The following is a 115,200-nucleotide window of genomic DNA, read 5'->3' on the forward strand; positions in this document are numbered from 1 at the left end:
AGATCTCGAGGTTTGATTGTCAAGTTTTACTTTTTGTACGCTATCAGTTAAAAAAGATGAAATCCATTCAAGAAGATTAGAGTGAATCCGAAAGTTATGAAGCTTAGGAAGCAGTATGTCGTGGCATACAGAATCAAATGCCTTACTAAAATCCGTATAGATAGCGTCTACTTGATTTTGACCTTCTATACAATTAATAACGAAAGAGGAAAAACATGCTGCGCATCACTTATGTATATGTTCTTTTACGACAAAATCCAGTTTGGTCTTTACTAAACTTTCGAGCAATTTAGGAATTGTGGAACGCTTACAAATGCCTCTGTAATTTTCAACATTATTTTTCGATTAGACTTATAAATTGGGATCAGAAAAGAAGATTTCCATTCGTCCAAAAATATTCCTGACGATAGAGATAAGTAGAATATAATTTGCAATGAAAAGCATACAGAACTAGAGCATTTTTTTAAGACAAGAGCAGGAATTCCATCGGCACCAGGAATGTGATTGGGTTTAAGATTCTGAAGACCATTTAATAATTCAGATAATTCTAATTGTATTGAGCCAATATCTACTTTAGGGGTAGTATCTGAAAGAAAATCCAAGTTTCCTTGTGAAGTTAAATATCAAAAAAAAAAAAATTAGCAAAAAGATCAAGAGTTTTATTAATTCAGTCCCCACTAAAATTCATCGTAGTTGGAATGCCAATTGATTTCCTTTAACAAACTATACGGAACAGTATCTGTGATTGAAACTTTTAATTCATCTTGTGATGTAAAAACTAAGTGAAGAATTTTATCTAAATTATTAACAATACTATTAATTTGATTGAAGTTTAAAGCAAATAAATGACCAATAATACAAATTTTATGCAAATTATTGTTAACATTTTTAAATTGTGGTATTTATAAGTCTTTCCCCAACTTTCACCCAAAATACTGATTGTCCACAACTGTTACCTAATTCTGTTCCACACAATATAAGTTTGGTAGTTTTGTGAAGAAGAATGCGCTTACGAGATGGTTAAATCTAATTTCTCCTCCTGACAGTTCTTTGGGGGGAATTTTTTGGTTTGAAGAAAAATGCCAAAATAGTATGCAACAACAAATTTTGCCGAAAAATCTTTTGAGCAAACCTTTTATGCTTGGCCAGACATCAAAACAAGTTCATTCCCACGGCTTAAACTTGATACAATTTAAATTGTGATCAATACTGTTAATGACAAATAAATACACATAAAGCTTTTTGTGCATTGAACTTGCTCACTTAAGGTTAAAGAATTTGGTACTCAATGAGAGTACCGTTTAAATCAAGTTGTTGGGTGAATTAATAATTTTGCTATGTTATTCAAAACTAAATCTTTTAAAAAGTATTCGCATATAATGGCTTGCTGTTCGAACACTTTTTTACATTAAAAACATTTTGGAATGGGCGTAAAATTATATCTGTATTCATCCTTCTGTATCAAAACCTTCAATTCCAGTTCGATATTTTTGTGATCTATTTTGTTTTGACATTTTGATTCTCTCACAATTATATACTTTATTAATTCAAAGTTGAATTGATGCCATGCCACAAGTTGTAAATAGTTTTGTATATTCATTTAAGCACAAAGATAATATTAAAGAACTGTTTTATTTTTAATTAAAAGTATATTTTCAAGGTCTTATTCCCAAAAAATTATATTTAATGGATAACTTGCGCAAACGGTCGTCACACGTATGTACACTTTCTATAAACAGTGGATTAGAATCTAGAATCCTTGAAACGTGGCTGGCTTTTAACATTCCGGTAATAGTAATAAGCTAAATAGGTTATATTTTTGGTTGACATCTCTTTGGTCCATATATGTAGCTCCGAATAATCTTTGTTAATTAAAAATTTGATATTTAAAAAGTAACATTTTCAATTTGAAACTCAAGATCGCTAACAAGGTATTTTTTTTTTCTTTAAGAGAACTATCAATGATATTCGAAAATTTGAAACGCCAAAACTGTGGGAGGAAATTTTTCCATTCCGTTCTATTTTTAACCCATTAAAATTATCTTTTATCTGGAATGCAAAAAGCCCAAAGTATTTTTTTTTTTAACAAAATAAAATGATGCTGTGTTGAACATACCTTACCCTAGGGGCGATATTATTATTGTTTTAAGTTTTTTCTTAAACGTAAGATCAGTAAATAAAACCTTCGAAATAAGTACATTCAAAAGCTTATAGAGCGCATGGTAATCAATACTTCGTCCCGAAAAGTCTTCGAATTCACACCCACAGGACAGCGCAGTAGAGAAAGACCGCGGATCAGGTGGCGCGCACAAGTGGAAAGTGACCTCACCCAACTTGGAGCGCGAAACTGGAGACATCTAGCTAAGGACCGAGCTAGATGAGGAAGTTTGTTGGGTGAGGCCCTAGTTCACACAGGACTGTAGCTCCACCTTAAGTAAGTAAGTAAGTAGAAGCTAACAACTCTAAGTGCAATGTTTTTAACTTCCTTCAGGAAGATATTGAGACCGATTTTTCGAATTGGAAATGTTACAGTTTTTAAAATAGTACATTTTTACTTAAGAACGTTCGTACCTCCGGGATACAATTCTTTATTGTCGTCCACAGCTCAAGCACAAGTAGAGATGTCGACTTCAAATACATTGAAGGACTTTAAAAAAAATGAGTTTGTGTTTTTTTTTACTATAGTATTTTTTATTAAAAAGTGAACATTTTGGTTGTGGCAATATAATTCAATTAGCGGTTTTATAAATGAAAACAACTGAACAAAAATATTTCCTACCTCAAATATTTTACGAATAAGAACTGATATTACATTTAAAATAATTGTATGGGACTAAGTTTTTTCATCTGGTAAGATTGTGAGAAAAGTCAAAGTAACGGTTTTTATAAAAAAAATGAAAAACATTCATAAAAGCTGATAAAAATTGATTTTCGGCTGAAACATCTTGGCTTCAAAATACTTATGTCGTATAAAAAAGATTATTACCAATCAGTTTTTTTAATAAAAATTAAAATCTACAAAAAGTGGTAACAAGTGATGATTGATTCTCGATATCTCGTGAATAAATGGAGTTATTGACTTGAAAATGGTTTCATTCTAAATTTGTATTGTTAAGGTAAAATGATAGTCTCAAAAAAATAAAATCCGTTTCTTTTTTATGTAATGAAAAAAAACTTTCAAGGAATTGGTTTTCGACAAATTGACAACTTTTTTACAAAACACGGAAATCTACAAAAACGACAAGAAACTAATAAAAAATGGTTTTCGACTCAGGTATTATGGGAAAAAAGATAGATATTGTCTACAAATATTTGTATCTTACACGAAATACTGTTAGTAATTTTTTTTTAAATTTTGAAAATAGAAGCCTCGTTCTTTGTTTTATTTTTTCAAATTCATTTTCTTAATCCACCTATTTTTCTTAGCAACATATTACAACAAAGACGATTAAGAACAGTAGATTTGCATAAAAGAGTTAAATTTATATGTCAACTAAGTTGATGCACTGTACCCAGGCTTTAATGAACCGGAATACATGCCTTCAAATATACCTACTTGCTTTAATATTTTATTATTGAATTTTAATTTAAAATACAACAAATGAGTATGCATACATGCATTTGTATTTAAGCGTTTATTTTGCATTAAAAGGTATATTGAACATGAGGAAATTGCAAACAAAACAACAACAAACAATTGTCGAGTAAGTCATTATAATAAATGAATTTTATGTTTTATTCTGCAGGTCTAAGCCAACTGTTTCCTTGGTATACCTTTATTGTTTTTATATTTATTTGTTGTCCTGGGTATTTGTATGTTAGTGTGCCTATAGCTACTCCTGATTTTTTAAATTATGCGTATAGCATTGCGTACCTCCATACCTTCAATAAAAAGCAAATTGTAATGCATTTGAGGAACTCTTGTTTTTGTTCTTGTTTTCATTTTTTTTTTATTAATTTTCTTAAGGGAAGAACCCATATCCACCCCATACGTGTTTGAGGGGTTATGCTGTCCATTGTGCTAATTTCTCATGGACAATATATTATTTATTAGGTTTCTATGGCTTATATGTACGTAATTTGCAGAAACATAAGACAATTAAAATAATAAATGTCCATAACTGGGCGGTTGTATGTTTTTATTTATACAACATAACTTCAGAACTATATATGTATGTAAGCAAATGATGCAAGGTAACAATGTAAATTGTATGAATAATGCATTAAACTGAAGTACTCTACCATTACTGAGACCTAAAAACTGAGTTCTATACCTGCCCAACTTACAGCTTTCGTTTCAATGCGTATAAAATATCCAACAATAATGGTATACGTTCAAAATCAAATTTTTGAGAACACAAATGCACTTAAAAGTTATTTCATATTTTGTATGAGGTTAGTAAAGATATAACAAATGATAAGGATCATATAGTTGTGATTGTTTTTAAATAATAAATTATTCTTCAACTAATAATATAGGTAATACAAATTTGAAAAGTATAACTTTAAGCAGAAAACTGGACCAAGGAAATAATATGAATCAGAAATCTAGACCTATTCCCACTACGCAGCACAAATTCATCAACTTTTGACCAAGAGATCAAAAGTTCCAGGGATGCGGGTTTATATGGGAAATAAAGCTTATACCATTAACTCACATATGTAAAGATTTGTTAGCAATTTAACGATATTCATCAAAAAGTGGTTTTCTGTCAAAAACAAGTAAAATCTTTAGAATTTGGAAAAAATTAGTAATGCTTTAAATTATTTTCATAGGATCTTTTCTGAGAGAAAGAGCAAATATTCATTTTCTTAAAAAAAAAAACTTAAATAAGAGATCGCCAATTTGATATCGAGTTGCCTTATAATTCTTAAAACTTTTAATTCTTAAAAGTCGTTTTTAATTCCATCTTATTATTTTTTTTTAAAGATGTTCTCTAAAATACAAAAACTCTTAACATCTTAAAAAACGAAAGATGAGATCTACAACTCAAATATAAAAACACGAATTTCAAGAATATAAGGTTCAAAATCACCAAGGTGCAGAATTGGCTTTGCTAGCAATTTGATGGCTTAAATCTTGACTTAATTGAAAAAAAAATCAATGAAATACTAAAACTAACCTGTTTTGTGTCCATCAAACAACATAATTTATTAATAAGGTGAATTTTAAATCATTTCGGGAACACGTCCTTGTTTACAATCTTCGACAACAAGTCCAAAATATAATTTAAAAAATGTATGGTATTTAACCCCAGTCATTACTCAATACACCGTATTTTTTATACAAAATGTAGTTTTAGAGAGGATACTAAAAGATTATTTATTTTTAACTATAAAAATGCAAAATCAGAAGTTATCGTCAAAACAAAAAGTAACCATAATGGATTCAAGTAACTTAAGCAAATTTGACATTTGCTTAAGCTCGAGCCATTTAAATGGCTCTTGCGTAATTGCGCGAAAGTTAGAGAAGTTTAACGAAACATATAAGACTGCGTATTGGTTCGTTCCCTTAAGCTAACTTAAGCTCGGTTAGGTCTATTATATTTGAGCCTTAAATTTTAAGTACCTTTCTATTCATTATTCGTAGAGCGTACATAAATAGTCCGTCATTTCTCGAACGTATTTATTTCATTTAATTATTGATGAAATTCTTTTTTACGACTCAAAATAACAAAGAAACCTCAAATATGTTCCTATTGACAAAATCAGATTGCATTTAAGATGACTGCCATATAATCAAAGGGCGCTCTTATTTGAAATCGTCATTTCGTGAATGGTCAAAGTTTTGAGGTCCACACTAGTGTTTCTTCCAAACTATTTGTTGACCTTTATTTCTTTTTTTTTAATTTTTAGAGAAATAATATACTTTAATTCACCTTATTTCCTTAAATTCAAGAACGAAACACTTTACAATATTTAAGTTTTGTTAAGTCCTTTTAGGTTAAAATATTTTCGAAATGTTCACGTAAAAGAGTAAGTTGTTAAGAATTTGTCCTCTAGCATCAGACCTAATCTACAAGTGAGCAGACTGATAACGATAGTAATAATGATAATAATAATAGATTCCCAAAAATTGAGTCCGAAAATAAACGTCTAAATAAATACAGACAATTGTTTATATCAGATTCTGTTTTATTTTCTGAAAAAAAGATCACATTTTTCTGGCAAATTTTCTCATTTTCTGGGTTCTTGAATCTACGAGTATATTTTTGTAGCGATCTTCGCATTTATTATACTCGTATATATTATTTTTGTAAAAAAAGCAACGTCTCAACACAAATTCCATTGTTTATAGCGATCATTAAAAATGTCTGTCGTTGAAAAAAAAACCTGATTGAAAACCACTGACAAATGTTTACTGACAGAAATCTGTCATTTGAATTGTGTGAAATTGGGAAGGTTCAGACAACATAAGGGACTTCATTTGCAGTCAACTTCATTCTTTGAACGTACATTTTGACTAAGGGAACTAGTTAGTTTTTTAAGTTACAAGTCCATCACGATTTGCGTTTTGTATTGTAAAGAAATACTACTTATTTCTTTATCAAATTTACAAGGAAGCTTTTTACAGAAACATCAAATGACGTTGTGCAAAAAATAAATAAATCATAGAGTAATAAAGTTTAGCTTTCAATTAAATGAAAAAACATGATCAATTGTCATTGTGACATAAGTTGACTTGATTTGATAGTTAGGGAGATTTTTCTTGACTAACTTTCCAGTCAACTTTCCAATAAATTTGCCTTAATTGGAAAGGAAATTATTTGGCAGCTGGCAGATCAGAAACTTGCCTTACTTTCAAGTCCCTTATGTCGCCTGAACCTGCCCATTGTAACACAAATCAGTGGAACGATTCGTTTTGCTTACTAGTACTGGCGTACTAGAGAGTTCTTCTAAATCCCCGAAGAAATAGTTGCCAAGCAGTTTTCTCCTTTGATGGAAGAGTGCGGATTAATTGGAAAGGAAATTGTTTGGCAGCTGGCAGATCAGAAACTTGCTTTACTTTCAAGTCTCTTATGTCGCCTGAACCTGCCCATTGTAACACAAATCAGTGGAACGATTCGTTTTGCTTACTAGTACTGGCGTACTAGAGAGTTCTTCTAAATCCCCGAAGAAATAGTTGCCAAGCAGTTTTCTCCTTTGATGGAAGAGTGCGGGACAGTGACACAGTGTTTTCATGCACCTCCTCGTCACCGCATCCTCTGCAAAGATCATCTGAGCTGATTCTCATCTTTTTCATATGATGACCTAACAGTTTATGCCCGGTGATTATGCTCACAAGAGATCGAAGTGATCCTTGTGTAGCTGCATAATTCTTTCCGTTCTTTGTTTGTTAAAACAGGGCCAGATCTTTCTTGTAGTGCCGCAGGTGTCAAGAAGATCCCACCTTTCATCGGCCTTGATAGTTATTCTTTTTGAGATTTCCTGTTTTAAATAACAGGCAGGGGTGCTAACTAGCTGAGCTTGGCTTACGTCAAGCATTAACCCTAATCTTGATAATTCATCGGCTTTCTCGTTCCCTACTATATCGCTGTGGCCTGGGACCCAGCAGAGTCTAATGTTGTGCTGTGCGCCAAAAACCTTAAGCTCTTCACGGCAGCATGAAATAGGCTTTGTAATCAAAGGGAAACACATTCCAAAAAATGAAACGAATCGTTACACTGATTTGTGTTTTAATTTTATACAACTCCAAAAATTTGGATTTTAGTTCCTTACGATTTCTTTTTATGGGTATTAGAATATTTTTGAACAACCTAAAAAAAAACTTTTTTTTTGGCATTTGAATTTTTAAATTCCAAAATTGTTGCACAAGAAATCAAAGTTGGAGATGTGGTGAGATTGTGTATTTTAGCATAAAATGTATGTCTTCTTATTGTATTGGAATATTTTGGTATTTTCAAAAAAAAAGTAATGTTTATGAAAAGATATTCATTCGAATTCTGTCTCCAATATTTGGCCGACAGAGACCATCAACCCGTAAAATGATAGCCCAATACGCTATTGCTGCTGTGGAGTAGAGTAACGAAGATAATCCTACTTAGTCCATCCGCGATGGCGAACAACAAATATTGCAGTGCCTATACTTTGTGGAAGATTTTCCGGAAGGATCTTGGATTGAGGGCTCAAACAATACAGCTAATGCAAGAATTGAAACCGAACGATCATCAAACGCTCTCTAACCGATCCCGATTTTTTCCAGGAAAAGTTGTGCAGTGATGAAGTTCATTTTTGGTTAATTGGTTACCAAATTGCAAAATTCTTCGCCATTCTACGCGCCTCATGTTTCCATCCTCAAAAAGTCAGTGTTTGGTTTGCTTAATGGACAGAAGGTACATTAGTTCACATTTGTTTCAAAACGAAGCTGGCCATAATGTTAAATGTTAAAATCAAAGGGGAACGCTATGAAGCCATATTTAATGACTTTTTGGGCCTTAACTGGAGGTGGAGGATGTTGATGGGGTGGACTACCTTTGGTTTCAACAAGGCGGTGGAGCATCATGCCACAAAGCCACCAAAACCATCAATTATTGAAGTAAACTTTTGTTGGGCATTATCTCGCGTCGTCGTTGGCCTGTACTGTGGAGTGGGTTCCAAGAACGTGCAATTTAATACCGCTGGACAAATTTTTGTGAATATTCAGCACGTTATTTCCGACACATCTCTTCTAGAAACACCCGTTTTCTCTCAGTTTCATCGTAACAGTTATGTAAGATTATTGAAACTTACAATTTTATGAAAACCGATATAGTTGTTTTTAGATTATAGCGTTTACCTATAATTCTCTTCTTTATAGCAAAAAAATTATGTCACATCTGATTAAATTCTCGAGTTCCTTTTTTTCGACGAACGCAAAACTTGCCCTATTGTACCTACGACCATACCTACCTTCCTACCTACCTACACAAACCTCACCTCTATGACAAATAAAAAATGTTCAGTAATAGGTAACTCAAGTACGTATGCTAGCGTATTGTTCAAGTGCCCCTCTTGTCACCGATTCATGGAAACTTGTATACCTTTTATAAAAAAATGCATCGATAACCTTTGTGTTATTGTGCATCGTCGGTTGTCGTCAGTCGCGTCGCGTCGTTCGTCAACATGTGCTGTGCACCCGTGATTCTTACTGCAATGGAGGGCATGCTTTCTTGTCCTTATCGTATCAATTGTGTATGTTCACTTTTTTCAAAGATTTCTTTTGCAGCATTTTTGCGTTTCAAAAAAAAAGTGGGTACAACCAACCCATAGGAAGGATTTTTTCTTTGCTACATATCATACTCGGTTGCAATTAAACTTCCCTGCCTGCAACAGTACAACCCTTTTATTTTAAAAAGTGCGTAACGCATATTTTTTTTTTGTAATCGAATGCAATTCACACCTTAAATTGGCACACACACACTGCACATGCATGATGCACATACCACAATGCAGTTGAAGGAAGGAAGGTACAAGACCGGGGCATCTATATTGTGTAGCTTTAGCAGGCTATCAAGCTACCACACCGAAAGAACAAAAATGAAACCGAGAGGGAAGCATTAAAAGAATTAAGAATAAAGAACCCAGTTGTAGTTGCAAACCGAGTTGTGCATATACATTATGCAAAAAAACAAAAAACAAAAGAAAAGAAAACTCAGCATAAACTCAAAGGATAATGCTTACCAGAAACCAGAATTCTGGATCCGAGTCCACATATTTAGAAGGAAGCAGAAGAAAAAAGGAATCAAAGAATTAATACAGCATGGGTACGGCCAGGGCCATTGAATGCGTTCCATCCAACTGCTGCAACTCAGAACCTCTCCATCATGGTTACCACTTTGACAAAATGTCTATCGGAAATTTAAGAATTTAAAATTTCTTCAAATTTTGGTTTTTCAGTGGCCAGTGTCTCGAAAAATTGGAACAAAAGCTCACAAATAGTTGACAAGTCGAAAGATGGAACCCAATGCTGCACTGTTTTATTATTTCCTTGCCAAGTTTTTATTAGGAGCTAGTTATGGCTAGTAAAATAGTTGTTGTTAGTTGAATTATTCTTAAACATTTGAAATTAGCAACAATATTTTAATATAAAGAAATGGTTTAGTTTGAAAATCTAGTTTTGTTATGTAGATTTTTAGTCGAAAACAAATGTTTACCAATTTTCGTACTATTTCTTAAATTTTTACAAATTAGATGAATGAAGCAAACATCAATTTTTATCAAATTTGCGTCCTATTTTTTATAGATTTTATTTTTTTATGAAAAAAAACGGACTTTTGGACTTTTATAAAAAAAAAAACTACTAAATATCGTTTGAAGACAATATTTTTAATTTTTGAAAAGCTATTGGAGTCGAAAGTAAATTTTTACCAAGTTTTAGTATTCATTTTATGTTAGGTTTTTATTTTTTGTAAAAAAAGCTGTCAATTCGATTTTTATCGAAATTTTATTGAATGTTAACAACAATATTTTTTAAAAAATAAAAGTAGTTTAAAACGATTATCTCAAAGTTTTGAAAAGATATTTGAGTCGGAAATCAATTTTTACAAACTTTTATTAATTTGTTTGATTTGGTTTTTAATTTTTTGTAAAAAAAACTGTCAATTCCATTTTTCTCAAAAATTTTCCGAATATTGAAAACAATATTTCTTATAAGTTAAAATTAATTGAAAGCTATAACCTCAAATTTTTGAAAAGATATTGAGTAGAAATTCAATTCTTACCAGCTTTGAGTAATGTTTTTCGTATGCTTCGTAAAAATCTTACCAGATGTTAAAAACGATATTTTTCGTTGCACACAATTGTTTTGGAGAAAGAATCATTTTGTATTCTTAAAATTTTCGAGGTGACAACATTTTTTGCAGTTTTTTTGATTTATAAAAAAACGTTAATTGGATTTTTTTTTGGTATCACGTTACAATATATTATATAAAATTTAAGTCAAGCCTCTAGAGTTGTTGGTTCATGAGATATTTAGGGTAAACCAAAATGTTCACCTTTTTTTAAACTGCTATGGTAAAAAAAAACCACCCACTCAATTTTCTTGAGAGCCATTTCTGCATCTTTATGCCTTTTTATCTGTATAGCAAAATTTATTTGAATTCGATTTCTCTTCTGGTTCTTGAACTAGTCTAGGAGTCTAGGGAACTTAAAACATCGAGAAATATTACAATAACTTCCTATGGGAAGTTAAAAAGTTTAATTGCACAGTTATTTTCCGCTAAATGTGTTTTTCTGTTTTCGATAAGAAAATTCATTTCGTTCCACTGATTTGTGTTCCAGTTTCAAACAATTCAAATGACAGATTTCTGTCTGCAAAAATTTGTGGGTGGATTAGCACATTTCTTTCAATTACAGACATTTTTAATGATCGCTATAAACGACCTGTAAAAAAAATTCCAATGATTGGTTTCAATCATAAGTTTTTTTTTCACAGGTACTGCCTCTTGAGAGGCATTAATTCTTGTCATGAAATGTGCTTTTTCAAATTTTCCATTTGGGATCGGCTGAAAACTTTAGGGCCTAAATATCCCTGGTTTCAATGATAAAAACCAATGATTTGCCATATCTTACGAGCCCACAGTCATCAGTTTTTTTATAAATCAAAAAAAAGTGATTTTAGGTGGATTTTACTATCGCCATGAACCATATAGGTTTTACTGCGAGAGTTAAACGATGTATGTGAAAGACATTAAGGCTTCATACAGTGATCTCCTTTTTTTCTTATGATTGTTTACTTTTCAAACAATTTCTGTCTCTTTTCTTTTTACTGCAGTTCACACTGCCTTACTATTTGAAACACCAAATAGCCATCTACTTGTCATAATGAAGACTATTTTTTTAAGATTTGTTAAATTCATTCACTAACTAACAACAAAGTTATTGATTTCAAACTTACTTCACCAATTATATATAATACTGTTGTTAACATTTGATAACATTTACAAAAAATCGAATTGACATTTTTTTACACATAATAAAGTCCTATTAAAAATGCTACTAAATTGATTTAACGTGTCAAATATCGTGGCAGGAAAAATGTGTAATTTTTCTAAATTGTTTAAAAGATAATTCGGTTCACGAAAACAATTGTAAGTCTCTTATTATTTATAAACGTACACAAAATTAAGTTAAAACTTTTCTTCTTTCAAATTTGATCATTCCAAATGTTAAGGATTGAATCCTTGCCGCGAAATTATTGTACGCGAAAATGTTTGATTGATTCAAAAATTAATTCTCTAGCTATCTATCTTTTAAAATATGCACGTTCAAAATGCTAAAAACAATCAATCAATGTTTTAAGCAAAGCTTAAATTTAATACTTTCATAGTTGTGAAAATAAGGCATAGGAGTTAATTTTGAGTGCTTATTGCGGATCCAAACTTTAATTTCTGCTATTTTCTCAAGTTTTAAAAAGATTTATTTTCAACATTATTTATAAATTGTTTTATATATTTCAAAAACTTGATATAATAGAATTGTTTAAACAACATATTTGGTAAATGAGCAAAACTTACTTTCAAAACATTTTGCCTTTTTTGTTGAAAACCATTTAAGCAATACTGGCTTAGCGTTTCTTTCGGATTTTTGTAAGACAGGTAAAACCTAACAACTAATTAACATTTTTTGAATACTGTAAAATGAAAAAATGTAAATATTTTAACTGAATATTGAAGAAAGAGATTATAGGTTTTAAAATTCATTACTTATTGTATTGAAAAAAACTGCTTCGTAAATTTAGATAGCCTCAACAAGCCGTATTTTCGTGCTTTTTTCGAAATTCAAAAAGTAATATCTGAGAAACCTGATGTGATTAATTAATTCAAGTCAGATTTAAATTAAGGCCGTTAAAACCAATAGGATTTTATTTCCTGGCCTTGTCAACCAGTGAAATCGGCATTGGTAAAAATCTTATGGCTTATTTACCAATGAACTTCACGTTTAAAACTTTAACAAAATGTTAATAACAAAATTTTGTGCAATGTAAAGAATTTGAAGTAAACATCATTCTTTATTTTTCAAATTCTAAGTCGAAAACCATTTCTTATCATTTTTGTAGGTTTAAATATTTCACATATGACAACAAAGTTTGGGTTCGAAACCCAATTTTAGTAATTTCTATACAAATTATGTGTAGCATTTTTAGTAGATTTTAATTTTTATGAAAAGTTGACTGTTAAATTTTTGTTAAATGTTGAAGTGCTGAATGTTGAAAAAATATTTTTTTTTGTAAGATGAAGCCAATATCTTTTATATCAATTATCAATTTTTACTAACTTTTAATATTGTTTTTTTTTTAAGTTTTTATATTTTGCAAAAAAAAAATCGTTACTTCGGTTTTTCTCAAAATTTTACCAATCATCAAAAAACTTATTCTTCTTTGAATACAAAAAGGCAAGATGTGTTATTGGTTCGAAACATTTTCCCTTTTTTTTAAATTCCTTACCAAAAAACCACCAACCCAATTTTTTTAAAGTCTTTTCTGCATCTTTCTGTATCTAACCTGTATAACAAAATTCATTTGAAGACTGGTTCTGGAGATTTGAGCTTACGTTAACATGCACACTCAGACATCTCTCTAAAAATATTTCATTTAGATTCTAGGGACCTATAAACCTAGATACATTTTAAGATTATTCGATTCGACAAATCCCACAATAACTTCCCATCAGAAATTAAAAGCATGTTAACATGATTTTTTGTGTACAATTTAGTTTTTTAGAAGACATTCATTGAGTATGTCAAACGCTTTATAGGAAAATAGACACTTTAAGTACGTTACTTATATTCTCGGTATGAATAAACTATTTACGTATCCCATAAAGCAATTATAAAAGAAACAAAAACTTGTTTAATATAAATGGATTATATGCAAGTAGAACCAAAAATCTAAATCTGAACATCATATTTTTTAATAATCTTTAAATTACAGTAATTTAAGCAGAAATGGAATATTAGAGCAAGTACATGCAACTCAATGGTGTACTTTCGACTTTTGCCTTGTCTGAACATATTGATCGTTCCTACTTTTCCTACATAAGTGATGGTAGGTTATGGCGAAGTGTTAAGAACAAAAAATTAACCCACACTTCCACACAAGTTTTAAAGTTTACCCTCAAGTAGTTTTTTTTTGTGTTCAAAGCTAAGGGGTGCGTTGCAAAAATTGTGCATCTACGCACTTTTCATTTGTTGTTGTTATTATTTTTATTTTTATTATTAAAGCCCCAGATAGGTTCAGTGTTTGGTTATGCGTTTGCTTGATTTTTTTTCTTTTGTATTTATTCTCCCCCAAGCACTATTGCCCACCCCAGTAAAATACATATATTTTTTTTATAACTGTGCTCCATATAATGAAGGTATAGGCATAAGAATATGTATAATTTAAATTCATATATAAATTCTTAACGCTTTTTCACACGGGGTAGTCTTGTTCTTTGACAACCCAAAGAGCATAAATATCCTGTAGGATTGAGCTAGATGAATTCTCTAAGGGTAAAAAATGCGAAAAGCAGCAACAATGCACCGTTGAATAAGGAAGAAAATATGGAGGAAGAAACAAATATGAAAAAAGATAAAAAATAGGTGTATACGTTAAGAACGTAAAAATATACATTACATACGATATGCCACTCGTGCTGTAGGCAAATAGTCCAACCAATCGCTCAACCTGCTGAAGGTAGAGCCGTTTGTACGGTTGCCAATTGAAAAAAATCAAGACTTTTTTTTAACGTTGAGCTCTATCGGCAGATATGACTGAAAAGAATGAGTGAAGCGGGCCACAATACACGGCCCACTCTCCGAGGGGACCACTCGGTCCACCTTAAAGAGTATCTCTGCCTTGGAGAAATGATGTCAGCTTAAATATTGAAATCGATGGATTCTAAGATCAAATAGAATAGATGGGTATAATTATCAAATTTCGTCTTTTTAATTATTTCCCTATTAGGTTTTTTATATGACAAACATTGCAATAATAAAAGTTTTGAATTCGAGATTTGAATCAAACATGGCATTACGATGGTAAAGATGTCAAAAAAGCTATAATGAACCGATCTCAATATTTCCTTTTCTTCACTAGCACCTAATAAAATGTCTTAACCAAAATATTGGTGGGTAAAAATCTTACTATTACCGTTTTTTTTCGGGGGTTTGATATCTCGAAAATTTGTATGAAAATCAGATTTAGACTATAATTGAAAAATTTAATATGTATTTACAAAATAACTTTAAAACAAAAAGTTGCTCTAAGGGTTTTTGAAAAAAGAATTTAATAAATCAAGATTTTTATGAATGGTATTAAAAATTTTAAAGACAACGATGGCATGATTGTGTTACACAGTTTCACACTTTATTTTAAATAGATTTCGTGAATTTTTAATGTTTAGAATTAAGTTTAAATAAATAATTCAAATGATAAATATACTTTCAAGTAAATCCTCTTTACGAAGCTTTCTAAATAAAGTTTAAAAAAACGCTAGTAAAAACTTACATCTAATTATAATTTCCACCAACAAAGACGATAAGAACTTTACACAAAATGTTTTCTTATAAACTATGTTGTATGATTTGGATCAGCCTCAACAACAACGGCACCTATATTTAAAAAAAAAAGAAAAAGAAATGAAAAGTAAAGATTGGAATTCGAGCTGAATAAATCCTTTGGATAAGCACTGTTTGGTCTGTGTTACAATAAAAAAAAACATGATTTTGTTAACCAGTTTAGTAAATAAAAATAATCATTATCAAACATGTTTCCTAATAGAATTATTGCTATAGAACAGTCTAATTAATAATGATTAGATTTAGATTAGATCTTATTTTTGTTATTTCCTAACATATTTATAAATTTACACTGCTATCTGAGCGTAAAACTTGACGAGTTGTAGAAGCTGAGTAAGGTCAATGATTCTCGGGAATTATTTCTCCAGAAGAGTCCTAAAACCGAAGGTCGCTCGCCCCCAATTCTTGCCCCCTCCTACGTCGGCTTTGTGCTATTATGCTAGCTGATGGCACCTTATCCCCTGACTGTATAGTGTATCACTGTCTGTCAAGACCTAGTCTCCTTCCTGCAATATATAAGTATACATTTTTCCAAAATATATACTTCCCTTCAACTTGCCAATTGGGCTGGATCTAAGGTGTTATACGACCCGTGCCGATGATCAGCCAGGCTGAGGGCCCAATTCCTAAAAATAGCTCAGTCATTAACGGAGTATCCGGATAACAGGTGACCTCCGGATTAGCTAGCCTTATATGTGTAAGCAAATCTCTGCACAGACTGACACCCCCACCCCCTTCTTTACTTCGCATACTCGTGGGAACCAAATGGATATAAAACAAAAACAATTTTTTTAAATTTTGATGGTTCCTTAAAAAAACAAGAATTGTTAAACAAAAAAGCGATAAATTTAATGTAATATAAAGTTTTTGATGGTTCCTTAAAAAAACAAGAATTCTTAAACAAAAACAAAACAGCGAAAAAACATATCTGTATATATATGTATGTATAATTTAAAATCTATATAAATTTTAATTTTGATGTGTTCTCAGAAGCTTTCGCAGTACAGAAAGAGTTTTTCCACCGTCATCCCATTTAAGAGTTTATCATTTCCTCTTTCGTCAGGTAATTAGATCCAAGGAAGGATTTCCTTCTGTCTACTACCACAGGGCATTTTCCTAAGTGAAAAACATCTTCTCTTTCTCTTCGGTTACATAAACTGCACTGATCCTCCCTATGCGGTATATAGTTGAAATGCAGGAGCTCCCCTCGAATTCTCAACATTATAGAAATGACCTCCAAACTGTTCTGATCTCTAAAATAGTTATTTGGACCAAGGTTATGACAGAGATGTTTGTAAATTAATCTACGGAGTTTTTCATCAACCCTTGCAATTAATTAATACAGTTTAACCCTGTAAACATTACCGAAATCCAGGTCCAGTGACATTTCACACCACAAAGCCAGCTCATGCAATTATCTAATTGATAATGTCATTGGGAGCTGTGAAAAATGGAGCAGTGGAATAATAAGCTTTTGTTTACTATTACTGGCAGTGATAGAGAGAACCGAAAGCCAATCTCTAACCCAAAGGAGAAGAGGTTTATGGATACCAAGTACACTCATTTTCCTCAAAACTTTGTCAAAAGTCTTTAAAGTATCAAGTGCATCAAGTCCCTTAAACGACGTAATTTTTGTCTTTTACTGTTCTATTAGATAAAATATGAGATCATCAATGGGCATATTGCTACGAAATCAATACTGCCGGTCATCAAAAAGCTTTCGATTTTCAAAATGTTTTATAAGCTGAAAACTTATATGCTCGTATATACAGTTTAAGATAATTACTCGCAACAAAAACACCTGGCTATAAGCCCTTATTTGTTGGCAAGCTTTTAAACTTGCTGCGCATTGCATTGATTTGTCGCTTAGTTTTTGAAATTCGCTAAAAGTATTTCACAAGATTTACCCTCTCTTCTTTGGCGAAATGTTTCGAGTGAGTTCCTCTTTCTAAGCTACCAAGACTTAATAAACGCTGCCAGTTTGTTAACATTGGGTCTTAGTTTTGTCCATCTAACAATATATACAATTAGACGATACTTACAGAGGGATTCACGGACAAATTAACTTGTCAACAAATTGAATCAGGTAAACATAAAGTGCCGTGAAATAAAGCCAAGTTAAAAAAGGCCGACTTTAAAGAATGGGCAAAATAACGATCGCATTTATGCTAAACATTTTAAACTGTTACGGCAAACGTTTCAATAACTCATTGATGACAAAATTGATTTTGAAGGTTTGAATATTAAATTCTCTACTTTACAAACCCAATTCTGTAAAATGTCTTCTAGACGTACAGAGAATGATACATACTACTAACGCCTTTTTGGTAAATGCCGTAGATGATTATCAGGTAGGTAAAGCAATTTTCTCCATACAATCTAAATGCACTGGACTCCTCCTACCCATCCTACTTTCCTACATAACGCACATATTCAACACCATTATAATGACATCTACATATCCCATCCTATGGAAGATATCGAAAACTATCCCCATCCTAAAAGAAGAAGGAATATAGACCGATTACTATCCTATCTTTTCTATTTAAAGTTTTTGAAAGTCTGATATGTAACCAGATAAAATATTATATTAAATACAAGCAATTATTGAATCCTTTGCAATCTGGATTTCGGTCTGGACATAGTTGTGTTTCAGCTTTACTCAACGTATCTGATGACATAAGACATTCTTTAGACAATAAATTTACAACTGTGATAACCTTACTTGACTTTTCAAAGGCATTTGACTGTGTAAACCATAATCTTCCCTGTGATAAATTGACGACCCTATTTAGCTTCTCTGACACAACTAAAAAACTTATTTACTCATATTTGACCAATCGTATGCAAGCGTGTCTTGTAATGGTAGAATGTCCTCGTTTCTCCCTGTTAATAATGGTGTTCGTCAAGGATCAATCCTTGGACCCTTACTGTTTTCATTGTTCATTAATGATCTGCCCTCTGTTTTGTCTTACTCCCAGTTTCATATCTATGAAGATGATGTCCAATTATATATTAGTTCTCCTGAGATGATGTTTAAGGATGCCATATCTAAAATGAACATCGATTTACAGGCTATATATGATGGTCGACACGGAACGGACTTAAACTTAATCCTGAAAAAACGAAAGCTCTTCCAGTTTCAATAATTAAACCAAACCCAGATAATTTCCCTCCCGTTATGTTGAATAATTGTATTATGGAATATGTTGTCCAAGTTAGAAATTTAGGTTTGGTCTTTAACAACAGGTTAACTTGGAATAACCATGTCGATACAGTTGTGTCAAAGATTTATGCTTTACTTAGAGGACTTTCTGTTACTAAATCTGTACTACCTACCCATATTAAATTAAAGCTGGTAAAAGCACTTGTCCCACCTATAATAACATACGGGTGTGAGCTGTTTGCTAATCTTGATTCTCAATCAGCTCATCAGCTTTTCAATTGCGAGCTAGTAGCTTTCTTCAAATATCGTTGTTGTATTTTACTCTTCAAATTGATTGTTAAAAAGACTCTAAATTATCTTTGTAACAGACTTAATTTTTGTGTTTCTAGCCGTTCACCTTTCACCGTTCCACCTTTACGTGTTTGACATCGCGCAGGCAATTTTTCGTTCATGCTGTTAGACTGCGGAATAACCTTCCCGGTCTAGAATCGAAAACAGAAGGTTTTAAACAATTTGTTTTGAATATTTCTCAAACTTGAATTGAACAATAACATACTTTTAAATTAATAATTTTTAATTTTATTTTCCTTGCGCCTTGATTCAGATAACTTTTAATTAGCATGTCTTTTTTCCTAAAACGTTTAATATTTAATTTTAGTCCATTTTCAATATATAATTAATTTAAACTAATTTTGTTCTCACACGTCTGTCTTTAATTAATTGTATCTTAAATCAATGTTTTATATAATACAAATAAATAAATATCAAATGTAATTTAAACCATTCAAAGTTTAGCCATTTTTTAACTGTTGTAAAAAAATACAATCTTAACGCATCTATTCCAATCCCAAAAAGGTTTTTGCAGAGGGGAAAGCATACCCTCACACATGTTTCACTGCATCATTTACAGTTAGAACCAGCAATAAATGCCTGGCGTTTTTTCAACAACAAAAATTGTGGAATGTAAAAAGACTGTAAACAAATTTATTCGGAGGTTTGAATATTATAGACTTCATTTAAATTTTCTTTTATAACTTTCTAACTTGAGAGAGTTATGAATTAAAGATTAACATAAATATAATTAAAGAAATTACGGGACTTAAATAAATAAAGAATGCAGTTTTAAACAACTGTTTTCGACTTAGATATTTACACTGGTCGATAAAATATCGTTTTTTTCTTTTGCACAAACAAAGATTACTTTTTGAAAGAAATAAAATATCTATAATTTGAATCTTGCCTTTGATTTTTTCTTTTATGTCACGTTTTTTAAAAATTGTCTCTAAAATGCTAAAAACTACCAAAAACTGGGTTTTCAAGCCTGAGATAAAACTCAAAATATCTCTTGCTTATAAATTGTATGATTGTTTTAAAAAGTATAAATCTTTCTTTTTTATAAAAAAATTTAAAAACATTTTATTTATTTTACAAAAACTTGATATAATAGAAGCGTTTGGACAAAAGATTCGTTAAGTGTGTTACTTTTTAAACGAACAATTACAACTGTCAATCAGTTTCTTTCTCGCACAAAGGGAACATAAAAGCTCCAAATAATGAAGACCCAAGCCCTGTCAGTCATATTATTATGACTATTGTTCTTCATTTAATTAAAAATAATACAACCCCATACTTATTTCGCTTCGGCCTAAGTCTTTATATGTTGTGTGAGCTGTATAAGTAAAAAAAAGATTAGAATACATGCATACATACGTGTGATATTGATTCCAATAAGGTGTGAAAGAACTTCTTTTAGGGCAAAATCAGTAAAAACAAAAAAAAAATATATACCAACTTCAGAAGGAATACGTACCTATTTATTCAAAGAACACACAAAAACAGATTGCGTTACGCACTTCCCCCTCGACCAAAGTAAGGGTTTTTGTTGAGCTAGGGTTTAATGAACCATACTGACATCGAAGATAATGTTTATAAACTTTTTCACACATGCAATGAAGTTTTTGAATGCTCAAACCACTTCCTCTATTGAAAAAGTAGTATAAAAGAATAATTAGTCCTAACAGAAAATAGATTTAAATACAATTTTATTTCACTCATTGTACATTTAAATTTGTTTATTAAAATATTAAATTAAACTGTTCAATTTTTTTTTAATGTTATTTAATAAATACCAAAAGAATATCCTCATTAAAAGGACAACAAATAAAAAAGTTTATTTAAAGCTAAAAACTATAAATATTTAGAATTGAAATAAATTAATTTTATTTGTTTAATGGTAATTTTAATATTGGAGCGGTGTTTTTAAAATAATCTATATCTAATATATAAAATTCTCCTGTCACAGTGTTAGTTGACATACTCCTCCTAAACGGCTTAACCAATTTCAATGAAATTTTGCATATACATTCGGTAGGTTTGATAATAGGTTTTTATCTATTTTTTATATTCCTAAGTTGTATGGTTTATTTGCATCAACATCGTACATGGTGCAACGATCATACGATAGTATTCAGTGACGCTATGTAAAATGAAGCATTGATTGCTATTAAGGATCTTTGCTTTATTCATTGCAAACTTACCACTCAGTCATTTCGGTATGCATTCACCAAATCGAAAGGCATCTGATTTAATAGACACTGAATTGTATGGTGAACTAAAAAAAATATTGTACAAATGGCAGTGATTGTTGCTCGCAATGTCCCAAAAACCATATCATGCTTTCAGTTTCGGCAGGACAAGATGGATAATTTTATTTGTATGCAGCAGGTCGAACTCGCAAAACATTCGTTATTTCGCTAATTATTTCTAAAATACGATCAAATAATGGTATCGCATTGGCTGTTGCATCTTTTGGGACAGAACAGCTTATTCAGAATTTCAACTGCCACTAAATATTCAAAATAACCAAGACGCTGTATGTGTAGTTTTGAAAAAGTACAACCGAAAGTAAATATGTGTGTTTAAATGCTTCAAGATCCATCCGCTGGTATACCACCGCATTGCTTGAATCTGAAAATGTATTCTTTGATTTTATTATTGCGAAACATTAATCCACCAAAACTGTGTAATGGCACCAGATTGGCAGTGAAAAAGTTATTGCCAAATTTGATTGAAGCTACAATCTTAAGTGGTAAATCAAAAATAGAAGTGTGTTTGATACCGAGTATCCCTATGATTCCAACTGATACGCCATTTGAATTCAAAAGATAACAATATCCTGTGCGTTTATCATTTCCGATGTTCATAAATAAGGCCCAAGGGCAAACACTTCACGTTTGTGGTGTTCATTTATTTTTATGTTGCCTGTTCCAGAGTAAGTACACTCAACTGTTATTTATTCATGCTCAAAATGGAAAAACTAAAAATATTGTTTATGTAACTGTTTTAGACTAACCTATATAGACCCACCACAGTAAGAGTGCCTAATTCTTTTTATATTTCAGTTTTTACTCTTTGCTGATAAATACTCGTATAATATAAACAAAATATCATTTGGGTCATTTGGACTTTTAAATAGCTAGTAATTTAAAATATTTTTTGTTTGAATAAATTAACTTAATAATAATTTTGTTTTATTATTATGCCTTATACGTAGCCAAGCACGTACCGAGCCGCTAGTTTAGTAAATATATAAAATTCTCCTGTCACAGTGTTAGTTGCCATAATTCTCCGAAACGGATCAACCAATTTCAATGAAATTTTGCTTACACAATCGGTAGGTCTAAGAATAGGTTTTTATCAATCATCATCCATGGCCACAATGCTGAAACAGTGTAAAATTATTATCTATGATGAATGCACTATGGGTCACAAACAATCGATCGAGGCGTTGAACAGGACATTGAAAGGTATAAAAAAAAACAACGACAGACTATTTGGCGGCGCTCTCTTCAGGTGATTTCAGACAAACACTTCCCGTTATTCCGCGTTCAACGTACGCTGATGAGATCAACGTGTGCTTAAAATCATCGCCACTGTGGCGTAATGGTGAAAAAGTACAACTGAAAATAAAAATGCATCTTCAAATGTTTCAAGATCCATCCACTGAACATTCTCAAAACAACTGTTACGAGTAGTATAGGCGAGGGAAAAGACAGGCTACAGATGAAACTGGATGGATAAAATTACCGGTCGATTTCTGCACAATTATTGATTTACAAGATGCTCTCATTGACCAGATATTTCCAGATGAACACAACACAGACAATATACAAATCAGGAGTGGCTGGCAGAAAGAGCAATTTTAGCAGCAAAAAATGTAAATGTCAACGAATTAGATCTCAAGATACAATCTCATAATACAACTGAGTTCTTGAACTCATTAGATTAACCAGGCCCAACGCATAATTTACAACTGAAGGTTGGATTTCCAGTAATTTTTTTTCTTAATTTCTTAATTTGAAATTGTAGTACCCATGGCATGATGGTTAGTGCGTTGGACTGTCATGCAAGGGGTCTTGGGTTCAATCCCTGCCTGTGCCACCTTAATTTAAAAAAATTAATTTTCGCGGGTACTGCCTCTTGCGAGGAATTGACAAATCCTTCAAGAGTAATTCTTGTCATGAAAAAGTGTTTTCTCAAAACTAGCCGTTCTGATTCGGCCTAAAATTGTAGGTCCCTTCCATTCCTGACAACAGTACTCGCACACGGGAATGGTTGAGAGTTATAAGTCACTAGGCCCTGGTTCACAACGGACTGTTGCGCCACCCCATTTGATTTTTGATTTGAAACCACCATGATTGTGCAACGACAACGGATTGATATTGTTTTTTTTTTTGGAGTATTGTAATAATTAGGGATATGTATATAATTTTAAAGAATAATTTTAATAAACTAAAAAAATTGTGTGTTGATTTGTTATTTTAATATTTTGTCCCAATTATATACCACATTTTTATTTCTAGCTAAATATTCTCTAGAAATTATTTCTATGACAAAACAACGTTTGTCGGGTCAGCTAGTTTCTGTATATAAAATTTTCCAATTTTATCTTACTAATATTTTTGGTATGCAGTTATTTAGAGCATCCATTTTACATTTCGTAAAAAAATGATCTAATATCCAATTTCGAAAAAAACATTTTTAATATTTTTTTGTAATTAAAAAAAAAAACAATAACATTTTTGATCATCATATATTATGGAGACGGTATAAGAGCTTAAGCAGAAAAATTCGTGAGAAAACTTAAAAACGAAATAACGGTTCTATTGTGGGTACCCTTCTGGAGCAATATACACAAATGCTCCATTGGGCTAAGAAGGAAGCTTCAAGATTCATGTTGTTCAAAATGGGCCATTAAACTGGCCTAAGTGTGTCCGATTCCAACCTTACCTAAACCTAAGGTGGGATTAAAACATTTGTTTAGTACCAGTGCTCCACTATCGTAAACGTCTTTATTTTATTTTTTGTTGTGTAATAGTTCATGCTAAAAATGGTATGCTATGTATTATTTTCTTACTAACAACTACCTCAAGCACTTATGATGAGCCTCTGATCGTAGTTTGACGCTTGCTAACTACTTACTGAAAATTCTGAACTGTAAAAAAAGAAAAATCCCATCCGTATTTTTCTTTCCAAAATGCTTCCTAAAATAGTAAAAATCAGAAACAGTAACAGATTTTGAAAATGTATTTATTTTATCATGTGCAAAATGTTGTTTAGTTCATTTTAAAGAAAAATAAAATTGATACTCAAGTATTAAGAGAACAAAAAAAGATATTGACTTAAAATTTTGTATCTCACACAAAATATTGTTTATAATATTTTGTTCAAGTTTTACACAAATCGACAGACGGGAAGGAAGTTACAGATGTGGGTTGCGTCTAGGGCTTTTTTCTTTAATTAAATTTGATAGTAAAAATAAAATATTTATAACCTTTTTCTGATGAAATCTTTGATGTGTTTTAAATAATGTATTTCTTAAAAAGAATCTATTTCAAAAACAAAATAAGGATTAAATAGTTTTAAAGAACAAATTATAGAAGTAAAAAAGATAAGGTAAGAAATGTATGAAATGTATTAAAATATTTAGTAAACTTAAAAATCGATATAAGTTATTTAACTTTTTTTTTTAATATTTATTTTTTTATTCCCTTATTATTCCCTCACAAATTTTTATGGGATAGATATGACTTTAGAGGTACATTAACTCGTACTTTTTCGTATGAAATTTTTTTGAAAAATAATTTTTTCTTAGAACATTAACTTTTTCGGCGTGAACATGTCAAAAAAAATACTTAAGCAAATACCGGACATCCTAATAAAAAACAATAAATACTTTACTTAAGCAGGAATATTTTCTACTTTTAAGTTTACTCAAAATATAACCATCATACAAAATTACTGTTAGAAACAAAGCAAACTTTAATAGAGTAAAGCTAAAGCTAAAATCTGTTTGACATAAAATATTCTTGAGCGATATTTTGGTACTTACTTCTTATCTTGTAAAAGGCTCAACATAAGGTAAGCAGAACGAACTACAGCAAAGTTAACGAAGCTCAATAACCTGTATCCCGAATTTTGCTATTTACCTTGATAAACATTATTTATTATTGCAAATATAACTAATATTGTGTCAAAAAAATAATATTGCTGTTAAGCATTTGGGTGATTATTTAAAAGTTGGGTAACTTTTGAGGATATTTTGTTTGCGATAGTTATTGAAACAAACTTCTACAAATTCGGGCGTATATGATATTTATCTAATTAATATTTGTATGCATTGTTCCAAATCGGGCCAATCACTTTATTAAGTACATTGTGAGATATTTAAAAATTTCAGAATTTGACTGCCAGCGGACTGACGAGGTACGAGTAACATAGCACTGATACATGTTACACACAGTTTTGAAAGTATTATAATGAAATTTAATACAAATTAGTCAAAATCTTTTAGGATTTAATAATGATTACTTAAAATCACTTAGTAACAATTGAAAATAATTATTAATATGTAATACTGAGAGAGAATACTATATCAGTTTTCGAAACATAATTTTGACATTTAAAGTAACGTTATTCACTTATCTAAAAAGAATTGATATTTTTATTACAAAATGTATCGTTTTTAACTTTCCATAGGAAGTCATAGCAGTCAGTTCGATTTGTAAATTTCGAAACTTTGACATTTCTCAACGTTTCAAGGTCGCTAGAATCTAAATCAAAGATTTTTAGAAAGATGTCTCCGTGTGCGTGCATGTTAAAGTTCGTAGATAAATAATAATAATAAACGTTGTATTACAGATAATTACAATAAAAAAGGACATTCAAAAACAAAGAGTGGGTTGTTTTCTTTTTTTTTATCATAGGAATAAAATAAAAACATAAACATTTTGGTTCACCCAAACATCGCAAGAAGAAATAAAACTAGCAATTTCAATTAAATTGTAGTAATGTGACGTGATACAAATAAAAATATGATTTAAAAAAAAAATCAGTTAACTGTTTATTTTTATAAATTTAGAAAACTGAACAAAATAATTGTAGGCTCGAATAATTTACAAGCAAAGAATGATTTTATCTCAGAGACAATTTTACGCAAGGAGGAATATCGTTTTTGACAGCTGGTAAAATTTTGAGAAAAATCGAATTGATGAAAAATAAAACCTAAGAAAAAACTAAAAGTTGATACAAATTAATTTTCAACTTAAATATCTTTTTAAAATTTAAAGGTATTGGCTTCAAATTAATTTCACCTGAAAAAAATATAGGTTTCAAAATTTAGAAAAATTTTAGGGATGATCGAAAATTTGCAAAATAAAAACACGAAGGAAACATTATTAAAACTTGTATTTAAAATATCAGCAACAAAATTATACTATTATATGCAAAATATTGTTGGTCTCACAACTATTTTAACAAAACACGAAAACCATTGCGAGATGTATATGAATGTTTTGTTATAGTTTTAAGCAAGACAAATCGACAGACAAGATGGTAAGTTATAAGTGTGGGTCGCATCTCAGACTCTTTTTGAAATTTGAATCACTCCAAAATCTTGACAATCAATAAAAAGATCATTAATTAACATGTAATTAAATGTTGGAATTTTAGAATTTCCTATAATAATATAATAATAATATAGTGAAGGCAATATTTTAGATCATTAGTCATTTTTACCATTTTTTATCTTTATGTTAACAAAAGCAAATTAACCCAAATACTTTCGGTCGTTAATTATTTTATTCTCGAATCAATCCTATGATAATTCAAGAGGCTTTATAGTTTTTTAACCCTTCATCTGTAGACCGAATATTTTGTGACCATCCCTGTGCGGAAACATATTTCTAATTCGTTCACAGAACTTTAGATCGGAAAATGAAACAAAATTACAATTTCAATAAATCCTTAAAGATATTCAAAGCTATTAAAAGCTTCAAAACTAGTTTTCAATATTCCGACAACATTCAGTTGACACAACCATGGCAACTGTGTGTTTTTGTTTTTGGTGCTGACAAATGGCTACAAAGGAATAAGAAAACAAATTTTTTGACGGAATCAATCACACTCGTACATTAAACATTTCTTATAAAAACGTAAATTTTATTTACTGGACCAAACAAAATAAATTATGGATAGATTCCGATTAAGCATAAGTCTAAAAAATAATAATTAAAAATATAAATACAAACCAAAAATGATTAAAAAGCAAATAAGTCTACGGAAATGTTTTTGTTACTGTTGTGTTTGTTGGAAAAAACGATACAACTTTGATTCGGAAAGGTAAGATAGTAAAAATGTTTTATTGGTATTTTTTTTATTAATTCTTTTTTCCTATTTTGAAGCCGAGATTTAAAGATTCTTCTTCTGGGCTTGGAAAATGTTGGAAAAACCGAAATTGGCTACATACTTGCAGGAAAGAAGAGAACCCATTACCATACAACTAATGGTGTTCAATGCTTTAAGACCCAATTGGCTAAGTGCTCACTGTCCATAACAGAAGTTGGAGGCAATAGACAAAATCAAAAATTATGGCATAATTATTATTGTAGAGTAAGTTAAAAATACTGTAAAAAAGAAATCTGATATCTACCAATCTCTCATAAACTTATGTTCCTTCGGCAAAATGTTCTTGATAATAAAGGAATATAAATTTGATAACACCTTGAACGAAAACCTTTATATAAATAATGTTTGCGTTCGATTCCTGTCCGTTTATTTTTTGAATTGAAAAAATTCGACTTCACAAATTTTTTTAGAAGATAAAAATAAGTAGGTAAACTGAAGTACTCACATAATCTTGATTTTTAAAATATGTTTAAAATTCACCGCACTCTTAGATTTATTGGAACACTCATGGGACAAGTTTCACTACTCGAATGGCGCAATTCCAAACCGTTTTAATTACGTTTTGTACTTCTTAGTGCATTTTTAAAAGTAAATATATAATGAATAAAATATAGGTTTTTTTTTTTTAGTATAAAATCAGAACTATGAACTCATTTTTTGAATTTTTTAATTTTTTTTCTTGCGACTTATAGGAACTACATACATATGTACATATACGTATAAGTATACATACATAGTATAGTATATACATATAAGTTTTACATTTGTTTAAAAATTTCGCACTCAAAATCTTAATCAAACATATCATTGCGATGTTAGAGGAGTCGAAAAAAGTGTGTCCCCGATCCCTTCCGTCTGTCTGTCCGGGCCTCAGCAGCCCAAAGCATTGGGTCGATCGAAATTTTTATTCAAATATCGAAAATTCAAATTTTCTCAAAAACAAACCTATACATATTTTTTATTTGTTTCCAATAAATAAATTAAATTATATTATATATCATATATTATTTAGTAATATATAAAAAAAAATTTTGTATTATAAAATGAAAACGTAATGTTATAATTAACATTTTTTTTCTTCGTTTAATATAAAAAAATCGTTTTCATATTGCTCCAAAAGTGTACCCCCATAGTTTTTTTCAAGTACTAATCAACCAATTTCAATAATATTTTTGAACAACCTCTTATACTGTCTCAATAAAAGGTGATGATCAAAAATGTCATTGTTTTTATTTTGACTTTTTCCAAATTTGATATCTGGATGGAATTGTCACTAAATTGAAATGTAAAATGTAAACTTAAAAGTTCTAGATAACTACATACCAAAAATATTTTTTTAACTTAAATTGAAAAATTTTATATATAAAAGATTACATTTAAAAAAACCTCTCTATCGATTTTCAAATAATTTTTTTTTTTTTAAAATAACGTTAGACACATGGATACATCCTCCATATATAACAATTTATTTATAAAGAAAATCAACACAAATTTAAACAAATCCTTAAAATGTTATCTTAGAAACATGATACCAAACAAAATTTATAAATATTAAACCTTATAGAAATTCTAATTCAAGAGTAACTTTAACAAATGGATAACAAAAGATAATGTTTGTTTTTACAAATTTTGTGATTGTTTTTCTAAATAAAACCATCTTCATATATTGGCGTTATTTTAAAAGTTCTAGCTCATTTATCGGACCTCATGCCCTTTCAATACAACCGGAAGAGTTTATTTTTGTAAAGTTCTTATAACAAAAATTATGATTTTTTCACGAATTACTGTATAAACATAATGTCCTTAAAATGTAGTCCGAGGAGTTTCTGTTTCTAAATATTTTCTAACAAAAATTATTACCAGTGTTTTTTGGCATTCTATAAATAGTATTAGACAATTCCCAAGAAAACGGATCGGCGGTAGACCGATTTTTGTATTTAAAAATTGCTACAACTGAAAGAAAATCTGTCAGAATAATTATTAAAAAACACATAAATACAAGAAATTTTTGTGAAAATCAAAAGTTAAAACTAAATTACCAAAAAAACTAACTAAAACTATTAAAATGGACAATTTTCAAGAAGAAATGGTAAGAAAACATCTGGAAATAGAGATTCTATAAAAAAGTTAAGCTTGTTCGTAGACTACTACATTGACATGTGGTGTTGAAGCGAGTTTGTAGCTCGCATCAATTCATTATATACCTGAATCGAGTTGAAATGAGCTTGATTCTATGACTGGAATCGAGTCAAAATTTGTGAAGAAAAAACTAGGAGTTGGCTTTACAGATAATGCATTATAGCCTGTATATTTGCATCTTTGTGTACTAAAAATATAGTTTTATTTGAATCAAATTTAAAAAAAAAATAAATTGCGCATGGGGTTGGTAGCATATTCTTATATGGTGCTGAACTATTCAGTTCTTCATTGTTTAACACGAATCAAACTATCTCACTTGCACTTCATAAGAAACATTGAAACATAATTTGCATTTTAGAAAGTGCTGTCATACTTGTGTGGTGGAAACACCAAAAAGATCTATTTAATTTAAACTGAAATAAACCTTTACTGGAAACATAGTAAAACTTAATTATCTTTTCTATTGTTTCCGATTGCAAAATAAGCCCAGTTAGTCCATTTCATTAACAAAAATAAGTAATATCAACAGTAATAGATTGATATTTTCCCCAATGGAAAACACGTAATTCCAAATGCACAACTACTTAACGAACACAGCCATCGAGATGCAAATGCAATTTTAATCGTACCAACATTTGAGAACGAAATCACAAAAGATTCATTCAAAACTCGTATAAATGTCAAAAACCCATAAAATGTAAGATTCTACTCTAACTTTTATTGGTGTTATTCATACTATGGATATTGTTTTTGTTATTCGTGTAAAATATTACTATACTATGAATAGATTTTCCAACATAACACGAGTATTATTTTTTTAAATTAAAGCGATTTTTCCATGAGTTTCAGCTCATATATTGACCTGATCACAATATCCATATACATAATACAATCCGAGGAGTTTCCGTTTAAATATGCTGTGAGATCCCCGTTTTGTGTTAGTATTAACATTAGTCGACAAGGTTTTCTTACTGGCATTAAAATTTTTGCTGCCTTAATTCCGACTTCCGAATTAATGTATCACGTCATGTTTTTGAGATATCACTTTTTTAAATTCGAAAAAGCGCCTACACAAGGCTATCTAAATTTGTTTTATTTTTAAATAAAATCCGTGATGGTTTTCCAAATCTCTTATCCTTTTATTAAATATTTAGTTGAAATATTCCATATAGTATTTGAAAAAAACTTCAAACGTTGTTAGACTTCACCTATCTTACAGATAGCTAAACTATTTTGTCTAAAATGGTTCTTAACAGAAAAAGGAAAAACAGTTTAAAGTTAAGTTTGGTTTCTGTAACGAATCTGTTGTCTAAACAATTCTATTATAATAGAAAAAAATAGAGTTTGAATTCAAATCAACACTAAAAATTGAGTCCAAAACGTATTTGTCAAAACTATTAAAGTATAAAATTAAAGTTTTTCCCTGCACTTCATATAGATTCAAGTAAAGACTCATAACAAATGAGAATTTAAATTGTATCTAGAAGAGAATGATTTGTACTTTTCAAGATCGTAATACAATTTATTTTTCAGAGATATTGCTTATAACCCTATTTTTAGTAGTTTTTAGCATTTTTAAAGTGGCAGATTTTAAAAACTTGATGTGGAAAATTTTGAGGCGATATGAATTGAATAGTATTCTTTTGTTTGTGTAACAGAAAAAAAATAATTTGTTCAACCAGTGTTATTTATAACGGGTCTCAATACCCCGAAAAAGCTTAAAAGACCAAAAAAGGAATCAAAGAATCAAGAATGTGTTTTATTACAAAATGTAATAAGTTATACTAATCCACATCAACATATGTTTGAATTACTAGTTATTAATTTAAGTATATAACCAATTTTTAAATTTTCTTTGGGTCCACATAAAATGTTCTACCAATTCCTAATTCGGATTCGAATTTTTTGATTTCTACATACAAAAAAATTATTTAACACATGGCTTATCCAGTCTATTAATTTTAAACTCGTCAGCGAACTCGATCTTCGGCGCTTCATCAAACAGAGCTTAAATCCAAACTTTTTTGAATAGAGTAATTTCTTATAAAAATATATAAGGTTTCCAAAAAAGAAAAAAGGTTTCATTTTGACCCGCTATCTTGGCAGCTGTAACTTTTGAAGGTTTCATCTTTGGACTTTGCAAGTAAAAATTACGGTATTACTAAAAATACCATTTTAATATCGTATTTAAATTGTTAACATTTGGTACAATTGGAGAAAATTTGGCATTAACAGTTCGCTGTTTTGATAGCCATTTGGCTTATGTTGCTTTACATTATAAATTAATTAATTAATTGACTTCCCTTAAAATATACTAATTTTTTAATATCAAAATGAAACCTCTTTTTATTAAACCATATACGTACGTGCATATCTTTTTATATTATAATAGTAATTAACTAATTATAGTTTTCAGTACGAATTATATAATTTTGTAAGTTAACCTTATAGCAGGGAGTTGTAGCACCTTATGCTCGTAAGCATTATAATTTGTTGTTTTAGTATTCAAACCCTACAAATGTTTTTATAGATGTAAGCGATAATTTTATTTATGTACTAATGAAATATAAAAAATATTTTTTTCATTTCAGACAATGGGATTAATATTTTGCTACGATATGTCAATTGACATTCAAAAACTCCAAGCAACGTTTCAGATGTTTAATAAAATTGCTTCCCACCAATTTATGCGTGGAAAAGTCATTCTTTTGATTGGTACCAAATCAGATTTAGCAAATGACACAATTCAATTATATGATGTTGAAAATGCGTTTGCTCTCGAAAAACTAGCAAACCAATACTTAATCAATATAAAATCGATTCATTTCAATCCGCAAGAATTAGGAAATCTCTGGAATGGTATCGAATGGTTAGCCAACAATGTAATTATAAATTATAAAAATTTAAAATATCGAATAGAGAATGATAGTAAAATTGAGAAGATATTGAAAAAGCAACAATACGATCCAGTTAAGAGAGCATTCAGTGTAAGTAGAGAGTTTTTGCTTGTATTCTTTTTCTTTAATCTAACTTTATACTCATTGTTATTTGTTTGCTTTAAAGCTTGCACGTCGAAGACCAAAAACAGCGCCAGCTTTTAACAATACATCAGTCCACAAAAGTGTTCCTTTCATTTTGTCCAGCAACACATCCGAAATTGCAAATGTTTTTCGAGTAGCCGAACAAGTGCCATCTTTTTCCAATAATAATATCAGTTAAACATCTATTGTTTTTTTATTATTAAAAAACTTAATGTTTTTCTTTGAAATCTTAAAAATATAATTGTTTGACAGTTTTTATTTTTAATTACATTTGGCTATTAGCTATTATATTGCGATATATTTCGGCTTCAGCAATCATTTCATTGATATCACGATTCTCACTTTCAAATATTTTCTCAAGTTGTGTGTAAATTTGATCATTATGTCCAAAGTCTCCGGGACGACGAGGCATTACATGGAAGTGAACATGCTGGTAAAAATAATATTTAGTAAAAATAATCAATAGTTTTTTCTATTAATATATAAATTTAAGAACAAACTTATACAAAATAAATAAAGTAAAATATAACAAATGTGTGTTGCATTTGCAATTTATTTAAATAAAGAAGAATTAATTCTCCAATCACCAAAACACCTATCAATATAATTGATATTTTTTTGGAATTAGACCAGTGAGAAGAAAGTTAAACACAGAACACATTCTTGGATAAAATATTAATATTAAGTCAATCAAAATTATTGAACAAAGTGTTAAAGGTACGAAAAATTTCAGCTCAGAATAAACAAAGTATCAAAACCCAATTAAATATAGTTGGAGAAAATAATGTCTGTTTCAATCTGGCTAGAATGAAAATTTACAAAAAAGACATAATAGCCATGGAGTGTAATGACTAACTATAAGGTAATACAGGAAGCGTACCCAAATACTTGGGCAATCAACTTCGTCAGTGAATGCAAATAATTAGTAATTTTAATACTATTAATAAAAACGTGCCATTTTAATATACGTAAGGACTTCGATTCTTTTACTACGATTTGTCTCAATTCTCAAATAAAGAGAAGAAACTAGAATATTGGGTTTGTAGTTCGGTGAGTACTTGTTATCACTTACATTAATGGTTTGTCCAGCATCGGGTCCATCTTGTACTGTTACTGTTGCAGATGAAGTACAGTAATGCTCTTCTAGCATTTTTTGTATTTTACATACTGTAGTAAATAAATCACTTATTTCATCAGGATTGAGATCTTTTAATCGAGGAGCCTGACGCTTTGTTGATACTAAAACATCTAAAAACAAAATAAACAAAGAAATATAAATTTTTCCGTTTTAAACACAGAATATCAAATTAATTGTTCAATAATAGATTCTCTGCTAACTGTATTTTTTTTAAATTATGCGACGCCGAAACTTTAATAAAGCCATAATTATTCTTAATGTGTCGCTTGTTGCCACTTGCAGCAACATTTTCGACTGAGCATTAACGGAAATACATATGATGAACATGCATTACGACATCAGTCGTAAGAAATCTCTTAAGTTGGTCGATTATGAAAACCATAATCATCGCGCAATTGGTGGACTTTGAATCAACAGTTTTGTATCAAAAGTTTTTGAAAGCGTTTTTCTTTGTTAAGCAGTCCACTATTATAAATGGCAAACATTTAAATAACATTAAAACGCATCGAACGACAGTCATTACTTAATACTAATAAGGCAGATGCAGATGTCAAACGCAAGCGCCATTAACTTAAAACCACGAAATGTAGCAAAAAAAGAGAAATCACTATTTAGTACATTGAACGTGCTCACTTTAGAATAGATTTGGACAATCAATACTAGAGCCTAAGTTTTCAATGTGTTTATAAAATAGCTTCATCAATACCTTGATTACTTATGTATTTCAAATTAAACAAAAAAAAAAGACATTTGTGGCAAATTAACGTTTGGGATTAGCTAAAATTTCGATGAATTTTTTGAAGTGCACGGATTGATTTCTCCTTTGAATCGAATAAAATACTTTGTTAGCTTAGTTGGCAGAGAATCTTCTACATTTGGTTGAGTATTAGAATTCAAATACGGCAGCAAATTCACTTTCATTACAACTTAGGTTAAACAATTAGTAATCTTAATTTTGTACTGCTTACGTCCTTTCACAACACAGCGCAAATTCGTAAATGCATAACAGTATTTACTCTCAAAAAAGATAGTCGATTTTGGAATAATTTGCGGACCGAATGGTCGATCGATGTTTTCCAATTCAACACTTCCTATTGCAGTCAAAGTGTAGACATCGTTTCGACGATGTTCAAAGCATGGCATATTCTTTCGAACTTTATTTAACTTTTCGATGTCTATTCGGGCGGTAATTACATCTAATTCTTTTTTCTCACTGCACGCAATAATCTCCCCCCAAGGATCAACAATCTTTGAAAAAAATCAAAATTTTAATTGGTGTATCAATGACAAGACCGCACCTTACGAAACTGCAAAACATATGACACAAATACATTGTTTTTGTTTTTAATTTGTATTGTTTTATTTTACCTTCAGTTTATTGTACACAACGAATAAGATATTGCACATAGCAACACGCATTCAAATTTAAAAAAAGTTGTATTATATTTTACTTTTCGAGATTTTCAATATAAGAGTGGGTCAAAATTCTGTTTTTCATAATTTTGTATTATCAGAATTCTGTATACTTTTTTAAACACTGTAATCTTAAAATACTTTCTAATAAAATGCTATATGGACGTAACAGTGAATTTCATAATATTGTGTCTCTGAATATCTGAACACAAAATACTGTATCCTTACAAAGTGTGCCTTTTGATAGTTTATTTTCGTCAGAAATTGATTTTATGCATTTTTTTTTCAAAAACCAGCACAAATATATTATCAGAATACAATAAAAAGGCATATATGAGGTATTAAATACTATGGCGTTGCTGTGGATAACCTTTTTTGTCATATTTCATTGTTGTAAACTATTTAATGGGAACTGTAGGAGAACATCAGACATGGACATATGTGCCATTTGTAAAGAAACATTGCTACCTTAATTACTGCTTTTTTCCACCGTTACTCCTTATAACAATTGAATTATCATTTACGAACGAAGACGCAAACGTTAAAGCTAGTATACAAATTTACTAGTTTTGTATTTGAACACAGTTAATCAACATTTTTGTGCATTGATGTTAAGCAAGAATCAATAAAAAAGATTTAAATTTAAAATGTATTATTATTTTTATTCAAGTTTGTAAAAAATGAGTGTATCACAAAGTTTTTAGTAAATAACATAACACTTGAATTATAAATACTTATGCGGAAGTTTTCAAAATCAACCGAAATGTGGAACATTGAAAAAAAATGAATTCGTTTTTTAAAATTCGATTTCCAAAACTTAATTCGTAAACAGTACTTCGAAGCTCAAAAAAACCTATGTACCTGCATAGTAAGCAACTGAAAATAGATACTACGAATTTAGCAATGTGGTAACTTTGGAATTCTATTATGCTTAATTTTCCTACATAGGATTTTAAGTTTTCACAGTTTTATCACAACCCTGCTTTGTTATATTTTCTATATGAAATTTGATGAAGTTTGCTTTTTAAATGAAATTACGAGGGGCGTTCAATATATTATCGGTATCGGGGTGAAGCTGTGGTTTAATATATAAATTGACTTATTTATCAAGTAATACTATTATTTTAGTGCATTCGTGCAAAATTTCATATAAATGTGAATATTAATAATTCACGTTTTATCTCTAGATGAAAATTGAGCATCACGCTGTAACTAAATTTCTCACTAAGCAAGGAAAAGGTCAAATGTTGCCTCTTTACCAGGGTTCCGCACCTTCATTATCAACTGTGCAAAAGTGGTCAAGTGAGTTTAAGAGAGACAGACAGAGCATTGAAGAAGACCGTCTCTACGGCGCCCCGGCTACTGCTTGTATGGGAGAGAACATCAAAGAAGTCGAAAAACTTGTTCTTGAGGATGCCCGATTAAAGGTGAAAATAATGGCAGAGATTACCAAGCTTTGAACTAATAGCATTCGCACCATTCTTTATGATCGCGCAACGCTCCGTAGCGACTACGGAGAACGTAAAAAAAGACTCGATAAGGATAATTTCTAAAAATATTTAGTTTTAAAAATTCTGACATAAAAGTGTACAGCATTTTGAAATACAGAATTTTGACCAACCAAAATTATATTCCAGTAATATAACCAAAGCAATATTTGGACTCGAACCAACAAAAGATTTGTTCCTGTATTGATGCAATGCGATGCAAGAAAGAAGAATGCCATATTTAAATTGAGGTCATGCAGTTCCGTTAAAGTGCATAGTCATATGGTTAATTCTTATTTTTTCACTGACTTACCATTGCATTTCCGTAGCTTTGCCTTTTAGGATTATGGAATCCTATTTGTGCTGGTGCCACAACATAACACTGATTCTCAATAGCTCTAGCTCTCAACAATACTTCCCAGTGAGCTTGTCCAGTTGCAAATGCAAATGCCGAGGGGTATGAAAGAATTTCAGCACCTAGCTTTCGTAATTCAATGGATGGTTCAGCAAAACGAACGTCATAGCACTTGGTAAGAACAAAATAATCGATAAAATAGTAATAAATGTTATTTTTTTTGGACTTACAATCTGCATTCCTAATTTACCAATAGGCGTTTCAATTGGCTGGATTATTCTTTGTCCTTTGGAAACAACATCAGATTCGCGGAAACGGAATGTTGGTGTTTCAACATCAAATAAATGTAACTTCTGATAGGATTTCACAATTTCACCATTTGAGTTGATTATCACATGAGTGTTGTAGATTTTATCGGTTTTTTTGCCAGCCTGAAATATTTACATAAATTTATAAATATAAAGAAGTAATTTATGTAAGAAATTATTGTACAGGGGACCAAATTTAGATTTCGTGGTGCTATTTGAGATATAGGTATTTATTAATGGTAACAAAATTTAAAATGAACAACAAAATATCCTTAAAGCACCAAAAACATTCCAAACATTTGAAAATTCGAATGGTTCTGAGTTCATGAAGTTTGTTTATATTTATTATTATTGTTTTATAATTTAACGTGACGAGGCAAAACAAATTTTCTGTTTTCAATCGTATCGTCTCTTTTTTATTCTTTTTTTCAATAAGTATGATAGATCATTTATTTTGGAATATTTTTCAAAATATTTATAAAACAATTTGTTTTGTCTACAGGTAAGAAATGTTTACAAGATGGCACTCTCTGAAAATATTGCAAAAATGAAGAGAAAACGCTTCATGGGCGAGTAAAATTTTAAATAATATATTAAGACATGTTTTAAAAGTGGTGTGAGTAATACATTTAGACATGTTTTAAAAGTGATTTGAGTTAATTTCATTTAAATGTTGCCACTTTTTTATATGAAAAATCAGAAGGAAAATGGTATTGAAGCACGTCCATACTCTACTACAGTAGCCACAGCAATAGTTTCTACTTCCTTTGATATCTTGAGGCATCAATTACTCTTCTTGTATTAAAAGCTTTTGAATAAAAATTCAAAATCGAACGAGTTAAAAGGTGTCCCGATTTCTGCATTTTTCAAAACTTTGACATGGAAAAGTAAAAGGGGAATTTATTCTGGCATTGTACATATAACAATAGTTTATACCTCTTTGGATTCCTTAAGGTATCTTTTGTAAGCTTTCATTTACAATTTAAAAATCTGTATATAGAACAATATTTTTGAGGCACACACAAATTGAGGAAACACAAACGTTTACTTCACTTTTTTGACCTAAGATCTTTTGAACTTACGCCAAATACTTGGCCAGTTGGTTGATCTTCGAGAAAAATGAAATACAAAAATAAATTTCTGTGTCAAATAACCAGGATGTAATATTTTATTATTTTTTCATTTGTCTGTAAGATTTAAATCTAGCATAATGTATTTTTTCGCTCCTTATAGTTACAGAAATATTTACTCAACTTTTTTTAATCGAAAGCAGCTTGTTTTATGAAGTTATTCCAAAAGTTCTTAGTACCTTAATCATGCTTTTGACACATCTTTTAGCTGTCTGACCAAAGAGTTGGCGATTTTTTTATAGCATGATGTCCTTATTTTTATTCTTGCAACTTGGTTTTACTGCAAGCAAAATTTAGTGTAGAAGGAGCATCAAACCAGTTGGTCTTTATACAGGGTTATTAGCATAAGATGCACCAAAAGGCTAGAGCAAGTTGGTTGGGTTCATAAAAGAAAAAAATCGTATTGGAGAGGTTTTATTTCCAACTTCCAATTTCCAATTTAGGCGGCAAGGGCATTTTTCTAAAAAACAACTGTAACACATACAAAATCCTGCTATAGCATTTGAAAAAACTAGGATTTTTTAATAAAGTTGTTTGAGTTAATAGTTTTTGAAAAATTAATTTTTCAACTCAAAAAATATAAAAAAAATAATTTTCCATTAATTAATAAATAATGAAAACAAAAATAAGTTGTATTAACTAAATTCCATCTCTTTTATTGAGGTATATGTTTAACTAACCAAAATTTACCAGATGACCTTTTTGTCCAGCACTTTGTGTTTAAAAAGGCAATTATGGCTTTTTGCAAAAATTTAATAGTGGGGGCATTACATTCTTTGTAATCTCTTTTTTAATAAAGAGTCAAGGCTGGGATGCGAAACTGGGCATTGATTTGAAATATTAAATATGAGCAAATATTTATCGGTAATACGCTTTTATCTCTTAGTCGCATTTTTATATTTCATTTGTAAATAGAATCATTTATTGTTTTCTTCAGTACAAAAACACATACAAAAGTTAATGATAAGTAAATAAGCAAATGAAACAAAGAACATGCAGTCAATATGAAGGCGTGGTAGATTATTGATACAAAATCAGACTGTCTTGCATTTTGTCAATTAATTAAAGGAGTTGAATAGGCTATATTGGATAGATGGATATTTAGATACTTTATTGAACTATATGATAAAATTAAGTGGTGTTTAGAACCTGAAGCACACTTAACTATATCATATTGCTGAATACAAAGGTCACTAAAATAATCAATTATTGCCCTATTGAACTATAGCTGTTCAGAAAAAGGAGACACATTTGGACTTTGATAATTGAACGGATTTCAAGCAAAAAACATACAAATTTGTGTGTTAATTTTCGGGTTGCTTTAATCCCACGTATACCAGAAATTCTTTTTGTTTAACAAAAAGGTATTTAGATACCCTATCTGTCTGAGACTTAACGCACCTAATTATTAACAAAAAATATAATTTAGCTCTTAAGTTGTATAATCGCTCAAGCTGTCAAAAACTGTTGTTGATTCATTTTAAAGAATTACAAGGTTTTTGGATCTCTACACAAAATAAATATTTATTTATCCAAAGGTTTACACCTTAATGCGAGAAGTACTATAGAATAATAAGTTGCAATATTTAGTAAAAATCAGAAGCGTTCAAATGCATCTACGAATGACTTCAATCCAACTTACCGAATCCATAATCGATGCATGAATGCCGCCAAGTGACAACCACATATTGTTCTCCTTAGCGATTTCTGCAAACGCCGATACGGACGTGGTAAGCGGCTCTGATAATGCAATGGTCTCTTGCCGGTTTTCGCCAACAAAATCGCAACATTCTGGTAAGAACAGAATCTATATAAACGTTCCGATTTGAATATGAACCCAGTTTGCAATGGACAAAAAATAAAACCTACCTTAACGTCCAAGCTTTTAGCCTTTTCAACAAGCTGCCTTACTTTGTCAAAATTTGCATTCTTATCATTTGTTGCACACATTTGCGATACACCAAAAACGTTTTTGGATATTTCAGTTGATAGCAATTTAGCCGACATAGTTCTTCGAAGAATTACGTCTAAGTGATTTATACGAAAAATATAGTTATGAAGAATTAAACTGTAAAAGTCATAGTTATTTTAAATTATTTTATTTACCTTGGCGTGATGATAGTCGGGTGATTTTTCTTGTAAATAGGCGAACAAACATTGAAAGTTTGAGGATGAAGGAACTAGTTGTATTTAACTTTAAGCAGTACTCAGTTTGATTCTAGTCGAGTCGCATAATACAAATTATCAAATCAAAACATCAACAAATAAAACTAAAATGAGTACAAATTCAAATGTGGTGCGTTCTTTTTGAAGTAGTTTGTTTGATATGTCAAGTAAATCTTTGTGTTATCGATATGTAATATTTGTTATCGATTGTTTGAAAAACACATATTTTATATTTACTTAGGGCATGCAACCACCAGAACCAGAACGCTCATCATCCTTGATTGCATTTAAAGTAGTATTCACATGAGCGCGACTAACGAACGACGAATGAATTACAAAATGTGAGTTTATATACGTTTGAAGACATATTTGGACACAAATTCTTAATAAAACGATAGCAATTTAGTGTCTATTTGATTTATGATACATACTTTTGAATAACGTATATTAATAAATTTAAGAAAACAAATTTATTCGTCGCGAAAAAAATTATAGTTGATACGAACTATCAAACTTTATTCGCGTTCCACATTATCCACACTTGCAACAAATAAAATAATCGCGCGTACTTAACCTAAACAATTCATTCTTGATTTTGTTTCAGAGGTGAATGGTGTTTGGCTGTGGCTCCTTGTTAAACTTCATTCGCGACGAATTAAAATCTCTCATGTGAAAGAAATGTCAAAATCGACGAATATTCGTTCATTCGTTAGTCGTTGGTAGTGCTCATGTGAATTGTGCTTTAGCTAGCAGCAATAAAGGTCCGGTTGTAGCTATCAGTAAAAATCATCAGAGAAAATTAAAATGAGAGGAATCTGAATTTTGTACTGATGAGAGTTTATAGCAATCAGCAAATGTACGTCATTGAATTATATGTATCAAGTTACCTGAAGTACAGTCAAATATGCATTCAAAAAATTTAAGTATTGACTTCAATGAGTGCTCTAATTGGTCCCTAAGAAGTTATTAAAAATCAATGGTTGGGCGGGTAGTTAGCAGCACATAGTAACAAAATTGAACTTTTTGATGCTAATCAAACGGGAATGCATTTTTTAAATTTAGATAACCGTTCCTGCCATTACTCGCACACAGGAATGGTTTAAAGTTGTAAGTCGCTAGGCCCTGGTTCTCTACGAACTGTTGCGTATTTTATGTATTTATTTAAAAGAATTGACAGTTCCGTAACTATGTACGCATATACATATGTTTCTTATAAGGTTTCCCATGGACAGAGTAAATCAATTTATTTTTTGATCTAGATCTGTCAAAACAGAAAATTTTCCTGTTTTTGCATTCCATAGGGTAAATTAAACTGATTTATTTTTTATTTAGGATCAAATCTGCAAATCTGGATTTTCGGTGGTCTTACCCCTCTTTGCATTAGTACTAATACAATTATAAAAATATATTTTACTGGAAATATGACTACTCTACCACACACGTTAACAAATACACGAAATTGCACTTAAATGCACTTATACATAAAAGGATATCCCAAAAAATTCATATTATATAATTTTTCAGGATTTTGGTTTTTTGAGATTGTGGAATTTCATTATCCTAATATGTATATATTAATAAAAAAAACTTAAATGTTTTGTAATTTTTCATAAGGTTGTAATTGATTCCAATAATCCAAGAAAATCGATACTCACTGTTGTTTCGCTTTCGTTTTTATATTCATTGTGGAAATCTTATTTGGTATTATTTTTATATGAATAAAAACTGTATGCTTTTTGTAACGTACCCAAGAGAGACTGGCTGTGTTTTTTCTCCTAATTTAGCTCAAAGTATTTTTTTATTAAAATACAAACTCATAATTTCATAAGATTCATTTTTGCAATCAAACAGTTTCGAAACAAAAATCACATGTGTTCCCCTTGCGTTAGACACTTCTTATTTTATTTTTACAAAGTTTTTAGGTTGGAAAGTGCATATATGGCTGAATCACATACAAGCTTCAGCTTCGGCTTCGCCTGACGTTTACGAGTTCAGCCATAGGAATTCAATGCATGCTATCACAATGGAGCTTCGACCTCACGTTTCGTTTGACAATCGTAAGAAAAAGAACGTAATGTGACTCCAAACGGAAGCTCTAGTTCAATTATCTGAACATTTGCTTTGTCTGACAGCTCATCAGCTGTAAAAAAATGTCAACAAACAAAATATTTGCTCTTTGGAGGGATGAAATAATAGAAATGTCATTCAAAGCAACCTCGAAGCGGGCCTAACGTAACGCAGACGAAGCCGAAGCTGAAGCGTGTATGTGTTTCAGCCAATAGTGGCAGAAATAGCGATGCCGTGTGGAGATCAATGGCAATGACCAATTAAATGCCTTGCGTTTAAATAAATTGCTTGTTAAAAATGGAAAATTGATACAATTGTCAAAATATTAGAAGAAACAAAAATAAAGAGTAGTTAACAAACAGCGCTTGTTTATTATTTTTATTAAAATAAAAAGTTGTTATGAAAAAATATCTTAACATTATAGGAAGCACAGTTTATTTTCAAGAATAAGTGATTTCTTAAATTGGGAAAGTTCAAGTTTTCTTGTTATTTTTTTTACAACTCAAATTCTGAACTAATGAGTCAAAAAGACTTGTTAAAAAAATTTGGCGTTTCACCGCAGAATCCTCATTTGGACTCTTCTTAATAAACACATATCTTTTTCGACAGCTCAGTTCTCTGCTCTCAGCTTAAATAAAAAAACGCCTACTTTTATGCACAAAGGTATATCCTTGGGTATACAATCAGTAGTATTACCATTTTTCAACGTTCGCCGTTGCCTCAAGGTGGCGTCATAAGTCTTATATATCAAAGCTAAGTAAAAAAAACTGCAAGAGCTAATGCCACCGTAGCCACTAGGTGCCGCTCTTATAAGAACTTATTAGAAAGATAAATACAATATGATGAATTCTAATGCTAATAGTTTTTCCAAAAAATAATAACGCATTTATAGCTACATTTATTTTTTAAATAATTTTAAAGAATTTGAATGATGACTACAAAATTCAAACAAAATTCCACGAATCAATGAACGGATAAGAAAATTAATCAAGTATTAGATTTAAAAATGTATAGTTCAAAATTGGATTTGCATGTTTTTGCATCTACATAATGCATAAATGTAGAGGGAGGCAAATTTAGATGTCAAATACCTAAAGTGAATGTGAACACCATTGACATACTTTACTTTGTTACTATTTTATTATATTATATTATTTTATTGAAAAATTTTGACAGTTCGTGCAAAATGAAGCAGAAGCAGGCTGTGCGCTGTGACTGTGAGTATTAAATGTAAATGTTACACAATTTTTCCGCATATCCCTCTTTGCACTAGTGTTTTGTCCGTACTTCCTATAAAATACTATATCTCTTTTACACTATAGTGTTGCTCACTAATGTAAGAAAAATATTGCATTCAGTTGTTAAATCTCACGGTCAAAATTAACTTTAAATGAAATTCTTCAAAAAGATGCAACAAAACATAAAAAACAAACATTTAAAAATAAGAAGAAATGTGAACGAATATGCTATAATAAAGATTATCATGTTTGTCTTCAATATAATCAACCTTCAATATTTCAAGTCTAAAAATTAAGCGTTTTAATACATAATACATAAAAGAATTTGATATTTGTTTGTATTATATAGTGTCAAAATTAGTTAAAGAATTTTCATTTATTTGTCCAAAATGTACGAATTTTGTAACGTCCTAACCGTTCGGAAAATGTCAAACTCTTTCATAACATACATTATTTCATGCGAAGCATAACGTTATGTATATACAATTTTCGTTCCAATTTTCCCCGACAACAGAATACTGAGCAAATTTATTCTAAACGCAAATTATAAAATGCAAGGAAAGAACTGCAGTTTTTTTTATTTCCTGACTTTAATTGAGATTACTTTTAAAGGAAAAAAAGAAATTCCTAGACAATTTTACATTTTTCTTACAAATTGTCAAATATCAAATTGAAGCGTTGGTATAAGTAAAATAGTTATCGGGGTCTTTAGTTAAAGAATGCTTTTAAAAAATTATTAAAATACTTCTGGCAGAAGGCTAAAAGTAAAATGTCTGATTTTTTATTCTTAACTCATGTTACTCTTATTTTAACCTCAATCCATTGCCATTTTCGAACGCTTATCAAATATTTACCAAATGAGAAACAACTGATGTAGTTATATTATATCATTTTGCCACAAGCAATAAATATTATTGGCTTGACTATTATTATAATGTTAACAAAGTCTCATTCAGCAAGTCTTTGTATCTATCCTGATCTCGAGAGATATGGACTTGATTTAGCTATAATTTATAGGAAAATGTGTTATATGGGTAGGTATACGAATTTATGCAACGTTACATAGGGCAAATCCTATTAAATAACGGTGAAACAGATAACGTTTAAAAAACACTAATATTGAAAGCCTTGACTTATATACACATATTTCTTATTCAAAAGCATAACAAAATCAACTCTTGTAAATATTCAAATTGTATCCTAAAAGTATATACTGAATTTGTTCACCTTTCACAAAATAATTCAGTTCTGGCAGCACTTAAAAAATACATTTTTTCAAAAAGAACAGGTTTAGTGAAATAAAACAGATCTTGACGTATTAATTCCTTTCATCTCTTTCTACACCATTCAACGAGTAGTTAGACAAATCAAAAATCGAATTCAATTATATATCTATATTCCTCAAACATTTACGCAAGACAACTAAATGTTTTAGAGCAGACCAGTAAATAGCTGCGCTGTACTTTCTCATTGCACCGTCCCTATCTGCATGTATAAGTGTATAGTAATCATCTACAGCATTCAAAGGAAACTAAAGTTGTTGAAAAACAAAAAAAAAGGAAAAACAGAAAGAAATGTTGCAAAGAACTCTTCGTGTGCTTTTCGATTTTTCGTCCGTTCGTCGTGTCTCCGGCGCTCAATGCTTTATTTTATCTTTCCAATAATAAATTAATGTATTTATTTTTCTTCGGGATAATGTATTAATAGGAAATTCCATTAAACAATAAACTAACAAACAATAGTTCTGCATTTAAAAAAAGAAAACTTGGATTATTGGGATTGTGTGTTATAGAGTGTATCTTTGGTTTTTCTTTTATTTTACCACTCGGGAAGAAGCAAATGTAATCAAGGGCGCTTTATACATTAAAAAAGAAACAACGAAAACGAAACAGTCGTCTCGTCAAGAGATATTCCTTTGGCCAAAAATCACCTTTCACCCTAAACAAATGTCGTTTGTCGATTCGTGCGTGTATCTGTAGCTGTGCTTTTTAAATGTTGAGTTCCTCCTGTTCCATAAAAAGAAAAAGTTTTTAAACAAATAATACAAGAAGTTAATAATATGTCTGCATAAACATTCAACTTCAATTTCTTCATTCTTCAGCGGTCTTAATTAAATTAATTTTTGGTTCCGTTCGGATTTGATCTGTATCTTTTCCGTCTTCATATAAAATTCTAATTCCTCTTTCTTTTTACCGCTGCTGCTGCGTCTTCTGCTGCTGGAGCGCTGGGCCAAATTGGTATTGGTGGAAGGTGGTTGTAAACTCTTGTTGATAAAACAAGAAGAAAAATACAGTAAAGAAAAAAGGTAAGGAAGGTGTGTGCAATGGTTTGGTATTTAGATATTTTTTTTCATTGTTTTTCATATGAAGAGTTTTTCTTTTTGTTTTTTGGATTTGCAGCAGGATAAGGATACAGAAAAAAGAAATAACTCTATGTTTTTTTTGTTTTGTTTCACGAACCGTGTGTTTTTTGGGGAGCTTGGCATATTCCTTGTCTCTTGTCTCCTGTTTCCTTTTGGGAACAAAATATTTGCATCTAGGCCTTTTTTTAATTAGTCGTTTTTGTTCCTTCGTTTTTTCTATTCTTTTGTTCTTATTTTGAACGTACCTGCATTTCTAAGCTTCTCGAAAATCGTGGAAAAGTATTTGTATGTACTATTTTCCTAATTAAAGTGTTTGTTTTATTTAACAATTAATTTTGAAAAAGAGATAAATTATCAAGGTTATAGGTACAGCAATAGCGGGTTGCACTCCCTTTTGCAGTTTTTTTTTTTTTTTGCAAGAATAAGATTAGTAAACGGATTTATGTTTAAGTGCAATAAAATGAAAAAGTACTTACTTAGGTATGGTACTCAGAATAATTCCGAGTCTTTGTATATATTTTATTATTTTTACTCTTATTAAAAATAAAATAGAATTAGATCTTCCTATTAATTAAAGGAGAATACAAATAAAAAAAAATAATTCACAGAATGTTTAGTTTATTTAGAGATATGCTATTAAAATAGAAATATTCCTGTATCATCACTATAGGTATGTTTTACGTTTGAGCCAGTTTGCAGAATTTAGGAAGTTTTTTCTATTGACGGTTATTGGGGAAATTTATAAATAATGGTAGGTATGATGGCTACCTCCAGTAGTCGGCCGTCAACTTTAAAATTCAAGGATAATAAGGACAAACATGGAATTTGAAACAAGTTTTTTTTCTGTCCAAAGTTAAAGCGGTTCTTAAACGGTTTGCAAACACTCTAAAACAAGCCTCGTATTCGAGTTAAAAAAATGTTATTTGTGTTTAGGTTTTGGCCTCTGCCAGTGAAATATGTAAATTCTGCTTAGAATAAAATTGCGGAAGTTATCTGCAAAAAGCTTTTTTAATTGTAAGAATATTATCAAGAAGTAACTATTTTAGTATTGCTATGTATATTACAATGGTCGACAAAATTAGGAAATTCGGATTAAGATGTCCTTAATTCGAATTTTGCCTTTAAATTTTTCTATCACATCAGAGGTTTTTTAAAATGTGCCTCTTTTTAAAAATGCTAAAAACAACAAACAACGGTTGTATTTTTTTAAAGGATATACTAAACACAACCATAAACAGGGTTTTTAAGCCTAAGTTAAAACTCAAAATATCTGTTAACAATAAAATGTATCATGATTTTGAAAAGTACAAATCTTTCTCTTTTAGATGCATTTTAAAGAATTTTAGTATCTCGTTTAGTTTCTGGAAATTCTTATTAATTATAAGTCTATCTGAATCTATATGAAGTTCTTAATAGTTTTAGAAAAAAGTTTTGGACCTAATTTTTAGTGCTGATTTGAAATCAAACTCTAATTTCAACTAGTTGCTCAAGTTTTAAAAATACCTGTTTTAAATATTATTTTTTAATATATTTCCAAAAACTGTATATGGGTACGAGAATTGTTTGGACAACAGATTCGTAACAAGAACAAAACCTCTTTTCAAGCCGTTTGGGCTTTTTCTGTTGAAAACCATTTTAGCAAAAATGGTTTAGCATTTCTTTTAAATTTTTGTAAGACAGGTGAAATGAAACAACTTTTAAAGGTTTTTTTTTTTAGAATATATGAAATAATATAAATATTTTAACTGAATATTGAAGAAAAGGATATAAGATTTTTAAAACCATCACGGATTTTATTGAAAAAAAAGGCTACTTCACACAGAGCCATTCAAATTCAAATGAGGCCTTAATGATCTAAGAAAAATTGTGAACAAAAATAGGCTTAAATGAACCATGAACTTGTATAAAACATGAGATTTTAAATACTGAATTACACCCGTAAAAATATTTAGTAAATGTGTAACATAAACAATATTTCTAAAGACCGAACAACTCACTGTTTGACTTATATCCGACTACTTGTTTAATTAATACCTGTAAAAACCAAGTCCCCGGGCGATTCCCGATCGATATCAAGTGCTCTAATGTCGTATCTTGCCTTTTAAACATTGATATTTAAAAAAAAAACCTGTTGTTTATTGCTACAAACATACTTAAGTGGCTTTTAAAAGTTCCTTTTTTACTTTCCGTACAAGTATCTAAATAAGATAGTGCTAAGAAATATTATTCATTTAATTGTTAATGATGATTGTTTATTTTGCGTAAGACGAAGAAAGCTGAACTAAACATATTGAAGACTGCTAAAGACTCGAGTGGCTGACCTATAGAGTTTTGTTGGTATTTTCTAAACACGTAGTTTGGTATGAGTATCAAATCTTTGGAAAGTTCCTAGAATTTTTAAACTTATTTTAGATTAGTTAAAAATAAGGAATACAAGTTTTGCTACTTTAAAGATTTTTAAATCGTTTACACTCCAATATTTTTAAGATCCCTTTACCTTTATAAATTAAAATACATATTTTGTAGTTTCTGAAATATGTCCAATGTATATTATTACTATTTCTTAAATTGTACGAATTTTATTCACTTCTTGTTATAAGTCTCCTTTGTAATTAATTAGACATCAAGTTAATTTTTACTTTAAAAGTTAAAAAGTATTGTAAAATTAGAAAAATATTCTAATAATTAGTTCAGTTTAACTTATTTTTTGTTCATTTGATCTAAAACTTAAAAAACTGAATTTTGAGAATAATTCTAACTTAAATAAAGTTACGTGCCGGCTCCATGACTCATTTCATAGTATTCAACAATTAGGAACTTCATTGGTCTTAAACATTTTTCCGTTGCAGAACTCTGTATTCCTTTCAAAATATTCGCAGAAGCTACTTTGACGTAAGAACTGTGATTTGAAAATTTTCTTCGGCAATTTTTGTAGAGAGTGTGGTAACTTTTGCGCCAATTGCGTTTTTTTTAGAGGGTCTCAGGAACAAGGATTATATTTTTATGAGAGTAGGCCTATCTGTTTCTGAACAAATTTATTCATCGTTCAACATTTTCAATTCACCTCCTGAACTGTATTTGTACATATCGTTACAATATTCAAGTTTAAAAACGACAATAGAAAAAAAAGCAGACCGCTGATATAATTTTCAAAATGAAATACAACTGTCATTTTCATTAATTCACTCAATCAAATTGAAGTTTTTTGTGAAAATTGTGGGTTATGAAATTTAAAATAAAACATTTAATGTAATCAGATAGGTTTTGGTGCGATTCATGCGTTTAAAAGTTAAGGTTGGGTAGATGCGATGGATCAGTAGATCCGTAAAAGTGTTGGGACTTGCGTCAGTTATTTTATTTGTTTGCCAAAACTTTTCGATTAACTTCACGTAATAGGTCACATTTAGTCAGGGTAGGCACAGAGCCGATTTGGAAAAGATGAGCATAATTTGCAGATTTATCGGCTTATTCATTTCCAAATATCCCGGCATAGGCATATTTAATAAGGTGAACTCTTATTTAGCAGAGCCGATCTGCATGTTCATAATAATGTATGGCTAATATTATGTATTTCCAGATGCTCTAAATTTTAAATACTGTATCTTAAAGTACTGTATCTCAAAATATTGCATTTCATAACACTTCTCAAATTTCTTCATCTAAAAATGCTGTATGATCAAAAGACTGTATCTACAACAACCATTTAAATATTAAAAAGCTTCTTTTAAACATCAATAAAATGCACGAACATGTGAATGTTTTGACAGATTAATTAGTTTGTTGCAATTGTGTATGCAATTGTTGATTATGATAAGAACATTTTATGTAAAATTGTAAAAGAAAATGAGAAAGTCAAAATAATAATAAGATACCATTTATTTTGTTTCTGTTTCTTTGAATTCAAAGACTTCTGAATTATCATAGGTTAATGTTATTGTTGTTGTAGTACCCGTGGCATTATGGTTAGTGCATTGGACTGTCATGCGAGAGGTCTTGGGTTCGATTTAGTCAGGGTAGGCACAGAGTCGATTTGAAAAAGATGAGCAGAATTTGCAGATTTATCGGCTTATTCATTTCCAAATATCCCGGCATAGGCATATTTAATAAGGTGAACTCTTATTTTGCAGAGCCGATCTGCATATTCATAATAATGTATGGCTAATATTCTGTATTTCAAGATACTCTAAATTTTAAATACTCTGTCTTAAAATACTGTATCTCAAAATATTGCATTTCATAACACTTCTCAAATTTCTTCATCTAAAAATGCTGTATGATCAAAAGACTGTATCTACAACAACCATTTAAATATTAAAAAGCTTCTTTTAAACATCAATAAAATGCACGAACATGTGAATGTTTTGACAGATTAATTAGTTTGTTGCAATTGTGTATGCAATTGTTGATTATGATAAGAACATTTTATGTAAAATTGTACAAGAATATGAGAAAGAGAAAATAATAATAAGATACCATTTATTTTGTTTCTGTTTCTTTGAATTCAAAAACTTCTGAATTATCATAGGTTAATGTTATTGTTGTTGTAGTACCCGTGGCATGATGGTTAGTGCGTTGGACTGTCATGCGAGAGGTCTTGGGTTCGATTTTTGCCTGTGTCACCTAAAGTTTTGTTCATGGGTACTGCCTCTTGCGAGGAATTGACAAATTCTCCAAGAGTAATTCTTGTCGTAAAAAGTGCTTTCTCAAATTATTTGTAGCATTTTTAAATACAGAATTTTGAGTAACAGTATGTTGATCATACATTATTTTGAACATACCCCTTATTTTGCATAAAATGACGGTTCTGTTGTTCAGATTCTAGATCGCGCCAGACAATCGGAACATATCACGAAGAAGTTAAGTACTAGCCATTAAAATAACCGTAGCTTCGGACTTGAATAGGCCGAATGTATTGTCAAGAGTTCATATAGACAGAAAGAAGCAACCTTCAAGTCCATGCAGCCTATGCATTATGTCTTAGAAGCGTAATAATTTGATGTTTAAAGATGTGTGGGCCTTTCAAAGTTTTCAATATACTACGGTGGCCATACTGAGTAACATTTTTCGTATCCATAGACTTAGCGAAAGAAAGTATTGTAGAAGGGATACCCTTGTAACATATACATAGATTTTTTGAGAGTTTTTACATCTTAATCAATAACTGATTCCATTCTGAAGGCTAATTTGATGTACAGTTTTGCTTTGGCTTTAAGAAAACGTTCTTCTACTAAGGAAGACCGACCATGTCACAATGTCTATTAAAACATTTGAAAAATTAACCTGATGGTCTGTCAAGTCTGATTAAGCTCTAAATATTTAGTTTATAGAGGTAAAACAATTTGATAATGGGAATATCATTTTGAAATTTTTCGACAAGAATTATTTTATGTAGTTGAAAATCGTAAGCAAAATTATAAATTTATCTTATCTTGTATTTGATTTTAAAAAGGTTATTTGAAGCACATGAAATAAGGAAAATTGGACCATAACTATTATAACTGTTATTTAATCTGTTGGCTTTTTAAAAATAAGTGTTTTTTCAAGTTTCCAGTTATGTGTAGTGTTTTGTTTTTTAAGTTTTATTAGACTGTTTTATAATAACAGGAGGAATATTTTTCAGTGTCGGGTATGCAACCCGGTCTCTACAGGGAGTTTTATATTTGTATTTATTCAAACAACTATCTTATTCTAGTAAATAAATTATTATAAACTCGTTAGAGATGTTTTCGTCATTTAAAAGGTTTGTCCAATATCCGATAAAACAATTGTTTATTTCATAAGCACTTATAGGTGCAATATAGGTACCAGTTTTATTTTTTTAAATCATAATAATCAATTAAGTCTTCTCTCTTTTTGTGTTCAAACGCTTCGATAAGATTATATAATCATTTCAATCGGAGATCATGTATTTAAACCTATAGTATGTGTCTTTTTGGTCTTATTTATATAGGTAAATGTATTTTCAAAAAAGTTATGTTTTGTAACGTTGGTGTACGTTATTAAAAGATATATTTCCCTACAAAAAAAAAAAACTTTGAAAGAATTAGAATATCAACATATCTCAAAATCTGTACACTGCAAAATTTCTTATTCAAAGCTTACACAATCCTTTTTCATATGTTTTTATTTTCATAACTTTTTTATCTATCAAAAAACTGAAAAGCTCTGCTTAATAACTTCAAATTCAAATATCTCAGTTTTCCCATGAACGATTTAAATGTAAATCAACTTTAATTTAATATAAATTAGTAAGAAAACTTCAATTTGAAATCTAGTAATAATGAAAGCCTTCCGAGGTATTCGAAATTTTATTATCATAATCATCTTCTGTCTACAACGTGGCAAATTGTTTTTGGTCAAAAATCGAACATTCGAATTTCCCCAAAACGGAACCGATATATTTTTTTTAAATTTGTCTTTCAATTAAAAAAAAAGTTTTGTATTTCTCAAAAAATAATAAACGGGTCATCATTTTTTATGAAATTGAAATGTAGAACGTTTATCAATAAGCTCTAAATAACTGCATAGTAAAAATATTTTAATTTCTATTTAGAAAATTGCATCCATACAAAATTAATTTAAAAAATCGAATGGCATTATATCTATATATATAAAAATCAATGCCACTTTTCGTTGTAATGTTATAACTCAACAATTTCTTTACCGATTTGGCTGATTTTGTACTTGAATTATTCGTGGAAATCCAGAGAAGGTTTGTACGTAAAGAAAATTTTAAAAAAATCTTTGAAAAGGTGTAAAATCAACATCTTTCCATACTCCAATACACAAACAATTTGTACTAATACTTAAAGAAATCCCGTTTGGTTGATTACTTTGGAAATGTACAACGAAGCTGTAATAATAATTGAAAATATGTGTCTAACGTTTGTAAATAAAGCATTAGCACAGTTGTGTATGACTGCAACCAATCGTGAGATACATGATTTTTTTGATTGTGAATTGTAACGTGAGTATTAGTTCAATTCTAATGATTTACATACGTTTATTTGCACAACCAAATGTAATGATATCTTTCGTTCTATCATTGATTTTAGCGACTATTCGATCGAAATAGAAAATTGTATTGGCACTTGCATCTTCGGGAATTGCTGCTACACTATTAGAAGGTGGTCGGACCGCACACTCTGCTTTAAAATTGCCATTGAATGAACGGGTGATTGAAACTCTAACTTGCAATATTTCGAGAAATTCTGCTATGTCAAAAGTTCTGCAATTAACGTCAATTATTTTATGGGGTGAGTGCACAACGGCGAATAAAAAATTAGTAGAAGCATTTAATCGAACAATGCAAGACTTACGCGGTAATCAACAGCTGTTTTGATGGTGCTCTGATATTGCTGTCAGGGGACTTTCGTCAAACATTGACTATCATTCCTCGATCAACTCCTGCTGATGAAATAAATGCCTGTTTGAAGTCATCAGTTCTTTGGAGCCATGTACGAAAATTGACATTGAACATTAATATGCGTATTCTCCTACATAATGATGCAACTGCCCATGAGTTATCAAAACAATTGTTAGAAATTGGTGATGGAAAAATATCAATCGACAGTACCAACGGATTGATCACTTTACCGAAAATTTTTTGTACAATTGCACAATCTATAGATGAGTTGATTGAATGTGTTTTTCTGAATATTCTTCAGAATTAGAGAAATCATGATTGGTTGAGAGAATGCACCATTTAAGCGCCGAAAAACATTCATATCAATGCCATTAATTTTTAAATTCAAGTGAAACAGCCAAGTGTAGTCACGACCTATAAATCAATTTACAATGTTATAAATCAAGATGAGGCAATGAATTATCCAATTGAATTTTTAAATTCGTTTCAACCGGCTGGTATCACCGCATTGCTTGAATCTGGAAATTGGTTCTTTGATTATATTATTGCGAAACACTAATCCACCAAAACTGTGTAATGACACCAGATTGGCAGTGAAAAAGTTATTGCCAAATTTGATTGAAGCTACAATCTTAACTGGTAGATCAAAAGGAGAAGTGTGTTTTATACCGCGTATCCTTATAATTCTATCTGATATGCCATTTGAATTCAAAAGATTGCAATATCCTGTGCGTTTATCATTTGCGGTGTTCATAAATAAGGCCCAAGGGCAAACACTTTACGTTTGTGGTGTCAATTTGGAGGAATCATGTTTTTCACATGGCCAACTTTATGTTGCCTGTTCCAGAGTCGGTACACCCTACTGTTTATTTATTCATGCTCAAAATGTAAAAACTAAAAATATTGTTTATCCAACTGTTTTAGACTAGAGTACGCAATTCTTTATTTTTTTAGTTTTTACTCTTTGCTGATAAATATAATATATATATTATAAAAATCATTTGGGTTTTTTGGAATTTTAAATAGCTAGCAATTTAAAATATTTTTTGTTCGAATAAATGAACTCAATAATCATTTTTTATATTACTATTCCTTATACGTAGCGAAGCACGTACCGAGCCGCTAGTATTTATATATAAACAATATTTTCTTTTTTTTAAAGTATAGTACTAACTACTACTAACAGAGACGTAAGTTAGTGGGGGGATGCTGTCCTCCTGCAACCCTCCTGTTTGACACATTATAGTATTTAAGGTATAAAAAGCTTCTTTTACATTTGGAAATAAACTCTGAAAATATTCAATGAAATCCCAAAAAAAATAAGTATGGCAACACTCAAACACATAAAGGCAGTGCTTTATGTGAAGAAGTGATCTTTGAAAATTAATTTAAGATAGAAATATATAACGATCATTATTATTTATTTGCACATATCTATGTATCAAATAAACAAAATGCCTGTGAAAGGCTTCATTGTTTGTTATGAGTAAAAGTACTTCTGGATTAAGCTAAATATTTATGACTCTTGAATTTGAAACCAAGATTATTATAAAGGAAGTCTATTAAATATTTGTATTTCCCATAAAATACAATCAGTACAATTTTTTGTTTCATTGAAAACCAATTTAAAAAAAGTTTATATATTTCTAACAGACAGAAATGGATAATGAAGATAATATTCATACTCATACTCATTATCAAAACGTCGTTTCGAAAACATTTTAAAAATGTTCTCAATCCAAAAAATCAGACTTTACAAAATTATTATTTATTGGATAATATATGTTTGGCTGAAACATATTTTAATTTTATCAGCTTAGCTAGTGTAGAAAACTCGCAATATTTTGAACTGCTTTATTAATGTCCTTCTTGTGATTCTATTTTTTTTAACCTCTCGCATTGTTTGGCCATGTCATTATGAGTTATTTCATGTTCCATGTTGTCATTTTTTATCTTACCATGAATGATGCCGTTAGTTCCAAGTCAAATAATTCTGATACATACTTTTCACGGTACTTACTGGTTACCTATTAGCTTACCATCAATTGGTCCAGAGCATCCATGATAGTATATGATTGTGGAAATAAAATGATTCCAGTTCACTAAATTCCACTAATGACGTAAAGCATAAGTTATTTAAATAAACCTTAACGGAGAGTCACAGATTTTAAAAATAGCAAAATATCACTGGAACAAAAGGTGAAATGAGCCTAGCGTTCGTACATAAAGGTAAAACAATTTGTAATAAAAGTGAAACTCGAAAAGCCACACAAATTATTTTCTATTAACACTTGTTGTAGGGGGTGCATCAACTTATCTAAAAAGCCACAAAGCTCTCGAACATTATGTTAAAAACAAAAGATCAAGGTTTGTAGAAATATCACCTTTAAACTATTTAATAGTATTTCAATAATTTAAACATTCAATCTATATAGTGTAAGTCAGTTTATTGGGTTTGTGCAAAGGACATGCATAAGGCCTCAGTAAGAATGGACAAATTATCTACATTCCACAGATTTTACTTGTAAGTTGATATTATCCCAAAATATTCTAAGATGTTCTCACAATAATCTGTAGTTATTTTAAGAACTATTTCTACTCACACAAAAATGATGGAATATGTCAGCCAGATTATTAATTTGTATTTCCTTATTTCAAGTTTTCTATGTCCTGACATTCCTTATTTACGGAATGCCGTTTTGTGAAGAGTTTCAAATTCGTCTTACTGCTTGTGCAGAATTTGATTTACTTCTTATATTTTCACTACATCTTCGAACTGTCTGACTGGAAAGCTAAATAAAAAAAATGGAATACCAGGTACACTATCTTTCAGTTCAAGCAATTTAATTTTTCATAGATATTAGTTAAATAAAACCCTGTAGCTATTTAGTTCTTATAATTAACTTTCTTCCCTCCGAATATGCTATCCATTAATTCAAGTTTAAATGGCAACACTAACCTACAGGATAACCTGCAAAAATATAAATGTACCTATAACTTAATGAATGGATGCAGGCAGAGTGAACCTCTGTCACTGATGATTCGATGTGCGACAAACTAAAATACAACATCCATGTTGGGATGAAATTCTTCTTTAGATGTTTGGGAGACAAATATTATGATTGAAGCGTGCCTTAGTGGTTGTAACAGCAGCGCAGCATTAGTAGTAGCACCATCTGCATCACTTGCACCAGCAGTCTTCTTATACCCATTAACAACCAGCAACGGTTGCAGCCAGCACAAAGATGCTTTGCAAAAATGCTATCGCAAGTTATTTGTCTTTTCGTTTTATCGCGTGCAATGAGAGGTATTCGCTGGTTTCAAATAAAAATGGTGTTGTTATTGAATTAAATCTAATATTATTTTTAAATATAAACGAAAATGCTGATTTTTCTACACAGAAAGGTGCAATATCGAAGAAGTTGAAATAAGTGAAAACAATGCAAGAAAAAACAAAACAAACACAAATAATATCAACAAAAAATATAATAAAATGCAAACATTTATGTAGTGTATCTTATGTATGTGCACGACGATGATGTGCCTACCTGATGATAAAGTTGAGTGCCCGATTTTAACTTTAAGCTTGTATTTAAAAGATATTATGACATTTTTAGCCTGCTGTCAAAAAAGGTATAGTAATGCAATTAGTTATTACTGTTGCATCTTTTAATTGTTTGATCAACAATAAATTCTTTTGATTTTTTTGGTTTTTGTGAACTACAACGGAATTCGACCATTATCTTTCTACAAGTCCTCATGCCTTGCCAGCTACACATTGGGCTATCTTCATTTGGAGTTATAAAATTAATAATACAAAGTTTAAAAGTGTGGCAATTTAAATGCATTAAGTTTGGTTTAGTGAGATAACCAATTGAATTCTAACATTTTCTATGTATATGTTTTGTTTATTTTTTTTTATTAGATGTCCTTGACGATTAACTGTGTATTAAATACAGCTTGTACTTTTGCTCATAAGAAGATGCTGCACCGGCAGAAAATAAAAGTTGTTTCCTTTCTAGAAAGTCTTATCAAATGAAAGATATGTTTGTGTCTTTCGAAAAATTTCAATATTACTTTCATTAGAACAGCATAATTAAATATTTAGTATTGATTTATTAGAACTTTCACTTTGCTATACGAAATGGTGAAAAATACTTATTTCTTGACAAACTTAATCTGAAAAGTTCCCTTTACATGCTATCGTTTTTTAAAATATTTTTTAAACAAATATTTTACAAAATGAATGTATTCATAATACGAATAAAGTCTACCCAAAACACATGAAATAATCATGCACATAATTTTGTAAGAACATTTACTTTAAGATTTGTCCTTTTTATGCAATCTTAGAATACATTTTTAGTTCTAGAAGATCTTATAGGCTTTTCACAGCAACCATAAAACCCGGTTTTCGCGAAATTATCAGTCTTGTCCAAAAACCAACATCGAAAACTCAAGTTTCTCCATACATTATTCGTAAACCAAAAGTTTTCGTAAACAACAAGTTTTATTTAAAACATGTCAAAAACTAGCAATTCAAAGAGAAACTGAACATAAATTTGGAAACATATAGCGCTCACTTAAATATAAGCAAAACAGCTGATGGCTGCTGTCAAAAGAAATATTTTACTTTAACATTTTAAATGTTTGTCCACAACTCCAGAGTTTTGAACGTAGATAAACCTTGATTTTGTTTTGAAGAACATATTTATTTTACATTTTAGAGTTACCAAGTAATACGTTTCTGGGTTCTATTGACCCCAGCAGGTACTCACCATGTGTTGTCTAACCGAAATATTTCTTTATTTATTATTCAATTTGAATTGGTCAGAATAAATAATAATAGAAGGACTAAACTTTTACTTACAGATGTAAATGTTCAGTGTGAACTATTTTCGGGTTTTCGAAAACTTTTTACTGAAACCTCGCTTTTGGTTTCGGTGTGAAAAGGCTATCAGATAAACTCCACAGGACAAATGCGTGTGTGACCATATTCGAGTAATTATTTAGGGTTTTTTGTTGAATTGGTTCTTTCCAGAATCCGAAGGCAACCACAAGAATTCAAGTCAGATATCTTAAATTATATGAAGCTGAAGATCGCTGCATTTTTGTTTTTTTTTTCTTTCTTTGTTTATAATTGCAAACCTCGAAAACCATCAAGATACTTGAAAATATGAATCACCAAAATGTTGGGCACAATGTTTTCTGGTCGTTTTGAAATTAAATCCCGTTATATTTTTTTGAATTCGTTTTTAAACTTTGAAAAATTACTTATTTTTAGGAATGTAGACCAAACTATAGGTCCTTAAAAAAAGGAAAATTGTGTTGTGCTGAGCAAACCTTCCTCTGGTGCCTATGTTTCTAGGTTTTTGAAACCTTAAAAACCAACAACAAATTTAGACCGACCAGTGATAACAGCACTCGTACACTTGATACTTTTTTTTTTTGTATTAGGCTGACAGCTAAATTTTTACTTTGGGATTCAGATCATTATTTTCAGACATTGAAAAAAGTCATCATTAATGATTGATAGCTTTTGTGTTTCTGTTAAAGTATTGATAGCAAATTTATAACAGTAATTATAATAAACTTAACAAATATTTTAAAATAAAAAATTTCTGCAACTTCATTAATTCTCTAAAAAGTAATTATACGAACATTATTTTAATACGGACTAAGGTTATAGGTATATTTGGCGTAAATATTTTAAAAGCGAATTTTTGTTTTGTAAAGGTTGTGCTGATGATGATGATGGAATATCGTGATTCTTAAAGAACTCTTGGAGCTATACTTTAATTGCAATACTTTGTGGTCTCACGATTTTTTTATTTTTACTGTTGGCAATCAAAATAGGTTCAAAATTTTTCATGCGAACATCTCTCCAATGTACTAACCCGTATTAAAGCATATGCTGAGTCTGCAATTTCGTAATAAATAATAGTTTTTAGGAGTAAAATGGTTCAATGATTACTTCATTGGAGTAATAAGATTTATATACATTTTAAATACTGAAGAAATATTTAATTAAAGTAGATTTAGCAACATTTTTTACCAAGCACAGAACCTTTCAGAGGATCGTTTTTCAAAATCAGAATATAATTTGATATACCATTTGCTTTAAAATCTAAATGAGATCATAATCTCAAGTCAATCAGATATTATTTCCATGAAACCTATTTTGAGTAGCTTATATAAAAGTACACCGTGGTCAACCATTTCAAAGAATAATATCATTGTTGCTGTTATTAATTGCCTTATAAAGATCACAGCATACATCCGCTAAATTGCGCACATATTTGTTGATATGGTTTTGGGAAAAAATTGGATCCATCACCATGAATGCCTTTCCGTTTTGGATTTTGATGAATTTAAAAAAATCCTAAGACTTTCAAATAAAAAAGCTTTCTTTTTTTCGATTGGATTAAAATGTCAGAGAGGAAAACATACATCACAGCAATATTTTTGAATTTGATAAATCCATTCTATTAACTTTAATTTGTTTCATATTAAAAATCTACCAAACACGAAAGTAACAAACTTTTCATTTCTGACATATAGGAACTTAAATGCAGAGTATCCAACAAAAATATTATGGTGAATCAATTGATAATGCCCGCCTCCGCAAACTACAAGGGACTCCATGATAACCGAAACCTGCCTGCATTTAAAAACCTATAAACTCATGAAAATACTTAAGGTTTAAACAGGAAACATTGAGTCTTAGTAGTTCGTGTTATAGAGTTTGATTTTTTAAAAGCTATAGGAAAGTTTTTCTAAAAAAAAACATACAATTCAGAAAAATCCATGAAATCTTTATTTGAATCGATAGTACGGTTCACATTATTTAATATGTGAAGATTTTTTCATCAAATGTTGACCTTGACTGCGCGTCAAAAAGTTCATTCGCTTAGTCCAATTTCGGCATATTTTTCCAACATTTCGGCCGGTATCTCACGAATAAATGCTTCAATGTTGTCTTCCATTGCGTCAATTGAAGCGGGTTTTTCTGTATAGACATGAGCTTTAACAAAGCCCCACAAAAAATTGTCTAAAGGCATGATCTAGACAGCCAATTGACCGGTCCTGAACGTGAAATGAAATGTTTACCGAACTCGCCTCTCAATAAGTCCATTGTTGCGCGTGCTGTGTGGCATGTGGCACCGTCTTGTTGAAACCACATGTCATGCAAGTCAACGAACGAGATTAGAGTCATCATTAACACTGGCCGATGCAACTGCTATATTTTCTTCAGATCGAGCTCTACTTAAGCGTGTTTGTGGTTAAATGTCCAAAAATGTAAATTTGGTTTGACATTTAGCCCGAATAGCCCGAATAGCCGCTTCAGTGGGTCGATTTAGACAATAAAATGGAAGAAGATTCAATAATTTTCAAGCGGTGTTCGTTTGTAAGACAATTCGTGGTTAAATTACAGACCAAACTGAAGATGTTTGACAGTGAAACAAACACGAAACGTGCGTCAGCTGTTTAAACCAGTCAGGGTTGCCAAAAAGATAATAGTTAAAAAATCACTCTTTAGGATACAAAAAAAGGATCCAGTGATTGTATTCAATGATTTTTTTTTTAATGTGGTAATTTTTTTCGGAATTATCGGGAATTTCAGAGTAATATTCGTAAGCTAAAATCGAATTTTCTGACAGCGTGAATTCATACTGTTTCAAACAGTCTGTCTTCATACTATAGGATACCCCTTTAGCCGAGGACTACGATCCTGATTGATTTAATATTTATGTATACAATTTATATTTGACCCTGATAAGTACACTGAGTATCCTATCTCCTCTAGGCAAATGAGACCATTGCATTGTATCTGGTCTCTTCAGTTAATGAAATACCAACTAATAGAATCGTTTGGCAATACGAGAAATAATTCGAATTTTCACCCCAACAGGCTTAAAATCATTAAAGCCAAAGAAAACACATGACTTGAAACCCAACTCAATAAAACCGTAAAAGTAAAAAAAAAACACAAAGGATTTAAACGCTGCCAACGAATGTTATACCTGCGCCTTTACTTAATAAATAAAATGATTTTATACTTTCTATATTTTTATTTTTTACTATTCTATACTTGCTCATATTGTGGGAGTTATAAACGACCTCAAAATATACCCGTTATTGTTGCGTAAGCGTTCTTAACTATCGCAATCTTATAATCTCGTTCCTAGTTCGAGTCAGTCACGTCCCTGCTTTAAAAGTTCATGAAAACGATGTTTTATTATCAGCTTAGGACCTCAGAGACAGAAAGTTTCTTAATAACCAGCAGTACAGCTTTCAAAGCAATAGGTCTTCCACTGATCTCATGGCTTAAAGTATCGAACAGTGAAACAAATGTATTTAGGTTTTAGTGTTTCAGAAGAATTTAATCAGATTTGTATTCTTCTTGTTATGTTACATTTTACAGTATACATCGCTTAAGATTAAGGACACTATAATTGTACTGTATGCCTGAAAGATCATTGAAAGAACATGCAAACAAATGCATAGGATTATAATTTAGAAAAGTACATAATGTATTTATAATTTACTAAACTTATAACAAGTTTGGAGAACAAAATTAATAATTTTAACAATTTAAAATTTTTGAAAACACAAACTTTTTAATTTTTTTGTAGTTAAACATTTATATCGAAACAAATATTAAAATTCTTAGGTCATTTTATAAAGCAACATATTTTAATTTAAAACTCAAAAATCAATAAAAAGAATTAAACTTTAATAAATGCCATATAATATAAGATTTTAATAATAAATAATTAAAAAAAGTTTAATGAGAACTATACTCAAGAATTATAAGAAAATGTTTCAATAAGTAAAAGGTTATAAACAAGTACAGTAAAGATTTCTCCGCTTTAAAATTTAAAACATCAGAAATACTAAATTTTCTCAAGCAATCAGTCATTAGTAGTACCCGTGGCATGATGGTTAGTGCGATGGAGAGGTCTTGGGTTCGATCCCTGCCTATGCCACCTAAAGTTTTTTTCACGGGAACTGCCTCTTGCGAGGAATTGACAAATTCTCCAAGAGGAATTCTTGTCATGAAAAGTGCTTTCTGAAATTTGCCGTTCGGATTCGGCTTAAAACTGTAGGTCCCTTCCATCCCTGACAACAGTACTCGCACACAGGAATGGTTGAGAGTTGTCAGTCACTAGGCCTTAGTTCTCAAAAGGACTGTTGCGCCACCCAATTTATTATTTATAATCAGTCACTAAAAGTCTTCAATAAATATGTAGCACAGAATATAGCACTCTGGGTACCTCCTTTTACCAAACACACCCGCAGGAGTTTTAAACAAATTCGAAAAAGTTCAATTAATTAGAGTGATCTAAAAAGAAGCCTCTGATATTTTAAAAACTTCGATAATTGTCTATCTATATAACAACGAAGTCCTAAAAATCACACACATTCTTTTAAAATGCCATGCTACAAATTAATCAATGACCAATAGTCAAAAAACATCAAACTAGCTTTTTTGAAAGAATAAAATATTTATAAGGGAGAAAAATTGCCATTCCTAAAAAATTACATTACATTACATACTACTCAGCACATAAGTGTAGAGTAGAGACACAGCACCTTGCATCTTGAGCGGCTAAGACTACATAAGGTGATAACAACACAAGACAGAAGACAACAGCACGCGGTAGATTTCGAAACGGTTCTCCATGTGTCTACTAACCGCGCTCACTGATTCCTCGGTGATCGATGGAAACCGATGCTTCATCAGTGACTAGGTCGTTGCCTCATTTCTAAAAAACAAAAAAAAGTTACCATCATCTCCAAAGAGAAAATGTACACAAAATAAATTTCGAAATTCCTATTTCCAGGTTCGTCTAATTTCTTGGGAATATGATAACGATTACTGGCCATCAAATCATACTTTTCCAAAGGTTTTTTTTTATAAAATTATTTGAAATCCGACTTCAAACTTTGTATCACCTTAGTTTTTTTAGATGTCACCTTATTGGTTTAGAAAAAGAAAAAAAATATAAGCGAATAAGGATTTGACAATATACCCAAGCGGATAACATAGGTCGTCGTTTCAAATGGTTCATCCATTTAATTTTTAAGTAAGCTTAATCTTTTATGGGTGTAAATTTGAAACATATTCTGAATTTCTAATTAGGTTTAGACTTTCTCGTCTTACTATTCTGTGATCAAAATATTTTTTTTGTTGCATTTAAGACGGAAATGTATTGCATGGGTTTTTAAAATTTAATTTTTAGTTATGTTTTTGTCGACATCAAAGTGAACTGAATGTTGTAATTTGTATGTCAATTTCTTGATTTGAAGGATTTAGTGTCTAGCCGTGACAAAAACTTTAAGTTACTAATAAAATTTTAATATCAAGATGCTTTGGGAAAATACCCACAAATTTGGTCTGGGCGATGCCCAATTCTTGAGAAAAGCGTGAAATTAACTGATTTGGATCGTTTGCTACAGACGCCTGACCGTTGTCTCACTGATTCGGCAAAATCATACAACAAATACATATATAAACTCAAGTTTTTGCACTTCAAGAATTGCAACCAAAAATGGGAGTTAATGCTCATAAACTTGCAGTCAGCGACTCCGAATTTCTGTATAATTTTTGTAGACGTTTTAAGAGACAATCCTCAAAATTTTGGAGCCCACAATTGCCTGCGATTTCCTTATTTTCGAAATAACTTAAAGTTTTATATTTTGTTTGGTCTCCAACGCTCTTCCTTATTTTCTAAATGATCTTTTGTCTGAAACTTCTAACCCACTATCGTATGATAAGCTCATTAAATTCTGATCTTGATAGCATTATACATTTGTACAATGGAGAATCAAAAGCCGCGTGGAATTTAATGCTTAGAAAACTCAATGCTATTTAATGTCGCAAAAGCGTAACCCTATCTCAATCCCACTATCCATGAGTGGTTATTGCATCGAGGAGACTGAACGGCTATCATTCCTAAGTATGTGCATTACCAACCACTTGTTGTGGAGTGGTTCATTCACATATTTGACATCGCCAAAAATGCTGCTAAGTGTTTAGGTTTTCTCCGACGATGCAAAAAGTTTTGTAACACGTCTGATCTGGCTATAACTTATAAAGCTTATATTCGTCCAAAACTTGAGTACAATTCCCACTTGAGTCTCTTGGACAGCATTCAAAAGAAAGTTCTAAAAATTATAGGTGACCGTTTTCTAATCAATAGTTTTGCATCCCTCGAGCACCGTCGTAAGGTTTTATGTTTCTCGCTACTTCCAGAAGCAAAGCTCTAATGAAATAGCCAGTTGCATTCCTCCCCTCAAAAAATTCAATCGTAATACTCGTTTTTTTAGGAATGCCCATCAGATTGTCCTTGGGCCCAATTTCGGTCGTACTGTAAAATACAGAGATTCTTTTTTTTTGTCGCACTACAGGCATGTGGAATGCTTTACTAGACTCAATATTATTACAATGTTCAGGCGTTCAAACCCAATGTGCATCGGTATCTCCTTCAAATCATATCCTCCCTTCCTAATTACTCGCGCTGTGTATAATCATTATAAGGGTATTCGTATCCCCTTGAGTGCTCGTGCAATATAAAGAAAAAAAATCGTAAACTGCCTATGAAAGGACCTATTTTAAATCTTTTGAGGTAGACAGTCAACTTAGTCATTTGATTTTAAACACGTATAAGTTTAAAATTCTAGAATTAAAATTATTTTTTTATCAACGTAAAAATATACACCAAAAATACAAACAAAAAATTAAGTAGCTTTAGTTTTGCCAAACACTGTATTTATTTCAGATAAAAAGTAAGAAAGGTTAATAATTCCCATAAATAATTTGTTTTTATTATGATTTAGACATGGTCTGAAAAAAATTCATTCTTTCGAATCTCAGTATTTCTACTACTTTCCTTCATATTGATTAATTAATAATAATTATTACATACATTAACAAAGATAACTAATTTTATATTTATGTTATTGTTTTTTTTTTTCAGAAAGCCGTAAAAAGTAGAAACGACATCAACCATGAAAAAAAATATCTGAAGAAGGCTTAAAAAATGTTGTTTCTTTCAAAAAACCAAAAACGTTCCAACAGCACAATGAAAATAATTTTATCAGCATTTATAAAAATTCTTTAATAATTAAATCAAATTCGTGACTAGTACAATTTTAATAATAAAACAAAACCAAATCAAAGAACAAATTACAAATCAGTAAAATGTTTCTTGAAATAAAATTTGCTGATACATCGGGACGGTGTTTTTTCAAATAAAAATAAAAATGACGTTTGAAAGAAATATAAAAACCAATTGAATTTTGGTGTTAAAATCTAATTAACAAAAAAATAAAAAGAGCATAACAAGTTCTTCTTTAAACTTATACATTTTTTTTAGTTTATGAGTATTTTGTTCATGTTTATGCTTTTTTTTGTAAAATAAAAACATCAAAAGTGTTCAATTAAAAATAATACCATAACTAAAAAACAGAAAATCATACACAAACAATTTGCTGCATAAAAAATAGAAAATGGAAAGCAACGTAAGATTGCGGATACTAGTAACCAGTGTTTGTCTATTGCTAACTATTCATTACTTAAATGCCGATCAGGGTAAGTTATTTAATTGTTTTATATGTTTAGATTGAAGTGGGCGAAAAGGTCCTTTTCTATTCGATACTCAATAATATTAATCACTTAGAGTATTTTTAAATATCAATCACTGCTACTACTACTTTTGGGTGGAGTATGAGCCAATGCTAAGTAATCTAATAAGGAAAACGGCCACCGCGCATCGACATTCCGGGCCAAGGATCAGTTAGTCCTGCACTGATACAGGTTATATGTCTACGGTTGTTGTTGTACATTGCATAAACTTAATATAGCAGAAAATTCAAAATTAATAAGCTAATGTTAATGAATATATATTTTTTCAATGAGGCGATATGCGACAATACCTTGGAAGAAAATAAACCACGCAGATAAAATTGATAATTCATGTTAATACAAAAAAATATTTATCCCTTTTATTAAAAACAAATTTACCTATTGAATACACATCACTACATTATTGGAGAAAATTGCGTTCAAGGAGATAGGCATAAAATTGAAGTCTGACCTATCTTTAAATCTCCCCCTATTTCAAGGTCTTTTATTTTATTTAACAATGTGTAAAACAAGTAGAATTCTTTAAGTATTTAGGATTTTGCATGGCCTGGTAAAATTGCTGTCTTGGATCAAAAGAAAGAAGGATGGCGAAACAATGGATTTAAATTTATATGAAATCAAGATCAATGACTCATTTGTTTAAAAAAATCTTGTTCTAACGGGGGCGGTGGCGCGTAGCCCGCATTAGATTGCAAAGTTATAAGGGTGTGAGTAACACACATAAAACCATACTTCAGGTCAAAACATACACATGAAGTACAAAGCAGGTCTGATACTTATGACGTCGAGAATAAAGGGTGTTATTTAAAGGTCTATAACTTTAAAATTGAATAACACAAAGACACTCCTTTTTTGAGTTAATATGAAATTTTATTTTGAAGATAATTTAAATATGATTTCTGGCATATGACCGCAACGGCTGTCTCGGACGTAGCCTCATCTAGATCCAATCTTCTATGACTTTTTCCATAATATTGAAAATAACGCGTCTAATGTTGTCTTCAAGTGGTCAACCGTTTCGCATATCCCCACAGAAAATAGTCAAGCGGCGTTAAATAGCACGATCCTGGAGGCTAATTCACGGGTTCGTAACTTAAACGGTACCCTCAATAAAGCTGTGTACATGTGGATCCGTCCAACAATTAAAAGTTGTTCTCTTAAATCACTTGAAACTTTTTATTTGTTCATTAAAACATTAATGTTAACAACAGAAATATAAACATTGATAAATAAAATTATAAAGATGGTAACCCTTGGTCAACATTGTGAATTGCTTAAAACTCCATTTTCATAATTAGTATCAAATTCAGATATATCTATGTTTGGTACTATGGTTATTAAAATTGTAACTATTAAAAATCAGTTAGAATCAAGTGCATTGCTTAAAAGTCTTAGAAAACTTGTATTTACAAAATGGTACGGACGTAGGTTGGTACAATTTTGTTCAAATATTTAACTACGTTTCGTTAGTAATCGTATTATATTTAAAAAAAAAACATGAACAAATATGAACACTGGATATAATAACACATGGAAATACTAAAAACTAATAGCTACTCGGGCTTTAAGCTGAAGATTGCAGAAGCATAATGCATCAAATAATCAATCTGCAGTTTTGTAAATATTCGCATACAATATAACCACATTTCGGTTAAAACAATGAAACTTGGAGCAAACATTTGGTTTGGCTCTAAATGTGGAATATCTTTTTCTTTCATGTCTCCAATGATTGCTCATTTAAAAACCGCATTTCATAGCCCTTTAGTTTTTTTGAGTTGTCCTTAAGTTCTTTAAACCATTTCAAACCTGTTGAGAAAATTAATCCAAGGTTACATAAACCAAACTGCATCTTTAGCAATGCGGGAAGTGAAATCATAAAGTAAGTAGCGCAAGAAATAAGATCAAATGACTTTAAGACTACTTATTCATATAAACATCAAGAATTAACTAAGAAGATGTCTTGGTCTTTGTCGCCTTTTTAACAATTAAGCTTTTGCCTTTTAATCGGTTTTTACACAAAACGAAAACAGATTCGGAATCTTGGACCTGAGGTACTAAATTGAGTATGTGTGCATTCTAAAATATACATTTGTTATCCCTTAAATTCAGCATACATATATTCAAAACATAGATTTTTCAGGTTGGTATAATCGAACTCGCTTTTTTAAAGAAGCTACATGGCAGTGCTTTTAAAAAGCACTGCGAAACAATTGATAATGATACCTTTAAATTTTTTTGAGCGCCATTTCCGCATCATTATCTGTATAACAAAAATTGTTTGAAGTCGATATCAGTACTGGTTCTTGAGATATGGACCACAGAAAAGCTAGCCGAATGTACGGAAGCAAATAAAAGAAAAAGGCACGGACAGACAAGAGCCGGCTTTTTGTTTCAGATCGTCTCCAATATCCTTTTTTCCGAGCTCTCATCTCATTTCAGTAGTTAACAGGAATTGAAACTTTTTCAATAAATAGGCTGTTGCTTTTTTTCAATTGCATAAGCATCTTTTGAATAAATACTATTACAATGTAAAGTGACTTTTAAATTTACTTTGTTTGGAAATTAACACTTACTCGTACAAGATGAAAATTATAACATATGCAACTTAAAAAAATAAGAGTACAGTACCACATCATGTTGAGATTGATATTTTCGAAAATTATATTTTAATTAAAGTAATACAGGGTTTAGTACCCGTGGCATGATGGTTCGTGTGTTGGGCTGTCATGCGAGAGGTCTTGGGTTCGATCCCTGCCTATGCCATCTAAAGTTTTTTTTTTTCACGGGAACTGCCTCTTGCGAGGAATTGACAAATTCTCCAAGAGTAATTCTGGTCATGAAAAGTGCTTTCTCAAATTTGCCGTTCGGATTCGGCTTAAAACTGTAGGTCCCTTCCATCCCTGACAAAGTACTCGCACACAGGAATGGTTGAGATTTGTCAGTCACTAGACCCTAGTTCTCAAACGGACTGTTGCGCCACCCAATTTATTTTTTTTAATACAGGGTGTCACATAAATCCAAAGTTAAAAAACGCACAACTTTACTATGATTTTTAGTATTTTTTTCTCTTGCAATTTACGAAACTGCAACCGATTGTTGATATGTTCACAGAAACAAGTAGTAAATGTTTGCGACTATACAAATTAAGTCTTGATGTTTTCTGCATGTACATATGTATGAGTACAATCATGCAATTAAAAGCTAGTAACTATTTAGTGGGACCTTAAAACTGTTTGTTTTGTTTTCTTAATAAACGTTGATTCAAAATAAAATGTTTTTATCAAAATAAATTGCTGTCATTTTATCGTATTAAAAGCAAAATTTTGCTAAACCGAATAAAATAAGCAAGACTTTAAAAATCTGAATTTTTGCAGAATACTTTTTTTGGACTTTTAAAAAACAAAAAAAATACTTTGAATCACTCTGTTTTAGTTTTTAATAAAATCACGTTTATGTTTAGGACATTGAACGAGAAAAATGTTATTTAAAAAAAATCTAAGAACTTTTTTTATTTTTGTTTAAAAAACCAAAACTTCAAGAGTTCTGAATAAGTTTTTTAAACCCTACTCATGATAATGGAAAAATTCACACCAAGATGTGTTTTTATTTTGTATTCTTTTTAAATGGTCCCCCTAAAATTTCTATTTTTCCTTAATGATGTTTTTTATATATGGGTGGAGCAAAATAATATTTTTTTATATATTTTGCTTTTTAAATAAAATGTTCACTACACACCACTGTGTTGCCCTGTTGGGATATGCGCGTTTTAATTCACACAACCCCACTATACAAAATGTCACTTCAAAAAAGCATTCACCTCTACGATCATTGAACTAGGATTTGGGTTTTATTTTATTTTTTGTGCACGTAAGTATGCATAGGTACATCTTTTCAGATAAAGTGCTTTCCAAACTGTTTTCATTTTTAATCGGTGAATAATAATGTCCCTTCTCTTCTACTGTTATTGGACGGGAAAAAAATAAAATGAAACCTTAAGCAAGCATTAAGTGGTCTTTGAAACAAAGATACATAGAAAAAAGAAGTAACACTTACAATTTCAACGGCCCTCGGTTTGCATTATTAGTATCTAGGTTTTTTTTTCGTTATCGAAAAAATTGTTAATAGCTGAGAGTAGAAATAAAGAGGTCAATAACATTTAAAAATTAAAATTTTATTTTAAATATATTATAAATAATTTTAATCAGCTGAAATCCATTAATTAGGATGTGTTAATAAAAACTACGAGGATTGTTTATTTAGTTTCTTTCCTTTTTGATTCAAAATTGTATTAAATCAAATCATTATTTCAGTTTATTTGAGCACACGTTTCAATTTATGTTCGGTCTTATCATAGGTTCCGTAGGGCTTATTCGTATTATATATGGCTTAGTTGAAACTAAAATATTGACACCAATTCGTCAACATTTTTTTGTGATAGATTTTGTATGATGGTTAAATACAACAAAGTTTTGAATGATAGCGGTTGATGGTAAAACGACTTTTTGTTTTGTTTAATTTAATTAATTGATAGGCATTAATTTCTATTTTTTAATAAATTTAAACCTCACTTAACCAGACTTTTAGATTTACACCCTGGTTCACCGGATTGGATCATTAAACAAAATTGATATGCCCATTTAATTATCCTAGACTATTATTTTATGTTCTAGTTTTGTGAATGTACATACAAATATTGAATACACTACAGACGTACAGTTGAGCTAGACAACAAGGATCCAACTTGAAACTTTTTGCAAAGAAAAATTAAAAATAGTGAAATGCAAAATACTGGACAATTTGATATCAATTTCAATAAATAAATCAAATTAATTGAGACCATTTATCCATCAAACAAAATTCATCTTTTTAACTTTCGTATATCAGGAATTTTAAGCAATCCATATACTGTCTGATTGGTATAAGGCGCACCAAAAGGCTAAAGAGAGTAGATTGGGATAAGTCAAAAAAAAAAAATTTTATGGGACATTTTTCTAAAACAAAAAATGACTTTTAAAACAGGAAATAAATGTTAAAAACTAAAGAAAACGCTGACAGAAACCCATTCTCTGAAATTATTTTAATATAAAGTTGTTTGAGTGTATATACTTTTTTTTTAAATCATTTTATAAGCTTGAAATAACAACAAAAAAAATCAAGTTTTTTTTCCAAAATTTGAATTATTAGATTTATTTTAAAATTCAAACTCTTATTATTAAAAATAAAAAAAGCCTTTTTATTAAAAGAATTACCCTTCTCAGGGCGATTATTAAGACAAAAACAACTAAAGTGTATTCGAATTTATCTCTTATTAATGAGACATGTTTATAATTTAATATAAAGTTTACAGTTTTGTCACAGAAACTTGTGTTGACTTCATTTCTTTTTGGTTACATTTTACCATCAAATAAATTAGGTGTCGCAACAGTCCATGAAGAACTAGGGCCTAGTGACTTACAACTCTCTTGTGTGCGAGTAATGTTGTCAGAGATGGAACAGTTATTTACTTTTGCCAAATTTAACAATTAGCTAAGTGATAAATAGCTCAAGTTTGATGTAATTCAATCAAAACTGGGGCTTTACTTTGTAACATCAACAGCTTTAAAAATTAATAAATAAATATTCATTGCAAGAATTTTGTAATTCATATATTGCGAAAATATTCAAGTTTTGTTAACCTTAACTGCCTACCTTTATTTTCCGTAATACCATTTTCTACCTGTAGTCCCACAGATCCTAGTTTTCTGAATCATAAAAAAGAACAGTCAAGTTGAAATAGTATGTTGCATTTTTCATTTTCTCATTCAAATATACAGTAAAAAAACAACGTTAAGAAATAGTACAACAATACGCGGAGAACAAAAGCAGTGTTAAGTGTAAAAGTGCTGGGCAAAAAAATTTAACAGTGGATTTTGCGAACTTTCCATTGTTAGGAAGTTGAGCATTAAGAACAGCATATATTAAATTTGAGTGAGTTCAAACTTACATTTAACTTTTAAACAATGATTCCATAATTTTCTTATACAATAAAGAAAATAGAGTAATCTTATGACTGGCGAATCATACCTTTTTGCTCAAGGCGAATGCTTAAGGGTTATATATAGAATCAAACTTAAACACCCAGAGCTCAAAATTACCTAACTTAATTTTGGTTTATTTATTTTAAATTGAAGCAAACGTGGGACAGTGACAGTTTTAAAAATGTTTTTCTGAGTGTAGAAACTTTTTTTGTTGTTTCAGAGCGCATGTATCAGCATATAAGAAGTTAACACAGAGGGGATTTTAATGCACAATTACTCTCATCAGTGAATGAAAACTCACTCACTATATTCATATAATGGTAACAACAAACAACAATAATAATAATAACAACTATAACAGTAATAATATTAATAATTATAAAAAAAACAATACAAATAGCAAGAATAAATATATGTTCCTAGTTTTTACTTATTTACTTAAATTCTTACTCTAGCGCTACACTCTTGTAGGTTCATTCAATGTTCAAGTCCTTATTTTTTGGTCGTTTCTTTTTGTACTTTCTTCCACCAAAAAATAAACCTAAAAAGGACCCCTTTCTATTGCGCTATGACTAAAACTCATTCAGAACGAAAGACCAATCAGCTCAACAGTACACATTTGTTCGCTGCCGTATCCCTCAACATTATTTACGAAGAAGATCTTTTTGTCTGTTTTTATTTTTCACATGAGGAGGAACATGAGAGTGGTTTGTGTTATATTTTTTATTCTTTTTGGATGTCATTTCGTTATTTGGTTCTTCTCCCTTGTAAAAGGAGATTTTATTTGAAAAAAAGACGGCCCAATCTTACATAGTTCCAGTTTCATTCCCCAGTCCCAATCAACTTGTAATGAATACTCATTGCATTGCTGCTATCACTCTACTGACAACCAGTAATATACCTACCTACATGCTAAAGTGTATCCTTTTTGTCTTCTTAATCCTCTTTTTTTATGTCGGAAGGGATGGAAAATGAAAGCACAAAAAAGGTTTTTTTTTTGTTGTTGTTTTGCTTTTACTTAATCTTTTGTGTGACTATTTTTCGTCAAAAATCACAATTTTAAGCGAGTCCATTACTTTTTAAGAGTCTAAATCAAAGTAGGTAGGTGTGCATTTAAATTAATTTATTATTCTTAAACAAAAAATCGAAATTTTGTAATTATGAACAATTACTTATAACTACGCCTCCAAGTCTTTCTTAAACTGAGAACGTAGATGCCATCTAAGAATAATTCAATCTTCCTACCCTTACTAGGACCTACACTAGTACTTCTGGAATCGGGGCTTTAACCCAAAACGCCCCGTTAAGGCTTAGCATATGGGGTAGCCTCCTGATCAATTTAATACCACCGAGAAAGCTAAATGATATTTTTTTATTGTACTACTTTTTCTCTGATTTTATTGTAGTGTTATTTATATTTTATAGGCACATACATGCCTTGAAATCTGCATTGAGGAGGCCTATCATACCCCTTTTTTCAAAGTTTTAGTCTTAAAATGAATATGAACTCGGATTAAAATTGTACATATATGGAAAATCTCATTCTTCTTACAGTTATTAGCCAAGAACAGTTGGACTTAAAGATAAATTTGTCTTGAATAAGTAGGTAATAGAATAAGTTTAATCTCTATTTGCATGTATTGATACTGGCAACAAATTATTGAAATGTTAAAATTACTATAATTTGGAGTTGGCATGAGCTCATGTCTGTAATATCGAACACCGGAATTTAATACACTAGAACACATGTTTTATAGTTTGATTTACATAAATTACACTGGTCGACTGGCATTAAAATTACACTTTTTACATTTTATCACGTCAGATGTTTACAATTCAAAAATTACATATATGAGACTTTATAAGGCTATCTAAATTTATGAAGTAGATTTTTTCAGTAAAATTCGTGATGGTTTTCTTGAATATTCAGTTTAAATATTTATATCATTTTACATAATATTCTAAAAAACTTCATTAGTTGTTGTTGTTGTTTTCACCGGTTTTACAAAAATCTGACAGATACGCTTAACGATTTATGCTGAAACGGTTTTCAACAGAAAAAGACAAAACGTTTTGAAAGTAAGTTTTACTCTTGTAACAAATCTATTGTCTTAAAATTCATTGGATCACGTTTTTGAAAAAGTTGTTGGATTTCTCCTGTCTTAAAAAATTCTGAAAGAAAGGTAAAATATTTTTTCTAAAATGTTTTTTAACAGTTGGTTTAAAACGTTTGTCTTAACAAATCTACTATATCAATTTTTTTTAAATATATTGAAAAATACAAAAATACTGTTGCAAACAGGTATTTTTTACACTTGAGCAAATTATTTAAATTAGAGTTTTTCAAAACTATACAAGTATCTCATTAAAGTTTTGTCTCGAAACTGCATATAGATTCAAAAAAAGACTTAACTAATGAGGATTTCTAGAAACTAAACAAGATACTAAAAATAAATAAATTGGGTGGCGCAACAGTCCGTAGTGAACCAGGGCCTAGTGACTTACAACTCTTAACCATTCATGTGTGCAAATAATTGCAGGGGACCTACAGTTTATATGCCGAATCCGAACGGCTAATTTGAGAAAGCACTTTTTCATGCCAAGAATCACTCTTGGAGAATTCGTCAATTTTTCGCCAGAGGCAGTACCCGTGAAAAAAACTTTAGGTGGCAAAGGCAGGGATCAAACTCAAGACCTCTCGCATGACAGTCCAACGCACTTTTTTTTTTTTTTTTTTCAAATTCATTTTTATTTAATTCAATCTTAAACCTATCTTAAAGCTAGACAAAAATTCATAAAACTAGCCTAATTATCCATAACTTACAACTAACTTAATGGTCCCATACGGACACTCTAAGTTAAACTAGAACACTTAAAACTAATGCCTTTCGGCCCTAAGATCTATTTTACTTCATTTAAATTTCATTTCATTTATTTTTGTATTTATTAGAAAATTTGAACAAAAAACTAATATCAATATCCTTTTTTATTTATTTTTACTTACAAACTACTTAAAGTTAGGTCCTTAAATAAAACTTAAAGCTAACTTAAACTACCTATTCTACCTATAAACTACTTAAAACTAGAACAACCACAGCAGCAAATCTAACATTTTTTGTTTTTATATTTTATTGTCTTTTTTGTACGTTTTTTTTTTTTTTTTTTTTTTTTTTTGTTTTTTATATTCCTTGTTTTTTTTAATTTCTTTAGTTTATTTTTTTTTTTTTTTTATTTTTTTTGTGCCACCATGCCTATTCTACTTAAAACTAAACCCTAAAACTATAAAACAAGTATGTGAGCCGGCCAAGGCTTAAAAACCCCATCCCGACTACCCACTATCAAGTGCCGATTGAAGCCACCAAAACTGGTTCTCCTGCTTCACCCTATCAGTTCGGTCCCGCTCGGACACAGCCCTACTGAACCGAAGGAGCTCCGCTCCACCTTGTGCCAAGACGTCCCGATTGTACGGGAGTCGCCTATCTACGGTTCTTCGTCTGACGTGGTAGATTAACGGGACTGCCAATCTATCCTGTATCAGACCGCATTTGTCTAAAAAGAGGAATGCCTCTGGTGGAATGAACCCGCTCAAGCGTGCACTTTCAAAATACTCGTCGTTCGGATAGAACGCCCCGAAAATTAAATTGTTGGTCGAAGACATAGCTCTTGCAATGTGACCTCGAACGAGTTTTATCACGAAATTGTAAATTCTGTTGATTCGAGCCCCGTTGTATAGGACCTCGTTTGAATAGTAATGCACATAAGAAGATTCAGCTGTTCGATATAAGCCGGTACAGCGTCGTAAACACTGCCGCTCGAACACCCGAAACTTCTCCATCTGGGAAGGGGCAACGTTGAACCACACAGGACAACCATAAACGATCATTGGCCGTATGAGGGCCATGTAGCAAATTACCTTCACTCTGGGGTCAAGCCGACTGCTAAAAAACAGCCGTTTCGTCAGAGCGAAGGCTCCTCTGGCCCTGGTCAGAGCAGCATTTATATGTCTGTCGAAATATAAATACTGATCTAACCAGATACCGAGGTACTTCACTACACTTTTGTTCGATAATGGCTGCCCGTGAAGATCAACGATGACCATCTTGCGCCAATTTTTACACGTATCCCTCGTGGCTCCAGCCAACGGAGTCCGGAACAGAATTGTCTCTGACTTCTGGACATTTATTTTCAGTTTCCAGTCGTCGCAATATCGCTGAATCTTGTCGAAATCACGCTGCAAGAGAGTTCTAATAACCTCAACCTTTCGGGCCGTTCTGTACGCAATTAGACCATCGGCGTACGCAATTGCCTTTGTCAGACTACCTATCAGATCGCTGGTGTAAATGCTGAAGAGAATCGGCGAATTCACCGCTCCCTGTTGAAGACCATTTTTAATTGAGAATGTTGTGGTAGAAGTTACATTGCCACTTTTGACAACAAACTTTCTACCGTTAAGCATATCATAAAGTATATACAACAATGGCTTGCTTATGCCAAGCCTGCTTAGTTTTAGGTAAAGACCCTCTAACCATACGGTGTCAAAGGCCTTTTCCAAATCAACCAGAACAGCACCTGTGCATTGTTGTTTTGATTTATTACATTGGATATCAGAAACGAGTTTAGACGCAGCATGAATTGTGTCATGACCCGCCTTGAACCCGAACTGATTATCCGGAATTATTTTGTTGTCCGCAGCCCACTTAGTCCAACGCACTAACTATCATGCCACGGGTACTACAAAAACAAGATACTAAAATGCTTTAAATTTTATGTAAAATAGAATAGATTTGTACTTTTCAAAATCAAACAATTCATTGTTAAGAGATATTTTGAGTTTTAACTTAGGCTTGAAAACCCCGTTTTTGATTGTTTTTAGCATTTTGAGAGGGTATTTTTTTTAAAACAGAAACAAAAAACAAACTTTGTCGACCAGTATTTGTCAAATATTTTTTTATGTTGCTTAATTTAAAAACAAACAAATATCTCTTGTGTTGCTGCTTTTCTAGCATAACAAATTCATATATGTCTTATAAGGTCCTATATAATGGGTGTTTTTTTTTACTTGTGGTTTTCAATCTCAAAAGTCCCTTTTCGCAGCTTTCAATTAATTTACATCCAGTTTGGTTTGACATTTCATAATGAATAGACTAGCTCCTGAACAACGTTTCCAAATGGGGCAAAAATAACCAACAACTTTTTAAACAAACCACGAAAACCTATAAAAACTGGTAAGAAATGGTTTTCGCTCTGGCACCAGTATTAATATATATTGACTTCAAAATATTTATATCACACAAAGTATCGTTGTGAATTTTTTGTTTACGGGAAGACGAAGCTATCCGTGTGGGACGCATTCCAGCTTTTGTTTTTTTTTTAATACAACATTTATATAAATATTTCCTTTAAACTGAATACGCCGCTGAAGCTGATGCGAAACGAAAAAGAACGAATATTATTTAACAAAAAATAATCTATTAGTAAATACGCCCAATTCAATCTATCCTTACCATATTTCTTAGTAGACATTTTATTACCAACACTATATTTGGATAATTGCTTCTATTACAGTGATCCTATTAGACACAACGAGAGAGGCAACATTAGAATGGACCAGATATCCGTATGGTCCTCAAGCACAAACACCAGGCGTAAGTTATAATTTAGAGGAAATACATTTTTTTAGTTTTAAAAATCCCATCCATTTTTAGTGGGTAGAAGAGTCGTTTACAGATTTCGTCAAAGGTATCAACTGGAGAAGCTACGTTGTCTGTGATGTTGCCTATCATAATGTTAACAATTGGTTATGGTCGCCGTTTATTGATCGTGGTCCAGCCAACCGCTTATATATAGAAATTCAATTTACAATAAGAGACTGTTCATTGTTTCCAGGTAATTAATAAGATTACGGGCCTCTAAAAGAAATTAACTTCTAAAATGTATGTTTTTTTTAAGGAAATGCATTGTCCTGCAAGGAAACATTTAGTTTGCTTTTTTACGAATTCGACGCTGCTACAAGGGAGCCTCCACCATGGCAGCCTGAAAGTTACAAGCTAATTGGTATGAAATACATTGAATTTTAATTCTTCTTTGATAAAAGCCGGAAAATATAATTTCTTTTATCCTCAATTCAATGAATAGCTCGTATTGCGGCTGGTGAAGGGCGATTCAATCAAAATTCAGATGTTGACATCAATACAGAGGTGAAGAGTATAGCAGTGACGAAAAAGGGTGTTTATTTTGCTTTTCGTGATCAGGGCGCTTGCATAAGTGTATTGGCTGTTAAAGTCTATTACATAACATGTCCAAGTGTCACAGAGAATTTCGCTCATTTTAATGAAACTCCAACTGGTCGAGAAATTACAATTATCGAAAAACAAAATGGTACTTGTGTAAATAATGCAGAACCATATGAACCACCAACGTACCTGTGTAAAGGGGATGGCAAGTGGACCATTCTTACTGGTGGATGCCGATGTAAAGTTGGCTTTGAGCCAGATTACGCCAATAAGACTTGCAATGGTAAGTAATATAATCGTAAACTTAATTGAACCTAAACCTTGAAATTATTCAACTGCATTTGATTGCAATGTTGTTTGTAATGATAGCTATGTTCATGGATATTCTGATAAATACTATTACTTTATCTATAATATTCTTTTTGTTTTATAGAATGCTCAGCTGGAACATTCCGTTCATTAGAGGTAAGCAAATGCACACCATGCCCTCTTAATTCAAAATCTTCGAAAATAGGGGTGGCGTTTTGCCCATGCCAAACGGGCTATTATCGTCACCCCCGAGACGGAAAACATATGCCTTGCTATAAGCCACCAGGCCCACCAACGAATTTAACACTCTTATTTGTTGATCAAACAAGTGCAATTTTATCGTGGAACACCCCACAACGGGCCCTCGATGAACAACTCGACACAAAATTCCGAAGTGATATAGTTTTTAAAGTTAAATGCGCCTCCTGTTCATCTAATGTTGTCCTTAATCCATCTACCGAAACATTCAACGAAACTAAATTAACACTCACAAATCTAGAACCAGTTACACCATATACAATTCAAATTCATTCCATGAATGGTATATCCTACGCTGTTAATCCAGACAACGATACTTCAGATGGTGATAATGGAACTTCCAATGCCAGTGATTCAGTATCGGATAAATCTACGTCGTCGTCTGACGATGGTTCAACAAATATCAAAACAGAGTATACAGAAATTGTCTTCACAACTGAGTCTGCCATATTGAGTACGGTTTTTAATGTTCGTATTGTATCGATAACTAGCAAGGAAGCCGATCTGGTATGGGACAAGCCAATCCATAGTGATTCACCAATTGAATTCTATGAAGTCAGGTGGTTCCCAAAACCAGAACTCGATGCTATAAATAAGACAGCTCTTAATACAAAAGAAACCAAAGCTCATATTGAAGGACTGCAAGAAAATGTTGAATATGGTTTTCAAGTACGCTGTAAGACTCCAAATGGATATGGAACGTATAGCAATATAGTTTATGCACAAACTCATCAAAGTGTTAGTCCAGGTATGACTCCTAAATTTAAATATATTATTTTTTCACTTAATTAAATTTGACATTTTCATCAGTTTATTACGATTCAATGCAAATGCGAATAGTTGCTGGTGCAACTGTGGCTGTGGTATTTATTCTTGTATTAGTAATTGTAGCGACAGTTTTATTCTTGCGATCCAAAAACCAAGATGAATTGGACAAAAAGACCAATAACCATTTGCCATTACCATTAGATTACGCCAGCAATGAAGGTAAGATCTATCCCACACTTAACTTATTGCTATTTTGTAGTTTTTTTCTAATGAAAAAAATCCATGTACCTATTCTAATCACACTGACAACAGATAATGTTTGTGTTACGTTTGAAAATGTACATTTACACAAATAAATATTTGATTTTTTTTTAAATACAAAACCAAAAAGTATTGCACCAAAGGCGAATTTGTGTGGATTGTTTCGGTAAACAATGTAAAATGACTCAAACTGTTGGAGGGAAAGGATGTTACGAGTATATAAAAATATTTACTATCACAAATAAATTTAATATGTAGAGTCAATAGTATTACTTAAAAGTATTTGTTATCACTTGTACCAAAAATATTTCTTTATATGGTACATATTCCAACCAAAAGGCTGGTAAGGCTAAATAAAAATGTAAAATGCAATGGTAGCGAAAAGTCTTGTCTCAGTTTCAAAATCGTTTGCTCTACGTTCACAAACAAATATAATTGTATAATACTGCAAGAAGTAGTTGCAAATTTTGGCAGATAAAGTTTTCAGGTTTTGACTATTTTTATAAGAAAATGCGATTGTTAACGCGTTTAAGATTAAAGTCAACCATAGTATCGTAATTCAAAAAAATTTCAATAGTTTATGGACACTTCTATTTTGGCTGCTAAAGCCTTAATTCATTCCTTTTATTCCTTATATTAAATTGATTTCCTTTCAAAGATTATTATAATTCGAGTGTATTAAACAAAACTTGAAGTTCATATAAAAGAAATCATAGTGTAAAAAAAAAAACAAACAAGTCCGTAAATAAATAAAGCATAATGCAAACAATCGTTTCCACAAAATCTCAGCGGGTCGTAATATTTTTTGGAAGTTTGTAATTCATTTGGTTTAATTTTTGAATGCTAAATGTTCTTGTAAACAAAACGTAAACAATACTTTTAAGGTTTTTATTTATATTGACAAAAAAACATTCTAAAATATATTTCAATATCAACTTTTTTTCTCTTCTCCCATATCCCGAAAATATTGAAATAAATACAATGCATTTACATTTATATAAAACAACAAATAATGATAAATATATATGTATTTCTACACTTGTATGTATATATATATATATTTATTAAAAACGCAGGACTCATCGTAACCTATAGTAAGTGTTATTATCTTTACAAATATAAACAAAATTTTTAAAAATCAAAATTCTTTGTTGTTGAAACATGTTTGTTTCGCTTTTTATGATTAATTTGTTTGGGCTTTAAAACTTGTTTGCTTTCGGATATTTAAAATAATAAAACAAACAAATATATGAGACATAACACACTTACGGTGGGGTATCAATATGAATTTCAATTATATTAGCTAACCACTATCTTACCATTCTAGCTTATACATTTTTTTTTCATTATAAATATTGTTTGTGTTTATTATTCTTAAATTGTTTTGAACAAAATATTTGTATGTATTTTCGTATTTGCATGTTTGGCTATAATAAGTAAAATAGTATTAACTGATTTTTGTTAAGCGTAGATAGTTTGTACCAATAGATAGGAAAGATAGGTACATTAAGGACAAAAGAAACGTCATGTGCAAATGCATACTTGACGAATGCAACTAGTTGGTTTTTGCAAATGTTAAAATATTGCATTTCAACTTCGATTTTTTGTAAGAACATACAAAAATATTATTATCTATAAAATGCTAATCATAATGTATAGCTTTGTAGATAATAAGTTTTTGGTATGTAATCAAATAGTAATTATGCCTTTACCAGTTTTTTTAGAAACCTAAAAACACTAAATGAGATCATACAGACATACGAGTACCATTATAAATAAAAAGAGTGGGTGTCGCAACGGCTCGTTGCAAACTAGCGATTTACAACTTTCAACAATTCCTGTGTAAGAGAAATGTCAAAAAAGGAAGGGGACCTACAGTTTGTATCCCGAATCCGAACGTCTTATTTGAGAAAATACTTCTCATGACAAGAATTACTCTTAAATTATTTGTTAATTTCTGCAAAGAGGCAAAAACTGTGCAAGAAAAACTATGTCACACAGGAATGAATTGAACCCAAGTCATCTGGCATGATAGTCCTACGGAATTTTTTTAAATTCATTCTTAAAACTACAAGTATTTTAATAAACGTCAGTAACAACACCAGAACATTGCGAATTTAATTGTATAAAATCAGATAAAAACTGTTTTCATTTAATCATCAAAAAGATCAACAAAGCCGATGAGAATCACCACTTTAATTGTTCTCAAATCAAACATGTGTGAATTTATTTGAAATCCACGGGAATCAATAAGGAGGAAACTGCCTGTTATTTTGAAAAAGAAATTGAAGCAATTTCTTCATAGCGAGTAAAGCCCTCAAGACTGATTTTTAATAGGAGGAATCTTAAAAATTTAATCATAAGCGTTTATAGCAATTATTAAATGTACATTATTAAAATTTAAATTATGTTGCCATATAAAGACAAATGGAATACGCTTCCATACTGCGATAAAGGTGGGTAGATGGGCATCTTTTTTAGCAAGGTTGTTAAGGCTCGTAACCTAAGAATTACAATCCAAAACAATTTCTCCACCACAATGCAATTGTATCTTCTCGTTAGATACTGCGATGACACCTTTTTATATAAAATCTATAATATTATAATGAAGCTGTTTGTGTTTAGGTTTACCGTAGCCTAAAGGTTAAGTGAAAAAAAAACTGCAATAGCTAATCTCGCCGTAGACACCAGATGCCGCGCCATAGAAACCCACGATGATAGTACTACAGATGTTATACAAAAAAGGAGAGTGTGTAAACGATCTGCCAAAATCAATAATTTTCTACTTATGAGTTCCTCCTTATTTTTAATTGTGTCACTCAACCAAAAATTTGGAATCTCTCAGGAAGTGCTTTTCTGAGCTCAACCACCTATTTTTAGTTTGATATCCGCTCCTTTTTTTCGTCTTCTTGCGCTCAATAGTGTATCTGCCAAACCGTTGGTCGTTACTAAATAGGTATAGGGTATTGAATGCAAGCCCAAAATCATTTTAATAGTCCCGTCACCTTTTAAGTTAGGATGTTGTTTTTTTTGGTTAGTTCAATTGAAACGATGACAAAATATTTGTTGTATACAGCATATATAGATATATATATATATATTGCTTCTGTGCGTGGAGGATTATTTTTTTTAAATGTTTGTCTAAGGTATTCGACCGTTTGGTTTTTAAGTGAATAAAAAGAAAACCTTGAAGCGTTTTAAATTTTTATTTAACTTTGAGGAATCGTTTTCGTATCTATCATCGGAAAGGATGCTTGTTTTTTCGGTGGCGATTGCCCTTCAAGAATTCAATCTGCCCTGCTAAGAATTTGTGCTGGAGAAAAAACATTTGCATTTAACTGTCAAATATTTTACTAAAATACACTTAATCGCACTTCAGCGCATTTCAACGGTGTGGGTTGAAAACATGTGAGCGACAAAATTCAATCAGCTGTTCGTATCGAATCGTATAAAACCGAGGATTAGTATCACTAATGTGTTAACCTAAATATTTAAAGCCTTTAAAGAAGCGATATATTCGAAAATAAATGTTTGTGAAAAAGCGGACAAAACAATATGACGACTTTAAAGGATGTTAACAATGAAGTATACAATGGCTTTATTTTTAGCGGAAACATTTATTTTATTACTGAAGCTTTTGTGTTGTAAAATTTCAATTTTGTTTTAAGACATTGACTGAAACAATTATTGCCATAAACTTATCGTTCTAGTGTGCTAATTTTTTTTAAATATGGTTTTACTTTGGTCTAAAATTGTTTAAGGCTTTTGGGTTCTCTAGCAGTGGAAGAATTTTTTAATTTGATTGATAATTATTATTTAACATAAATCAAGACAAAAGATTCCAAAATTTACGAAAGCAGATAAACTTCACGAAATATCAAGCGTTCAATTAGAGTGCTTTAATTGCAAAAAAATTAGATAATTTTACTATGATGAAGATAGTTAAAGCTAGAACATTTCAACCAATTCTTAAAAAAAAATTAACGTGAAATTATGTAATTTTTATTCACTTATTATACCAAAAAATACTTCCCAATATTCCTTTTCCGTACCTGTTTTAGTTTTTTTTTGTATTAAAAATTAATTAAAAAATATATTTTTCTGAGTTGTTCATTTTTTATTGTTTTAATATTGTTTGTATGTATTTATTATTATTTTATTTTAAATTTTTAGTTCATGCCATGGATACTACACCAATTGTTAAGACTATCCAATCCAACGGTAAATTTAATTATTATTTTTTTTACAAATAGTGTTCCTTAAACAAAATGAATACAAAACAAAAACTATTTCATCTTTAGCAACTCTTAGCATCTGCTTACTTGAAAATTGGTTTTATATAACATTTCTTTCTTAATGTCGTGTTTTAATATTACTAAAAAGTAAAACAATTTATCTTTTTTTTTAACTAATTTTGGTTTGGTGTTCTTGGTACTATATAATATACATAAGTTTAATAAATGCTATGTTGTTACTTGGCTTTTAATAATTTTGTACAGTTTAAAATAATTATATATAATTTTCATGAGGAAATTAAAAATATTGTTTATTTTAGTGACTACACCTCTATTTGGAACAAGTCGAAGTTATGTGGATCCACATACTTATGAAGATCCAAACCAAGCAATACGTGAATTCGCTCGAGAAATCGATGCAAGTTACATAACTATCGAGGCTATTATCGGTATGTGCCTTGTCAAAAGTTTGGAATTCTTTTTTATTTCAGTAATAAAATAACTCATTTAATATTTGTTTATTCTTTTAAAAGGCGGCGGTGAATTCGGAGATGTATGCAGGGGTCGTCTCAAAATACCACCAAACTTCGTTCAAGACATTGATGTCGCAATCAAAACTCTGAAACCAGGTGAGGAACAAAACATATTTTTTAAATATATTACGAATTTTAAAAATGTACACATTATCATTAGATTTGTTTTCTTGATTTTGTTATTTGCGTCAAATGTAAGACGTTATGTTTTGTTTCACTGTAACAATAATGTTGTTTTACAACATATAATTGAAATTGCAGTGCATCATTAGAAATGCTTCAGGGAATCATTAAAGCATTACCTCTATTTTAGAGGAAGTTTTGAAAAAAACTTTATAGAAACGATCATAAAAAGCTCATAAACTATACAAAATTAAATTTGTTTCATATACGAGTGAACTCATATATATTTTCTTCTTCTCTAAAATTAAATAAAATAATTCATTAATATTTGTACAAGTTTTCTAACAAATAAAAGTAAACTAGTATGTGAACTAAGACACGGTATAGTGGCTTTTTTGGTCACCGCAGGCCTTGTAATGAAAATATTAAATTGCATTAACTTTACCAAAAAATCTACTTCAAGGGAACTATATGTTGATAAAAAATAGAAATACATTTGATACAAAAAAATCCTGTTTTCTGCATCGTACTTATCTTAAAATTGGTCAATAATTCATTTTTAATAAAATGTTTATGTAGTTTGAACTGATAAAATGGCATAAACATTGCGAACGTCTTCTTAGTGTATGGTGCATCAATGTTAAAGCTTCACTTAAGTTTGACTCTATTGAATCAAATATGTTAAGAACTTATGATGAGATGATGATGATGTGAACTTGAGTTCTTGTATTTAAAAGTTAAATTATTTTATGAAACATTATATTGTTCGACTTCCGGGCGATCAAAAATTATTTTTTTAAATTTTAAATCAAATTACACAAGTGCCGCTTTATCTTCAACATTTAAATGTGACCGTCATTTTATGTTATCAATTCCTTGGCAGACGTCATTAAATCTCTTAAATGTTTAAATAGTGTGTTACTCTAATTTAATTTTATTTTAATTACCACTTCATAATGAAACAATTTTATTGATTAGTATTTAACGGTTATTTTTGATAATAGAAACATTAAAAGCTGTTTCTCAAACAGGTTCATCAGAAAAAGCTCGCTGTGACTTCCTAACCGAAGCCTCTATAATGGGACAGTTCGATCATCCGAACGTAATATATCTTCAAGGTGTTGTCACGCGATCAAATCCTGTAATGATAATAACCGAATATATGGAAAACGGCAGCTTGGATACATTTCTTCGTGCTAATGATGGAAAATTTCAAACCTTACAACTTATTGGAATGCTACGTGGCATTGCTAGCGGCATGTCTTACCTGAGTGATATGAATTATGTGCATCGTGATTTAGCGGCACGAAATGTTCTCGTCAATGCACAATTGGTGTGTAAAATCGCTGACTTTGGTTTGTCACGTGAAATTGAAAATGCTAGCGATGCATATACGACAAGAGTAAATATATACAAATCTTTTTTATTTTTTTAATGAGTTACTAAATTGAATTTATTTTTCTTAATAGGGAGGTAAAATTCCGGTCCGCTGGACGGCACCTGAAGCAATAGCTTTTAGAAAATTCACGTCAGCTTCTGATGTATGGTCATATGGAGTAGTTTTGTGGGAAGTCATGTCGTATGGTGAACGTCCTTACTGGAATTGGTCGAATCAAGTAAGTAGAGCTCATTTGTATAAGATTTTTCCGAAAGTTTTACTTTTATAATTTTCTGCAGGATGTTATAAAGAGCATAGAAAAGGGATACAGGCTTCCAGCACCGATGGACTGTCCGGAGGCACTCTATCAGCTAATGTTAGACTGTTGGCAAAAGCAACGCACGCATAGACCAACGTTTGCGAGTATAGTATCAACTTTAGATAATTTAGCGCGCCAGCCACAGGCCCTTCTCACAACAAGAAATTCACCTGATAATGATGGAACACATATCATCGATACACAACGTGGTCATAATATATTTATAAGTACAGATTTATGGCTGGAGAGTATTAAAATGTCACGCTACTCCCAGCATTTTAAAGAAGCTAATTTAGTGACAGCGCAACAGGTAACATAAATAACAAACTATTATAAAACTTTTACATTATCTTATACTTATTCTTATTTTTTTTATTTTAATCATATTTCAGATTTCAAGACTTACTGCTCAACAGTTATCTGATATGGGCATCACCTTAGTAGGACATCAAAAGAAAATTTTGCATCAAGCCAGACAGTTAGACACCATAATTTAGCATTTGTATTGAAAATATATTTTATATGTATATAAATATATTTATAAATATATATTTAATTATACATATATGCAACAAAATATATGTATAAATAAATGTATATATATATCTATAAATAATATATATTTATATATTCTAAATTAAGTAGATTTATATTTAAAGCAACAAAATGTATATATTTCCATATATTTAACACTTATTCAAGTATGTCTTAATTATATAATAAATTATATGAACTAAGTTAATTCAAAATACACAAAAAATAATTGAGAGGAAAAAACAAAAAAATAACGTTTCAAGTAGATTACAGTAATTTGAATCAGGAATGCATTTTGTTTTTTTTATATACAAATAAATATTTTGTTCATATTTTTTTATTTTCTGTCAGAATAAATTTAAGAGAAGCAAAAAACAAAACTTTACGAAAAAAGACGTTATATTTATAGAAAACCAACAACCCAACAAAAGAGAAACATTTATAAACTGCATTCTGTAATAAATATAAAAATACGGCTGATTCATAAAAAGAAAATTTAAAACTAACAAATGAAAATGAAATAAAACAGAAAATACCTATTTTGTGTTTTTAAAGCCTTCCAATAAATGAAAAAAAAATTAAACATTGTATAATAAAAAATGATAATATAATATGATATGATACTCATAACTGCAGATAACAGATCTTGTTTTACCTTAGCATTTTTTAAATTAAAAAAAAATTAAAATAATAGTTAAACTACTCATTTGTTTTAGTTTTTGTTGATGTGGTTAGTTCGTTATCTTGTACGTTCGTAGTGGATAATCTCGTACAATTTGCATTACGAACGGATTTCGTGATAGGCCTGTGTATTAGGATGATTGCAGGACACATAATAATGATTATTTCGTATAAATATCGAAAAATTATATTTAGTAACACGATTTGGGTTTGAAATACCAAAAAAAAAAAAACAATACCTTTTAGCTTTTACTTGCGACCTCAATTTTAGTTTACCTAACTACAAACCCAAAATTTTGCTCGCTGCATGATGATGACCCGAAACGATCATGAAGGATTCCCTAAGTTTGAATCTTTTTCTAAGGCTTAGATTGTTCACTATTAAAACAAACATCATTTAGAATATGTTTCACAAGAGCTTTTTTCTACCCTGACTATCGTTTTTTACACACTGTTACAACTTTGCCTTTATTTTTGAATTTTTAATGTTGGCCTTAGCAAAAATGACTGCAATATTTTATGGAAAAAAAAGAATTTTACTTAATTCTTTAGCAACTATATTTTGAAAACCGTTACGAGTGAAGACTCTTTAGGATCAAGTAATAATTTATTTATTAGCCTTAAAATAGTAAAACTAGATGTTATAAAAAAGAATTCCCCTTCAGCGTAAAAAATACCAATAATTTAGACAATCGAGTACGGAAACTTGGATTATTAGAGCACATTATCTAATTAAACACAAAAATATCTAATTAAACACAAGGTCTGCTCCTATCCAAATGACAATGCCATATTTTTCTCTTAGTCGTTTTTTTATTCTTCTTCACAACAGTATGGATATTGTTGTTGGATTCCTGCGCCTGATTGGCTGGATTATTCTACTTCTATTTGATCACCCTTATCCAGGCAACCGATTGGAGAGGTTTTTTCTCCGATTTGGTCGAAATGTACGAATTTTGTATCATATTAACACTTCTGATACACAAATCAGAAAAATCTCGAAATCAATTTTGATGTTATTATGTGAGCCATGTACTTAGACCAAGCTTATGTAAGTATTAAACAAAGTAAGTACAAAACAAGGCATTTTGAAATATTAATATCTGGGTTATTTCTTACGTACAAATACCTACCAACTTGTAAAGAAAATAAATTGTACATTCTTTGATATCTACTATTGAATAAAATACATATAAATAAATATAAGAATTAAACTCTACACTGAAAAATCTTTCCTTACATACAAAGTTTACATGCCTACCAATTCCCATGTCCAACAAATTGTTTTTCTACACAAACACTTCTCGTTTTCTTCATTGTCTCAAATCTGAGATGAACCTGTAAATTCTCGTCGGAAATAAAACAAGAGAATACTAGAAAATGTTCATTTGTGTTGCCTTGCCTTAAAAAACACAAATCTTTAAGAGAAAATAAAAAAAAAGCAAAGAATTAAAAAAAATTAGAAAACAATTTAATTTTAGTTAGAAAGATATATTTTCAAAGCTTTTTTATTTTCAAAGACATTTATGTAGTTATAAAAATTCACATTATTTTCGTTTATTTTATGTAAGATGCACTTTGTTTTATTCAATTTTTCTATTCGACAACAATAGTTAGACTTATATATATTTCATTCGTAATTTATAACATTTAACTCTATAAAAATGTTTTTATTAGACACAAACTTAAAAAAATCTTTGTTATATGCACTGTCAGCCTAAAATTTTTCAATAACTTAATTATACAAAAAAGATGATGAAAGCATTTTTTAAATGATTTTAACAGATGATTTTGGCAAATTTTGTTTAAACAAAATATTTGTTTCTATTCCATTGCACTTCACGTATTCCTTAATATTGATACCAAGGCTGTCGTCGGACCCATTGAAGTCTGTTACTAGTCTGATCGGAGCGAATTTTAATGCTAGCACCTTCAGCTGCCCTGACCGTTTCCTTAACCTGAAAAAAGGGACAAAATACGTTTAATTAGCCAAAGACACCGAAATTTGTTTTTATCATTCATAATATTGCTATTTTTTTTAAATAACTTATTTTTGTTCGAATTTAAAATATAAAATCTTACACTCTGCATTAGATTCTGTGCATTTCCAACCAACATTTCGGTTGCTTCGCGATCTTCGTCCGAGCCTTGAGCACCCAACATTGTTGCCTTTACAGTTGATAGAATCTTAAGTTGTGTTCCAATGGTCGGAATACGTTCACAAACTTGTAACAAATTGGTACGAATTCGACGGTCAGTACATTGACGAGCCAGATCTTTGGCCAGACGCGTCACATCCTCAGATGCTTCAGCAATTTGTTTTGCTGTAGCAATGAGTTCACGTTTGCTACCCTTTGAATCAGCAAGAACTAATTCGGAGAGTCTTGCCATAAGGACGGCCATTCGCTTGGCAGCTGAAATAATTTCGTTATCCTTAGAAGACCATTGACGGACTTCTTGATGTAGACCACGAGCGGCAATCTAAAAAGAAACTCAGCAAAAAGTTATTTATTTAATTCGAAAAAAAAAACAATCTAGTGCTCACAAAAATTGGCTGATTTGCGTGAGGCGTTGTGCGAAAGACTTCATCTTCGTCATCTGTTTCTGGTGGTGGTGGCCGAATTGGAGCCATACCTTCACGTGGTAGTGGAGGACGTGGGGGAGCACGTTCCGCTTAATAAAAAATTAAATATTAGTTTTTCTTCTATGTAGCTTTACTTTTCCTTACGTTTATTTTCATTGGAAGACAAATGCAAGGCACTGAGTTCAGGCACTGGTGGAGGCAAGTCACCATGGGACGCTGCAATCGCTGACCGAACATCACACACGTCAGCAATAAGCTTTTTAAGGAAATCACAAATACTAAAAAAGAAACTTCAATGAATAAAGATTTTAAACGTACCCTTTTATAAGAGTCCCTCCAAGTACTAGCACGATTTGGATCATTGATGTTGGTTGCGACCATTTTTGCATCAACCACCATAGCTGGCAAAGAATTTTCCAAGCGATTAGCAGCTTCATTAAGTTTAACTGTGAATACCGGATCTTCCGAATTGTCTGCTTCTTGTTTGGCTACCAGTAGTACACGGTTTACCAAGCGTGCGATGTTTGATGTATTGTCGACCATTTTCTGGGGCTGTTTATTGTGAATGGCATCTTCACAGAGCTTTACATAAACTTGCATGTGGTCTTCAGAAGTTTTGATAAAATCAGCCGGATTGGTGGCCTGATCGCATACAGTTCTCATTCGGAGAATGGTATCGGCATATTGTTGTTTTAAATTGTTTAAATGCTCTTCAGCAGCTGTGCTTCCCGGGTAGTTCATTCGGATGCGTCCAGCAGATACCAGTTGAGGTGTTAAGCTATCAACTTGAGATGCAGAAGATAACAAAATTTCAGCAATCTTCTTGTTGCCGCCAGATCCTCCTGCGGCAACCATTCGACTAGTTTTCGAAGCACGATCACTAAAAGCTTGTAAATTGTTTGATTTCTGGTTGAAATTTTGCTCTCGGTTCGGTGTTCCCTGGGGCACATTGACTGCTTCACTAAATTGTTTTAATGGTGTTGACACATCCATAAAGTCTTGAACGATTCTATTCACCAGGGCATTTTGGATCGCCTCTTTAAGCTCGTGTAACTTGTGGTTAAGCTTCTTAGCGAACTCCTTGGCTTTTGGTGTGGTACCAGCTGCATTCATTTTTAAATATTCTACCTCATCACAAAGTTGGAGTATCTCAGCCTTCTGGTAACCAGGACAACCTTCTGCTACTTTCCTTCCTTCTTCTACTATCAATCCTGTAGCCCGTTCGCCTAAGCCATTGTCGTTAATTTCTGGATTCTGCAGCCATTTGCGTGCTTGCTCCAATCGCCCTTGAATAGTATGGGCTGTTTGCTGAACACCGGCTTTGTTTACTCCGACTATTGCATTAATAAGAGCTTGTTGCAGACTTCCAAGTTTTTCACGTATATTTTTGGCCAAACTCTCTGCCTGAGGGCTAGTACCCTTGCCATCTTGGCGCAATTCACACAAGGCATTGCCCATTGTTGTAATATCATCCGCCATTTTGCGGATTGGCATCGAGTCCTGCGGAAGACATCTGTCAGCCACCTCATGTGCGTTTTCTATTATCTGTCGTAGAGCTTTCTCACCAACACCACCCTTCAAAGCATATGGATTGGCCAACCAGTCATTGGCAAGACCCACTTTATTGAGGATGGCGTTGCTTATTTTCTTTAAAACTGTTAGATTATCCAGCTCACTTGTGTCTTCGTCGTAAGTTGTTAATTGTAACACACGAACTATTTCCTGAATTTCATCAGTCATACGTGACGCTAAGTAATTCCTATTTTCTGCTGCTTCATCAACTCCAACACCATTTTGTTCAACAATATGAATGTAAACTTTCATGCTACAAATTAAGATTGGGGCTAGAATTTTAACTTGTTCTAAACAACGCACTAAAATTTCACTGTGCACCTGGTGCGTAAGCTCTTTCTCACGCGAACTAACTTCTCTCGAGACTTTACTAAGGCACGGACTCAAATCCTTCAAAAATTGCACTAGATCCTCCATTGAACCTATCACTTCTGCAATTGCCAAATAATCCAATACTCGCTTGCATTCTTGTATAATTTTTCGCACTTCAGATTCGTCAAAGCACAGAAGCAGCGCAGAAGTGCCTTGTAAAATGCCACGACTTCCTTCAATAAGTTTCTTGCGCGCTGGACCGGAATATGGATCACCTTTTAACATGTCTGATGCCTCTTCGAGAAGTTGAGAGGCATTCTCGACACGTGTTAATGCAGAGGGCATATCCTGTTTAAGTATATTATCATCGGAACTATTGATAGTTTCACGACCAACTTTAATTAGGTTGGTAACAGCCATTGATACCACTTGAACTGGACGGCTGAGATCTGGCATAGCGTTGCCATCTTCGGCTTCTTCATGGAGAATAACTAATCGAGATACCTTGAAAAATAGGTATTTAATTTAAAATAATTTTATTAAATAACGAAGAAACTATATTTTTATGAGTTATATCTAAACTGTGGGATGGATCACCAAGACATTTGTACCTGATTTCTAATAGAACTTTTTCTTATAAATTCGCTGATTGCAATGGTTCATAAGATATTACAGATTTTGACTGTCGATTATTTCCGAAAAAAATTGTCTAGGTTTAAATTAACTAAATTTGATGTCTTCAAAGTTTTTATCCGTAAAAAATATACATTGATCAAATTTTTCTATAGAACCTATGCAAACGACACTATTGCTACTTACAAAACAAATGTATTTTAACGGGTCGTTTCAATTTATTTTTCGGTTTATGTTACAAACGCGAATACATATTTTTTTTTGAATATCAACCGTGTAGCTAGGTTAATAGTAATCATGTCTTTATTTAAACTTTCGGATCTTAAAGATACATTAGCAGATACAGTAGTGGCCATATTGGAGGACAGTATTATGTCTCTATTTTAATTCTACTGTTTCTACACTTTTAGTCAGAAAAATTAAATAGATTCAGTTTAAAACTTAAAGTCAGTCATTTTAGTTTTCTGAAAACTTTAATAAAAAAAAAAGAGGCTAGGCTAGGATGCAACCAACAGTAATATTTTCCCATTGCCTTAAACTTTATCCAATTGATAATAACATAGACATCTATCTAAAAATCTTCGATTTATATTCTAGAGACGTCAAACAAAAGTCAAAATTTTTAATTCGAAAAAATGGACCGATTACAATAACTTCTTATCGGAAGTTAAAAATTTCCACGGTATCTTCATTAAGTCACTTTATGCATTTTTTATTATTATTTATTTATTTGCAAGACCAAAATTTCCATGGTCCAACATGGACCATCAAAGTGACAGACATTCTACACATTACACGCGTACAATCTTGCATCATTGGCCTTAACCAACTTAAAAATCAAACAATTCCCATAAGATCTGTCGTTGCTAGAAATATTTATTCCCGATTCGGTTTTCAATACATTTTTAAGATTTTCTTTTGAAATGTTTGAGTGCATTGACTAAAACTTTGAAAATGTGTTATAATTAAGAGCATTGATATAATATATTGGATTATGTTCATTGACCTATTTCTATTGTGTTTTACTCCCTCGATTAAAAACCAACCAAATACAAACAAGTAATCATTTCTGATCATCTTCCAGATGCAGATATTTGCGGAGTGTATAATAAAAACAAAAAAAAGTAACAATTCTTTTAAATATGACCACTACTGTATAATTTAAAATTTTGTTGTAAATAAACAAAAAATAAACAACCGATTCGTCACTGAATGAGTCATCAGGCTAACTGGATAATTTCATATTAATATAAGAGTTTATGCAAGGAAATAAAATAACATGCTCCTTAATTGGAAATTATTGTTATTTGCACAACTTTTGTATTGTTAGTACAACTTTGGTTCTATATTTATTTTTAAAAATAGAAAAAATAGCAAATAAAAAAAATAAAACAAAACTTACCTGTTGAGCAACAGGATCTAAAATACTTTCTATGGTTTTTGTATGGAAGACTGGCATGGTGCTGTTGTTGTTGTGGTTGATTTTATATTTACTTTAGTTGTTGGTTCCTTATATTTTATTCTCGGCACTTTCTGCTTAATAAATTAAATTAACTTTATTTGGGAAAAAAACACAAAAAATAATTCAAATTATTCGTACGCACGCTAAGAAATATGAAAATACGCAACTATCTGCTTTGCGCCCTTTATAAAATAAAAACAAAAAACGCTTGAGAATATACATAAAATTGATTTGATGCTGTAGCTGAGGGCTCTTCTTAAAATATCTATAAATGTGTGCTACCTTCCGTATTTCTTTATTTACACATACAATATGCTTGTACTAAGCAATAGTCATAAACTTTTGTATCCGTTGATTGACGGAACTAAAAATACTGCATTGAATTTAACATCTTCATGTGTAGGAGGGAACATAAGGTTTTCATCTAACAAACTGCATTAATAAGTTCAAGTTGAGTAGCAACGACGACGACGAGGCGTATACCTGTAGAATATCAAGTGCCTATATAAGTATAATGAAATTTAAATTTACAACTAAATTAGAGCCCACACTCAAAATAATTACTTAAATCAAAAGAAAGCAAAGTTACGCTTTCGATCCGAAGCTATTGTTAAGAAAGGAATATAAGTATGAAAAAATGGAACCAAATAGGGAAGTGGTGAAGATAATATAAATTTATTATTTAAAAATATTTTTTATCTGAAGAATGTTATTTTTTTTTTATTTTTTTTTTTGTAAAAAAAAATATATTGAGTCTTTGTTGATTTGTAAATACATTTAATACATTTTTAAGAGGGTAAATAACTAGCTCAAAAGTGAGGCATTTCAAATAATGAGCTGAGCTGTCATTTGAGCTGAGCCTAGGGTATGGACATACAATTTGCAATCAATTTTTGCTTTCTTAAACATTTGCTTCCTTGAAATAGTTTTTATCTTTTATAAAAAATGGGTGAAATAAAAATGTTAGTTGAAAACGGCCATTGGAAATAAGTTTGCTACCTTGAAATAGTTTTTATCTTATATACAAAATGGGTGAAATAAAAAGGTTACTTGGAAACGGCCATTGGAAATTCTTAAGGAAAGAAGTATTTAAAAAGTTTATTATAAAAAGTGCGCCACTATAATGAGGCCATTTATATATCGTCGGAGTTTTTATTTTTTATTTAAAAAACAATTGAAAATAACTGTATTTAATTAATACAAATGTATTCTGGAAAGACGCTTTATGACTCAAAAACCAAGAAATAGCAGGGAAGCTAAACAGTTATAAGATAATTGTTATCCTTATCAGTTATCTTGAGGGAAACGCGATTCATTTTTGGGAAGAATACAAATGTAATCTTGACGGACCAATGGTTATTTCCATAATATGTTTGTACATAGGCATCACAACCCTACATAAGTTATTATGGTGTGGGGAACTATGGCTCAATCAAGTTATAGATTAAAGGTAAAACTACAAAAGTTTGTTGGAACGGTCACTTCCATATTTGAAAAACAATCAAATCTACTGCTGAAATGACAGTGCATTAAGCCCGCGGGTCAGGTAGCGCGCACAAGTGGAAAGTGATCATATCCAACTTTCTTCTTTTTTAGTTCAGAGCAGATCTCTAACTGTCAAACAAATAATTGTGTTTCTTTTTGAGCTCTGATCGTTCAGAGCTTTATATTCGTGTTTCTTTTTTAGTTCTAAACATATTCAGAGCGTACTCTGTGAGCTCAGAATAAAATAACAGAGTAAACGGAGGTAAATTCTGAACACAAACAATTTGATATTTAAAAGCCGGGAAATTAAAAAACATCATGGCAAAACAGTAAAAATGGTGGAAGTGGCTGGTTGCTCTAGTGCAGAAGGAAAGATAATCTAGAAAAAACTAATTGCATATAGCATTTTTATGAATCAAATTTATTTCAGGCGTCAAATATACCAACACTACGACTGTTTTATTAATTAATTTTTAAACACACGACATTTCAAATCATGACAGTTTAGTGCTCAAGTTGTTTCATAATTAAATCCGAGAGCTCTGAACATACTCTGCTCAGAAATCTACTCTGTTCGTTCAGACTTTGCTCAGTGCTCAGCTCTGAACTAAAAAAGAAAAACGCCAAAAGATAGATATTTTTTGTTAATAAGTTTTCATATCTCTTCTTTACCATTAAATTCAAATGCATCTATACAAAATATAAGTTTAGGCCAAAATAATTAATCATTAGAGTATTTTTTTACATTTAAGCTTGTCTGCAATTAAGCACCTTTCGGTGAAGATTTTAATAAATCCAAGTTAAATACAAAAATGGAAATTAATTTAGGACCAAAGTGAACAATAATTAAAAAAAAAATCAGTACTCTAGCACTACAAGTTTTCTCCCCACTTTTTAAGCCAATACCTGAAGAAAGAATTTAAAAAAAGTATGCATATAAAAACCCTAAAAATTAAGACGTTTTATAATAAATTGTCTACTTCTTCAACTAATTTATCTTATTTTTAAAGAATGAATTTTTTCCTTGATTGCTCTGCTGCTCAAGATATAATAAAATGTAAATTAAAAACAGACAAGGTTTTAAATATTTAATTTAATTAATGATTAAATCTTAGCAAACATAAAGTACTGTCATTGTTTTCCCCATCACTGTATGTATGATCTATTAATAGGTTATCTGCTTTTGAGCGACGCTATTGAAGTATCGTTTTATAGGACAATTACTTCTTATTGATTTTGACTTGCATGCTATAGACAAGTTTGTAAAAATGGAAATAGAACGCTGAAAACAAATTTAATCCTTTCTCAACAAAAATTCATCTTTGTTCATTAAACTTTAATGCCGCTTACATTAGAAATCAACAACTTTAGTTGTTTTAAAATTTTAAATCAGTCTTGTGCACATCTCCGTTTTAAATACCTGTGTTTCTTTTTTTTGAATTGTTATTATGTTTTAAAGTTATTTGAGTCGTTTTTTAGTATTCATAGGTGTTTTGAGCCCAAATTGTATTTTTAAGTTAAGAAATTTTTTATATTGTAAACTAAATAAGGTAACGATTGTTCCTAAACGAAAATCTCTACGGCCGGCATCGAGCCAAATAATATGATAATATAAAGTTAATATTTAGTACACTTGCACCTGTTGAAGTGTAAGACTACCTGCAGGTAGTCTTTCTTAACATACAAATTATGCTAATAAATAAACTAATTTTAACATTTCGAAAAACACACTTTTCAATACTTTTTTCCTTTTAAGCGATATAGACTTATAAGTTTCTCTGACCAAAATTGGAATTTTTTAGCCGCTGTGAATCTTAAAATAAACATAATTCATCGTTGGAATGATTCAGAGTTTGATTCGTAGGCCGTTTGATTTTCATGACACATAAATCGTAGAATTTTCATCCCACATTATTAAATTATTCCAATGATACGATACACGACAATTTTCGGTTTCCCTTTAATGCTTTAATAAGATTTTCTTTCGTTTTCATCTGAGAACATCACAAAGAATTTTTTCTATTAATTTTAAAATATCTAACTTACTAAAATTATAGGAAGGAACAATTCTCTTCTTAGCTACTTAACATAAGTTTCTCGATCTGCTGAACAGGATGTATAAGGGCGTGTCTTTTTATTCAAATAAATTTAACAAAATAAACTTAGTATCTTGCTCTTACCAATTTTGTTTATTTTATTCGCAAAAAATTACCTCACTTTGATAAGAAAAAAGGAAACAATATTTTACAAATGTTTACAATTCCTACCCAATACCCCGTACACAAACATAAGACCACAAATTAAACTAAACGCTGAATGAATGTAAGTAACAAATAACGAATAAATTAATTAATTTCACTGAAAGAACACTTCTAGAAAAATAAAGAAAATACAAAAACAGTTCGAGATTAATTACACAAATAAATATAACAAAAATATGATTCAAACATATAAAAACAAACAAAATATCCGAATAACCTTTAACGAAAAGAAAACAGATTGAAATTGAATAGAAAGTCAGAAATCATCAACATGACATCAACTGAGTAAAAAATATTCAACAAAAGTTCATATTAGACGCGTTCAATAACATGTAATAAATATAGGTACTACGTTCACATGCAGCAATTTCAGGTCGGGTGATATTCTTGAAATAGAACGATGATAGGGAAGAGGTCTGTTCTCATGAATTTATATAACAGAAACAATATAAATGAAATCTTAAAATTTTTATATTAACAATAAAAGGCTTTTTTATGAAAGTCCACTACTTCTCAAAATATTTTCAAAACAATGGCTCACAATTTCGAACAATTCAGAACTTACAAAGCCTTAAAGATAATTCACATATAAAACAATAAATTTCCAGATTATTAAAAAAAAACAGAAAATAGAGAAGAATGTATAAAACTCAGCGAAAGTTTGAGAGAGGCAATGTTAAGACATTTTTGTTATAATTTATTATTTATATTCTGTATAATGCGGGTTTTGCTGGTAGGGCATGAAGAAAAAATTAAGGTTGAACTACTTTGTTCGAATTATTTTTAAATAGAGCGAACATAATTAATTGCTTAGTTTTTTTGTAATTATTCCGATTTGTCGAATTGAAAATGTTGAAATTTTTCGCCGGTCAAGGTCTAAATAAAAGATGTTTAGGGAGATGCGTGTACATACACTCGTTCGTCCGTAAGTTCTTTAACTTTTTTTCGTCGTCCGTAGCTCAAAAACCAGTGGAGATATCGACTTCAAATAAGTTTCGTTATACAGAAAATAATGCATGAAGATTCAGAACGGACTCTCAAAAAAAATTAAGTGGGTGGGTTTTTTTACCATATCATTTTAAGAAAAAAGGTGAACCAATGACGCTAGTGACTTGATTTAAATTTAATACTATATATTGTAACGTGATATGAAACAAGCATAATTTTGGAAAGAAATCTTAGAAAGTTTTTCTTTGTAAATCAAAAAAAAAAATAGTGGCCTTGAATATTTTACCAACAAAAATTGATTTTATCTCCAAAATAATTGTATGCAACGAAAAATAACGTTTTTGACAACTGGTCAAATTTTGGGAAAACTTGAATTGACAGCTTTTGTACAAGAAATAAAAACCAAAAAAAAAAACAATAATAAAACTTGGTAAAAATTTACTTTTAACTCAAATATCTTTTTAAAAATCAAAAACATTGTGTTCATACTAATTTTGTCTCACAGAAATTATTGCTTTCGACGTTCAGCTAATTTTTATAAAAAATCAACAACCCTTCTACAAAAAATAGTACGCAAAAATGATACTAAAATTGGTAAAAATTGGTTTTTGACTAAAAATCTCGTTTACAAAAATAGATTTTGAAATCAAAATATTTAATCATATGCAAAATTTTGTTGGTAATGTTTAAATTTTTTAGAATAATTCGAGTGATATATTTTTTAACAAAAGTTGAAAACCTACGAACCTTTTAAGCAAGACAAATTGGGAGACGGGATAAGAAGTTATAAGTGTGGGTCGCATCCCAGCCTCTTTTTAGTTTTTATTATACCATAAGTCGTGAAAATGATGATTTAGCCAGTTTCTCACAGCCATCCCAGTGCTGGAGCTTCATATTCTCGGCATATAAAATTTTAATTTGTATTACAAATACAATAATCTTAAAATAACAGCTTTAATGGTCACTTATGTAAATGCACGTGAATATCAATACTTTAAAAACACTAAAAACAAATGAAAAATTGATTTAAATTTTTGAAAAAATCTTAATTTTGAATTAAACTTTTATTTTTTTTTATTAAATCAAGTAAAGTCTAGAAGGAGACATCAATTTACAAATTTTTTACTTGAAAAGATTTTTTTGTATATTGCCCTTTTTTCTAAGAATGCAAAAAGCTTTCCTTTTTTTATTTTTCCATTTTTGGAAACAACCAAATGAGGGAGAGGAGGATTGTAGGTTCCTAAATTAATTTTGTTAGTTTTTTGGTTTAATACATTAATTTTACAAAAGTATTAACTAAAAACTTCCTTACCTTTTTATCTACGCAACAACCTGCTTACCTAAACAGATGCTATCGTACTTATTCATGTACGTAACTCTGGACATATCTGCCTCAATGAGGATTAATATTAAAAAATATTTTTCCAAATAGGATGCATAAATTCTCATTTTTTAAAAGTCTGAACCTACTATTAGAAGGTTAACGTAAACGGTTAACGCGTTGACTCTTTGCTAGAAAAATGACGTCATTTGTAGGCCTACAAATAAAAACTATACAAAACTTATGTTTTATGCTTACATTGTACCGATTTAAACATTCTTTCAAAACTAATTATGAAAAAAAAGTTGATATTATTTTGTCAAATTGTGTGATAGTAAACGTTTTAATCATTGACGCTTTAAACGTTGAGGGTGCTTTGAAATTTAAATTTTTGTATGAGGTCAGAAAGTCAACGTGTTGACCCTTTACGTTGACCATTTAATTATACTTGAGTCATGCCTTAACTGCAATTACGAAACGACTTAAGTCCTCACAATTCTTCTTAATACACCATCTTACCCCCTCCTTAATGCTTACTTTTCTACATACCATCCCACCCACTACCCTCGGCTGTGTCCTTCTAATGAAAATATTTACAAACTGACCTAGTTTTGTTCACTTTACGATACATCAAACATCGTAAAGAAATCGATACAAATTTGATATCAGAAAATGTTCTCAGGCTGTCAAACCATAGCAGGAGAACGAAATATAAGTACCATTCATTATTAATTTTACATTTGTTTTCTTTTTTAAGATCTTTGAAATATAAACTGACCATCTGTCAAAAACAGTTAACAGTAACAGTAAGAACATGAGCAACCAAATCGATAGCTTAAAACAACTATCGATAACTATAGTATTTGAAATGCGGCCCATCACTGACGACATATAGAAGAAAATTTTATTCCTAGAATTTATTAAATCAAAGGCAGAACGTCAGAATAATTTTTTGTCCATTCTTCCCGTCGCGAATTTTGCTTTCGTAGAAAATTTTTTTAGTTTTTTGTTCAATATTTTATAATTTACTTCAACCACTTCTTAATATAATTAAATAAAATCCCGAGAGAAACATTTTATTCAGTAGTGAATAAGAATATAAAATAAAATTAATTGCCTTCTGCATTTGGTTAAGGTACGTGGAAGACAAGAATCAGGAAAAAAATAAAAAATGGGTTTGACCATTTCGAGTCTCCTCACCCGCCTATTTGGTAAAAAACAAATGCGGATACTAATGGGTAAGTTTTGATGGATGGATAAGTGCATCTAGTTAACAATGCATAGTTAGTAACACGTTTCAAAGAAATAACTTCTTCATTATTCTCCTCCTCCAGCTCAGAATTGCTTTGTTTGCTCCTACATAATTTAATAAAAAAAATGTTTTGAACTTCTCAACTCATTTTCTGTTGCAAAAAGTTAAATTTCCATGTGAATATTATCGGGGTATCTATGGTCGTCGTACTTATTGTATGTGGTCGTTGTTCTTGACAGAAAACAGTAACAACAAAACATACGTGGTGGCAAATAACAATTTTTTATTTTTTACCCTCGCTCGGTTTCAATAACACATCAAGCAAGTTGCTGCGTTGTCGTGAATACAAAAATTAAATTACATATTAAATTAAATACAGTTTGGATGACTAATTGTTATGAACGGGATGGATATTTTCACAACTACCAAAAGTTTATGACTTTGGAACAATTTTAGCAATCATGTCATTGTAATGTTTTTTATTTTATCTTAGAAAATGTTCGATAACAGTGTTTGACAACCAAATATATTGTTATCAAAAAAGATACTAGATTAAAAATTAACAGTAATAGTTTCTGCCGGCTCTAATATGCTTCATATGCGTACGCATAACAAAGGAAAATTTGTTCTAGCCATAAAATTTCTGAAGCTACTAGCCCACCAATTTTTTTCTAAACTTTAAAAACATTAAGTAAATACTGTAAAACTTAAGTATCGGTTTTTAAGTGGTAATAGGTATAAAACTGTTTTTCACTCTCTCTTTGTTGTTGGTATTCAAATTAAGAGGGCGTCCATTAAGCTGCACAACTTTTTAATATTTGAAATAAATATTTTCAATTTTAACTAAAAAATTGCTATTTAGTAGGTACGTAAATGTATTTATATACAGGGCGATTGGTAACTAATGTACTAAATTTTTAAGCGATTAAGTTCAGTTCACACGGAAAAATATAGAGATTTGTTATAGCGTTTTGAAGAGCCAAAAACCAGGTTTTCTTACTGGCATTATAATTGCACTTTTCCAAGGGTTTTGGGCGACCTTAATTCAAATCCGACTCCTGATACAATAAAAATTTAAAGTGAAATTCGAATTAAAGACATCTTAATTCCAGTTTGTCCCAGTTTAACCTGTTGAATTCAAAGGTTAAATAAGTGAATTATCTTCTTTTTTGTATACCAAAAGATAAGCAAAAAATTAGAAAAAAATTAAATTGCGCAATTAACTTGGCTTTCCATTTTTGAGGCATTTTCAAAAGAATTGAAATATTTCGTAAAAAATGGCTTTCAATACCAAAATGACAAAAATTTCAACTCGAATAGTTTTTTAAGAAGATCGCTGAATAAAAAGATTAAAGTATGTGATTCGTCTGACACTTTATTATTATCATTATGTAGTACCAGTGGCGTGATGGTTGAGTATGAATATCATGTCATAGGCCTTGGATTAAATCCCAGCCTTTTTTTTTCAATGGCACTGTCTCTTGCGAGGAATTGACAAATGTTCCAACAGGAATTCTTGTCATGAAAAGCACTTTTTTAAATTAGACCTTCAGATTTGGACTTAAAAGTGCAAGTCAACTCCATCCCTATAAACATTACTCGTACACAGGAATGGTTGAGAATTGTAAGTCACTAGACCCTAGTTATGAACGGACTCTTTTGCCACCTAATTAGCTACCAGGACTTTTTGCTATTTACTGTTGAAATATTATTATATAATTAAAGGTTCTTGCATAGGTTTTATATACCGATATTGTGCTAGTATACTCATTATGCCATACCATTATCTTTCACAAATCCGATTCAATTCTTTTCAAAGTTTAATGTTATAATAATTTTTACGAACTTACCAAAAAAATGTCAAGTAAAATTGTGAATCTGTTACAAAAAATGGCGTAAAATAACTAAGAAGCAGTTTACAAGCGACCCAAAAATTTGAATCCCTTCTTACTGTTTGCTAATTAGAAAGTTTCTAATACACTTTTATAATTTTATTTTTTTATTCATAAGATTGATTTATTTCTTTTAAAGTATTGTTGATTACATAATTATTTAACATTAGTTATTTAGCGTGCCATCCTTTTAATGTATGGCCTTGGCCGTCACCTTACATAAAATAATATTTTTTAAAACAATTTATAATAATACGTTTTTTTTTTTAAAGAAACAATTTTTGGTTTTGAATAAATGGGTTGGGTATTTTTTGTTTTTGGTAAACTTTTTTTAAAATTCTTCTGCTTTTATTTTGGCTCTCAAGCTAGCAGCTTCCTTACAGAATGCAGCAAGCGGCTTCCATTCATCCATTTAAAATATTTGATGGTCTCTTTAATGTTATTTTCGAGCTGTCGAAAAAAATACCCTTCTTATCTCACTGAGAATAGGGCATATTGCTATAAAATGGAATACATCCTCTAGTGATCCAAGTTTACATAAAGTGCAAAATAAAGGAAGATCATCCCTGTGAAGTTTGAAATTCGAGTTAAGCAGTTCTGCTCTTGGTCTTAAAATGGTTGAAATGTTGAAATTACTATTTTCATCCCGAAAATAATTGGATTCATTTAAGTCGTAATTAAGTGTGCAGTAGTATCGTGTATAAAGAGATGACTGTGATTGCTCTTTAAACTCTCCTCTCAGTTTCTCATCCAGTCTCCTTATGAAAACATACAAATTCTCTCCAAGCATCCATATTAGCAAACTTAACATTTATATTCAGGTTGTATCTTCTTGCCAAAAGTTGCCACTTTGTAAAACAAAGATTCGAAAGAGGTAGTATGCGTTACAACAAGCCTAGTCAGATGGTTAGATGACTGCGACATTGCTTTCATTATATAATCAAAGTGGTGTTTATAATTAAAGCATATAGTTTGGACAGTTTGAAGGGAGTTTGAACAATCTCTTGAGAAAAAATCTAAGTCATTTTTCAATTTCTTCATTTTTTTCGTAACCCCAAACCTGAGCAGCGTAAAACATGACTGATTTAGAAGTCGCATCAAAAAGTTTATACTTTGCACTTAAACTGAGTGTAATCGAATTAATGCAGGATTTCCATGTAGAGTTCAGTGCTGGTTTTAGCTAGCTGAAGCTTGTTGGAAAGATGGCTTTTCAGAGATAAATTTGATGATATTTTCATGCCAAGATATTCGTACTCCTTGACGATTTCAATATCTTCACCAGCAAATTTTCACTATTCATTTTGGGCATACCGTCCACCGGCCTCTCGAAATATCATTATTTTAGACTTACTCAAATTCACCGTGAGATTCCATTTTGCGTAGTATTCTTCAAGGTCCAAAATCATGCGACTTAGTCCTTGAATCGTGTCCGATAAGAGAACAATATCATTAGCATACATGAGCACTTTAATTTTCCTTCCATCCCATACAATTCTATCGCAAAGCACATCATGCGACCTGCATGTCAAGAAATAGAATGAACAAAAGAGTACTTAAAACACACTCCTGTTTTACTCCCATGTTTGTTGGAAACCATTCCGAAAGTATCTTTCCATTCCAAAAGCTGCTTTAAAATCGACGTAAAAAGCATACAGTTTCTTATGTTGGTCCTGCAACGGTTGCTTAGTATTCATTAGAGTGAAAATCTGGTCGATTGCTGAATGATTTTGCCTAAATCCAGCCTGAAAATCACTAAGCAGGTTCTCCTTTTCAGTCCATGTTGTAGGTCTTGTGAAAATAACAGATGAAACAACTTTTACTCTAATTCACTTTTATTAAAGCTGATTTTAAATTCAACAGTTGTTAAGATATGGTAATCGCTTAAAATTATATAAATTATTTTTTAAGCTTACTTAATCGTTTAAAATTTTGCTCTAACATGTTTGGTACGGAAAATGTATGTTGAAAAACTTTGAAAATTTCTAAACGCAAATACAAGTCAGACAAAGGTGGGAGTTGAACACATTGATCTTAATGCTATTCGCACAAAGTATTTATTTGAATGGAAACTGTGCGAAAACGGATCATATTTAGTTTAAACGTATTTCCATAAAATCGACAGTGGTATTAGTGGTATTTGTATTTTTGTGAAAATCACCTTCGTAAATCTTGCAAAGTGCACATCGTGTACTTATCCCTAAACTATTTTTGCTTTATTAAAAGTTTAAAATTAAAATTGCTATTTATGTTATATAGAAGGGTTAAAATTTTGGGTTGTTTGTATTTTTCACTGCCAAATATTAATAAAATACATTTTTTTTTTTAAATTAAGAAATGTGTTGGGGTAGCCCAACCTTTCAACTCAGGGGTTTAAGAAATAGTTAAAAAATGATCCTCTCTTCTACCTAATATGCAAAGAAGACAAGAAACCTTCCAGTCCTTTTGGAGGAGTTTCGTCCTTTACGTTGTCACATGAGAAATGTATGTATTCAATATGATATGCCAATGTCACATTCAAATGTTGATTCTTCCACGTAATAAAAATGGGAAATTTATTTCTGATCTCTGATCTAGATTGCTGAACTTTTGTGATCCACTTTATTTATTTATTTTTATGTAATTAGTTTGGTTGTTTAAATTGGTTTGTATTCAAATAGAGTAACAAAATAAGCACCGGTCAATGGAACTGTAGAAATTCATGGACACATTTTGTGTGTTGTTACAAGAAATTCAAGTAATATATGTATGGAAATTGCATAAGCAAAGATCGTATACGGTTTTAGTCGTGTTTTTCATTTAATCCCTGAGTTCGCTTTAAATTACCAATTCCACGTCCCATATACGTTCATTTAATCATTTTGGGTCCTCTTTTTACTAAACTTTTATGAGTCATGCGGATTTTATATTTTTATAGATAAATAAAGGGATATTCACCATTTTATTTCCTATGTACATTTGATAATGTCTACTTATTTTAAACAGTTGGATTAGATGCAGCTGGTAAAACAACGATCCTTTACAAACTAAAACTCGGTGAAATTGTTACAACCATACCTACCATCGGATTCAACGTCGAAACTGTGGAGTATAAAAACATTTGCTTCACTGTTTGGGACGTTGGTGGGCAGGATAAAATTCGACCATTATGGCGCCATTATTTCCAAAACACTCAAGGTCTTATTTTCGTTGTTGATTCAAATGATAGAGACAGAATAAACGAGGCTGAAAAGGAATTGCAAAATATGGTGAGTATTTTGTTGGATATTCCTCCCTTGATTAATTAACAACATTTAATTTAAAGCTACAAGAGGACGAATTGCGAGATGCAGTTCTATTAGTATTTGCTAACAAGCAAGATTTACCTAATGCAATGAGTGCAGCAGAGCTCACCGACAAATTACGTCTGAATCAGCTTCGTCAACGACATGTATGTTTTTATTTTTTTGTTTACTTTAATAATTGTATAAATATACATTTTTGTTTAAATTTTAGTGGTATATTCAAGCTACTTGTGCTACACAAGGACATGGACTTTACGAGGGTCTGGATTGGCTGTCGAATGAACTTGCTAAAAAATGATGTCAATCAGATGTATTTAAGTAGTTTTTAACAAGGATCTTTATATATACATATATATAAGAACAACACACACACACATTAAAAATATATATAAGTATAACAAAAAAACTAAATGAAGACCAAAAGAAAAAGAAGTTAAGAAACGCATACATTCGAAGGAAATTTAAGTAAAAATTCAGTGAAAAAGAAAAGATAATGAATTCATTATGAAAATATTCAATAATAATATTATGTAACAAATATAATTTGTGTTGTCTTATTTGATCTTCAGTTAGGTAAAATTTTCAGTTTGCCTCTTCATGCATTGTTTCAACTTCTTCAATCCTTTTTTGAATTTTATTATGTATGTGTTAATTTTCTATAGGTTTTTTTTTTCAATTGTTTGATGTTCCGACAAAATGTTATAGATGTTTTATTTTTTAAATTTTGTTAGTTTCTGAAAGGTGTATAATAATATTCGGACCTTCCATCCAAAATAAAACACAAAAATTTAGAGTGGAAAATGGCAAGACAAACAAAGCAAAAACACGCTCTTTTATTTCCGACCTTCCTCCTGTGCAGTTTGTTGTAAAACTAAAAACTTAAAATACCTATATTGGTATGCCAAGTTCATAGAACAAGTCGTTACCTTCGTTGAGTTTTTTACGTTTGAAAAGCATCGAAACGCCGAGGTTGTAAAGCTTGGGCAGTTCGATACAATGTTGATACAAAAATGTTTGCACATAAAAATACAACACAAACTTTCTTCTTTTATAATTATAATTTATAATCTTTTTTTTAAACGATCTTGAAAAATTTTAATTTAATAACCTACAATATTTTTTTAAGAAATCGCAATAAAAATGTATGTACATTTTTTTTAAATTTAGTTTATTGGTTTTAATTATTTGAGATTTCTATTAATTCTTAATTAAATATAGAAAGGTCTATGGTTTTTTAGTTTGAATTTTCTCATAAACTAGACAACAGGAAACCATATTGTTTTCAGTTTTAAAAATTGTAATAATACTTTTTACAGATAAAGAACAAAAAAATGCTATAATTTTCAAATGTTCGTTAAATTTTGAACCAAGGATGAACATATGTCAATTTTTGGTGACAATCATATTTGTGAACAAACGATGGAAACCACACGCAAAGCTGTAAGTTGATTTTTGAGGGATTTAGGCAGGTGAAACTAAATTTCTAATTATTTTTGGGTCGTGCGATAAAAATGAAAAGATTAATAACTTTTGAGCTAAAGGTGAAGAAGCGAAAATTGTTTTGGTGAAAACATAAAGAGGCGGTGGACAACCAATTCCTATCATTTCCAATGTTCTAAGTTGATTGTTTGTGGGTAGTAGACTCAATTGATATTGTTGGGTTCAAAAAATTGTTATAGAAAAGGAATGTTGAATAATTTTTGAAACAAGGAAGGACGAAATAAATTTGTCGGTGAGTTCCATAATTTAAGTCGCCTGACATACGCATGTAATCAACCCTTATATTTTAAGTTTATGTTTAGGGAATCAAAGCTATTTTTAAATTTTTAGCGGTGTTCCTATAAAATAGGATTGTCAAATTTGTTTTTACTAAGGGTCATTTTCACAGAAAAGTTCCAGAAGAACCAACAATTGTCTTTAATTGGCTTTAGTTATTATTAGCGAAAATGAACTGCACAAATGTTAAGGAATTCGATAATATTCTAACAAATTTTCAGGCTTAAAGTTATTCTTGCGGAACCAAACAAACTAAGGTGAATTGAAAAGTTAATATAGAAAATTATTTTTACTTTAAACACGAGCTTAACGAGGGACATAGACGAAGTATGAAACATTATGTTGCGATGGTAGAGAAGTCGAAAAAAGTGGGTCTCCCGATTCAGTCCGTCTGTCCTCGCCCTAAAGCCCAAAGCATTTCGTTTATCGAGTTCAAACTTGGAAGTTAATGTTTTAAGTGTTAAGTTTTTAATTTTTTCTAAAGACTGTAAATAACAGTAGTCCCCATACAAATTTGTTGTTCAAAGATCTAAAGTTCGAATTTTCCAAAGTCGAATACATTTTATTTTCCATAGAGCTTACGACACGATTTCAATTTTTTTTTCTACAGCTCTTATACTGTTATAACAATACTGTTCAAACAAAGTGATAGTTAAATTAACTTTTCCAAAATAGACATCCATTAAATTTAACAGCTAGTTGCAAAACTATATTCTTTTAAAAAATGACACATAGTGAAACCACTGGTACCGCTTGCATTTATTTTAGCAAATCCTTCTTAATTCTTCTTTTCTTGTGTTATTTGCTCAAAGCAGGTGTTTTTACTACTACTACGTTATAGGTCCTTCCTTTCGATTTTACTAAGGCAGTTTTCAGCATATATATAATTACCATAAATATGAATTTAAATGTAAAAAGTAACATAAAAGTTACATATATTGAGACTTTTTTTAAAACAGAAATTATTTTAAGCGAAAACAAATAAATGAAAAGTCAATTCAATCAACACGTTTTTTGAACACACATCCGTTAAAAAATACGTATACTCTTTGATTTGGATTTCTAGATAATATAGGCTTTCTAAGCTATTCACATGCATTCAAGGACAAAAAAGAAAAAGTGAAACGTTAAAAGAGTTTTTCGCAAATAAGTTTTGAGAATACTAGAGACTTGCCTGTAACAGTCGGGATTCTATATAGTACAGGTTATTGTAAATGGGCCTGTTTTTTATGAAGAATAATGTGCGGAAACGTTTGTTTTGGAAGTTATCAGGAAAACGACGATATGCATCAGACAATGGGCAGGTTCAGACAACATTAGGGACTTCATTTGCAGTCAACTGCATTCTCTGAACTTACATTTTGACCAAGGCAACTAGTTAGTTTTTCAACTGTCATAATCTTCAAACTTGGAACTTACCTTCAGTTCATTGTACAAAAACTATCAAAAACATTATTGTCTACAAAACACTCCTGAGGCAAGCTGCAGATCCGATGTGTATTGTAGAGAAATATTCTTATGTCTCTTCCAATTTGACAAGGATCCCTTTTACACTAAAGATTAAAAGGAATTGTGCAAAAAATAAATAATTCAGTTGAATTAAAAATCATCATCAATTGTCATCGTGACATAGGTTCATTTGACTTGATAGTTAGGGAGATTTTTCTTTTCAATAGCTTTACAGTCAACTTTCCAATAAAGTTGCCTTAATTGGAAGGCAATTTTTTGGCAGCTGGCCAATCAGATACTATAAACTTGCCTTACTTTCAAGTTGCCTTAATTGGAAGGCAATTTTTTCATCATTATTGGATGACAGGTCACAACATTTGTCCTCGCACTTTTAATTCAATGTAATAAAACAAAAGTATTGGAAATCCTACAAAAAAAGCATCGCAAAAAAAAATTTAATCAAAATTATGTCAACAAAATTGGATACCAAAATTATTTTAATAAATTTTGTATGTCGCAAGTTGAATGTCAGTTTTTATTTAATTCAAAACTAAATCGTGTTCCTTCCAATATTGGCAGGTTTTATAAAAAAAAAATATTTTTACCAATCTACTATGTTAACAGCCAATTTTATTTGTCAAAAGTGAAACAAATTAACAGTCAATAGCGAATCGTCGGCAAATTTTCTATCAAAAAATTGCCCGAATTCTTGCAATCGTTTATACTTGTCTTAACACACATTTTTCGTCTGTTCAAAAAAATTGGAGGATTGGACTAATTGCATATCGGATGATGTTCTTGAGCAGGAAATAACAAGAAAATTTTATGGGATTTTGAAATACCTTGAAAACTACCAAAAAAAGGAAAACGAAGTTTGGCAAAACAATGAAAAAGAAGTTATACAAACAAATTTTACAAGAATGTCGTTATTGCCTGCTCCATTATTATCTCACTTTTTTGTATGTTGTATATTTTTTTTAAAAATGTTTTTGTGTGCCCTGTTGTTTTTACTTCTAAAATAAATTTTCATATTCTCTGTTATCTGTCGAGAAAATCATCTTTCAATGAGACTTCAGCCTTTAAGACTGTCCAACAATAAAAAAAGGGATTTTTCAAAAACTTAACAAAAATATTTTGTCATCTTTCTTTGTTTTCATAATCTTTGAGACGAAAATTATTTTAAGCATCATTTTTTTGAAAGTTTTTATATCTTAAAAAAAACAAAATTTTGTATAGAATGAAATAATTTTGAATTCAATATACCTTCACCTATTCTGGAAATGTTCCAATCGAACATTAGCTTACAGTTTTGAGTATTATTTTTTGAAGATTCTTATTTATGTTATATTAAAATTTTCTGTTGGATTATTCTAAATATTTTATTTAATGTTAAAAACTGTTTTAAAAAACCTATTGCTCAGAGTTTAACAATTTATTAGTTAGCAAATTGGTAGCATTCACAAAGGTAGTGATTACGTAGTCAAAATTTATATTTGTATTTAAATATTAAACAATTTATTTCATTTTGAATTCGTGTGTCTGTACCGAGTAGCCGATTCTGATACGTCAAAACCATTCTCCACTTACTTTTTACACTACGTCGGAGTGGAAATTTTAACTACTTTTGTAGTTAGATTTATCCAATCAGAATCACTTAACCACGTAGCCACTAGCTTTGTGAATGCGACCATTGCCTTTTATTAAAAAATGAGCATCCAAACATGTCTAAAAAGTGACAGTTCCTAAAAAAAACCAAAATAAACAAGCCAATTGTGCTTAAACGGACCTACATGTTAATAGGAATTCCCAACTGTTGACTGGGCCATTGCATTCACTTCTCTTTTAAGATTGATTGACAGATGTCAGTTAAAGTAACCATTCAGTGATTTAGCAAATAGTTAAGAGATAGTAAGATAAATAGCCAAAATATTTGAATCGAAAATCAATTTTTACCAACTTTTAGTACTGCTTGTTTTTTGTAAAATAACGTTACTCCGAATTTTGTATATATGATTTCATGGTTCTTTAAAAAATAAAGAAAAAAGGTGATTTTTTTTTCAAAATGTATGCCAATTTGCTATAACGTCACATTATATAGTACAACATTTATTTGGCACTAGCGTTATTGCTTCGTGAAATATTTGAAGTCAACCAAAATGTTTTTTTTTTAAACGGCTATATTTAAATAACCACCCTTTTAATTTTTTTGAAATTCCTTTCTGAATTTTTCAATGTTATTATCTGTAAAACGTAGTTTACTTCAAGTCGATGTATCTGCTTTAATAATCATAAATTCATAATATTAATACCCGTTGATATACAATGAAAAAACATAATATTTTTCTTGACACTTTATTTTTCTACTTTGGGAAATACATTGACCGCCAAATCGAAGAACAATCTCCAATTGAAGGTTCACGAGCTGACTGCCACGTACTGGGACTCCATTTTTCAATAATGAAATTCGTCTCAATTCTCAACTTTTCTAGACTAGTTTTATATCTTCGAAAGTTACAGAACATGATGTTTTGATGTTATCTTACCATATCGTCCTTGTGAACCAGAAAAGCTTATTTTTCAAGAGAAAAAAACATGACAGGCTTTAGGGGCCAGTTATAGCTATCATTAAAATCGATCCGGAAAAATTTTTGAATCGATATTTAAAGGTGTTTCCCTTTGATTAGAAATGAAAATTATATACTCTCGATCGGAAATCAGACAGATATTTTTTTTGGGAAAAGAAGTGTAGCTGCACATTCATTTCCTCAACAGCTGATACTTTTATGTCCAAAAGTGAAACGAATTGTTCCACTGATTTGGGTTCCGATTTTACACAATTTCAATGACAGATTTCTGTCTGTAAACATTTGTCGGTGGATTTCAATCAGGAAATTTGTTTCAGTGACAGAAATTTTTAAGGATAGCTATAAACGACGTGTCAAAAAATTCCAATGTTTGTTTTCAATGATGAAAACCAATGATAGCTATAACTGGCGCCTTAAACCTACGAGTATCGTTCCTATTCTAATAAAACTTCATTAATTTTTGTATTTTATTGTCTGGCTATTTTTGTCAGCCAGTAACATTAATATACATTCAAGACTTTTAATCAGGGGATGAGTGATAAAGATGAGTTTTTGAGCACCGCTTAAAAATGTTCTGCAAAGAAGGCTGACAAAATTTAAATAACATAATGTGTACCTTAACCTTACATTTATATATCTTAAGAGCTAAAGTGACAGCTTTAGTTGTTAATATTTTAGAACACTGCTGTCCAGCAAGATATGGTCTAACTATTTGATTTAGACGACTCCCTACATATGAAAGCATTCCAGGATTCCAACAGTTTTTTAAACATGTCATATTTTGGTTTTTGCTGCATTTCACGCAGAAGTGTTGGAAATTGTAGCTTTTGGCATTTCTACTAAAACGAAGAACGCTACATGAATATGATACAAAAATCCATTAAAATGAAAAAGTTTGCAAGAAAAATGTGATTTTTTTCATAGGAAAAAAATTTAGAATCTTTTATGAAGAATTTTCTGGCTTGACGTATTGACGTATTCTATCGGAATCGGTTTTTTGAAAGTGTATTATTACTACCGTTAATAGCCTGCTTGCTCGTAGATTGGAGCTAATGCTAGATGTCAAATTCTATAAGACTGGTCTTTTGCGTAAACTTATTGAAAATATTTTAATCTCAAAGGAGTCAACGATATTTAATAATTGGAAAGAGAAAGAGAAAAATATTTGGTTTTTGAATTTAAGGAAATAGGTGCATTTAACTACATAATTTCTATAAAAAAAAAAAATAAAAAGAAATTAAGGTAAACAAATAGGCTTAGAAGATTCTTTAGTATGTTACACAGAAATTACACGTTGTAGAATTTCTTTTTACTTCAGTTCTTGAGAGATTCAAAGCTTTTATATTAAATTAATAGAAATAAAACGTTGCTTATGATTTTCAATTAGCCATTAATTAAACAAAAGTGTCGCCTTTACTCTTTTGGGAACATTTATATTCTTTAAACCTCAGTTCTAGAGCATTTAAAGGAAATTCACTTCAAAAAGTAGATTCCTTCAATTTTAAGATCTAAAAAGTGTTTGTAATTTATAGAAAATACATTTTGAATAAAAAAAATACTGTAGGAAAGCCTAACACTATTTATGTGCGTAAAAAAAATAAGATGGAATTAAAGACGAGTTTCAGGAATTGAAGGCAACTTAATATAAAATTGTCAATCTCTTATTCAAGAATTCTTCTTTAGAACCTGAATATTTGCTCTTTCTCAAAATTCTAAATTGTGTGATAACTTACTTTACTTGCAAATCTTTTCTTATGCAACTGTTTAAGCTGTATGGCTCAAATTAACCCCCCCTCCTGGATCGTCCATCGGTCAAAAGTTGATGAATTCGTGCTGAGCGATTGGAATAGGTCTGGATTTCCGATTCATATTTTCTTGTTCCAATGCTCAGTTAAAAGTTTTAAGCAGTAAAAAACAAGTTTTATGTTCATATGTATATAAAAAATAAATAGTTAAAAATATTATGATTATGGGTTTAAATGACCCCTAAAGGGGTTAAGATCGATTTCCCTCCCCTGCTTGTTTTTGTGTCTTCAAACTAGACGAATGAACTTGATTATAAAATTTGTCACTGGTATATTGTGTATCATCATCATCAACTGACAGGAAAAAAAGAAATGATACAAATTCGTCAGGGATAATAATTTAAACTAAAGGACCGTAAACAGTCTACAATCAATTTTGTTCCTATCTGCTTTGAGCATTTTTGTAAACTTACACTTTCATAGGGTTTTCCAATAAAGTCCTGACAACTTTCGCTATCGAAAAACGTAAGTCGCTTTAAATGATTAATGGGCTTTAATTCGTGAGGCAGCTTTGATCATGCATTGGTATAAACCAAGATCGCATAATACGCCATAATGTAGTCTCAGTGATGCTCAGTTCTTGAGAGCTGGAGAATGCCGTGCATTAAGCTTCTTATTATTCT

At 30.6% G+C, this 115,200-nt stretch overlaps 5 protein-coding genes across 16 annotated transcripts; 3 read left to right on the plus strand and 2 right to left on the minus strand.

The window, feature by feature from the left end:
* Positions 1-27,064: 27,064 nt before the first annotated feature.
* LOC129953349 (ADP-ribosylation factor 6) lies at positions 27,065-32,882 on the plus strand. The gene is made up of 4 exons (XM_056066470.1): positions 27,065-27,382; positions 27,445-27,652; positions 32,179-32,574; positions 32,651-32,882. Exons 1-4 carry the CDS (start codon positions 27,297-27,299, stop codon positions 32,804-32,806), a joined length of 846 nt encoding a protein of 281 aa, XP_055922445.1. The 5' UTR covers positions 27,065-27,296; the 3' UTR covers positions 32,807-32,882.
* Positions 32,803-40,776, minus strand: LOC129953348 (nitrilase and fragile histidine triad fusion protein NitFhit). Its single transcript, XM_056066469.1, has 8 exons — positions 40,566-40,776; positions 40,329-40,486; positions 40,102-40,266; positions 37,252-37,452; positions 36,980-37,192; positions 34,735-35,014; positions 33,701-33,876; positions 32,803-33,058 (listed from the first exon to the last, which is right to left on the minus strand). Exons 1-8 carry the CDS (start codon positions 40,615-40,617, stop codon positions 32,894-32,896), a joined length of 1,410 nt encoding a protein of 469 aa, XP_055922444.1. The 5' UTR covers positions 40,618-40,776; the 3' UTR covers positions 32,803-32,893.
* Positions 40,777-45,455: 4,679 nt separating this feature from the next.
* On the plus strand, positions 45,456-87,980 carry LOC129953255 (ephrin type-B receptor 1-B). Of its 7 annotated transcripts, none has more exons than XM_056066243.1 (15): positions 45,456-46,244; positions 65,643-66,256; positions 77,893-77,972; positions 78,033-78,213; positions 78,277-78,381; positions 78,463-78,843; positions 78,994-79,875; positions 79,938-80,114; positions 84,330-84,377; positions 84,712-84,840; positions 84,925-85,020; positions 86,052-86,449; positions 86,517-86,663; positions 86,725-87,054; positions 87,137-87,980. In XM_056066243.1, the coding sequence occupies exons 2-15, from the start codon at positions 66,175-66,177 to the stop codon at positions 87,239-87,241; spliced, it is 3,141 nt and encodes a 1,046-aa protein (XP_055922218.1). In that variant the 5' UTR covers positions 45,456-46,244; positions 65,643-66,174; the 3' UTR covers positions 87,242-87,980. The 7 variants fall into 7 exon arrangements, with proteins under 7 accessions (XP_055922218.1, XP_055922221.1, XP_055922217.1 ...); XM_056066246.1 differs by lacking the exon at positions 84,330-84,377 and adding an exon at positions 81,233-81,250 and having other exon boundaries at positions 45,456-46,235; XM_056066242.1 differs by having other exon boundaries at positions 45,456-46,235.
* A 1,449-nt stretch (positions 87,981-89,429) lies between these two features.
* Positions 89,430-98,417, minus strand: LOC129953190 (vinculin). 6 transcript variants are annotated; one of them, XM_056066078.1, is made up of 7 exons: positions 98,188-98,417; positions 94,463-94,593; positions 90,862-92,931; positions 90,688-90,799; positions 90,505-90,632; positions 90,042-90,440; positions 89,430-89,917 (listed from the first exon to the last, which is right to left on the minus strand). In XM_056066078.1, the coding sequence occupies exons 2-7, from the start codon at positions 94,517-94,519 to the stop codon at positions 89,810-89,812; spliced, it is 2,874 nt and encodes a 957-aa protein (XP_055922053.1). In that variant the 5' UTR covers positions 94,520-94,593; positions 98,188-98,417; the 3' UTR covers positions 89,430-89,809. The 6 variants fall into 6 exon arrangements, with proteins under 6 accessions (XP_055922053.1, XP_055922055.1, XP_055922054.1 ...); XM_056066080.1 differs by having other exon boundaries at positions 98,220-98,409; XM_056066079.1 differs by having other exon boundaries at positions 94,463-94,614; positions 98,220-98,409.
* A 3,019-nt stretch (positions 98,418-101,436) lies between these two features.
* LOC129953312 (ADP-ribosylation factor 2) lies at positions 101,437-107,505 on the plus strand. Its single transcript, XM_056066391.1, has 4 exons — positions 101,437-101,775; positions 106,664-106,926; positions 106,983-107,108; positions 107,174-107,505. Exons 1-4 carry the CDS (start codon positions 101,709-101,711, stop codon positions 107,258-107,260), a joined length of 543 nt encoding a protein of 180 aa, XP_055922366.1. The 5' UTR covers positions 101,437-101,708; the 3' UTR covers positions 107,261-107,505.
* The last annotated feature ends 7,695 nt before the right edge of the window (positions 107,506-115,200 follow it).

The sequence above is a fragment of the Eupeodes corollae genome, chromosome X (genome assembly GCF_945859685.1).
Source record: "Eupeodes corollae chromosome X, idEupCoro1.1, whole genome shotgun sequence".
Classification (NCBI taxonomy): domain Eukaryota; kingdom Metazoa; phylum Arthropoda; class Insecta; order Diptera; family Syrphidae; genus Eupeodes; species Eupeodes corollae.

Bases quoted from the DNA above. Each gene is read 5' to 3' on its own strand.
- LOC129953349 (XM_056066470.1), top strand. From the start codon at position 27,297: ATGATTAAAAAGCAAATAAGTCTACGGAAATGTTTTTGTTACTGTTGT. The intron at 27,383-27,444 runs GTAAGATAGTAA...CCTATTTTGAAG, and splicing joins TACAACTTTGATTCGGAAAG to CCGAGATTTAAAGATTCTTC. The intron at 32,575-32,650 runs GTAAGTAGAGAG...TTTGCTTTAAAG, and splicing joins CAGTTAAGAGAGCATTCAGT to CTTGCACGTCGAAGACCAAA.
- LOC129953348 (XM_056066469.1), bottom strand. From the start codon at position 40,617: ATGTTTGTTCGCCTATTTACAAGAAAAATCACCCGACTATCATCACGC. The intron at 37,193-37,251 runs GTAAGTCCAAAA...GTTCTTACCAAG, and splicing joins GTAAATTAGGAATGCAGATT to TGCTATGACGTTCGTTTTGC. The intron at 33,877-34,734 runs GTAAGCAGTACA...TTTTGTTTTTAG, and splicing joins GCGCTGTGTTGTGAAAGGAC to ATGTTTTAGTATCAACAAAG.
- LOC129953255 (XM_056066243.1), top strand. From the start codon at position 66,175: ATGGAAAGCAACGTAAGATTGCGGATACTAGTAACCAGTGTTTGTCTA. The intron at 77,973-78,032 runs GTAAGTTATAAT...ATCCATTTTTAG, and splicing joins CTCAAGCACAAACACCAGGC to TGGGTAGAAGAGTCGTTTAC. The intron at 86,664-86,724 runs GTAAGTAGAGCT...AATTTTCTGCAG, and splicing joins ACTGGAATTGGTCGAATCAA to GATGTTATAAAGAGCATAGA.
- LOC129953190 (XM_056066078.1), bottom strand. From the start codon at position 94,519: ATGCCAGTCTTCCATACAAAAACCATAGAAAGTATTTTAGATCCTGTT. The intron at 92,932-94,462 runs GTAAGTTTTGTT...CTATTTTTCAAG, and splicing joins TAGATCCTGTTGCTCAACAG to GTATCTCGATTAGTTATTCT. The intron at 90,441-90,504 runs GTGAGCACTAGA...GTTTCTTTTTAG, and splicing joins ACGCAAATCAGCCAATTTTT to ATTGCCGCTCGTGGTCTACA.
- LOC129953312 (XM_056066391.1), top strand. From the start codon at position 101,709: ATGGGTTTGACCATTTCGAGTCTCCTCACCCGCCTATTTGGTAAAAAA. The intron at 106,927-106,982 runs GTGAGTATTTTG...TTTAATTTAAAG, and splicing joins AAAAGGAATTGCAAAATATG to CTACAAGAGGACGAATTGCG. The intron at 107,109-107,173 runs GTATGTTTTTAT...TTTAAATTTTAG, and splicing joins ATCAGCTTCGTCAACGACAT to TGGTATATTCAAGCTACTTG.